Source organism: Zootoca vivipara, chromosome 8, assembly GCF_963506605.1.
Source record: "Zootoca vivipara chromosome 8, rZooViv1.1, whole genome shotgun sequence".
NCBI lineage: Eukaryota > Metazoa > Chordata > Lepidosauria > Squamata > Lacertidae > Zootoca > Zootoca vivipara.
In genome coordinates this window covers 86,977,298-87,121,476 of record NC_083283.1, presented here as the reverse complement: position 1 = coordinate 87,121,476, position 144,179 = coordinate 86,977,298, and the positions used below count along the sequence as shown (strand labels likewise).

The window sequence follows — 144,179 nt, the reverse complement described above, 5'->3', positions numbered from 1 at the left end:
TTTCAGATACTATCAGATATTGATGGCTGCATGTCAGCAGCTGTCAAAAGCTGACATTTGTTGCATGATGTCAGCTCTCAGATACTGTCATACTAAATGCTGCAATTCTGAAGCTGTCAAATACTGACTGCTGCTGCATGACAGTTGTGAGATAGTCAAATGAAATGAAATCTGCTACAAAAATGGCTGCAAAAATGCTGATGCTGTCCAGTCACAAATGTCTCTGGGGTTGTGGCGCTCATCTCACTTTACTGGCCAAGGGATCCGATGTTTGTCCGCAGACAGTTTTTCTGGGTCATAACTAAGCCACTTCTGGCGAAACCAGAGCAGTGCATGGAAATGCTGTTTACCTATTTATCGACTTGCACTTTGACGTGCTTTCAAACTGCTAGGTTGGCAGGAGCTGGGACCGAACAACAGGGATTCGAACTGCCGCCGAGCCAACCCAAGGCTCAGTGGTTTACACCACAGCACCACCCACGTCTGTTGGAGAATATAGGACATCAAAACTGACAAGGGAGAATTTTGAGAATTTGGGGGCACAATTATTTCTGTGCTAGAATGAACCATGACCATGTATTAGGTGCAATTTTCTTGATAAGCCCCTAGGTGGAGATATTGAACCAAGTCCACATTCCAAAAGCATAGACTTTGACTGTCAGATTTATTGATAACTGCAGCAGGGCCCTTTCTGCTGGGATCAGAGTGAGGCCAGGATCTCTTCCACTTAGATAATTAGCACCATGGAGTCACAAGGTGTCAAGTGGCCCAAAATTCATTACAACCAGTGCACCTGAAGAACCGCACTTCCCCTGGGCAGACCCCCTGGGCAGCTGGGCTGCTAAGGATGGCAGCAAAAACGAGCCTTAGAGTCAACTATTTACCCCTGGAAGAGTTCAGATACCTTTTCAGGAGCATTGGTGAAACAGAGTCTTGCAAGTTCGTGAGAGAGGAAATTATTGCTTTAAAGGTTGTGGGTACAGCTTCTCGTGAATGTGTGAACCTGGCAAGAATCTTCCTGAACATTATAAAAGGGAAGAAGCTTTTAATTGATTATAATTTCCAGTGCTGCACTTTTCTGGCCTGCTTTGCTCTAGGTATCTTGTGAAGGTTTACAGACAATGTATGCAATAAAACAAATATCCTGAATTACCTTGATGGTTATTTGAGAGCCTTACTTGGCTAGAGTTGAAGAAGGACCTGCATGGGCAGTGGACTGGAGACAGGCCTTTGTTCTTTGGAGATCTTCCCAAGGATCATGTTTTTTGGGTTTAATATCCATTAGCTAGGCTTGTCCTTAAGTAGTGTCTGGAATGAAGTACTGAAGACACCTGCTCTGCGCTTCTAAATTAAAATGGCTACTTGGGCTTGCACCATTAAAAAGAGAGAGGTGGGACTTTGCCCCCAAGAAGGCTCTTCAGTACCAGCGGAGCTCCCACTGAGCCTTCCTTGAAGACCTGCTCACTGCCTTGCTGGCCTTTTCCCACCTAGCCTGGGAGGTTGGGGCCTGGACTGACTCCAGCTGCAAAAGCTGAGGCTGATGAACAGACTTGTGGGCTGGGGTGCTGTTTTGGGGAGGTTTTTTTTGCTGGGGGGTGTTGTTGCTGTTGTTTTTTTGTATCTTTATTTTAGATATTGTTATTTATGTGGAAATTGTTCACTTTGGTTGTGTATTTTTGATGTTTTATTTATAGTTTATGAACTACTTTCATTATGTTGCAGTTATATATTTTTCATATTGTAAGCTGCCTTGAGCATAGTTTGAACTGTGGCAAGGTGGCATACAAAAAAAATTATGTATGTATGTACAGTATCTATGTATGTATGTATTTGATGTAATTCAGGTTTGCCTGGAGCAGCCATAAATTCAACTTCCTTCTCAAGAAAGAGCAAGTTGGTCAAAATCCATAAAGCCTGTAGGTTTGTTTGGCAGGGAGGTGGCAGGGTGGGTATCAACCAACTGGCCACAGATCTGAAATAATAACAATAACAATAACAAAAACCCTCCCTATACTCTGTTGTTATAAACACCAGTAATTAGCTTAGCCAACTAAGAGAGAACATCTCTGAATTAAAGCCCTGAATTGTAAGAGTAGCCATTGTCATATCTCAGCAGCCCCTTCACTTTGGTAAGCAAGTAAAGGTTGAAAGTGAACATTTAAAACTAGTGAATACTTTATTATCAGAATTCTGCCTTTTTAAGGTTACTATTGTTGTGTCTATGAATCTATAACCCTATAGATCTGCTTTGATCCTATAAGTCAGAGGCATATGGCTCTATACATGGGGTACTGTATCTCTAAATTGCTGTCATATTACCCTGTTTCTCATATTTTAAGACATACCCATAAAATAAGCCATAGCAGGATTTTTAAGCATTCAAGGAATATAAGCCATACCCCGAAAATAAGACATAGTGATAGGCGCAGCAGCAATGCTGGCCGCGGCAAGAGGAGGAGGACAAAAATAAGACATCCCTTGAAAATAAGCCATAGTGTGTGTTTTTTGAGGAAAAAATAAATATAAGACGTGTCTTATAATATGAGAAACACGGTAACTACAAAAAAGTAGCATCTGGTTTGAATGGCTGAAGTTTTTCACCCTATTGCATCTTCCCAAAGTGACAGAAAATCTCACACCCACCTGATCTTTGGGGTAATTTGGCTGGGTAATTGTATACTTTCCCGTTAAATGTGTTGATTCTAAAATGTTAATCAGACAATTTGGAGGTTTCCTATATCTGGAAATGCAATATTCCATTAAAGTGATTAAATTAAAACAGAATCAACCTGAAATAACTGCATGCAACTTAAAACTGTTGAAATAGACTATCGTAGTCAAATAGAATTATTTCATTCAAACAAGGCTGGCGGTGGCACTCGGGAGGAAAGGCGCTGTTTCCTTGTCCAAAGGTGCTTGTTCAGAGAGTTAAAAGCACAAAACCATCAGTTATGGAGATCCTAGCTGAGCACTCAGCATCCCAATGCTGGAGGGAGCCTGGAGCTGTGATTTTCCAGTGCAGAAAGAATGAAGACAGGGGGGCATGAAGGAAAGGAATTCCAAGATGCCTGGTCAATGCTTTTAAATATAATTTTAAAATGTGCCTAGTTGATGTAGGAATAAAAGAATACGTACACCTTTGGACTCTCCTTCCTTGGAGGTTTTTAAGCAGAGGTTGGATGGCCATCTGTCATGGATGCTTTAGTTGAGTTTCCTGAATTGCAGGGGGTTGGACTGGATGTCCCTCAGGGTCCCTTCCAACTCTACAATTCTATGACTCTACATAAAGTGGTCAAAGCATTTTATATACATTGCAACAGCCCTGTGAAATGGAGAATGTTCTCCTCCTGTGGCAGATGGAAGCTAAGGCAGACTGAATAGTGGCTTGTCAAGGTCTGACAGTGAACTTACAGCTGGGGTGGGATGTGCAGCAGCCAAATCCCATCAGTGTTTACTCAGAAGTAGGTACTACTCTGTTCAACTCACAATTAAATGTGCGCAGGAGAGCCACCTTGCATGAAGAACATCCTGGCTCATCCACCTAGCTACTGTCTTATCTTATGTCAGCTTTCACCTATTTCCATGGGTTCCCTAGCAATTTCCCATCTAGGGACTGACCAAGCTAAACCCTGTTAATCTGCAACAATGTAGCAGCACTAAGTGCCCTCACACCATTCTTTGCTTGTGGACCTTTGCCCTTTGGGTGCATCCAGACAAACAGGAGCCCAGTGCAATTGCTTTCTGCTATTGGGTGAGCAATCGGTCCACCCCCTCCTGACATATCTTCAATCACTCCTCAAACAAGGCATGTGCTTAGTGCCTCCAAATCCAACTTATTTCCCTCTTATGTTTGACCCTCCCCCCTATGCTTCAAGCAGCCCTCCTCAGACAAGCTCCTTGCAAATTAGGACAATTAAGTCCATCATCTTTAAAAAAGAAATCTCAACCCATTTTGCTAAACTTTCACATCTGCTCGAGGAGTAAGAGAGGTGGCTTTGCGATATCAGGAGAGCCAGCCAATCAACGTTGTGCTCAGTTAGTTTCTGTTGGAGCTAAGAGAAAGAGTTTCTTCTAAGGGCCCTTGCAGAGCAACTTGACTACCTTGCTGCAGTTAAAGCTCAAGTTGCATGCGGTTACAGTTTCCTGCAGTATTTGCAACAGAAGAGCATAAGGTTTAATGAGGCTGTTTGTAATGCAAACTTCAAACCAAAGATGGATGGAATGGTCATTTGTGTTGTATTACCCCAGATCTCTTTTCCCTGCAAAGTGTAGCTCCTAGGAGTTGAGTTGGCATCTTGGGAGATAATGGAGGAGGATAGTACATTCTCAATCATAGTGAAACCGAGCAGGTTCCACTTGGGCCCCATGCAAGTCAAGTGTGCATCCTGACCTGGAGCATTTCCCAGAATCCTTTGCAACACACACACACACACACACACACACACACACACACACACACACACACAAGGATTCCCAGGTAGACAGCTCAATGTGGAAAAAGTTGTTCCCTCAAAGAAAATTGCTGCTGCAAACTACAGAAGGTTTCAAATGCTTTTCTAGAGAGACAGAACATACATCATTGCCATGTGTAATTTTCACCTCCCCTATACTGTTTGCTCACCTGAATCACACTCTGTCTCCATCACTCCTAAACCTCTAGAGGGGAAGCGCCCTTCCTCCTCGCTGCAGGATCACATCTGCATCACAAGGGAAACCTTGTTTCCTCAGCAAGGAAGGCTCTTGGCCCAGCAGGAAGCTGATGAGTTGCTAATGTGTGGAAACAAAATAAAAAAAAATCCTTCCAGCAGTGCCTTAGAGACCAACTAAGTTTGTCATTGGTATGAGCTTTCATGTGCATGCACACTTCTTCAGATAATATGTGGGGACTGTTGGGTGTCTTTTCTGCATTTGCTATAAAATTAGACGTGAGAAGAGCAGCCCTTGGAGTGAACCTAAGGGAGGGCCTGGCTGGGTAAATACGTGTTGGGTAACATTGCAGTGTCAAGAGTGGTGGTCTATCACTCTAATAATTAGATCTTCCCTTATTTGGAGCAAAGTGGAGCTTACAATCTAAATGTAGACTGTGTGAGAGACAGCAGAGGCACAGATGCTCAGATCCAGCCAAAGAGATCTGCATATGTAAGCAAGCTTTATGCCATGCATGTAACACTCCTGCATCAGGAAGCGCATGTGTAAATTGGATGGGCACCTCTGAAATCTCACCACTCCATTTCCAATGCAAAGTGAGGGTGATAGGGAAGAGGGGGCAGAAGGGGAATTCGCTCGATACTTTTTTTGGCCTGTTGCAATGAGAGGCTCAAAAAATATGGCATGTATATAGAAAATAATACTCAGAATGGAACAGGCCCATATTTATTTTAGATATCCCAAAGCAGTTCAGAAACATTATTTCCCTTCTCCACTGGAAAAAAAAACCAGAGCCTGTGCCTTTGATACAATATGTCTCAAAAACCTTCACCATTTGATCAAGCTGCTGTTAAAAACATAGTAGCAAGCTTGCCTTGTTTTTCTAGTTAATTGGCAATCACTAAACCCAGTGTGGGACGCGGGTGGCACTGTGGGTTAAACCACAGAGCCTAGGGCTTGCTGATCAGAAGGTCGGTGGTTTGAATCCCTGCGACGGGGTGAGCTCCCATTGCTCGGTCCCAGCTCCTGCCAACCTATTAAAATAGATAGATAAATAGGTACCGCTACAGCAGGAAAGTAAACGGCATTTCCGTGTTCTGCTCTGGTTTGCCAGAAGCGGCTTTGTCATGCTGGCCACATGACCTGGAAGCTGTACACCGGCTCCCTTGGCCATTAAAGCAAGATTAGTGCTGCAACTCCAGAGTCTGTCACGACTGGACCTAATGGTCAGGGGTCCCTTTACCTTTACTTTAAACCCAATATAGATCAAATTATTGATCATCTGCAAGCTCACTGGGTGACTCTCTCTCTTACCTGCCTGACAGGGTTGTTGTGAGGATAAAATGGTGAGTGTGGAGAGGTACATGCGTGTTGCCATGAACTTCTTGGAGGAAGGCAGGATAGAAATGTTGTTTATTGTTGGATTTGAAACCCAAACACACATGCAAAAATGTCCACGGGTTATTTTGAAAAAAGGGAAATAATAATTTTTAACAACAACAATGACTATTCAGTAGTTGATTGAGGGTAAAGATGTTACATTTTCTACCTGAAATTGCTACTTTGATTCTTATGTAGTTACTATCTCATAGCAAGTTTTCCCCAGCAGGAGATCTGGCCCTTCCTGACCTTTTTGGCATGTGATTCACTTACATCTCTCTGCCTGGGAAGGCAAAAGAAGAATGTAAATGCACTTGCCTCCTTTTGAATGTTTGCTTTGTTTAATTGTACACACATCCCATCCAAGAAGCTTTCTTGCTCCAAGAAAGAATCTCTTTAAATGCAAAGAATTTTTATTTGGGGGAAACCCCTTACTGCTGAGATAGGAGCTGTTTGCTCATGTGAATGGGAAGTCAATGGTCAAGATGTGTCATCCTTTTGCTTTAAAATAGCGGCTTGCTTTCCCCCCTCTTTTTTTTGGATCTTCTTGGATACGGCTCCATCTCTGTGGCCTTTGAGATTCATTTGCAGGTAAACACATGTGACAGGCTCCAAACCAAGAACCAACCAAGGCTGTCACAGCTGTGCCCCATAATGGTGAATCCAAGTGCCTATTCTGTTGAGGAATGTTTGCCATCACAAACATATTTTTGCACATACTGGTTACATAGCAGAGGCTTGTAGCTTTTTGTGCTAATGCTTTCTGGCCTATTCATTTCAGAGAGTGGGGGGGGGGAGAGAGAGACTGATTTTCAGCCAAAATTGGCTCCTGAACAGCTCACAACAATTAAAATCCATTACAAAACCTACAAAGATATTTACTTAGGGCTGTGATCCTAACCCCAGGTATCTGGGAGTAAGCTTCACTGAATTAAATAAGACTTACTAATGAATAGACATGGCTAGGATAGAACAGGAAGAGCAGTAACAATGAATTGAATTAAAAGAATAACCAATATATAAACAACACTAGGTTGGAAAGGAGTAAGTGAGCGGTAAATAATAAAATAGGTCTCATGTCTTGTGTTTAAAGTCTTTCCAATGGGGTGGAGAATAAAGGGGACTAGTTGTTTCAAAAACTGTAATTTGGCATCTCTCAGCTGGATTCAATTCACATCCAGCTGTCACCTGGACATCAAACTCCCAATTCACTGTAGTCACCAGATGGCTACCAACAAAATAGGCTTCTCTCACCCTGCACACACCATTAAAAGCACGAAGCCATGCTTACTCTCACTTGCTCTTGTTCTACCTCTGTAGTGAGATTCCCAATGGTCACCCTTTGGTGGTGACCAGCAGAGGAAACCACCGTCTTTGGCAGACATAGCTGCCAAGTTTTCCCTTTTCTCGCGAGGAAGCCCATTCAGCATAAGGGAAAATCCCTTTAAAAAAGGGATAACTTGGCAGCTATGTTGGCAGACATGGGGGAAAGTCCCAAGAATGCTGAATGTTGTATGGGGCAGACCTTCCCTAGGCCAAGACAGAACCAACTCCTGGCTCTGTTATTCTCAACAGCAGCAACAATGGAGGCACTGGAGTAGCTATGTTTTGATTTATCAATTACCAATGAAGTAATGAGGGTGTCCAAGGAGCTCTTCCCAGGTAGAGGCAGATGGGTGCTCATTGTCAGAGGTTCTTGCGGCTGCTCTTGAGTAATGATGCTCCACACCTGCTTGTCTTTAAGGTGTTTTTATTGTGCATCCTATTTACAGTGCAAAGAGTCTGGAAAACATGTCTGCTTAGTCCGAGTCAGAACCTCGCAATGGCTTCTTTCTGTTTCACGCCCAACATAACAGCTTGGGAACCCCAAAGCGCCTCCCTCTCGCCCCACGGAGTGCCGTGCGCCTCAATTCAGGCGTCGGGGGGAAGGGCCGTCCTTCTGACTGCTCTCCCATCATTTCCTCCTGTCATGCTGTCAGAGCCTCTCCCCTCCCTCTCTACTTCCTGATTCCTGTAATCTGATCCGCTACTGGACTTGCTGCACTGAGAGGAACTCAACCTGATGAGGGGGGGCTGTTCCCTATAAGCCCTCCCCCTTACATCCACCCCCCAGGCCCCCTCCCTCCTCTCCTGAGGTGGGTGGTAGCTGAGGAGATGATTGGAAACCTAAAAACTCCGTGGCCTCTGAGCTAGTAGGGGTGAAAACTTGCTCCCAGTCTGAACCCTGGGATTGCACTTGGGGCGACCACTGAAAGCCTAGGAAATCTGTCTCGCCTGATCCTGTGGGAGTGAACACCTGTTCCCAGTCCGTGATCGGGGTCTCCTCGCTGGAACAGGCGGCAAACGTGTCCTCCTCTCCCTCTTCTTGGAACACTGCCTCCCACTCCCACAAAGATCCCTGTCTTTCCCCTGGTTCTTCTTCTTCCCATGAGGTGTATCTCCTCCCCCACCCCCGATGCTGGTGCCGATGTCTCTTCCCCCGTGAAGCGCCTTGGTTTGGGTCTGTGCGGGAACAGTGCATGGAATTCCTCTACTAGATATTCCTCCTGCACCACGTGAGCTGGCAGCCAGGCATTGTTGGTGGCTGGAGTGTCCTCCCATGCCATGAGGTACTCCAAACCTTCCTCCCCCCATCGTGAGTCTAGGATTTCAGTGGCCACATTCAGCTCCTGTGCCTCCCTGTCCCTCAGGATGTCTGGTGGGGGTGCTGGACTGTCTCTGAACCTGGCGCTCTCCCTGTATGGTGAAAGCAACAACCTGTGAAATACAGGGTGGATTCTCATCGATTCTGGAAGCTCCAACCTAAACGCCACTGGATTGATCTGCTGCGAGACTGTGAAGGGTCCCAATCGTCTGGGTGCCAACTTCTTGCACCTCCCCACTGATGACAGCCAGGCTTTGTCCCCCACCCTGATGACCTCTCCTGGTCTCCTATGGTAGTCCGCCCCCTTCTTGTAAACTTCCTTTGCCCTCTCCAAGTGCTCAATGATCTGCTCTAGAATCTTTCCTGGTATTGATGTCAGGCTGACTGGGCGGTAATTGTTTGGGTCCTCTCTTTCCCCCTTTTTGAAAATAGGGACAACATTTGCCCTCCTCCAGTCTGCTGGAACTCTGCCTGTTCTCCAGGAATTTTCAAAGGTTATTGCCAGTGGTTCTGAAATCACATCTGCCAGTTCTTTTAATACTCTGGGATGTAGTTCATCTGGCCCTGGAGACTTGAATACATCTAAACTAGCCAAATCAGCCCTGAGTGCTCACTGGAAGGGCAGATAGTGAAGCTGAGGCTCCAATACTTTGGCCACCTCATGAGAAGAGAAGACTCCCTGGAAAAGACCCTGATGTTGGGAAAGATTGAGGGCACAAGGAGAAGGGGACAACAGTGGACAAGATGGTTGGACAGTGTTCTTGAAGCTGCAAACATGAGTCTGACCAAACTGTGGGAGGCAGTGGAAGACAGGAGTGCCTGGCGTACTATGGTCCATGGGGTCACAAAGAGTCGGACACAACTAAATGACTAAACAGCAACAACTATGTTCCCTCTAGTGTTAGACTGTACTCTTAGGGATGCTGACCCTACTTACCTGCTTCTTCATCCTTACCTTGGGAGAGGAAATATATTTGTGTTTGTGTCTCCAACAGAAATGAAAGAGCAATCATGGCTCTTTTCATCTCCACTTTAGGTTGACACAACTAGGACTAGGATCTTTCCTATCTAGCATATATTTCCTTTAATAAACATAGCTTTGTTATTTTCCAAACTCAGATTCTTCCTGAGATTACACTCAGGATAATGAATGATTTGGTCTTCACTTAGGCTTTCAAGTTGCATGTTAACTCCAGACACCGATCAAGTAGTTTGGCAGAAGCAAGAAGGTGGAGATGAGAAGAAACAAGAGAAAGGAGCCATTGATGGGCAATTTCTTCCCTGCAACACACACACACACACACACACACACACACACACACACACACACACGATGGTGGGGATGACAGTGTTTAGGGTGGAGGAGAACTTCAACCTGTGGATCCTGTTGTATTTCCCAGTATTTCCCAGCCCTTTCTTCATTTAAGTTAATGGAGAAATATTTGCAAGAGGATACAGTCAGGAAAAGGGGGACACTCCTGCAGCCACTATGAATGTTATATGACTACATTTGTGACCATAACTAATGACAGTCTGAGTGCTGCTGGCTTTAACTGTGAAAGGGCAGATGGTCTCCCGTTTATCTTGGCTGCTTTTTACAAACTGTTAGCAGAACATGTGGCAGAGCCAGGGACTGCCCTGGCATAGCAGCAAATGACCCTGTCTTCTCTTCCATTGCTGGTCGTTAATCCTGGATACAGTTTGTGTGTAAAAATTCAAGAAAGGCTTAAAGGGGAAAACTACTTTAGAAAGCCACCTGGATATAAGAATGCCCATCTTTAATTAGCACATCCAGTCTTGGTCAGTGTTCTGCCTCCAACAATGGTCAGCTGGATATCCCTGGGAAGCTTCATAAATGGGACCTGAAGAAGATGGCCACAGCTCCTCCCCTCCTCCCTTCTGCCACTCAGTTATGAACATGGAGGCTCCAATAAAAAAATTCCTTCAGTAGCACCTTAAAGACCAACTAAGTTTATATTTTGGTATGAGCTTTCGTGTGCATGCACACTTCTTCAGATACACTAGAAAGGTATATCCAGTTAGCTACTTTTTGGCTAGTGGCCATTGACAGACCATGAAGTTGTGCAACCCTCTTTTTCTTTGAAGGCATCTGAGCTGATGACCATCACCACATCATGGGGTAGCATGTTCCATACAGTTCATTTTATGAAGAACTAAGAGCAGAGCCATACTCAGTTTTAGATATTAAGTCACTCCTCTGCCCTTGAAGGGCTTAAGAAATTTCAATGTTAGATGTTGTTGGACTCAGCTCCCATCTGGCCATTGGCTGTGCTGTGCTGGATGAGAGTCAGAGAACCACAACTTCTGGAGAGCACCAGGTTGGAGAAAGTTGGCATATGCTAATTAATAGGCAAGTCATGTGGAGCTGCAGGGAGAGTTAATTGTAATTACAGCTGGAAAAGTCCTATGTATACCTGGGAGTAATCCCCATTGAAATCTGCAGGACTTGTTTATGAATAAACATGTGCAGAGGATCATCAGACTGCACTTTCTGGTGGACTAAGAGGTGGACAAAAGTGCAAAATGAAATGCATGTTCCACCGATTTCAGTGGGCCTTAGGAATAAGTTATATAGTTAGGAGAAAGTTGTAAAGCAATTCCTGAACTGCACCACTTAACCTGACATGCTGTTATTCTATGTTCATAAAGCTGAATGTAACATGTAACTTAGACAACAATAAGTGTGAAGAGGGGAAACCTTTCTGTCAGGGATCACATTCCCTTGGGGATAATCTTTTGGGGGCTCTGTACAAGTTGCAGGTGATGTTGAAACCAGTTGGTGGTGGAGCCAGAGCCAAATGTGGGTGAGGCTACACTTCTTTCTTTCTGAAATGCTCCCTCTTTCTCAGGGCCGGCTCGTCGTAGACCCCCAGTGGCGCAGGGCACTATGGCGCCGGCCCACCAGGAGGGTGCCGCGAGCTGCGCCCGCCTGCTGGCCGGCCAGTCCGCCAGTCCGCTGCGCAGCTGTGCGCAGCTGTGCGCGGCACCCACCTGCCCACCGCGCTGGGAAACGGGACGGGAGGGCGCCGGAGAGATCGCGCTGTGCCTGCCCGCCCGCCCACCGCGCTGGGAAACGGGGCGAAAGGGCGCCGGAGAGATCCGGCGCACCATGGCGACAGGGGCGCTTAAGACGGCGCTGCTCTTTCTCTTTTCCCACATGCTAGAGGTCAGAACTGATCACTTGCAGAGCAGCTCCTCCCACACTTTACATTGCTCCCCCTGTTCCAGTTTTCCCTCCATTCTGCCCTCCTCTCCCTGTGGACTTACATGAAATTAGGCTAAGGATGTACAGTCATACCTCGGGTTGTGTCCGCTGCGGGTTATGTACTTTCAGGATACGAATGCGGCGGACCCAGAAGTGCTTACTTCTGGGTTCTGCTGTGCGCGCATGCACAAAAACATTCTGTGTGCTTCTCGCATGCACAGAAGCACTCTATCGGCCCTTTGTGTGCGCGCGGAAGCACCGCTCTGGATACATACTTTTCGGGGTGAGAACAGCACCCCGGAACGGATCAAGTACGTATCCAGAGGTACCACAGCCACAGTCTTTGAGATGCCAGGAGATACATTGCTGATTTTCATCCAAAATGGCTATATTTCTGGAATTTTTCAACTGTTTGTCTTCAAGTTATTTCTAATATGAATAAGCCAAAGCTGTTATTACTCTATCAGGTTTACAAGATCATTGTTGAAAATGAAAGTAAGATGATGAAAGGTTTCTATACTTGAAAAGTAGCTATAAATGAGAGACGAAGGAAGGAGAACGAAATGAGATGTTGTTGTGATTAGCTCTTAGCATGGATTAGAAGGACAAAACATCTCTCATGCCACACAAGGATGTGGCACTTTAACATTCAAAATGCTCAGTAAGATAACACAGTCCCGAGATGAGTGTGTTAACTTTACATTTTTAATACCAAATCTTTTGTTCCGGACCTTGCACCAGCCTTCTGCGTTTCTTGTTTACCTAACTAAATGTGTGAGATGAGAGCATCAGACATGTGGAAGTCATGTGGGATACAGTAAACAGCCAACAGATGGATGCTATTTATTTTGTTTTGGAGGCTTTTCATAATTTTTCATAAGTTCCAATGGTTGTTTTGCTTACGGGCTAACTCAGAGACAATTTACACGCACACACCCTCTGTGCTTGTTTCCGAAATTCTAGTATGTGTCAGGCATCTGCTATTGGAAGCAAACTGAACGCATTGTACTGGCACAGAGGTTTCCAAACAGTGTATGAAACACCCTTGGGTGCCTTATAAGCTCAGGCCAGGCACCTGAGAAAATTGGTAATGGGGAATTAGTTCCCTTGAAAGACCGATTGCTCACCACAGCTAATCTTCTCCTGCACTGCACACATAAAGGGCAGTGTTGGGTGTGTTCTAGCGTAAGGTTACCAGATTTTTTTCAATGAATCCAGGGACACTTTTCTTCAATGGGTTTTGTATGGGGACTGAGTTGTAAATCTGGGGACTGTCCCCAGGAAACGGGGATGTCTGGTAACCTTACTCTAGGGCACAATCTCAGTTTGTGAATAGTGAGGATGAGGACCAAAGTAAATGTGATGTGGAAGATCTGTGCAAAGGCACTTTGGGAAAGGATGTAATGCTTGGGAAGAGATTTATTTAACCCTCCCCCACGTTACTTTTCAGATTTAAACTCCCCTCCAAAGTTGCTATCAGCTGCTCTTCCATGATGGGTACAGCTTCAGATTGTGTACTGTATGTGGTTTCAAATGAAGGCACAATGTGAGGGAAAGAGTCAAAACTCCTCCCCCCCCCCACTGCTACAGCTCTGATCCCACAGGTGCTTTTGTGGACAGGGAGATGGGGATTTCCTATGTCCTGCCAAACTTGGCCATTAGGCCAAACAGTGCTGGCTTGGGAACTATAGATTCCTCTTCAGTGTTTGTGTGTGTGTGTGTGTGTGTGTGTTACACATAAGATAAGCTGATGTGGAATATTCATGAAGGTAGAAAGACTAATAATAATAATAATAATAATAATAATAATAATAATAATATATTATTTATACCCCACCCATCTGACTGGGTTTCCCCAGCTGCTCTGGGCAGCTTCCAACAGAATATTAAAATACAATAATCTATTAAACATTAAAAGCTTCCCTAATTGCCGCAATGGTCTACTAATATTGAAAGCTACCATTCTATGGGTTTCTGCAGATGTAACTTGAAAAGATGATTCAGCACAATTTATTCTTCTTCCTAGTGAGCCCACCTTCCCCTGCTTTACCTGTATTTAACTAAATTGAATTAAATCACAACATTTATAATCTAAAGGTAAAGGTAAAGGGACCCCTGACCATTAGGTCCAGTCATGACGGACTCTGGGGTTGTGGCGCTCATCTCACATTATTGGCCGAGGGAGCTGACGTGCAGCTTCCAGGTCATGTGGCCAGCATGACAAAGCCGCTTCTGGCAAACCAGAGCAGCACACGGAAACACTGTCAGGGCTGTCTCAAGCACGTCGGGCACCCTGGCGCCGTGGTGCAGAGATCGCTCCAGTGCCCCATTAAGCCTGTAAAATAGTAGTAAAACAATTAAAGCAACATTCTGCAGGAGGAGGTGGTTGTCTTCAAAATATATACCCAGACTGCTTCACGCATCCCCAAAGGCCTGGGCAAAGAGATACATCTTTCCCTACCATTGAAAAGTATATAATGTTGGTGCTCCTTGTATAATGCACCTTAGAGGGAAAGGCATTTCACAATCAGGAGGGGGGGCACCACCATCAAGGCCAGGCACGCCCAAACTTCGGCCCTCCGGGTGTTTTGGACTACAATTCCCATCATCCCTGACCACTGGTCCTGTTAGCTAGGGATCATGGGAGTTGTAGGCTTAAACATCTGGAGGGCCACAGTTTGGGGACCCCTGATCAAGGCCTTCTCAAACACCATCACCAGGGACGGCTCTAGGTAGACCCCCGGTGGCGCGGGGCATCAGGGCGCGGAAACCATGCTGCACCCTGCGAGGGCGGGGGCGCTGGAGTGATCTCCGCCCCTCAGTGCCAGGGCGGCTGACCTGCTCGAGACTGCCCTGACCATCACCCCGCCCCATGCTTAACTTGGGGGTGGGATCACAAGGGATTCCCCTGTCAATCATAAAACCTGGTTGATATGGTAGGAGGCACTCTTTTAGGTATTTGGAAACAAGACATTCAAAGCTCTTTGTGTCAACCCTAAGCAAATTAAATTGTGCTTGAAAGCAAATTGGCAAACTCATGCAGATCTTTTAGAACCAGCGCTGTCTGGTCAACAGTGCACACCAGTGCACAACAGGTGCAACATCTGGATTGTCTCAAAGGGTGGCTCTCTAAAAAGCACATTACAATATTCCAATATGACCAGAGCATGAGTAACTGCGGCCAGAATTTATTTATGCAGGTGAACCAGCTGTTGCTGCATATAGGCATGCCTCACAACTGGAGTTACCGTACCTGGATTTGAAGCAACAAAGATAGGTCCCGAAGCATGGGCGTACCCAGGATCAAAACTAGGGGGGGCACACCAGCCACGCCCCCCACTGCCAGTCACGCCCCCCCAGCCCCAGCCACCCGATTGGCTGGCTGGCGATGATGTGGCTGGGATCCCCCAGGAGGCGTGGTCAACATCCATGCCCCCCACGCCCCATAGAATGGAGTTTGGTAGCCACTTCAACACCAGAGCCTCACATATTCCGGCACTCCCTTCCTGAAGCAATGTTCATAATCATTTATGGATTGCTCCTGTTTTGGAATATTTGTCCCCCTATAAGTAGAACATGTATTAATCAATAATTGATGAATATGAATAAAGCTTGCCAATATTTTCTCATGAGAAATGAAATATTTAGAAATGAAATCCCAGTGCTAACATTTTGCAGGAGGGATGAGTGACAGCACTACCAGCTCACCACAAAACAGAGCCTGAGGTCTTAGTGAGAAGAGCGAGGCAGGTCTGGCAGATCTTAGGGTGGTAGCCTCACAACAGGGTTATAATTTCCTTTTCTGTGACAACAGGAGCTTCCGGTCCGTCGCGCTGGCAAGAAGGCGCAGAGACCTCGAGCTCCGAGGGCTCTGGCATCGCGGGGGGGGGGAAATCCGCGGGGGCACGCGGATCCCCGAAAAACCCCGGGTAGAGCGTCCCGGGAGCATAGTTAGCCCGGCAGAGCTCTGAACGCGACTCCTCTGCTGCCCGGGAAGCTCAGTAGAGCCCCTGAGAGCCAGCGGAGTGGCAGTCGCGGGAGCCATTTTGGGCACCATCGTCACCTCCAAGAGCGAAGCCCCGAGCCTGCAGCCTGCAAGCGGCAGATTCTTTTTGTTAAAGTAAAGTAAAGATTCGGACTAAGTAAGTAAAAATTTATTGATTGGACCTATTGGAATTACAATTCGGAAATGGGAGAGAGATAGAAAATATGGAAGCCGTCTCCTCCCATCGGTCGAGTGGGGAAACAGTTATACAAAGAACCCAATACCGTGAGAAGACGTAAATTTGCTTAAAGACAATTCCAAAGACCGGGGAAAAAGATTCTCCCCTCAAAGCAGGGTAAAAGGGGAGCGGAACAGTCGTGATTAAAATTCCCTGCAAAATAAAGAGAGACTTAAATCTGGGAAAGGTCTGCTCCTTCCTGGGCACCTTCAGCCCTGACAGACCAGCGAGCCTATAACATCATTAAAAAGAAGAGAAGGAAAAGAGTGCATAGACTTGAAAGTACTATACTTTAAACATTTATATAAAATTCAAAGCAATAGAACTGTGGTAAATATGACAGCCAGTTTTGCAAAAAATGGTGGGTGATACTATGGAACTATTGCCTGACTCCCAAGACAAGTGACCTTGAAAGAGTCTGAGAATGACAACAAAAATTTATGCATCTGGGTTCCAGCAAAATGTTTTGAGAAAGCTGTGGGAACTGAGAATCGGACTATACTATGAGGGATTACAGTTGCAAGAATTGAGACAAACTTCACAGTCGGAAGGCAGCAACAGTGCAACAGCAGAGGAGGACAAAATAAACAATGTATCAAGCGATAGAGACATTGTAAAGCAAGATGAAATTAAACAGGAAAAGAAAGAGGAAGAAACTGAAGAACCTGCGCAGCAAGAAGATTTGGAATTTACTCCCCTTATGTTAGGGGAAGGACAAGGAGCTTTCGGACTGGTCGAAAGGATGGAATTTTTTGAAATCCAGAATACCCACAAGGAAATGGAACTACAAAGAAGTGGGAAATCCCAGGGGGGGCTACAAGGAAGTTTGGAGGGTAAAATATTGGAAAAAGGGGGTGGGATGAAGGAGGAATTGATAACTCGTTATTAGGATTGACTAAAAGGTTTGGAAACTGGACTGTTGACTATGGAACTTGCTGGACTGAAGGGGATTGATGGGTCCCAAGGGAGGAGTAGGTATAATATTAATTAGACATATAGTTAATTAAAATTAGGATTGATTAAATGGTTCAAGAGGGATGGAGGTCTTTGGGGGTAAAAATTAGGTAAGGGAAATTAAAAGAAGGTTGATTAGTTGAAATTATGTTAAGATTTGAAAATGAGAATAGTAAATAAGGTTAAAAAATAAGGTTAATAGAATGGGAATAATGATAAGAAATCTGTTAAATGAGAATTGGAAATGAAGACCAGGGTAGGGGGGAGGTTGGGGAAGCCCCTTAAATGTGACTATAATGAATGATGATGAGGATTTTTTTTCTTTTCCCCCTCTTTTTTCTTTTTCTTTCTTTTTCTTTTTTCCTCTTGTCTTCTTCTTCTTCTTCTTCTTCTTCTTCTTCTTCTTCTTCTTCTTCTTCTTCTTCTTCTTCTTCTTCTTCTTTTTATTTTTTTATTTTTGGGGGTGGGATTTTTGAGGGGGTGGGGTTTTTTAAATGTATATTTGGATAAATAGTTGGGTGGATACCCTCCTTCCTTCTTCCCTGTTATTCTGGGGCTCTCTAGTGGCCGGGGGGGCTCTGGGGCGGGGGGAGGGGGAGGGGGGAGGGGATAAATTCAACTATGAAATGGACCACCTTTGACTGTCTACCTTAACCGGACTTTCTCGTGGCAGGAGGGGGCCTGTGGATGGCGGATGGGAAAAAGGCGGATATTATGTATGTTTTTTTTTATGTTCTTGTTTCTAATGTTTTGTTTCTAATGTGTAAAATCAATAAAAATCATTTAAAAAAAATAATAATTTCATTTTCTGTGGGGCCTCAAATAAAATATATTACACTTGTCTTCTTCTTCTTCTTCTTCTTCTTCTTCTTCTTCTTCTTCTTCTTCTTCTTCTTCTTCTTCGATCCCTTGTAGCTGAGTAAGATTGTCTTCCATAAACACGATTTTAACAATGGGTCCGTAATGTGGGATGGAACACTGGGGCAGACAAGTCACAACAGTTCCTAGAGTTTCCACTAACAGGAACTCACCTGGAGGGACACCTGACTACAGGTCAGTTCCTGTTCCCTCCTGATATGCAGATGAGATTAGCTGGGATTTAAGCCCCTAGCCTGCAATCACTCGCTCTCTTAGCTACTTCCTCCTTCGATGGGAACACATCTTCAGAGAATCTCTAGTTAGGATGGTTCTCACTCTAGGCCTGCAGCCAAGAGTGAGACCAAATGGAGTCTTACTTTACTAAGTAGTCTCTAGATGTATATATATACTTGTAACTTTTCTAAGTAAGCCTGCCTTTCTGAGATTATGCTGTAACTCAGGATGAAACTGTAAGTAAACTCTATCTTATTTTATAAACACTGTGTTGTGTATTTCTTTTAAGAGGGACAAAGGGGACCTTTGCCAGGAAGTGTGATATTGAAGTATAAAGTGTAATATTGTTATAGAGGTTCTAGCGAACCTAACGCACATGTTTTGCTGCGCACAAAAGGGGAATGTCACTCTGCTGATATTGGAAGCTTGCTAACACAAGCTTGGATAGGATCTATCTAATAATATATCCTAATCCACATCCCTAACATTCCCACAAAGGGTTATTACGGCCCAGAACTGCGTATTTTTGTGTATTTTTGAAGGATTGCTTTGGATTGTGATTTTGAACTGTGTAAGATTTTTCAGTTAGAACTTCCTGGTAAGCACATGGTCTATTGTTCTCCAGTGTGCCTAGGGGATTAGCTACCCCTCCCCTCCCTCAGAGTTTACAGCACTAAGAACTCAGAGGCAGTGAAGATTATTTTGCATTTTGAGATATTTTTAGAGATTTTGATTTTGGATTTTTTGGCGAATTTTTGAATTTTGAGAAATTTTTAGAATTTTGAGATTCCAAGATGGCTTTTGCAGATTTTGATTGTGGAGTTAAGCCAGGATTCATGGCTCTAGATGATGACAATTACGTATTTTGGAAACAACGCCTGATAGCATTTTTAGATGCAAGGAATGTTTTGGATGCCATTGAAAATCCTATGCCTACTGGCGAAACAGAAGAGGATTTAGCAAAGATAGCAACTTGGAAACGCATGAACAGCGAGGCCAGACACATAATTTTGAGTGGACTTCGCAATAAGCATCTAACGTCAATTAATAGCAGAGATGATGCAGCGCAAATCTTAAAGGATATTGAGCACAAGTATGGAGCATCTACAAAGAATGAATCCCGCCCCTTTCCACCAAAAGGCGAAAAGAAGGGGGGTCGTGGGCCTGCAATGATATTGCAAGAAAGAAATGTAGCTTTCCAGAGCTGTGAAGGAAAGCGCAATAAGTGGCTTCTGGACAGTGCAGCAAGCAGCCATTTCTGTTATAAAAGGGAATATTTCAATGAAATAGACAATAATAAACAGTCTGAGATTGAAATTGCTGATGGAAATGTTATAAAGTCAATAGGTGCAGGATCTTTGAACTTGAATTTCAAAGTGAACAATGAGTCTTTTGATACTACAGTGAGTAATGTTAAGTATGCACCAAAGCTGAACTGTAACCTAATAAGTGTGTCTAGCTTGAACAAGAAAGATTGTGAAATTATATTTAAAAATGGACAATGCAATGTGATAAAAGATGGTGAAGTGTTTATTCAAGCCAAACTAATCAATGATGTGTATGAGATTGATATTTCAGAGAATGAGTCTGCAAGGGTTGCACAACCCAGGGAAAAGGATCAACCAGATCTGGAACTCTGGCACAAAAGGCTTGGACACAGGGATACCAACGTTATCCTGAAAATGCAGAAGGAAAATCTGGTAAAAGGTCTACAGGTAAAGAATTGCAGTACACCAATGCCAAACTGTACAACTTGCATAACTGAAAAGGCAGTCAAGCCTTCCTTCCCACGTTGTACAGAGAAGAGAAGCACAAAAGTCATGGACACTGTTCATACTGACCTATGTGGTCCGCTGAATGTACCTTCCCTAGGAAACAATAAGTACATTCTGATATTTATAGATGACTTCTCAAGATATTGTGTTGGATATTTTCTAGAGGAAAAGAGTCAGACACCGGAATTGTTCAAACTGTACTTAAACATGGTGAAGAACAAATTCCAGAGAGCTCCTTCCACCTTAATTTCGGATAATGGTGGGGAATTCTGCTCACGTGAGATGAAGGCCATCATGGCACAAGAAGGCATAGCACATGTTGCTTACACGCCTCAACAGAATTCTATTGCTGAAAGAAAGTTTAGATCCATTATGGAGATGACAAGGTGCATGTTAAAAGAGGCCAACTTGTGGTGCATGTTAAAAGAGGCCAACTTGTCACAGAAGCTATGGGCTGAAGCGGCGAATACAGCGATTTATCTGCAGAACAGATTGCCTACAAAGGGTGCAGAACGCACACCATTTGAACTTTGGCACGGGAGAGTCCCAAGTCTGCAGCACATACGTGTGTTTGGAAGTGTCTGTTATTACCACGTGCCCAAAGAACGCAGACACAAGCTTGACTCCAGAGCAAAAGCAGGTATCCTGGTTGGCTATGCTCCTGGAGGTAAGGGATATAGAGTTTTAGATCCCAAGAGTGGCAGAGCAGACCCATACCATGTGGTTCATTTTGATGAACAGGGCAAGTTTGACACAAAGAACACTGTTATTGACTGTTCTAAAGAATCACCAGATGAAGAGTTTATGAGTTTTCCTTTAGCACAAGGAACTAATGTACCTTCTAGTGTCACAACACCCCCTACAGGCGACATCCCAGAAGACGCAGAGGTCCAGACCCCTGGCGGCACCAGAGATGAAGAGGAGGAGCTGTACGTGGACATGCCAGCGTTGGAGGAGGATGAGGATGCTGATGCGGTTGCACAACTAGAGGTCAGATGTTCATCCAGAACCAACAAGGGCGTTCCACCACTACGACTGTCCTACTTTGCAGGGTCGGCGTCTCCACCAGAACCTTCCACTTGGGAAGAGGTAGAGCAGATGCCAGCCACCGAAGCCAGTCTCTGGAGGAAAGCCGCGCAGGAGGAGATTGACGCACTGCACAAGAACAAGACCTGGACACTCACAGAATTACCTGCTGGTAAGAAAGCAATTGGGAGCAAATGGGTGTTCAAGGTTAAAAGGGGTTCAGAAGGGGAGGTGCAACGTTACAAAGCAAGACTAGTGGCACAAGGTTTTTCACAGCGATATGGCCACGACTATGACGAAGTCTTTGCACCGACAGTGAGATACAGTAGCGTAAGATTACTTTTAAGCATCGCAGCATCTAAAGGGATGGAGGTGAAACACATCGATATAGCTACTGCGTTTTTGCATGGGGAAATTTCTGAGGAAATTTACATGAAGCAGCCTAAAGGTTTTATAAAGCCAAATGAGGCACATTTAGTTTGCAAGCTTCAAAAGGGACTGTATGGTTTAAAACAAGCAGCCAGAGCCTGGAACTTGAAATTGCATGGAATGCTGGTGAAACTTGGGTACAAGCAAGGTGAAGCTGACAAGTGTTTGTACACTAAGCAGAGTAATGGACAATTTTCTTATATTCTTGCCTTCGTTGACGACCTTTTAATCGCAACGTCAAGTGACAGGGATTATAAAATTGTAGTCCAGCACCTCAACAAGGAAGTGCAAGTGAAGGAATTAGGACCAGTTCAGTATTACCTCGGGATTCAAGTGGAAAGAGAACAGGACGGTTCATTTCTACTCAATCAGAAGCAAAAGATAATTGAACTGTTGGAGAGTATGCAATTGCAGGATGCAAAACCAGTCGACACCCCGATGGCTACAGACTTATTAAAGAACCAAGAGGATTCGAAGCTGCTGCCAGACAACACAGAGTATCGTTCAGCGATTGGTAAACTTTTGTATTTAGTTACCACGTGCAGACCTGATTTAGCCAATGCAGTAGGGATTCTCAGCAGGAAAGTGAGTAGTCCCACTGAGCATGATTGGGTTGGTGTGAAGAGGGTGGTTCGATATCTTAAGGGTACAATGGATTGTAAATTAAAGTTACCAGCTGTCAGTGACCCTAAGCTCATTGGGTACACTGATGCTGACTGGGCGGGTGATAATTCTGATTATAAATCCACAAGCGGGCATGTCTTTATGTATGGGGGCGGAGCTATCACATGGGGCAGTTATAAACAGAAATGTATAGCTTTATCGTCTACAGAGTCGGAATATGTTGCGGCTACAGAAGCGTGCAGAGAGATTTCCTGGCTGGACCAACTCCTAACAGACTTTGGCGTGGAGAGAAAGGAACCTATAAGCCTGCTGGAGGACAACCAAAGCTGTCTAAAGCTGGCGCAGAATGAGAAGTTCCTAGCACGCTCAAAACACATTGGGGTCAGGTACCACTACGTTCGCCAGATGATACAAGATGGACTTGTCGAACTGTCATACTGCTGCACTTCAGAGATGACAGCAGACATCCTAACAAAACCCCTGCCAAGACAGAGTTTCCAGAACCTGCGTGTCAAGCTGGGACTCTTGGGTGGTTGAATAAAGTTGTTTATGTTTTGTTTTATATGTAATGAATGTTGTGAATTGCCTGAGAAGGGGTTTGTGGGATGGAACACTGGGGCAGACAAGTCACAACAGTTCCTAGAGTGTCCACTAACAGGAACTCACCTGGAGGGACACCTGACTACAGGTCAGTTCCTGTTCCCTCCTGATATGCAGATGAGATTAGCTGGGATTTAAGCCCCTAGCCTGCAATCACTCGCTCTCTTAGCTACTTCCTCCTTCGATGGGAACACATCTTCAGAGAATCTCTAGTTAGGATGGTTCTCACTCTAGGCCTGCAGCCAAGAGTGAGACCAAATGGAGTCTTACTTTACTAAGTTGTCTCTAGATGTATATATATACTTGTAACTTTTCTAAGTAAGCCTGCCTTTCTGAGATTATGCTGTAACTCAGGATGAAACTAAGTAAACTCTATCTTATTTTATAAACACTGTGTTGTGTATTTCTTTTAAGAGGGACAAAGGGGACCTTTGCCAGGAAGTGTGATATTGAAGTATAAAGTGTAATATTGTTATAGAGGTTCTAGCGAACCTAACGCACATGTTTTGCTGCGCACAAAAGGGGAATGTCACTCTGCTGATATTGGAAGCTTGCTAACACAAGCTTGGATAGGATCTATCTAATAATATATCCTAATCCACATCCCTAACATTCCCACACGTAAGTGACTGTGGAGGCCAATTCTGGATCCACAAGTCCTTCCACAGTGGGGACATTGGTTTCCAGGTGGGAGTTGATCACGGTGTGGATTTGCCAAGCGTGCCTTCCTCTTAGCACGTCTCTCCCTTGCATCCTGAGATCGAGTTTCTTCAAAGCCCATGACACCTTTGGTAAAGGCTGTTCTCCAACTGGAGCGCTCTCAGGCCAGTGTTTCCCAGTTGTCAGTGTTTATACTACATTTTTAAAGATTTGCCTTGAGACAGTCTTTAAACCTCTTTTGTTGACCACCAGCATTACGCTTTCCATTTTTAAGTTCGGAATAGAGTAGTTGCTTTGGAAGACGATCATCAGGCATCCGCACAACATGACCAGTCCAACGAAGTTGATGTTGAGGGATCATTGTTTCAACGCTTCCCAAGTGATGTGTAAAACTTTTCGGAGACACTGTTGATAGAATCTTTCTAGGAGTTGGAGATGGTGTTTATAAGTGGTCCATGTTTCACAAGCATATAGTAAGGTTGGTAGTACAATAGCTTTGTATATCTCTGTATGGTGCCCAGATAATTTTTTTATCTTCTATTCTCTACTTAGTCTCAGATCAACCCCCTAGGAAGTGATAACTGAACTCTTAGCTGATAAATACCTGTGAATTCCACATCTGGTGGCCAAATTTGCTCTGGCAGCTAAGAAGCTTTGCACCAGCTATGTTAATGAATTGTAATTTCAAAATGTTATGCTGTGTAATTTTAAAGTTAAGTTGTGTGATTTAGATGAATGTCTTAATTTTTGCCCTCTGTTGTTCACAGTCTTTGTCTATATACAATAAATTGAATTGATTATGATAGTGTTCCCCTCTCAGGCAATCTTTCCTGTAGAAAGGAAAAAGGAGGGGAAAAATCAGAGACTGGAAGAATGCATTGTAGAAAGCAGGTGTGTAAATTTAAGGAATAAAGGTGAAGGCTGGTAATGGGCCTTGTTTGTGTAAAATAACTCACCCCTTTAAGTTTTGCTGATCTTCCCTTGGAAATCCTGAGAAGGACATTACACACTTGAAACCATGAATCCACCCCCTAGAAATGGTCAGTCTACCCCTTTTGGATCACTCAAGGGTACTGTATCAGAGTAGCTCAGTAAGAAACCATGGAGATGTAGCACTCATAAGGCTCTCAAAACTATGAAATTAAAACTTGACCTAAGCCCCATTAAAATCAATGGTCTTGACTAATCACAATTAAGTCCAATTCCGTTGCTTTCAGTGGTACTTAGCCAAGGCTAAATATTGTTCCGTTGTGTCCAGTCTGTGCAAATTGCAAAAATGATGGTTTGATCATAATGGTTGCAACTTCCAAAAATATGTTCATGAAATAAGATGGCCCATTAAATGTGAAATCTACTTTTTTTAAAGAAAAAAGACTGAGCTGTAGAGTTCTTCAAATAATTAAGAAATAATTATTGTATTATTGTGACAATTACCATATGATTTCCATTATCAGAAATCTTCCTTGTTGGTGCAGCAGTTCCAGGCTGACCACAAATTATTATTATTATTATTATTATTATTATTATTATTATTATTATTATTATTTATACCCTGCCTATTTGGTGGGTTTCCCCAGACACTCTGGGCGGCTTCCAACAGAAAAATAAAATACAATAATCTATTAAACATTAAAAGCCTCCCCATCTGCTTTCAGATGTCTTCTAAAAATCTGGTAGTTGTTTTTCTGTTTGACATCTGATGGGAGGGCGTTCCACAGGGCGGGCGCCACTACCAATAAGGCCCTCTGCCTGGTTCCCTGTAACTTGGCTTCACGTAACGAGGGAACCACCAGAAGGCCCTCAGCGCTGGACCTCAGTGTCCGGGCAGAACGATGGGGGTGGAGACGCTCCTTCAAGTATACTGGACCAAGACCATTTAGGGCTTTAAAGGTCAGCACCAAGACTTTGAATTGTGCTCAGAAACGTACTGGGAGCCAATGTAGGTCTTTCATGACCAGTGTTATGTGGTCTCAGAGGCCACTCCCAGTCACCGGCCTTGCTGCTGCATTCTAGATTAGTTGTAGTTTCCGGGTCAACCTCAAAGGTAGCCCCACGTAGAGCGCATTGCAGTAGTCCAAGCGAGAGATAACTAGATGAACACCCAGCCCAAACCCCCTGATGATCTCTCCCAGTGGCTGCATGTAGATGTAGATTTGGCCCCACCTATATTCTGTCTCTTAATTAGATGGTCACCAAATTTCTTTCTCTCAGTGTAGAAATGGGTATTTTCTAATAGTCTTCTTCTTAACTGGGTATGTGCCTTAGAAAACAAAAAATTACACTCCATGAAAAATTGGCCTCCTAAGCAGGATGCAAACACTCCCTTCCCATAAAATACAAATCTTGCATTCAGATTTTAGTTATTGTCCCATAGGTAGGATGAGGAGCAAGAGGCTGTTTTACATTAATGACAGATATTTGTTTACAATTATTTCCATGGAACTGCTGCTGTTGCCCCAGCTGCTGCTCCTGCAACCAGCGCCATCAGTGGCTTCCCAATGCTATTCGCCACTCTGGACCCTTGGCATCTAAACCCACCATTCAGGGCAGAACCCTGAGGAGCTGGGTTAACTACAATGTGGGTGAAGATAGAGGGAACATCCTGAATGCAATGGAAATGGTCTGAATGCAGATTCAGGACAGAACAGAACATCTCAACATGCAGTGAAGGTGTTGGCCAATGTAACAGTGTAAGTTGTTTGACCATGCATTTACTACATTATGACATTCTTTTCAGGGAAGGTATGTGGAAGGGGAAGGGCCAGAGCTCAGTGGAAGAGCATCTGCCTTGTGTGCAGAAGGTCCCGTGTTCAACCCCTGAAACCCTAGAGGGTTGCTGCCAGTCAGGGTAGACAATACTGAGATAGATGGAACACTGTGTCTGATTCTGTATGAAGCAATTTCCTGTGTTCCTCTGTACTGAACATCCAGGCAAAAAAACTATGGTAGCAGCTGCCCATTCATGCATAAGTACATAGGATCAGGCTAGTGCCCATCTAGTCCAGCATCCTGTTATCACAATGGCCAATCAGATGCCTGTGGGATGCCCAGCCCAGGAGCAGGACCTGAGCACAAGAACACTCTTCCCACCTGTGGTTTCTAGCAGCTGGTATTCAGAAGCACAATGCAGAGGAAGAGCATAGCCATCTTGTCTAGTATCTGAAGCACAATGCAGAGGAAGAGCATAGCCATCTTGTCTAGTATGTGTATCTGAAGAAGTGTGCATGCACACGAAAGCTCATACCAAAATATAAACTTAGTTGGTCTTTAAGGTGCTACTGAAGGAATTTTTTTTATTTATCTTGTCTAGTAGTCATTGATAGCCTCCACCTCCATGAATTTGTTGAATCCCATTTTAAAACCAGCACTGCTTCCCTTGGAAACAAATTCCATTGTCTAACAATGTGTTGTGTGTACTTCCTTTTATATGTCCTAAATCAGGCATCCCCAAACTTCGGCCCTCCAGATGTTTTGGACTACAATTCCCATCTTCCCCGACCACTGGTCCTGTTAGCTAGAGATCATGGGAGTTGTAGGCCAAAACATCTGGAGGGCCGCAGTTTGGGGGTGCCTGTCCTAAATCCTCCAACATTCAGCTTCATTGGATGCAGTGGCAGACCTTGGGGGGGGGTCTCAAATTTCAGTGGCAACCTGTGCAATGCCAAAATTGGGCGTGTGCACCCCCTGCCTCTCACCTTGCATTCTACATCATAGTTGCAGCTCCCCCTGCGACACCCCTGAGGTTCCTGCCCAGTGCAACCCAACCAGTCACACTCCCCTTTGGTTCCACCCGTCATAAAATGAGAAATGTTTCCAAGTTACAAGAAACAAAGAGGGAGTTATAAAGGTGAACTCTATCCTGAGTGGGCCAACACTGATATGTGTGAGCTGCTCACTTTGATCAGGCAAATGTCTGGGGAGCCGAGGAGTCCGTGATGACAATGGAAGCGCAGCCCTATAGGGATTTCAAAACACCCCACACGTCCCTGTATTTTGAAGGGGTCATGTCAGCTCAGGAATGACCCCTTAAATTCTCAGATATAAATTACTGGAACAGGAACGGCTCAACAGCAATGTCTTTGGAGCAAACCTTTGGAGGTATCAGAGGCAATTCTTTTGAGGTTACATTTCTCCTTTTATCATGCTAGAATTTTATCTGCCTTTTCTCTTTAAATAAAGAATATTAAAATTAAAAGTACCATTTTAAAAAGAAACTTTTTAAAAACCTTTTAACAATCTGTTTATTGAGCTTGATGTTAAAGCAGCTGAGGCTCTGTTGTGGTCAGGCATTTGTAAAGATATTCATGGGCTCCACTAGCCTTTGGTAGCCTTTCTTTAGGGGAAAAGAAAGCTTCCTTGCAAGACATTAGGAGATGAATGCTAATAGATCCAAGCTACTCCACAATCCAGTGTAATCAGTGGTTTCTGTATATTAATCCCCATAGTTTCCTTTTCCTTTCTTCTTCCAAAGTTCAGGACAAGCTCACGGTTTGCCTATCAGCATGTAATTTCCACCCACTCTGTGATGTTCCAGCTTTTTGAAAGAGAGCTAAACCTCCCCCCACAAGTGTTTATTGGGAGCTAACAGCAATGTAAAGCTGTAACAGGATTAATCAGTCCCTAGGTACCATTTACAGGAAAGTCATTATGGATTCTTACACTTTGCAAAAGAGACTCCCTGGAACAGTCACACTACACTGTAGATGTGGATCTCAGATTCACTATATGGAGCTGCTGGAAAGAAAACAGAGATTAACACCTCTGAGGATCCCTGGGGACTCTGAAAGATTGCACTTCCTCAACCCAAAAAGGGGGCTTGGCTTGAAATTTCCTGCTGCAATTGCTTTGTTTCTCACACCTGCCAGAGATCCATTTTCTTGATTGAGAAAATTCAGGGTGTTTTCTTTTCTTCTTAAACTTTCACATGCATTTAAAGAAAAGGATATGAGTGGTGTCATGAATACAAATGGATCCAACCTTCACTGGATCTACAAAAGGAATTGGATTCCCAGACCAGCCTCAGCTACAAATGTTCCAAATTTTCATTGAAGCTGATACAGGTTTATTTGTTTGAAAACACTTGTACCCTGCTGTAAATAGCACTTTCAGAAAATCAATGTCATAAAAGCACACATTGCATAACTGCATCCACACTAGAGTACAGAAGAAACTATAAAAGCAACAGGTCACAAAGTGGCAAAATGCAACCATCTGGTGCGGTAAAATCCAGCAACCAAATAGGTCACCCAAAGAAACAAGAGAGCCTTTACTTGGCACCTAAAAGATAACAATAAAGTTCTCAAGTGGGTCGCTGTGAGCCACTGGACTTTCACAACCAGAATAGGCCATGTCCCTGGTGGCCAGGCAGATGGTGACATCTGGAGAAGACAGTCATTGAAGAATTTAGCTCCTGGGCTGGTTCATAAGAGAGTAAGGATCCCCCAGGTACGCTCATGGTTCTGGACCAGGGTTGGGCAGAATGTTGACCTGGGTCTGCTGGTAGATCTCTGAGTGATTGGCACTAGATCTGCAATAGTTTCTTGCTATTAATTTTTTGAATAACTTTCCCCATCTAAATTAGGCTGCTGAAATGAGGAAAGCTAACCAGGAGTTGATTTCTGTTGGGAAAGACAAATCAGGTTCAGAATGGGTCCAGAGGGACGTGCTCTTTTACACTTGGCTCTGGTTGGTAGATCCTATAAAAAAGGAGTTCCAACAAACTTGAAATCTGCCCACATTTATAAATTTTATGGCTTTCTAAATAAAAACCAGCTCCTGAATGGTGCTTTAAAACCAGCTGAAAGACACATGGGTAGTATGGACATGAAGGCAACAGTGACTGTTTGGGAGAGGAGAGCTCTGGGTCACCAGAGAAGCTAACTGGGATTCAGTTTAGGCCAGACAAAAGGAAGCACTTCTTTGTCTAAAAACAAAACGGGTTTATGGGATTGGAACCTACCCAGCTGCTTAGAAAACTGAGGCAATTTTTTTGAAGAGTTTTTTTTTTTTAAGAAATCAAGGGGTGTATAAATTTTATGAAATAAAGAAATAAAGGTGGAGATGACCCCTGAGTTTCAGAGCCTTGCTTTCTCGGGGCCATGCTACAGGCTATAGGTTCCCTCAGGTGCTCACTGATATGCAAGGGAGTGATGAGGTGGAGGGGCCCCTTTCAGAAAAACCAGAGGGGGACTCTGTTCGTTTGCTAGCTGGCACTGACGTGGCTTTTCAGGTAAGGAAAAAAGGCAGGGCTCCCTTCTTTTCAGTGGAATGGCACCTGGCGAATTGTAATGAGCGCTGCTTGCCTGCCTGCCTGCCTGCCTGCCCGTCTTTTCCCCTGCCGTGTCTGAACAATGGAAGGAGACAAATGGGATTCCTCTCTGAAGAATCACCCTTTTCCTTGCAGCTCCAGGTGCAGAAGCAGCACCTGCCCATTGATGCATTCGCTGAATTGCCCCGCCAACAAGCCTGCCAATCCAGTGGCTCTGCTTCGAGCGCGTTGGGGGAAGAGATCCGCTCTTCAGAGTGTTTCAGACAATTTATAATTATTCCACTTCAGGAGGATCAAAATCTCGGAGCTGGTCACATGTCCTACACATATTGATCGGAGGCAGTGCAAGTCAGGAGTGCCTGGCGTGCCATGGTCCATGGGGTCACGAAGAGTCGGACACGACTAAACGACTAAACAATAACAACAATTAAAGGAAAGGAAAGATCCCCAATACATGGTTGATAACGTCGGCGCACGTGAAGTTGTTCTTTTCAAACCACATTTAAAGGGTTCGCGCAAGAGAACTGCACAGTGGAGTCTATACGTAGGAGCCAATTATTCCTAGGGGCCGAGGTCCCTTCAGCCCCCCCTTAAATATTTGAGGTGTCGCCCCCCCCCCGTTGATGGGCATTGCCATTCAAATGGTGTACGTGCGCCGCGTCTTGTGATCTATTAGGCAGGGTGGGACTTACCTGCCGTCCCGTCCCCCCAATGTTTTAGTCAAGTTGGCATCCCTTAGTCTATTCTTTGCTGTGATATATATATTTTAAAAATAACAGAAAGGCAACAAATACTTATTGTTGCTTTGTTTCTGAACAAAAGCTCGTTCACTTTGATGAAGGCTTGGCGAGTTTCTGAATCCTCCCCCCCCCCCTCGTTCTTTGCCCACGAACCCAAATACTGTAGGCTGATTTTGGAAGTGAAGTCCAACTGAATGCATGGAAGGATCAAGCAGCGAGCCAGGAAGTTCTCGATTGGTGGCGCTCGGCCTGGAAAGGTCCGCGCCAAGACCCAGCCTCTGTCCTGCCTACGAAAACCGCCAAGAAAGCGCTCATAGAGTGACTTCTGACTGAGATCGCGCACCTGCCAAGCGCTTTGAAGGGAAGAAAGAAAGCGCTAATGCCATTTCCGAGGAGAGTTCACTTTCCAGTGCGCATCCTTGCTGACGTGAATGTCATCTTTTAACAAGAGAGCAAACATTTCCCCATTAAAGCAAACCCTGAATCGCTTGCTCCTTTCAGCGGAGAAAGCTCCAGCATCTTTTCCATGCGAGCCTTGATTCTGGTAGCACTTCCCTAGGAATAAGGGAAAAAACGCCTTTGAGCAATACATTTCCTGCTCGGCGACAGCAGCTCTTGATCACAATTCTGGAATAGACTACCAGACCTGCTTGAACAGCAGGCATTCATCTTAGACCAAAGGAGGGGGCCTTGTGGCACTGCAGGTGACATTGAACTCCATCTCCCATCAGCACGTGTCAGCCCGGCAAAATGGTCAGGGATGGTGGGAACTGGAGTCCAGCGACACCTGGAGGGCATCCATTTCCCCAACTCTCCTTGAGAGCTTGCATGCTTTAGTGCGGGATCCAGCCAGAACGAAGCACTTTGAAGGCCTCGGATTTCAAAGGGATCGAACGTTTATCTCCTGCTGAAACAAACTGCTTCTGGCAGAAGAGAGGGCACTGCCTGCCGGCCCACCACGCATAGCTGCCAAGTTTTCCCTTTTCTCGCGAGGAAGCCTATTCAGCATAAGGGAAAATCCCTTTAAAAAAGGGATAACTTGGCAGCTATGCCACCACGGGGTGCAGCTCCACGCTAAGCACTTTCAAGTCCTACGGAGCCTTTGGACGCAGAGAGATGCCCAAGTCTCCCGCTGAAACGTGCGGGACTATGGCGCAGCTCCGAAGCGCATTCCAGTCCCGACAATTTCAACAGATCTGGCCAGTGGAGTCACGTTCCTGGAAGCCAGCAGAGTTGACTGTGGCGATCCTGGAGGCTCGGGCCCCTTGAACGTCGCCGGGCTAAGGTCTGCGTGAGGCCGACCTGCCGGCTCAAAACTGCTTCCCTCAATCCGGGGCTGAAGCCCTTTGCCCTGGGTCGCCTGCCAGATGGGCGGGGTATAAATTATTATTATTATTATTATTATTCGTCCGTGCCGGCTCCTGCGCTTGCGCTCGCTGCCAAGGCGCCCTCGGCGCTAAGTGTGGTTGGCCGGCCGAGTCCCTGCCAGCCTTTCTTCAGCGGTTCGCCTGGAACATTTCGCACTAGCCCAGCTGGGTGACTTCGAGGCGGTTTGTTTTAGTTACGAAATGTTGTCGATTGGGGGGGGGGATCCACCCTTAGGGTGCCGGGTACACCTGGCGAGCTCCTGCTGGCCGCCTACTCTGGCAGGCTCAGGGCAGGTCGGGGGCGGCAGTGGATGCCCAGGGCGCGAGGCCCTTCCGGATCGCCAGGAGCGCAAGGGCAACAAGGGGCCGCGAGAGACTGCTTTGCTGCATGGCACCAAAGGGCCGCGTTCTGTTTCTGACGCCATTTCCTGTTGGTTGTCCAGAGCAAAGATATACTGCTCCTGAGCGCAGAGGTTCTATTTTAGTTGTCACCGAATCAATCAATCTTCTATTGAAATCTTTAGCAGAGTTAGAACTGGGAAAATGAAATGCCTCCCTTACGACCCCCCATCCCGCCATTTAAGCCAAGCGAATAGTTTGGGAAGTGGAAGGGAATTATTATGGCTAGGCCAATGTGATTACTATCAGCCTAGTTCCTGTAGAATTTTTGAAGTCCAAGCATTTCAACCGAAGTCGAAAGTATGGACTGTGGCTGCCGGAGTTTTCCTTAGTTATCTTCTGAAGAAACAGACCAAGGTTAAAGTATCAACTTTCTTTCTTTTCTCTACCTATGGTGCGATCCAGTCTAAGGCATGCACTTTTCAGTCCTATTTATTTCAATGGGATAGTTGTTTAGCGCAATCCTATAGATCCAAATAGGACCACCTACTAAGTGTGCATAGGACTGCGCAACCTTAAGCACGCCTCTAAATCCCCATAGTAATCAACGAACTATGCCTGGTTTGACTATACAGTATTGTATGCATACATACATTTAAAGCATTTCTATTCAACCTCGCAAGTTGCTTGGAGGAAGAAGTTTGTTGTGGTTGTAGATGACAATCGTAACCTAAAATCCCTAGATATATAGGGTCAGCCCCCTCAGAACAATCCACCGCAAAACATAAAAGCAACCGTAGAAATAAATGTTAAAACCCCAAAGGTCATTCCTCAGCAGCGCGGCCTGGAGGCGTGCGAATGGGTGAACTAGAGCATTGAAACTATCCAAGTCAGTAGGAAACCGGGAGGTAGTCCTTCCAGATTCATGACCAGGGTACAGCATAAGAAGGTGATTTTAGCCCCAGAACAGGGGGGCAAAAAGCCTCCCCCCAGGTTGCGCCCACGGGTGCTCAAGGGCAGCAGCCGGCGTCTTGGCGAGGAGAGCCCTAGGTGGGAGCTGATTATTCAAATCGCCTGCCTAGGACCTGGGGATTGGAGGCTAGCCTGGCCTCTGGCTGCAATATCACTCCGGCACCCACGTCACTGCACCACTTCGTTTCCTCCTCCTCCTTCCACCCTCCTCCTCCTCCTCCTTGTCTTCGCCTCCGGGCAACTCTTCTCGGCGAAACCCACCCAAGCAGTAGTAGGAGCAGCGGCAACCGCAGCAGCAATAGCGGGCAGGGACAAACCCCACGCAAAGCGAGCCCACCCTCCCCCTCCCCCACCACACACATAGAGGGAGGGGGAAGAAGGAGGGAGGGAGGGAAGGAAGGAAAGAGGGAGGGAGAAGGGAGGGAGGGGGAGAGAGGGAACGAGGCAAGGAGAAGGAGGGAGGGTTACCGAGGAGGGTGTTTTCCTTTTCTCCCCCCCCCCTTTTTGGATTGCTCTCTCTCCCTCTGTCGTCGCTTGTTGTGGCTGTTAAATTTTAAACTGCCATGCACTCTGCTTCCAGTATGCTAGGAGTCGTGAAAATGGAAGGACACGAGCACACAGAGTGGAGCAACTACTACGGCGAGCCGGAGGTAAATGGCAACTTCTGTCTGTTTGCGTGGGTGGGTGTCTCTCTCTCTCTCTCTCTCTCTGTTTGTGTGTGGGTCCCCCACCCAATCCCCAAGCCTCCTCCTCCCGCTAAAAAACAGGACTCTCTCTCTCTCTCCCTCTCGCCCTCTTTTTATACAACACTGTGTTAGCCTTGAGATAATATTAACTTTGTGATCAAATATTGACTTGCGAAGCCTCCAAATCCTTTGCCATGCCTAGCCGCGCTATCCTAACAAAGTTGTGTTTGGCAGAGAGAGGTTGGGGGGGGGAAGAGGAAGGGCGTTTGAGGTGGGATCTATAAGGAACCAGGGGAAGAGGGGGCGCATTTATTGTTCGGAGTCTGGGGGCAAATGAAACCCAAAGCCGGACAAAAATTCTTTCTTGAAGGAGAGGAGCAAAGCTTTACGCACAAGCCCCTGTCGCTCTTCAAGTTGCGCGCCTCCTTCCTTTGCCCCAGAAAACAGCCGGGTCTTGACAACGGAGATCTTTTCCCTCCTTGAGTCAAATCACATTTCAGGTTCCGTCCTGGAGCCGTCAGATGTCAGCCCCATTTTTTTGGATTTTGAACAGAGCCCCCCCCCCCCGATTTCCATGGCGTTTAATTCTGCCTAGGGTTGAGGTCTTGACCTCCGAGTGATTTCGATGCAATCCCCCCCCCCCGCAGTAGAGAAATAAAGTTGTCGGGAGATCACGACGGATACTCCCTAGTCAGTGTATAAGAAATTCGGGTTGAAATCGAATCCTACCGAAACAAAACACAAATTCTATCGAGTCGTTTTGATGGATCCGGCTTCTGTTGGGTTAAGCAACTATAACGCAAGTGACTTGGGAAGTAAATTGCATTGAAACCCAAGAGAATCGCTTCGGATTGGAAACCTAAAGGCATCGAGGGAGTCAGATTTGGGGGTCTGAGGCGCTAATCCTCTGCGCGTTTAGCTGGGAGTGAGTCCCGCGAAACACAGTAGGGTTTACTTCTGAGTAAGCATGCATAGGATTGCACGGTTAGACACGGAAAGTGTGTGCGGTAGAGAGCCGGCTTGCTTTCTGGTAGATTTGCATTAGCATTTGGGTTTTAACAGGAACAATTCCCCAACCAACGAATAAGGAAATATTTTAAACACCCACCCGGGTCCTCCTTTTCTTCCATCGCAATAAGAAGCACGTTACTTGGGCAAAGGCTCATTAAAGCCAACAGGAATTTTTAAAATGAGGATGCAGGAATACTGTTATGACCAGACTGGTCGACTTTCTCCTGTGGGATTAAGGTCCAGATCCTAACAGGTGCTGGTGTTGTTGTTGTTTTGTATGTCATCGATATCACTGGGACCTGTATCAGCTTAGCGCATTTGGGATCCAAGTTTGCAATGCTTGGACCCCTATACTAACCACAGACACGATCGAGTCAAAGTTAGGCGCTCCCCCTGCCCCTTTTTAAATTGTGTTTGGCGAGATTTACAAGCCGATCCCCTCTCGTGTTTACTCGGATGTAAATCTGACCGATTTTAATTTAACTGCCCCCAGATTTAAGCACTTGCTCTAGCCTTCCATATAAATTCAAGGGGCCCAAGAGTGCCTGGACCGTGCCCCATGTTCACTGGGGCGCTGGGTACTTTCACCTTCCAGCTTTGTATCACATAGACTCCGAAGGAGACCGTTCCACCGAAGAAAGCTCCCTTGAAATACGTGGTGGTTGGGGCTGAGGGCTAGGTTGCCCACGATCCCGTGGCCAGGGAGTTGGGGGTCTCGGGTGGGCCGACCCGTGTGGGCCACCTCTACTAACCGCTGGGCTCCCCGCTCTTGTCGCCTTTGCAGGGTTACTCCACCATGAACGCGGGGCTGGGCATGAACAGCTACATGAGCATGCCAGCCATGGGCACGGCGGGCAACATGACGACGGTGGCGTCCGGCGGCTCCATGGGCATGTCTTACGCGGCCGGCCCGGCGGGCATGAACCTCTCTCCGGGCGCGGGGGCCATGGCCAGCATGGCGGCGCACCTGAGCCCCAGCCTGAGCCCGCTGGGCGCGCAGGCCGGCTCGATGGGGGGCGCGCTGGGCGCTTACTCGGCGCTGAGTCCCGTCGGGGCTGGCGGCAGCGGCGCGTACGGGCAAGCGGCGGGCCTGGGCCGATCCCGCGACGCCAAGAGCTATCGCCGGAGCTACACGCACGCCAAGCCGCCTTACTCGTACATCTCCCTCATCACCATGGCCATCCAGCAGTCGCCCAACAAGATGCTGACGCTGAGCGAGATTTACCAGTGGATCATGGACCTGTTCCCTTTCTACCGGCAGAACCAGCAGCGCTGGCAGAACTCCATACGGCACTCGCTCTCCTTCAACGACTGCTTCCTCAAGGTGCCGCGCTCGCCGGACAAGCCGGGCAAAGGCTCCTTCTGGACTCTGCACCCGGACTCGGGCAACATGTTCGAGAACGGCTGCTACCTGCGGCGCCAGAAGCGCTTCAAGTGTGACAAGCCGCCGGGCTCCAAACAGCAACAGCAGCAGAATCAGGGCGCCTCGCCTGCCTCGTCGGGGGCAGCCCCGTCGCAAAGCAAGAAGGCGGCCTCGCAGGCGCCGCAGGAACGCGACCTGCCCAACGGGGCTCCGGAATCGCCGCACTCCAGCGCCTCTCCTTGCCATGAGCACAAGCGCGCCCTGGCCGACCTGAAGGGCCACCCGGAGCCCGCCCCGTCGCCGGCGCAGCAGCAGCAGCACCTGCTGGCGCAGCATCACGCCCACGCGGGGCTCTCCCACGAAGCGCACCTCAAGGCGGAGCACCATTACGCCTTCAACCACCCCTTCTCCATCACCAACCTGATGTCCTCCACAGAGCAGCAGCAGCAGCAGCAACAGCACTCCCACCACCCGCACCACCAGCACCACCCACACCCGCACCACCCACACCACCCGCACCACAAAATGGACCTCAAAGCCTACGAGCAGGTGATGCACTACAGCAGCTACGGCTCGCCGGTGCCCGGCAGCCTGGCCATGAGCTCCGTCACGAACAAAAGCGCCCTGGAGGCCTCGCCCTTGGCCGGAGACGCCTCCTATTACCAAGGGGTCTACTCCAGGCCCATCATGAACTCTTCCTAAAGGGCACCCCACCCTTCCGCTCTGCCCACCCCCTAAGGGCCAATGCCCTCTTTCTCTCCCCAGGACAAACCCGAGACTTCTCTGGACAGGAGGAGATTTGAGATACATGTAGACTTTGGAAAGAATCCAAACGGTGCCCAAAGCCAGGTCCGTTTATCCCACGGCGTTGCCTCCCGATCCCAATCCATATCCAAAGGACTAAAACAATCCGGCGGCCTCCACCCACTGCCTGGGAGCTCCGGCGCCTTTCTACCAACTAAAGATTCTCTAGCCCTATTTTTTAAAAGAAAAAGACAACTTTCTATGAGGAGCGCAAGGACCCCACTTCTCCCGCGCACCACTTTTGGCAAAGAATCCTGGACTTCGCGCCCTGCTCCTAGTTTAGAAAAGGCTCCCGTTATATTTAATCGACGTTTGCTGTTGTGTAATTTAAAGCTCCTTTTTCTTCTACTCTTTTCTCGCCGGCGTCGGGAAAACAGGATTGATCTCCAACAACCGTGGGCCGTGGAAAACATCCATTTCCGCGGGCTTCGGCTCTTCACCACCGTCACCTTTCTTCAGACACCGATTTAAATTTTATTTGAGTTGGAGGTTTCCTTTTAGGAGCCTCCTTGTCTGTTTCTTTATTTTGTTTGTTGCGGGGAGTTATAAATATATCTATTTTTGGGTGTGAAAGTGACACAGAAATAAGTGTGTGTGTGAACCGGTGTTAGATTTCAAAACTGAGGATCAAAAAGACTGTAGCGTTGTGAACTCGGGGGAGGGGGGTACCCAAAAATGGACTTTAGATTGTAACTTGACACAGGAAGTTTTGATGTTACCGGGAGAGTAAACGACTCCGATCGAATTAATTTATCGTTTTTGTACGCTTTATTTATGGTTTATAGATGTGTATTCTGGTACAGACCGACCAAATTCTCACAAACCATATATTAAATTGCTGTTGGAGATTCCCACCCCCTTTCTTAATTTAAACAATAATACCTGTCTGTTATTTTCTAGCATAATGCAAAGAGATGCGGGAAAGATAATGAACTAATTTTAGCTCTTGATATTGCTTGCCAATGAGCTTACTGGGCTTAAAGTAGGGTGCCCCCCCCCAAGATGGCCTGTATGAATAACATGCATATTTAAAATGCACATATGAACCTGGAGTATCATGTTTCATACATCATCACATCTTGTTGGCAAGATTCCACGTTCGAATCTAAACTGTGAATAAGACTGCAACTTTACTCCCAAATATACACTTTATTCTCAAGTAAATACAGAGCTGAATCTATGGTAAATCTTTGCCTGATATTCACTAGATTCCCAAGCAATTTGGTTTCAGACTCCCAACTGTTTAGCAAAATTACTTCCCCCTCTCGACCAAAGTAAACTGCTGAAATGAAGGGGGTTGGGGGGTTGTTTTGGGGTTTGTGAAAGGGCTGTGAGCTCAACTCAGTTCTGATACTGCAGACGAACTCCTAGGCTCAGAATGGGCTCAGAGGCACCTTGGCCTTTCATTCTCACGGTATGCCTTTAGGAACTAGAATCTGGTTGGTAGATCTTGGGATTCTAGTAAAAAGCAAAATAGATCAGTAAAGCCTAAAGTCTGCCAACTCCCTGAGCTGCAGCCCATGGAAGTCCTAGGACAAGTCGGACTGAACTCAATAGGGACTTCCTTGTCCGCAGAGGTTGGGCAAAAAAAAATACTCCACCATTGTAATGGGTTGGACTAGATGACCCACGTGGTCCCTTCCAACTCTACAATGCTATGATTCTGTGATTGGGTTGTTAGGCTCTCAGTCGAGGCCTATATATAGATGCTGCCTATTCTATATATGTACATTATTGCTTTGCCTACTTGACTTTAAATATTGCTTTGTTTATTTGATCCTGTGAACATTACTTGATAGGAAAGCCCATGGGCTCGCACCAGTTATACCGTACTTGCCTAGACATCCCCGCTGACTCCAGTCCATGACTAGGATTGCAACCTCTGTTAAAAGGGGTACAGTATTCTCAACATCTGGGCACCATGCTAATAGTGGAGTCATTTAAATAATAGCACAGTATTCAGCCAAAGTATTTTTATGACTCATTGATTTCACTTATAATGTTAACCGCACATCTCTCTCATTCAATCTCTGGCCTTAAAAGTGCTTCATCTTTGACTGTACCTAACATTCAGCCTTGCCTTCCACACAATCACAGCCAATATAGCAACCCTGTAGTACAACTACTATTAACTCCACATTATCATACTCCACGCGGGAAGAGCAGAAACCATTGATTTCAATGGGTCTACTCTGAGTATGATGAACGTTGACTACGATATCACCCACTGAGACTACTCTTGCCTTTCTTAATGAACTGAGTGTGGCTTGGGAGAACCTTTCTCTGCATCAGAGAACGCGCGTGAAGCCTCAAGTGCCTGGTGGAAACCAAAACGGACGCGCGGTTGGGTTAAGAGTTTCGGGACTTTTAAAACAAATTGGTTAGATAGATTCGAATTTTAGCTTCTTTTTATTTTCTTTAAAGATTTGGGTTCTAGCTTGCTTGAAACGCAGTTCGCAAGAAGGAAGGCTTTAACCTAATGCTGGGCAATTCGGAAGTTGTTTGAAAGCTCGATGCTCCTATATTCCTCCTCTTCTGTCAGCCCTCCAGAGCCGTATTCACTGAGAAGGCCTGCCTTTCTCTGCCTGCCTGTCTTCTTCCTCTGAGTTGTCTTTGGATAAACTTCGGGGCTCCTCTTTGGAGACTCTTAGCAACGGGAAAACAGGGATGAGTAGATGGGATTCCAATCAATCCCCATCTCGCTCATGTAGAAATCTGCGCACAACACACACGCAACAGTGACAACATACACACACACGAGAGGCCTTGCCTATGGCAGGAGCTGGCAGAAGGGGAAGCGGAGTTACCGGTACGAGCTTCCTTTCGCTTGCCAAGTCCAAATGAAACTCCGTCGGCATAGTGGATTTTCTCGACTGACTACAAGCACTCTCGCCTACTCCTGTGGTGGACGGTGGTGGATCTCCAACTAGTTCTTCAAAAGCAGCCAGCTATATGCTTCCCTTTCACACCGTTCCTGAAAACAGTTGAAAACGGTAAGTTTAACTTCAGAGTATTGTAAGAATTTCATTGATTTTCAGTGAAACTGATGTGCATCACCTTATGCATATTTTACTCAGGAGTAAGGTCTTCAATGGCTTTTGAATATCTTATGATACTTACTTGGAAGTAAGACCTATTGAATTGCGGAGGACTTACTTCTGAGTACGTGCGCTACGTGTTACGCCGCACCTCTAGCCGCGCTGCAGCGCCATTGCTCAGCATGAAGACATTTGATGCTAGCTAGTTACCCCCTAGGAAGGGTATTTTTGTGTTGGCCTTTCGAGAGCATAGTTTAGCAGGATCTCAAAGACGCAGCACTGAGCCTGGTTAGGAGGAGGAAGGCTTCCAGCGAAGGCTCGCTGGATGGGGAATCGATCCAATTGGAATAAGCGGGGCATCCTTCCCAAGAAGCAGGTGTAGTTCCATGGGAACTAACCTCGGTTGAATCCCGAGGTTTCCAACTAGACTCAGATAGAGAAGATTGCCTGGCCACCGGAAGTCAAAGAGAACTTCGTTTCTTATTTATTATTATTTACTACATTCATATGCCACCTTCTCCTCCAAGGAGCTCAAGGTGGTGACCATGGCTCCCCCCCCCCTTTATCCATGCAACAACCCTGTGAGGCAGGTTAGGCTGAGTGGGAGTTGAGTAAGGTTGAGTAAGGATTCTGGCCGTGCTCTCCCAACCCACTCGCACTCCAGACCCCAAACGGAAGAAACCGCCGGTGACGCCTCACTCAATAGTTTAACCCCCGCCCTCTAGCAGCACTTTAGAGTTTCTAAAGCATTTCACACAATACTCTGTCTTGTAATCCTCACACCAGTCTGGCAAGGTAGGTCAGTCTTATCCTAACATCACAAGTTGCCACTTAAGGAATTCAAGGAATTCAGAGCAGAAATGAGAGGGGAGGTCCTCATCCCTACCTCAGGGTGCTAGGATAAGAGCACTTACCTGGGAGTAAGGTCCACTGAACGTCAGGCAATTGAATTCGCTACCGAATCAACACGTATTGGCTGAGGGTGTTTTTTTTGGTCTTCCCCCCTTTTTGCTAGCCACTGTGCTCTGCCTCTGCCACATCTGTAGGGCGCGAGACTGATGTTCTGAGACATTTCACTTGGAGTGCGAACAAAAGGAGGAAACTGCAAAATCGGGCAGCCTAATGATGGATGCACGGAGGGTACGGAAACCTTTACGTCTACTTAGAAGTGAAGGGTTGGCTTTGATTCCGTTCATCATGTGACGACTTGCATGTGCGGACTGTGCCCTCCACTCGGACCACAACAACTCTTTCTTACCACCTCAAAGATGCCATTACATGCATTCAGGCAAGCGCTTGCGTGAACCGAGTTGAGAACTTCTTCCAGTGCTCCCTGACTGGAGTTCAGATGAACAAAGGTTCTAAGCACAGTTACTCAAAGACAGCGCCACTGAATGTCATCGTCTACAAATAAGTGTCCTTTAAATAAGTGGGACTTGCTCCCAGATCAGTAGGTGAGGTTTTTGAAGCCTTAGTCCCTGCAGTCTTTAGAGTTGCAACCTTATTTTAAGAGAGAGAGAAAGAACAACCCCGCTCCTGAATTTGGTGAAACGTTCTTCACCTGAATAAACACGATTTAGGACACGGTGCTATTTTAATACGCAATTGGCAACGTTGATCCCCTTCCCACACAACAGCCCAACCCCATTCGTGGAGTTCATTGGGACTTACCAGAAAGCCTTGCTAGGATTGTAGCCCATCAAGCCCTCTGCATGTTTGTTCAGAAGTTAGTCTGAACGCCATCAGAAGAAACATGCATAGAATTTCAGTTTTTAACAGAAATGAGTCGTCCTCCGAGTAATTAGGCTTAGGGTGCCGCGTAAATTCATTAAATAGAGAGCTTCACACAATCCAGTTCTGCTGAAGGTTTGCATTCCAATCCTATATCTATCAAATCCCATTGAGTTCAATGGGTCTTCCAGGTAGGTAATTATCGGACTGGGAGTCTAAAGGTGATTGGTTAAAGTGGGATGTATAAACAGAACATGTGGCTTTTAAGTTGGATATGTTTAGGATCTGGAAACTCATTTCGCAGGGGGTCAGTTGCTACACGAATAAATTGATGGGAAGCAAATGAGAGCTCTATAGCATCTTTCAAACTTCCTCCGGAGTGCATTCTGAAAGATCAACATCCGATTGCGTTCTCGCTAAAGGTTGCATATACAACACTCACTTGCGGGTGAAATCCTTCCCTGGCAAATGTGTGGGCATCAGATTTCCCCATGCCAATCATAGCTCGACTTTGGGATGAGACAGTGATGTGTGGCGCCCACGAGAGAATGAACAGTTAGTAGCCTTGGTGCATAGAACTATTTCAGTAAAAAGCATCTCCTTCCCAGGACTTGGATGCTACCTTTCAGGGTATGGCTTATATTCCTTGAATGCTTAAAAATCCTGCTATGGCTTATTTTATGGCTACGTCTTATTTTCGGAGAAACAGGGCACATCTCTACTTGGAAGTAATTCTCACGGAATTTCATGAGATCAACGTTTGGAAATAATCGACTTGACTTCTTCTTCAGAAAGTGGGGAGGACAGCTTCATATTTGCGAACCTCTGCAAACCAAACACCACAAATTTAACTTTCCTAACCCCCGGAAATGTACCTCTATGGTGCCAGTCGACACACGGCAGGGGCTGGTGTTCCAGCATGTAGTCTTCAAGTCAGCTATGTATAAAGTCTGCTCTTAGCCTGTGGAGGATTATGACCCTCTTCTAGAAAATGCAATTGGGAGTAAGTCCCACTGGTTTTACTCCAATCTGAAGTCTGCTTACACTTTTGCAGTACTGTGCCACCAAATGTGGCAGCACCACATGGATTGAGTGTACATCTCCAACATTCAGAATCAAGTAATTTACAGATTTCCACCCTCATCACTTTTTAACTTGTGTGGAGTCAAATTTTCATTTGCCCTTGTGGGAATGTCTCGCTAAATTATTAGGAGCCACCCTGGCATAAATAGATCAATAATAACATGTAATAGTTGTTTCCTTTCACCTTGCAATGCAGCCAGAACAATATACATATATCTGCCAGTAAACTTTCTGGGGAGTATGCCCCTACTTGTTTTAATTGACATAATCATCATTATTTATCCTCCTCTGCTTCCAAAGATCACAGGGCAGTTCACAACATGAAAATACAAAATACGCAATAAATTAAAAAAATGCCCCCTCCCACAAACACATTTTAAAAAACCATAGAGTGTTAATCACCCCAAGCCCTGGTTGAACAGATTATTTCCAGTGAGGTGATGACCAACTTCAGGTAACTCTGCTGGAAATCTGACTGTTAAGGAGAATTTGGCAGACCTTCAGTGGCTTAACTCAGTTGGTGCACAGGTTCCCTGTTTTTGGGAAGATTTGACATTTGAGTACAGTACTTTGGTTTTACTGCTGGAAGTTTTGACTAAATGCAAAGGAGACGTAAATGACTTGACACCATGGACCCAAACTTGAGAAATACTGTAACACAGTTGCATTTAAACAAAACAAAAACCAGCCCATAAATCCACACACGGCCCTCATAAATGTAGCCTTCCCAGGTGCTCCAGGCCTAACTGGATGGCTGCAGCAAGCCATACCTTGTCAGGAAAGTGACACTCTTCCCTGGATGATTGTTTGTGAAGTTTTGCCTTGCTCAGATTTATAGATATTGATCTATAGATGTGGGTGCATTTAAGGTAACTGTTAGAAACATGGTGAATCTTGATGTTTACCAGAACGTCTTAGGACTGTAGAAGACCTAGCCTGAAATATGAGAAATGAACGTGTGTGTGTGGGGGGGGGGTGTTTTACATTTACTACAACCTGGTTAATGCCCTTTTACTATGAAAGGAATGAGGGAAACATTCAGACTGAAGACTACTAGTAAATTTCTCTTCTCTCCTAATATTTGCCTGTCTATCCGTCATATCATATCAAAACTTTGGTCATCTGCGCGTTAGTGATTGCAGTACTCTCGATTCTTTCCTCTACAGCCTCAGATTCAATCTGCAGGAGGGGAGGCGATTGCTTTTTGAAATCCAAAAGAAATAAAAATGTGATCGCCAGTACTTTTCTCTAGGGCACAGAAAGCTGACCGGTTGGCCAACCTTATTCCCACGTTCTAATTTTATTAATTCAGGTTGCATCGTCGAAGCAGCTTTATTTGGGGAAATGTATGTATGTATTTAAATAAAATATCAATTGCTTTTCCTCCGGACAACAGTCTGTCCGCTCCTCGCCCACCCCCACCCCCCGCACAACGTTTATAGATTTAAGAAGTGACCTAAACTTGCGAATCCTTCTCAAATCCCCCCTCATTGTTTTTTCGGGAAGACTGGGCCCCCCCAAAAAGGCACCTTTTAAAAAACAGGCCTATGGGTGGAGAGGACCCCATTCGGCCGCGCTTCCCCGCCGTCCGCCTGTGTCCCGCGAGGACACACACGTTGTGAAGCAAAGCGGAAAATGTGTGTTCATTACCACATAAAAGGCTCCCGTCGCGCAGAAGAATGGAGGCCTGGAATGGCAGCGATTGAGCGGACAATGGGGAGCGAATGTGATGCTCTAACCTGGCCGGTCCCATCGCGCCTGCGGTCGTTTTAAACTAAGTTAGCTGTCTCCCACTCCGTTGATCCCCAGCGATAAGATATATATACCTCTGCCAAAAGACCTTTTTAATAAGGAAAAAAGAGAGGGAGGAATGTGTGTGCGTGTGTAGATGTCGTTTAGAGTCGAGGTCTCTTTTTTCCTCTTCTGCCTCCTTTCACATCCTCTTCACACGCTAGATCGGGGTCGCTTTGCAAAGGACCACACGGTCTGCCTTCCACATTCAACCCTCCCCACCACCACCGCTATTTTTTTTTAAAAAAAAACCGCTGGTGATTTAAGTCCCCGCAATCTGGGAATAAGCAAAAACAGTTAAATAAATAAATAAATAATAAATATTTAACGCCGAATTCCAGGAGGGCAAACTTCACGCAGCCCGTCATTCTTCAGCAAATTTACACAGATATTTGGACTGCTGTTCCCTGCTTCTGCCTGTGTGTACGTGTGCGTGCATGCGTGTGCGTGTGTTTTCTCTGCTCCTTTCGAGCCATTGTGCTTAACTGAATTTTATAACGCTGATCGATATCTTGGTAAAATATTCATTTTTAAACTAGCGGGCAGTGAAATCTTTGCTTTGTGCTAAAGTCAACAGTCGCTCCAATAAATGCCGCGATGCCTTGCCGCCGAGTTGCTGTTGGCGGGGCGCCTGGGCTCGTCACCGTCGCCTCTGCGATCGGCAGATCCAGGGCATCAGGTAGGGACTTTTAAGTTTGGAGGGGCTGCTGCGCGTTGTTGTTGCTGCTGTTCTGCGCTGCTGGAAGCGGGCGGGAGAGGTAGCTTGCCTGATTCCTACCTGCTGCTGATCCCCGGTCAGAATCGGGCCTAGAGGAGGGGGGGGCAGCGGTCATCTCCCCCGACCCCAGAACCCCAGGTTTAAAATGTGCGTTAGGTTCCCCGTGGCTACGAGAATCCTCCCTCCTCAGCGAAGGAATGCGAGCTGGGGGCTGTCCCATAGTTATCAGGAAGCCGGAATCGTCCCCTAAAGGTCATGGCGACCTGATTTTCAAGTGGCCTCCTGGGCTGTTTAAGTTTTACTGGTTGGAGTTGTGGGAAAGAGTGGGTGCGGAACAGAAAAGGTGTGTGTGAGAGAGAGAGAGAGAGAGAGAGAGAGAGAGAGAGAGAGAGAGAGAGAGATGCTAGTTTAACATGCAGCATGAGCATATGCAGGCTTACTCGGAAGCAAGTGCCACTGAGCTCAGTGGGCTTTCTGGCGTGCCGTTGGGCCTGATCCAGCAGGTTTTTCTTTTGCTTGGGAGAGGCGAGCTTTTTTACTCCGATCGCCTTTCCCCTTTTCGGAACCGACCTCGTTGACGATCGGAGCAGCTGGCGGGTCTTAACAGCTGTCCTCTTCTTGGCTTCTGCGCCAGCCACCCGCCTTCGGCCGACCCCTTCCTTCCTTCCTTCCTTGACGCTTCAGAAGCAGCAGGACGCCACGCTGTGCAGGCTTACCTGGGAGTGAGCCCAGATGAGGACATTTGGACTTTCTTCCAAGTAAGCCGGCATAGGATCACACTGCAGGGAAATGGCTTGAACCTCTGAAAAGAGTTATAACACTTCTTAAAAATTGGTTTTTTTAACCGAAACTCCCAAGACTGCAAAGGACTTGAACGGGATGGAGGCGGCTTCATGGGACAGTTGTGTGGCCGCGGAAGCCTGAGGTCGCAACCCCTGGACACGTGGGCCTTTGGGGCAATGCGTAGTTTGCAATGCACTGTGAATATCAACTGCGCACCTGTCTGCGCTACCTTTGCCTATTTCTCATTCATTCCGATTCGGTTTGCTCAGAACTTCCCTCTGGATCGTGCTCTTTCTTATACAGCGAAGTGAACCTTTGCTACGAAGCCGCAATAATCCCGGGACAGGGCGGTTTCATTTCCAAATTTTCTATACCGCTTTGCGAAGTAGCTCTGGTTAAAAGGGAGTTAAATGTGTATTTTTCAATTTGTGTGCGTGTGTGAAAAGTACTTTGGAATTATTTCTGCCCCACAATACCACTCGAAGGTCGCACGTTGTGTAGTAACCGAGAAATGAGTGGTAAAGAGCTTTGAGCGCGGAGGGAAAGCTTAGACAACAAGAGCGAGATTCAGTCAAACCAGCCAAGCATATTAAGCAACGTGGACTTAAAGATTAACTTTGGCTTTTGCTCCCTTTGCCCATTTATCATATATCTTTATTAAAGACCCATCCCCCATTTTACAGATAGAAAACTAAAGTGAAGTCGTAATCTCCCCAAAAAGCCTCAGCTAGGATTCAGTCTTTCCGTAGCTTTTAAATTAGTCGACCAATATCTGCCCCTCAGATGTAGAGGGGATAACCTCTTTTCCGTATCGTAATCTCTATTTGGGGGGCATTTTAGGAAAAAGACACACCATATATCCTCGGTGGATTTGGCTCTCCTTGCCTCGGTGACCTTGACTTGCAAGGCCTTTCCCCCTCCCCTCCCCTCTTTAACACCATCCAAGGCCACGACAACTGTTGGGGAGCAGTGTCGGGGAAAGGCGAACAGATCCAGAGGAGTTACTTGGGGAAAGAAAGCGAGAGGTCTTCTCGGTAGGAAGCCTGTGTGCCAGCCAGGTCTGCCTTGCTGGCGGTATAGTCTCCGATTCCCTCAGCGGAGAGAGGGAGGGGGGAGGAGTTCCTCATCTGATTTCCCCTCCATCTAAACTGACGTGACAGCTTATATTTCCCGAACAAGATGGGATCTCTGCAGGACACACACAGAGGCTAATGGTTTTTCAATAATTAATACTCCCCTAGACCACTCGTAATGCGGCCTCTCGGATTTGTCAATTACTTGTCATTAAATGAGTGTCTATCCACGTCCTTCCCTTCGGGTCTTTTGATAGAGGGCTGAGGGAAGAAAATCACCTCCAGCCTTGTCTCCAAGAAGCTCAGGCAGCCTGATCTCAGCTGGGAAAGGCGCTCAGTGTTTGTGATAGGCGGCAGGCAGGGTGCAGCTTCAGAGTCGGGCGAGAGTCTTGCAGAAAGCGCCAGGAAGCCGACGCTTGGAAATAGATTAAATCTGCCAAAGGGCAATTTTGTGTTTCCTATTCTTATCCTTCTTTTGGCAAGGTTTTTTTTAAAGGAAAATGAGTGCATAAATAGTAAACATACTTCGTCTAGGCAGAAACCAATCTCCTCTTCGAAGCAAGATTGCCAACATTTTCTTTTTACTGCTCCTGTGCAGCCAGACCAAGAAACTTCTCTAAATTTCACCGCGTCAGGCTACAGTTTAAAAGCACAGCAGCAGGGCTGGCACCCCCCCCCGCCCTTTTAATGATGGAATCCGGACAATTCAGCGAATTATTGAATTTGTGCCTAGTCTCACGGCTCCGCTCTGGAACATGCTTTTCTGAGTATATTCAGAGTGCTGTTTTTTCTAGGAACTGAATAATCACAACCAGCATCTAGCATACCTAGGATTTGGGGGGTGAGGTGGAGTAGGCAGAGCTGTCAAGGCAGAAGACACCACAGAGCTGTTCATTTTAGAAATCCCCTCTAGTTCTGGAGGGAACTAGAGCAAGCTGTGGTTCGACCCTTCTACGCCCCTTTAACCTTTACGTCATAAGGTGATGGCGACCAAGAGTCACATAGCCGAGAGTCACATAAGTAAAGAGGATTAGGTTCCCGCCCCAAGGAGTTTACCATCTAAATTCCACCCCCCCAATTTTACTGCCAAGCCAAAGTTAAGCACTTGTAAGCCCAGAGGCTTCCAAGAGGCCAGTTTGGAGCATTTTGGGTGGGGGCGGCGGAGGCGGAGATAGTCAGGGGGCATACAAGTACTGGATGCTGCGCCTCTGCCCCATTCAAGCCAAAGAGAATCAGATCTCCCAAATATCTGAAGAAGTGTGCATGCACATGAAAGCTCATACCAAAATAAAAACTTAGTTGGTCTTTAAGGTGCTGCTGGAAGGATTTTTTAAAATTTTGTTTCAACTACGTCAGACCAACACGGCTACCTACCTGTAACTATCTCCTACCGTGGTAGAAGATGGATCCAGGCGCCTATCTTTAGTTGAACCCTGTCCTAAATCTAGAGGCAAGAGGTGTGAGCATAGCTGCCAAGTTTTCGCTTTTCTCGCGAGGAAGCCTATTCAGCATAAGGGAAAATCCCTGTAAAAAAGGGATAACTTGGCAGCTATGGGTGTGAGGCGTGCCTAGGAGGAGCAAGGCAGGCACAGGAAGACATACAATGAGGGTTAAGAGCTCGCAAGGCAGCATTTTGCAAGGGGGGTAGAACGAGGAAGGGGGTGGGAACGTCTAGGCTGATTGTAAAGAGACATTTCCATCCACCAAAGGAACAATCCGGCGCTGCATTCCAGAGGCGGAGGGCGCTTAGTTGCAAAGGCGACGTGGATCAACTGAGACCCAGAAAGCGCGCTGCGCATTTTTTCGTCTAGCTAACCGTAGATCGGATAGGAGGACGAGGCCCCCCGACTCCCCTCTGCGTCCCCGGCCCCGCTCCTCCTCGGTGCCTCCCTGCGCCCTCGTTGCTGCGTTAAGAAGCATACATAAGCTGAGGCGTCCTCGCCGCTATGGCAACCGTGTCTAGCATTGTCTATAAAGCGGAAAGCCACCGCCTCCCTCCTTAGGGCAGTTTAGTCCGTTCCGTCCTTGTCCATCTCCCGGCAGGCTACCCCTCCGCCCCTTGCTCTTCTCTGTTTAGGGAACGGTGGCACAAGTGTAAGCAGCGTTTGACCCTCTTTAACCGCCTGGACACTTTCCTCGATGAACAGTTCAGGGTAACCCCAACTCCTCACAACACACACACACACACCTAGGAATCTCCTTTTGGGGACCCGGCGCGGCACCGTAAGGTGGCGGAAGACTTTGGCAAAGAAGGAGTTCTCCCAATCACAAAAGACGCCGCACCCCCAGATGGGAAACGCAGTTTTTTCGAGGCAAGTTAGATGGATTTCAATGGGATGCACTTCCCTAGTGATAAGAATGTTCATGTGAACCAAGAAGGCAGCGCTGCACGGGAGAGGACATTTCAGCTGCTATCATGCAACCTATAGTTAGTAAATTTCCCTTTTCTGTGGAACAACGGAAGGTGCAGGAGTCCCGTTCTCTTTATTATCCAGCGATTCAAACTTTCATATAGGTTTATGAGTCTTATTTCCTCTTCAACACATCTCACCCTAAGTCTAAGTGTCCAGAACACCTATTAATCCTGAAGGAGAAAAGAGCGTTGCGGCTGCGCTGAGTCAATGTGTTTTAATGCCATGTACTGTATACAGAAAGCTCGGCTGCCGGGGATTAGCCAGGCAGCTTTGCAGTCTTGAAAATTTTAAACCTTTTCTGGAAAGAGAAGTCGAGTTGACACGCAGCCTCAACTGATGCGTGTTTACTCAGGAGGAAACCCCGTAGAACTGGGCTCAGCCTCAGGTAAGCATATGGACTCAGAAATGCAATGCCTCTTGAGTTCAATGGGAATAGTCGCAGGTTAGTGGGCGGAGAAGGACTGCACTTTGCAGCCCCAAACTATGCATGCTTACAGAGCCGTAGGCTCCACTATGCTCAACCGAGTTTACTCCCAAGCAAGTGTCCTAACTGAGGAGTCAGCTCCACTGATCTAAACTGAAATTTATCACGGTTTTGATCGGGTAAACTTGCACGGAACTGGAGGGGATTTAGTTCTTCGGAAATCCGCGAGACTAGCAATATTTTGGGATTTGGGGGTGGCTGAGTTGGACCCACAGAAACAACGTGGCTCCCTGGACCAGACCCAGACAGAGGGAGGGCATATGGGCCACTTGGCCCGGGCCTCCAATTCCAAAAGGGGGGGTCGGTCAGCCCATTCACAATCAGTAAAATCCCCAGGGTAAAAAAAGGGCCACATTATCTACCTGGCCCGGGCCTCTGCCCTGGACTAATCCTGACTTTGTTTCATGCAACATTGATTCAATATTGATCTAACACACTATTTCCCCTTTCCTTTCCTTTTTTTAACGGATGAAATTGCTGCAGAAGTTGACTTTCTCTAAAGGAAAAAGACCTGAGGGGGGAAATAACCAGAAACCTCACCCGCCCGCCCCTGGCGCTTTAAACCCGTATATGTTAACTCAACCAGTTAAGAATAGACCCGCCGGTTCGCTACTCTGTCAAGAATTCTGCCATTCACCGCTGTAATAGAAGGGCAGAAATCATCTAATTGTGCATCCCTATTTTATCCTCGTCTTCTCCTCCCCCCACCAACTCTTTTCTTTACTTCCCATCAAAACCAAACCAAAAAAAGCCCCACACCTCTTTCTCTGTTGGGAGTCTGGTAATGACATGCAAGGATGGGCTGAAAGACAACCAGACATCAAAGCACAAAGAAAATGACATTTTCCGCACTTTGATAAGAAAGTCACACTCCTCACTTTCGCCCCCTCCCTTCTCTCCTTTCTTAAAGGCAGACCCCCCAGCCCCCAAGGGCGGCTGCAAGCTCTGAGTTGGGCACCCAAAACCTCCTTTTTGCATTTTGCATCTTGCGCGGCCACCCCTTCGTAAACAAAGCAAGTCCCTTGGATGCTCCAGAGGTTTGTTGGACTTGGGGGCCGGGCAAAACAGCAACAACATTTATTGGGGATAAGGAAACACTGGTGTGGGGGTGGGGAAGACACACGCTTGGGACCGAGATGGAGCTAATTATTGCGAGGAGTAAGAAGGAGCTGGAACACCCAAGTCGAACTGAGCCCGTCTCCCGGGAGACTGATGGAGACCTATTTTACAAGCTGTAATTCCGCTTTAGACGATTGCAGGCTAAAGTCAATTCACACCCTCTTCTTTCTTCTAGAAATATTCCTAATCCTGCCGTTCAAGCGGGGAATTCTCTCGCCTTTCGCTCCACCGATATTAATCTAGAAACTTCATAGAAGGAAATCGGATAATTGTGGGTTGGGTGGGCGGAAAGAAAAGGGGTTCACCCCACCAGTTTAACTACCTCGGCAACGTCTAACCTTCGAAAGAGTAAAAATTAAACGGGAAGATATGTCGTTCGGTGATTTATGGTCCCTTGCTCTGTTATTTGGCTGAAGGATGCGCCGCCAATTAATTGAAAAGCAACAACCATCCACCCTTTTATTTTATTATATGAGCGAAGCAAGAATTTTCCTTTTGATAGCCTTTTTCTTGTCCTGTCAACTTGAGAAGCGCCTGAGCGGTTTGCTACGAATGTGTGTGTGTAGCGAAAATTTTATAATTCATTTGGATGTATCTAATTAGTAAAATAAATGTATACCCGCTCTTGAACAAAGTGAGTGTATATGGCATTGGTGTAAGCACACTTATTTGGCAGACTAAATAGGCCTTTCTTTAGAACAGATAAATAGAACTGTGTTTTAAAGCTGGTTTTATACCCATATACCTGAGTTAGTCTAATTGAACTTAATGCTCCTTTACTTCTGAGTAGATATGCATACGAGTGTATTGCAATAGTGCGATCCTTGCAAGTAAGCCACATTGAGTTACTGTTTGGAAAGTGTATATAGGTTCTCACCCTGCTATCCTGTCCAGGTTTAGGACTCCTTCATATCCCACTGAAGCAAGTGGTCAGCTAGCCTTACTCGGAAGTAAGGCCAACTGGTTTCAGCAGTTATACTTTACATGTCTACATGATACTGAACTTGCTACGAGGATTTTTTTAAAAGGATTTTTTTTACTATTTTTTAAAAGCAAAATTGGCAATAAAAACATAAAAATTCATATATTTTAGAAAGTAAACAATGAAAATGCCTATTCGCTCCCTCCAATCGTTTAACCCTTATCAATACCAAAAAAGCAATTTCATTTCACTGATACTTCTAGCCAGTTCGCTTTGTCAGTTTGGTATGATAGAAGACAAAAAGAAAAGAAAAGAAAAAGTTTGCATTCCAGCATAAAGTCCTCTAGACCCCCAAACAAACAGGTGCAAAATTAAAACATAGTAAGCTAAGCATTAAGAAACCTTCAGCTAGAGATAATAAATCAAGGGCTATGTACAATTTGATACCATTTTTAAAGGTGGAGGCGCTGGGATAATTTGCACTCAAAGTCCTGACTTTTTCATTTTAACTGCTTTCCCCAAATCTTTGAAAAGTTAAAATTCAGAAGGGAAGCATTTCTCCTACCAGCAGGAAAGAGGCCTTTTCAAACAAGCACCCAAAGAACAGGAGTTATTTAGAGCAAAATTAATCTCATATATAAATGGCAGCCAACTTTGCAATCAGTTCTGGTTGCTGTGCCTCTAGCAGTGCCTTGATCTGCAACCCTCTTTCGTGGAGGTGAGAGGAATTCATCTCAATTTGCTGCAGACGGAACCGCTGTTAAAAGTGCAGGTACAGAGGCCCGCTGAAGAGTTGGCATCCTCACACACGATTACGATGAAATATTATGTAGTCTGTGGCCGCAACATCAGTCCAGATTTGTGGACTGAGTCACATGCAGGAGCCCTTCAATGGGACTTAATTTCTGGTAAAGTATGTTTAAGTTGGAAGCCTTAATTAACAATGCCGTATAGAATGAATAATCCACTCATTCATTTGCGTTCTAGATCTAGCTTCGGCTCTGCTGTCCCTCATTTTCTCTTCCACCTGCGCGGGGCCTTCCCCTTTCTGGGAGACTTTAAGCAAGTTAATAGGGAAGAATGTTCCGTGGAAATCAATGGATCACTTCGAAGTCATGCTTTAGCTCCTCGGTGTGTGAAACCCATTCCATCTTTCTGTAGGTTTCATACCATATTTGGTATATGCAAACAATACCGGCAGCAATCCTATAGACCTGTAGGTGAATTTTATGGATCTCAGCGGGATTTGTTTCCGAAAAAAACATCACTAGAATTTGAAATTCGGGTGGTGGGTCTGACACAAATTTAGAATCCTGAAGCCAAGTGAGTTTTGCCTCGCAGGACAAACCAGATTATGACCAACAGTCTACTCGGAAGTAAGCTTCACAAAGTCCCATGGCCCTCAGGTTTGTGTGCACAGGATTGCATCTTAGATGCTGAAGGCCACATCCCACCCCAAAGCAAGCATTTTAAGTCTACTTGATACAATTATATAAGAGTTGAACACAACACGGTTATAATAAACTGGACACGCATGGTTAGGAGAAGGTAAACTCCAGTGAGATCAATTGGGATTTACTCTCAAGTAAGCGTGCATAGTATTACAGCCGTAACAATTCTTATATTTGGTGGGCTATTATAACTACTACCGTTATTGTAGTTCAGATATTTATTGAGGAAATAAATGTTTTGATTGAATCCTTTAAAGTAATGTAAGTCTGCGTAAGTTTAATAGAAGGCCTGCTAAGCGCCGATGCGCAAAGCTATTCATTTCAAAGTGACGTCTGATCCAAAGTCAATTCGTCTGCTTCGGAGTAAATGGCAGGCACTAGCCAGTTCAGAAGCCAGCTATCTGCAACCCTGAGCAGAAGGCAAAAACCCCCACAACGTTTTGGGGTAAGGGTTTCTAATCCAACCTTTACCCAATCAAAGCCAATGAGATTAATCACTGAGTAAACATGCATAGGATTGCACGCAGGCACCATTTACTGAACGCTGAAGCAGGTCGTTGCTAGACCTAAAAGTGTGACACCCTTAGGCTACTTGGAGCAGGTCTAAACACTTCAATGGAGGGAAATTCAAGAGATTCACCCCCTTCCTTCCAAGCGCTCCATAGCGTGGTTTTCGGAAAGATCATGAACGTATGAACCTGTCTTATACCATTGGTTGATCGAGTTCACTTACTCACACCACCATCAGGCGCTTTCCAGGGTCTTCCCATGGGACTGTCGCCTATTGAGGGAGCAAGGGACCTCGTCCCTCCCAACTCTACAAGTCTATGATTCTATGAAAAGATGTGAAAAGAAATGGATAGGCTTCTGCTATAATATGTCCTTCCCTGTTTTAAAATAGATTATCCTCATTTCACAGCTGCACTGATTTATACTGGCGCGTGGAGAGCGCGGGTAAGGAGAGAGAGCCTTACCGGCTAGCTGTGACGTACATAGCTGCCAAGTTTTCCCTTTTCTCGCGAGGAAGCCTATTCAGCATAATGGAATTTCCCTTAAAAAAGGGGAGAACTTGGCAGCTATGGTGACGTATGGTGGTGTTAGATAGCAATAAGCAGTTTTAGAACCCGAAGTTCTTGAAATTTGCTTGTCAGGAAGCTGTGCTACCATTCCGTTGAGAATTCTCCCCCAAAATGTGTGTGGGAATGAGATTGTAGTGATCTCGAGGAGACTGGAAAAGTTTGGAGGGAGGAAGCTAATGGATACAGCACAATGTACCCGAGCGAGCCACTTTCTGATCCGGAGTAGGTAGGGAGTGGGGGGGGGGGCTGTAGTTCAGGAGGACAGCCCCACTCTTTCCAGGACCTCACTTCCATGGAGCCCCAAGAAGGGAGAATTGCGATGCTATCCTTCCTTGGCCCCCGTCCTTTGCAAGCTTACAAAAGACTCTCATCCTTCTCTAATCGCGACTCGGTGAATGAAACCTGCTCTGGTTCCAGCAGAAAAAAGCAACCCCCCCCCGCCCCTGCTTATCTTCTCTGACATCAAGCCACTGGAAGCCGTTTATCTCAGGTGCCTTTAACCTGCGGTTATCAGCCTGCTGGACTCATTTAGGGGAGCTCAGCTCGGTAACCTGAGACAAGGCTCCATTGATTGTCGAGAGCGTCCTTTAGATTCCACCTCCTCTGGGTAAACATCGCCAAGGAGCTGCCCTCGTCCCTCTCCCCCAACCGAACCACTTGCAGCAAGCGACACCTCCCCTCATCCGAGAGGTCGCTGCCTCTTAAAACGTCTCGCGACGAATTCCTAAAGACAAAGAGGGGTGCATGGATGTGCGCGTGTGTGTGAGAGATCCAGCAGGTGGGCATTTAGAGCCGCTGCGGGTGCTCTGACACCTGACGGGCGGGAGGTGTTAGGTTCATGGGGTCTCCAGCTTACTTCCAAAGGCTTGGGGAGGGCGCAGGTTTGCAAAAGGTTTGCAGTCAGAAAAGAAAAGAAAAGCAAAAATGAGGGGTCGGCCGCGTGTTTTACGCGCGCGTACTGATGCCAAAGAAGCGGACAATTCTGCAGCCCTGTAACGTATACTGAATCCCAACCGGTCTTGTTAACCCAGGAGAGAGCTGTAATAGTCATGATGAACCAAACCCACTGCAGCAGGGTGATGATGATGATAACAAATAGTTCAAGCATTTTGGGTACTCACTTATGTGGAATTTTTTGGGCGGGGAGGTTATCTGGGTTGTGAAGGCTTCCAAGTGTCCAGGGCTCTTAACAACTAAATACTTCACGGTTTATTAAAGCAATATAATAATTGCTTGTTTTTCTTTCTTATTTATATCAGCATACTGCCCAAATTGCATTAATCAATGCCGCTTTAAAAGGTTTAAATAGAAAAGGTATGCAAACGTTTTAAATAAAATATAGGTGCCTTAGGGATATTAAGCCACGTGTGGGTGTGGGTGAGCTTGCTGTTTAAAAATCATTTTAGTGTCTTCTTTTCCACTCCATTTCACAAGTAACACAACAGCATCTAGAGATCATCAGAGGTATGCGCTTCATTCCGAGAGTCATGGATTAAAACTCGTCCTGGCCGGTTGGCTTCCTCCGATTAATCAGGGCATTTAGCTGATTAATCGACCCATTAAAGTGCCCTAACTCTCCAACAGTTTGACTTCACCCCGGAAGGCGTACTTTTCTTCCATTGTCTCCTGAAACAGACCTATGACAACTAACCAAAGCATTGGGGGGGGTGATGGTTTTGTTTTTATTATGTATTTTGTATTTTTATATTGTACTTTTGTGCTGCGAATCGCCCTAAGATCTCCAGATGAAGAGCGGTATACAAATTTAATAAATAAATGAACAAAGTGGTTTAGTGGTCTTGACGGTGGGCGTTATAGGAGATGAAGATCCTGCATGGAAAGACTTAACCCCTGCGTTCTCATGCACCGGGGCGAGCTGCTTGTTAGCTCTAGGGGGCTCATTTCGTTCTCCGCCAGTCTTCAACAGACTGAAAACGGAGTTGCTCGGTTCTATTGAAGCAAGTCCCACAGAAGGCGGTGCTGGCGGGGGCTAACACAAGGGGTGGAGAACCAAGCTGGTGGTTTCTGTTATTTGGGAAGAATCACCATTTTGCTGGAGAAAAGCAGGAGGAAATGTATATTTAAAGTAAACATAATAAGAGGGACATCTAACTATGTGGATGTGCCCTGTCTGCTGCCCACTGAAAAAGGAAGCGTTTTTAAAAAGGAAGAAGAAAAGATGCTGCAGGAATCATGTCAGCCCCGGCATGGCCAGCTCCAGTGCTGCCCCCGAGCATCTCTGGAAGGTCATTTGACGGAAGGCGGCCTGGAATTGCCCAGCATAGCTCTAGCTCCATCACTGGTACCCGCCAGCTCTCCAACCCCTTCAGACTGAACCTGCTGCGGGGTCCTTTCTGAAGGGCGGGGTACTCCGTGGTCTCGCTGGTGGGTGGAAAGGGGCAGCTCGTGAAACCCTTTCCATTCGCTCAGGCTTCGAAATGCACTTTGTTGCCAGCAGGAAAAGGTTCGTCTGGACTTGAGGGCAAGGCTCTTTTCGCTTTGAACATTCACATTTCCAATCCACACTGTTTCATCTATTCGATCTGTGTGGTTTATCGACTTCTGGAGCCCCTCCCAGAGGACTCTGAGGATCGACGGACGGGCATAAATAACACCAACCACAACCGCAACTTGCTGAAGAGCAGATAGGTCGTCCCTGCCCAAACGCCGCCTTCTCCAAAACTACTAATGAAATGCACAGAAGTTGCCATCATATCCACTTCCTATTACTCTTCTCCAAAGGCGGGTCCCTCCCCCCCTAAAGCGCAGGAACAGTCTCGTCAGTTTGGACACTTGCCCACTGCAGGTCCTCTCATTCCTTTCCAGAATGTTCCTCTCCGCATCGTTTGCCGCGGGGATCCTGCCATCGCGCGTTGCTAGCTGGCTCGTTCAGTTAGAGCTGACGGAAGTGCCCCCGGGCAAACGTTGGCGCTGACCGTGGCGATGCCTCGCCTGTGCCAGGTGGAAAGGTTCGACGAGCGGGTAGTGCTGTTTACTGCGCAGAATAGGAACCAATTCCTGTGAGGACCCAGCCCCCCAATAAAATATTTGAGGGGTCCGCCCCCGCGCCCCCCAGTTGATGGTGTGCGTGTGCATAATTATGTGCATAAATATGCGGGATGGAGCTGACCTGCCCCCGCTAATTTATTCAAGTTGGCACCCCTGCTAAGAATGAAGTCTCACCAGCTTCAAGTGGGAGCTCCTAAGCTTTCTTGGAGGTAAGGTCCTCATGGTCTCCCCAGGCCTTCCTTCCAAGCAAACTCAACCTTAAGATCTCAGTTTTCTGTAGACAAGAGCTGGCAAGAGGGAGAGACCAAGGTTTATTTGCAGCCACTGGTTGGACCGGTCCGGACTCTATCCCAGCCGTAGACTACCGAAGGGTTAAAAAGAGCGATCCCGACCCCCCCCCAGTGCTTTGCGCAGAAGTGCCGCGCGCAGCTACGCTCGAGAGGAGGACTATGTCTTTGGGGATGTGCTCCGTCTTGCAAAACTATTTTTCAGGTGGAGTCTGCTGATAGCAGCGTTTGCAGACTCCGAAACCTGATTTTCCGAAAAGCATTTTTCGGCTTGTTCAGGCCCAGTGAGCACGGAGGGGGAGCGAAGATGGGGCTCAGTATTTACAGTAGAAATCAAGCATGAAATTGAATGTTAACCATTTCTTTTAACAAATGCAAATCCAATTGAAGCCGCAGAGGGAGGACCCAGTTAGAGGTGTAGCAACCTAACGGAGCTCTCGCGAGAAAGGAAACATAACGTTGACATTTTGCTCAAGAGGTTGGAGAAGCGCCGTCCCCAAGAGTAAGTTAAATGTTAAATGGTAGAAAACTAAGCATGGGACGATCCAGGCCAAACGAAGCTAATTTAACTCCTCCTGGGTAGACTTTTAACCTCTTGCTCATTGTGACCATAAGCCAGATTCTGGAAGTCTATCAAGGAGCAGGCTGCTGAGATCAGCAGTCATAAGGAAGTTACTTGCAAATAACCAGTTAACTTCCATGGTTTGCAAAAGAAACACACACACACCTCATAAGTGTGCACAGGATCTCAATTTCTTAAAAAGCAGAACTGCCTCCTTTATAGACTCGCTTGAGAGAGCGACCAGCAAGGGTTGGGTTGGGGGCTTCAGTGATGTTTCTAAAATGTTAGCTCACTTACAGGCTGACAATATCTCCAGGGCCTTTGCTCCAGGAAGCCTCCAGGCCAATCCCTTAGGCAGGGCCTACCCAAGACATTTTGGCAGCTGTGGTGAACCACCAAATGGTACCTCCCCTCTAGAGAAGAAAAGTGGAACGAAGGTCACATCAGGAACAGAGGGAGAATAAAGATAGCTCAGTTGGTTAGAGCATGGTGACAATAATGCCAAGGTTGCAGGTTCAATCCCCTTATGGGACAACTGCTTTGCAGGGTGTTAGACTAGAAGATCGTTAGACAGAAGATCCTCAGAGTCCTTTCTGACTTTACAATTCTACTATTGTCCCTGTGGATCCTGCTGCCTGAGGTGGTTGCCTCACCTTATCTCATGGGTGGGCAGGCCCTGCCCTTAGTGAAGAATAGCTAACATGGTCCTTCAGAGATTGTCAGACTCCAGCATCCCTTAGCCCCAGCGGCCATGGTTAGGGATCTTGGGAGCTGCAGTCCAAGCACCTCTGATGGACCACAGAGACAGCTCCTCCACCTTAGGGTGAATTAACACCTGACATGCCCTCCAACATTATTTCTGCACCTGTGAGTTGAAGTTTCTCATGAGAGTACACCGTCCATTAAGCACGTGGGAGAAAAGAGAGCAACTAACAATGGAATCCTAAGTCTGCTTCGACTTCATTCCTGATTGGACTTGCTGTGTATAATATTACAGCCTGAGCAAAGAGTTGGATGGTGGCCCAAATGTTCCATGCTGGAAACAAACATGTATTCTCACACAAAGCTTAATACCAACACATTTTGTGGTCCCATGGGCCGGATGCAGCCCAATTGCCTTCTCAATCCAGCCCACGGACAGTCCGGGAATCAGTGTGTTCTTACATGAGTAGAATGTTTCCTTTTATTTAAAATGCATCCCTGGGTTATTTGTGGGGCATAGGAATTCATTCATCCCACCCACCCCCCAAAAAATATAGCCCGGCCCACCACATGGTCTGAAGGACGGTGGACTGGCCCATGGCTGAAAAAGATTGCTGACCCCTGGGTTAGAATGTTGGAGACCTGTGAGACCAGGGTTCAAATCCTCACTCGACTATGAAGCTCACGGGGTGACCTTGGGCCAGTCACTGTCTCTCAACCTAATCTACCTCTCATGGTAGATTGTTGTGGGTGTTCAAAGAGGAGGGGGAGAATCTTGAGTTCCTTAGAGAAAAGGATGGGATACAAATGTCATGATTAACAAAACAAATGGTTCCACTTTCTGTTCGAATAGAGGATCAACCACAATTCAAATCTCATCGTTGAAAACGATGTTCAAACAGGAGAAGATAACAGGCCATTTCCAATGTTTTTTCACTCCAATCTGTAATATAAGGGTGACTGGCTGGGAAATAGCTAGAAGATGTTCTGAAATCATTTTCTGTAATCAGTAACGGGGTGTGAGGAGCCTTACACAGAATTGTAGAGTTGAAAAGGACCGTGAATGCAATCTTAGAATCATAGAATCATAGAGTTGGAAGAGACCACAAGGGCCATCCAGTCCAACCCCCTGCCAAGCAGGAAACACCATCAAAGCATTCCTGACATGTGGCTGTCAAGCCTCCGCTTAAAGACCTCCAAAGAAGGAGACTCCACCACACTCCTTGGCAGCAAATTCCACTGTCGAACAGCTCTTACTGTCAGGAATTTCTTCCTTATGTTTAGGTGGAATCTTCTTTCTTGTAGTTTGAATCCATTGCTCTGTGTCCACTTCTCTGGAGCAGCAGAAAACAACCTTTCTCCCCCCTCTATATGACATCCTTTTATATATTTAAACATGGCTATCATTTCACCCCTTAACCTTCTCTTCTCCAGACTAAACATACCCAGCTCCCTAAGCCGTTCCTCATAAGGCATCGTTTCCAGGCCTTTGACCATTTTGGTTGCCCTCTTCTGGACACATTCCAGCTTGTCAGTATCCTTCTTGAACTGTGGTGCCCAGAACTGGACACAGTACTCCAGGTGAGGTCTGACCAGAGCAGAATACAGTGGTACTATTACTTCCCTTGATCTAGATGCTATACTCCTATTGATGCAGCTCAGAATTGCATTGGCTTTTTTAGCTGCTGCATCACACTGCTGACTCATGTCAAGTTTGTGGTCTACCAAGACTCCTAGATCCTTTTCACATGTACTGCTCTCAAGCCAGGTGTCACCCATCCTGTATTTGTGCCTTTCATTTATTTATTTTTGGCCCAAGTGTAGTACTTTACATTTCTCCTTGTTAATATTCATCTTGTTTGCTTTGGCCCAGTTGTCTAATCTGTTAAGGTCATTTTGCAGTGTGATCCTGCATGGGCGTAGGCAGGGGGGGCAGGAGGGGGCAATTGCCCCCCCTAGAAGCAGGGCCACTGGCCAGCCTGCCCCACTGCCCGCCCGGTGCCGTCTCCCTTCTCCCTGGCTGGCTGTGGGGCGGGCGGCGGGAAAGCACCAGAGCCGCGCAAAGCGTTTGGCTGGCTTTCCCTCCCTCCGCCCCACAGCCAGCAAGGGAGAAGGGAGAAGTCCCTTCTAGCCGGCTGGCTGTGGGGCGGGCGGAGGGAAAGCCAGGCAACCGCTTTGCGCGGCTCTGGGGCTTTCCCTCCACCTGCCCCAGCGATTGCAGAGGGGGAGGAGGGGATCGGAGCAGCCCGATTTCGGGCTGATCCTGGCTCCCCCTCGTCCCTTCCGATCGTGGAGGGGGAGGAGGGAGTCGGAGCAGCCCGATTTCGGGCTGATCCTGGCTCCCCCTCGTCCCTTCCTATCGCGGAGGGGGAGGAAGGAGTCGGAGCAGCCCGATTTCGGGCTGATCCTGGCTCCCCCTCGCCCCTTCCGATCGTGGAGGGGGAGGAGGGAGTCGGAGCAGCCCGATTTCGGGCTGATCCTGGCTCCCCCTCGTCCCTTCCAATCGCGGAGGGGGAGGAGGGAGTCGGAGCAGCCCGATTTCGGGCTGATCCTGGCTCCCCCTCGTCCCTTCCGATCGTGGAGGGGGAGGAGGGAGTCGGAGCAGCCCGATTTCGGGCTGATCCTGGCTCCCCCTCGTCTCTTCCTATCGCGGAGGGGGAGGAGGGAGTCGGAGCAGCCCGATTTCGGGCTGCTCCGATGTGGCCCCGCCCCCGCCCCTTGGCCCCGCCCCTTGCTCCCCGCCCCTTGCCCCCCCTGATTTTCATCCTGGCTACGCCCCTGTGATCCTGTCATCTGGGGTATTAGCCACCCCTCCCAATTTGGTGTCACCTGCAAACTTGCTCAGGATGCCCTCAAGCCTGTCATCCAAGTCATTGATAAAGATGTTGAATAAGACCAGGCCCAAGACAGAATCCTGTGGCACCCCACTAGTCCCTTCTCTCCAGGATGAGAAGGAGCCATTGATGAGCACCCTTTGGCTTCGGTCAGCCAGCCAGTTACAAATCCACTGAATGGTAGCATTGTCTAGCCCGCATTTTACCAGCTTCTTTACAAGAATATCATGGGGTACCAATCTAGTCCAGCTCCCTGTAATGCAGGGCTGTTTTGTCCAACATGGGGCTTGAAACCAGACCCTGAGATTAAGAGTCTCCTGCTGTCTCCAAGGTAGCCCAATGTGCAATGAGTACCATTGATGGAAAGGAGTAATCAAACAGCTCCTTTTTCTACAGCTGCAATCCTACCCACAACTCTGAAATTGGCTGCATTGAACAAAAAGGGCCTTGTATAGGTTGGAGCTGCATGTTTCTTCTGACTTGTCTGCCACTCTTTTGAGATCTTCTGCTGCTGCTTTGCTTTGGGTACCTCCTTTATTGGAAAGGGAACAGTGCTCCACAACAAAAGAGGGCACTTTCTCAGGCATAGCACCCCAGTTTAGGACCACCCCTTCAAGAGCTGCCTTGTAACAGCGAGATGGGGTCCAAGTCTTCACCCAGCCCTAAAAAAGTCTAGTGGGTTACATAGACCAGTCACTGACTCTTAGCTTCACCTACTTCACAGGGTTGTTGTGAGGATAAATTGGTGAAAAGATAACCATGTATGCCACCTTAAGCTCCATAGAAGAAAGTGGGGGTGTTAGTGTAATAATGGCCGCTTAATCCCTCCAGGACCAGTTTTCCTTGATGCAGCCTTCTTCATTTGTTCTAGGTTGGTTTTGATTGGCTGTGGTTATTGTTTTATTGTTGATTTACAGCTATCAGAGAGGCTGTAGTTAATTGTTTTCTTATTGATTTTTATTATGATTATTGATTGTATACCTATACCACCTTGATACCCCCCAAACGATGAAGGATAGTATACAACTGTTTTAGGATCTCCTGATGAAATTACAACATGTGGGAGATATTCTGGCATCTGGAATAAGAAGATTCCTTTCGTGTTTAAATGAATAAGGAATCTTAAGTATCTTGTAGGGTATGAATATTCTGGAAATAGTAATACTACTATTTCATTACAGTATATGGGGCACAGGGAAAAGGGGGTGGGAAATCTTCTAGATGAAGAAGTTCTTCTATTGTGTCTTTCTCCCCATTAGGTTTTTCCTGATTTTTCTTCACTGCCCTTGGGAGAGCAACAATTCACTTGCCATCCCAAGCCTGTTAACTGGCGACAGTGAATCACAGTCCACTTTAATTCAATTTGCTTGTCAAATTAGATTGAGCGACAGTGTTAATCTTTTAGATTTACTTCTACACGTTGGATTTTATCTCCCTGTTCTCACAACTAGGAGATTGGGGGTGGGAAGGTGTTGGCAACCTCTGCCAGGGCTATACCACTTCAGACTGCAGGTGAGGGCACTTGTGGTGGAAAGCAACTCCCTGTAGGTAGAAAATAAGCATGTCAGGGAGACTTCTGACCAGATATACTAGTTATGCATCTGCCAGGAAAGAAGACATTCCATCATGTAAGGCCCCACCTAGGTTTGAAGTAGAGGTTGACTGCCTCATCTGTAGTTGCTTTGCAGGATGAGGCTTTTCCTAATCCTGTGGACCTTAAGCTCTGTGTTGGCAGTGGGGGCCACAGGGCTGAAGGATATCAGTTGACTGTCAGTGGATCTCTGGCAGTTTACAGATGAACGGAAGCACTTGAGTCAGAGACAAGGGCCACCCAAGCAGCGATTCTGTTTTCGAAGGGGGACAGATGTCTCTAGGAAGCCTGCAAGGGTTGCATGGGTCCCCAGGGTCCCCTGCTCAGGGGTACAGGGAGGTTCTATCAGGACTGGCAAACTGTTATAGACCTGCCCTTTATTACACACACACGTCTCCAGCTGCTAAGCCTTGGAGAGCCCTGTCAAAGAGGTGACCTATTATAGCTGACATAGCCTTTAAGGTATTGCCTTAATATGGTTTTAAATACAGTACAGGAAGACTTCTCTATCCACACATCCAAACGCATAATGTCACCCCAGAAAGAGGCATTTAGGAGGCGATTTCTCTCTTTCTATAATGTAATTAATCCGGTTTTATCCCCACCCCGAGTTGTGTGAGTCTTCCACGCTGATTAGCATGCACTCAAACGAAGGTGTTGGAAGGCCAGGGGAAGGAAGGCCGTCTTTTATTCCTCCTTTAACCCTGGGAGCAGAAAGGGGGTGGCTTTGCTGGCTCTTCCAACGGGGGCTCATCAGATGCCCCCCCAAGAGCGCGCAAGCTGGCCATTTGCCTCTGCGGGGGTCCCTTTACTCACCACTGTGAACTGAACCTGACCATAAACCAATCCTCCATTTCCCCCCGTTTTTGAAAACCAGCCCCGCAACTCAATGGCGAGCCAAGGCAGCGCGGGTGAAGGCCGAGGTGTGCAGAGGTCAATGAATCCGCATTATTCAGCGCTGGCGCTCGCGCAACCGAGTAAGCACGCTTTGGCTCCAAAGGGCGAGAATGTGCCAAAGCCCTCCTCCCGGCCTGCTGTTTCCCGATCCATGCATCTCTTATGGAAGCTTGTGCTCTCCTTTGATACGGGCCTGGGAGCGATGCAGACAGATCCTCCACAGCGCTCAAAGTTCACAACGAAACCTAACATCTCGGCTGAATTGAAAACGGTTTAATGACGTCTTGGTTTCCGCACCATTCTGTTATCAGAGTTCTATGGTGTTTTATTCACAGTGCCTTTTGGGGCGCAAGCCAACACTTTCCACGTCCTGTCACCCTAACTTGGGAGCAACCTGCGTGGAATCCGGTGAGATTTGCTTGAAGAGACACGCATAGGATCGGGCTGCGCGTCTCAGCGGATTTCGGTGGGAGGCACGGAGATGCTTGTTTCTCTCTTAGACTGAAAGCCTCGGCAATTGAAAATGCTCAGCCATGGCTGGATCGTACCCTTCATTTCTCAGCCAGGAGAGTCGTTTGCTTTAAATGATTGCTTCCATCCTAGCGGAGATCGTTGGAGATACTGGGCAAGAAGTCCATCGGAAAGAAGCTCTGTCTCCCCGGAGAAGCAGCCGCGATTAATTCTCCTTTCCTTATCGCTCTTCCTCCTACGGCGGAACCGTTTTCTTTCTCACAATCCCAACCTCCTCGTTTTCCGTTTGAATCAACTTTCGCGAGTTTCTCGGGAAGTTCTGTGTTGACATTTCTTGCCCCCCTCCCCCTGCAGCCTCCCTCGCGGTCTCCGCCGTGAAATTAGTGGAAACTAGAAGTTTTTATCAGCCAGGAAAAGTAATAAGTAGCCTGCAAAACAGAGATCGCCCGGTTTATTGCCCCCCATCGCCTCTGGTATCTGGTCGCAGGAGAAGGAAGCGAAAGCGGCGCTTGGCCTCGCTGGAAAGGGCGCAGCATTTAAAGGAGAGGCGTCTCGGGAAATTGACATTCTTGTCCGCATCCTTTGTCTGATTTCAAAGCAAACAAGAGGCGATTCGGATCCAGCCGAGGCTTCGGGACGCACGCATTTCCCTATCATGTCTCGGCTTTGTTTCGAACCGCGGGGCGTTAATCCCATAAACGCGATTTAATTACCGGGAGGCTAATTGCTAGGCGCAATTGTTTAGCTCATTAGTAACTGACTTGACATCCGCGAACGTGCTCCACCAAGGATGACACGAGCGAAAACTTAAGAACGGGCTTAAATAGTTTTCACGCAGACACTTCGACCCCTGGTTTTTAAGAAAAAGGAAAGAAAGACAATACAGTATCTGTTTAAGGCTGCAATCCTATGCAGACTTCTTTGGGGTGGGGGGGAGCCCCACTGAATCCAAGGGGATGTGCCTCCTAGTAAATATGCCTAGGGGTGTTCCTTCAGTGTAGGGCAGGTTTATGGTCTACTCTAGGGGTGGTGTGATTTCAGTCTTGCTAGGTGCACTTTATTTTATTTTAAACTGGAAACCTTCTTGTCTACCCAGGTGCTTAAATTTTACAAAGCAAAAGCAATTAAGGCCTCACTGATCTGTGCCCTTTTTAAGTGTTCCTTAGTGCTTTCTTGCTTAAGGACGCAGGAAGACCTGAGAGGACAGGATAGTGCTCTTGGCAAGAAATCTTTCCTGGTTGTAGTTGGTCTGCTGGAGATGGTTCCTTACCCTTCTGTGCCTTTTGTCCATATCTAAAGTTTCTGTTATGGTAAAATACAGTCTATGATTTCCCCTTAAGACACACCAGGCTAGCAAGAAACTGCTTAAGTCCATTTTTTAAAAAATAAGCTACACCTAGGATAGCTGCTTCAGGAGTTTCACTATGGCAAACCATCAGAGTTTAAAAAATAAAAAATGGAATATAAAAGTGCTTTCCATTATCAAGTGAGCTTCAGCACTCCATTCCTTTTCAAAATAGACTACCAAGATCAGCACTGCCTTCATGCCCCCTCCATTTCTATGCAGCCCCTTTGCATCTCTTTTTAGTGTGAGACTTTATTTGCCCAGAGACCAGGGGACAGTGGGGCTACACATGGTCAATAGAATCAAGCTGCATGATTGGATTCAAGCAGCAAAATCCCCTTTCAGGCTGCATCACATGGTTATAGTGCTTCTCCAGAGAGCTTTTGTGGAATGCAGGCTAGGGAGAAAGGTTCAACTTAGGCCTAGTTCTTACTGTGGTTTCGTTGGGTCATCAGTTCATACTACAGGTAGAAGGGGATGTAGGTGGCACTGTGGTCTAAACCACAGAGCCTCTTGGGCTTGCCAATCAGAAGGTCAGCAGTTCAAATCTGCTCCCGGCTTCTGCCAACCTAGCAGTTCAAAAGCACGCCAGTGCAAATAGATAAATAGGTACCACTGTGGCAGGAAGGTAAAAGGCGTTTCCGTGCGCTCTGGCTTCTGTCACGGTGTCCCGTTGCACCAGAAGCGGTTTAGTCCTGCTGGCCACATGATCCGAAAAGCTGTCTGTGGACAAACGCTGCCTCTCTTGGCCTGAAAGCGAGATGAGCGCCACATCTCCATAGTCACCTTTGACTGGACTTAACCACCCAAGGGTCCTTTACCTTTACTTTTAAAATTTATTATAGATAGGTCTCACACAAATAAATGCTCCTCCATAAAAAAACCCAAACAGCTCTGTTTAGAGAACTAGCAAGTAAGCCAAAGCTCATTCCATGGAGTGCTAATTTTTATGTGCAGGGACATATATATATATATATATGTCTCCAAGGGTGGGGGACCAGGTATGGAAATACAGGGAGGAGGGAACAACAATCCACGGGGACAACAGAGGGCTTAGACAAAAGTGCATGCTGGGAAACTGAACCCAGAAGCTGACAGTTCCTTCTCCAAGGGTGGGGGCCAAGGTATGGAAAAACAGGGGGGAGGGGCCAACACTCCCCAGAGACAACAGAGGGCTCAGACAGGGTAGGTGGGGGGAAGAGGGGGCTCGATAGCTCATGAGTCAGGACAGGGTGGGGCCAGTCACAGGGATGTGCCGGAGGGGTGGGGGGGAAGGGGGCTCGATAGATCATGGGTTGGGACAGGGTTGGGACAGGAGGGGGCAGGATAAGTCATGTGTCTGGACAGAGTGGGGGGGAATCACAGGAAAGAACCATAGCAACGCGTGGCCAAGCCAGCTAATATTACACACACACACACACACACACACACACACACACACACACACTGTTTCCCCTATTTTAAGACATAGTCATAAAATAAGCCATAGCAGGATTTCTAAGCATTCAAGGAATATAAGCCATACTCTGAAAATAAGACGTAGTGATAAGTGCATTTATTTTGGTGGGTAAAAATAAAAAACAATAAGTTGCACTTTTCGATGATATTCTAATTTTCCAAGTTTCACCTGTATTTTATGTTTTTATCTTGCACTTTTATGCTGTGAACTGCCCTGAGATCTATGGATGAAGGGCTGTATACAAATTACATATGTAATTAGCTGAAAGCTGCATAATGAAGGTGACAGGCAACATAGGCGTACGATGCAGGCGGGGCAGCGCACCGCACTGGGTACCATTTGGGGAAAGGGTGCCACCATGACCGCCCCCACGGGTGATGCGCCACATCCCTGGGATGCGCGCCAGCCACGCCCATGCCTGTTCTCTGCTCCGGGGGCTGCAGCATGTTGCTCCAAGACTGCCAGGCAAGCCTCCCTGGGGAGAGCATTCCACAAACAGGGAGCCACTGCAGAAAAGGCTCCGTTCTCATGTTGCCAGCCTCTATCTTTGAGGCTATCTTTGAGGTATTGTCGTCCTAAGCCATTTAAACTCGACCTCCCCTCTCTGTGGTATTGTTTTTGTTTGTTACTATGGTATGTATTTTGTGTTTTTATATTGTTAAATAAATAAATTGCCTTCAGTCATGTCAGAGAGCGGCTGTTCCTGAGGTGAGTTGCCTGGGGTCCATGCCTTCCCTGGCAAGTCTTGGGGTATGGAGCCCCACCAGGATGATTTTTAGCAGTGCTATGAGAGCAGCAGCCAAAGTTGTAATATCTGGGCAGTGTTTGCAGAAGGCTACCAAGTGGAGTTTTCCATTTTAAAGAAGAGAGATGTTACAGGACCTCTTGGGAGCCTTGCTGCCTCCAAAGGAAGCTTTGCTCCTCTGTTACGAGTGTGTAAGGATAGGCACCCTGTACTTGCTCCAAGGTACTACTCTGTATTATATAATATTATGATGACAGGTTTCCTCAAGACGCATGGCCAGAGAGGGGGAAAGAGTGGTGTTCAATGCTTGTGGTTAAAGAAGAAGGAAGGGAACTTCAAGTCTGTAGTCCTGGCAAGTTATCATTAATTAATTCCGTGCCTTCCACCTTCCCCGCTCTCGTGCCCTTATTAGGGCTCTTCGGGGGGGGGGGAAGGAGGTCTAAAAAGGACAGAAGGACAGCTGCCAGGTCGCCAAGGCTTCAGGTCGCTCTACCTGAAGTTTTGGGGGGCTGCGCGCTCTGCAGACCCCCCAGGACCCTTCAAGGATCGGGAGAAAGTCTCTCCCGCTGCCGCTGGCGCTCGCGTTCAACCCGGAAGTCCTAATTAATTACATTTATATACTGCCCTTTGCCTGAAGATCACAGGGCAGTTCACCACATATTTCCCACCCTGTTACACTATTGAGGTGATGCCACAGTGCACAGCCCTACATTTGTATCGGCACATTCCTCCCCCATTTTAAAATAAGGTGTTGACTGGGGTATCTTTTTGATTTGAATTATATGCCCAGCAAGGTGGTGTTATTCCATCTCTTTGAGAAGGGGTATCAGCCATTGGACTTTGGAACCTGCTGCTTAATCAAAAGTGTCCCACCTGTGCCTGACCTTCTTGTCAGCAAGTGCCCTTGCAGGCTTGGGCTGTGCTTGTGGAGGCATAAATCCTGCTCGATGGCTCAGTTCATCTCTGTGCTGTGTGCTTATGATGCATCATAATCAGCCATGGCGTTTATTTACTTCTAGGCTTGTTTGTTTTAAAGGTGGGATGCAAATACTGAAAAACCAACAAGCAGGGTTAGCATTTGTTATAGCTTCACTAACAAATTGTCCTGTTCTCATTTAAGAGTAAGACCTTACATTTTAAAACTCATTTGAAACCAGTGTAACTGTCACAGACACCTTTTCAAGAATAGTGAAAATTGCGATTTTTCTGAAGGTGCTGAAAATTCTTGGTAGAAATTCAAGCTCTTATGACACAGATTTTGGTCTGAGACCAGCTGGCTCCCACCTAATCCCTAGGAACTGCAACTTTGTGAAAAATATTTTATTTTAATTTAGCTAAGGCATTTATAGACCACTTAATCATTAGCATTTCTAAGTGGAGTACATAAAAATAAACCATACAGAGAATAAAACAATGATTTTTTTTCATAAAACTAAAGAGAAACCCAAATACTGTCTGAAAATGCCTGCTGAAATATTTGCCATCTGCCTGAAGTTCACCAAAGAGGGTGCCTTTCTAATCTCAGACCCACACGGCATGCCTCTGACGCATGGCAGACCACCAACAGAGATTCCCCTAAAAATCTTAGAGATCGGGCAGGGATCTAAGGGATCAGGCAGTCCAAGATTTTGATTGTTACAGATCCCCCCCCCATTACTGAATCACAAGAGCTCCAGGCTGGGATCACAATACAATTAAATAAACTGGGAAAGTGTTTAAAAATGTACACTGAGGCCTCACCCACACGTCTGTTTATTTCATGATTCCCAGGCACAGGTCGTTCTTTTGTTGTTCTTTTGTCCTGCCGCTTTCCCTAGGAAAAGCCTGCTGTTTATTGCTGAATCAGAACAAATGGCAATCAGGTTTTTGAGGATTGATGTATGTTCTGTTTCAGCAGTAAGGAGAGGGTTTTCCTGGGGAAAGTGGTGGGACTCTTGAACCTGTGCCTAGAAATTATGGAATAAACCGAAGAAATCACAGGACAAAGGGAAGTGTGGATGAGCCCTGCATGAAGAAGGCATTATAGGCTGCAGTCACGCAACTGTACAACCAGAGCTTCCCCACTGTTGGCTATAGAACAACTTGCACCTCCTGCAACTTACAGTTTATAGCTGAGGGTAGGATTTAGCTGTATTCACAGTTCTGGGCTGCAATCCCACCTGCTGTATCTTGATTCTCCTCCCATGTCTTGGACGTGTGGCTCCAGATATTGCAAGCACAGCCTGAGTTAACAGCAGATAAGATGCATTTGATTCTGCTTTGGTAGCTGGGTTGACAGAGGAAGAGGATCGCATCCATGCAGCTGAATTGGGCAAACAAGCAAAACCATGGGAGTGTAATCTTCTCTGTTGCAAGTAAATGGTAAAAGAAACGGCAACTCTTTGATTGACATTCTGCAGAGTCAGGCCCTTAAACCACCATGACCCTAGAGATGGTGCAGTTAAAAAAATATCCAGCCTCGTCATTAACTACCTATTTAGCACTAACCCGTATTTGATAGCTGACATGCAATAGCACCAAGCATCTAACTACAATCCATACCTGATATGATATGTAGTATTTTAACCAGATCTGATAGTTAATATACACTAGTTTTATGTAACTGGCATCATTTGAAATCTGACATGCAAGCATTTGGGGTTTGTCAGGACTTAACTGGGAGCAGCCAAAATCAAACAAACAAAGGGATGCAATCAAGTCCAAAGGATTCCAATTTGATTTAAAAAACATAAAATTTCACATTGAAAGCTTCTCAGCTTTGAATTACTGCCAAAAAAGAACCTAAACAAAAGAACCCAAACCCTTGTTATAACACTTTGGACAAGCGATAATGCCACATTTCCAAAAGTTAAATTGCGGTGCTGAACTGGGCTTTTTATTTTTAGGGTGTCAACTCTGAAATCACAAAACTGAAGGCTTGATCTTAATAGGATCATAATTGCACAGTAATACACATGATCATGTGGAGAAATAACCACAAAAGAGGATGTAGAATGGAAGGAGAATATTGTGTTTATTGCCTTTGAGGCCTTGGATTGGAATGGGAATATTTCTCAAGTGGTACAAACCTGTCAGTCTGATTTGTGAAGCTGCAAAACTCCTTCCATTCCAGAACTAATTATCTCTCCCTCCCTTGCCCCAATTTATGTAACCTTTCAATACAACAATTTAAAGACATGTTTGAACCCTTAAATGAATTTTATAAATAGTTCAAATAAATAAAGGAATGAATTTAATCAGGTCTGCACTACAATAAAGGCACGGTGGTTTTCAGTCACTGTCATTTATGCAGGGTGCATTGTAAGATTTTAAGAAACATCTAAAGTGGGCCAGCTCTTGAAAACGGGTTTAAAAATTTCATCTGATCCATAATGTGGCAGGTGGCTGCTTGGGTGGGAGGTCTTGACGGAGAGTCTCTAGGTCACCGTTATTTTATGTAGAGAATCCAAAAGTGCAGGGTTTGACCTTTGAAGCTGCAATTCTATGCCCATTTACTCGTAGATCCACATCCACTGTTTATACAGAATAAGGTAGTTGAATTCTGGATTATTCCACTTCAGACCACAGATACAGAACTGAACTTTTAAAAAAGAAACCTCACTGCATGTGGAAATTTAGGAGGCGGGGTTTAGTCTAGGTGTCTAATGCAAGAGGCATCTTACATAGGGAAGCATTCAGAAATGTGACCTTCCCTTGCAGACTGAGATGGCGTGGTTCAAAATTCTCCACCCTCAGCTTCTCATCATTAAATTTCTAAACAGGCCTGCCTTCTAGATAGACATGAATAGGACAATGAGCAAAGTTTGACCCTTTTAAATGCACCTGATATCAGTGGCAGAGCTGAGAAGCACATCCCCCATGTAAGTCTCTCAGTAAAAAAAACAATAGGAAGTAAAAGTGGGTTGACTTCGTTTCAGATCATGTGAGGCAGGCTTTTGACATGCTTATCCCTTGTTGGAAAATGAACTTTATATGCAAACTGGTTTTGCCTGCGTAGTTCACCCCGAATCCCCATCCAGATGCTCCTGCACTCATCTATCCCTAAGCAGAAAACCAGCAGTCATTTGCCTAGCTGTGGATTTTGCCCCCCTTGCCCCCCTTCTCCACCAACCAGCTGATCAGCACAATTGCCAATTGTCTGACAAGGCTCCATGCTGCCCTGGGCTCCTTTGGGAGGAAGGGTGGGAGGTGAATTTAATGAATGGATGCATGCATGCATTAAATACATGCGTGCATCCCATGGAGGGCACACACAATTGGGCCAGCACAACTTCATAGATTCATCTGGATTTATTTTGGCATAAGCTTTTGTAGACTAGAGCCCACCTCACCAGATGCTGAGCTGTAGCCCACGAAAGCTTTTTCCTTAATACACCCGAGACTCCTTGTGTATGTTGCTTCGCAAGATAACCAGATTATTCTGTTGGGGTTGTGCCCACTGAATCAGGGCAGTAAGTCTTCCAGCAGAAACATCATGGCTTGAAATCCCTTCTATTACTGGTAGCTGCACCCAGCACACCAGCTGCAATTATACCTGGGTGGAGATATGCTGTGGCAATCTCTCGCTGAGACTATTGCAATGTGTTGTATGTTGAAAACCACAGTTGGTTCAAAACGGAGCCACACGTCTGCAGACTGAGACTGAGTATTATAATACGCCTCTGACTATCAGCTGTGCTGGCTCCCAATCTGTTTTCAGGTTCAATTTAAAGTGCTGCTGTTTCAATCTTGAAACCCCTTTCCATTTTAGGATTAGGTTACTTGAAAGGGTGCCTTCTCCCCCATATGCTTTCCCATACTTTCTCTTCAGAAGCCCTGACCTGTCTGTCCCTACAGTGTCAGAAAGACACTAGGGAGAAGGCCCCCTCCATGATGCCATCCTGGCCATTGTATAGCCCCCTCCCCCATGAGGCTCTCCTCCATGGACTTTTCAGCAAAGACCTTCTCATTCACCCAGGACTTTTAAACAACTTCTTTCTCAGAGTTTCTATTTGGTTCACTGTGCCATGTCCTGCCAATGGAAGCCCTGCCCAAGGACTTCTGTTAGTGCAATGGAGCTCTCCCCTCTCATAGAATCATAGAGTTGGAAGAGACCACAAGGGCCATCCAGTCCAACCCCCTGCCAAGCAGGAAACACCATCAAAGCATTCCTGACATGTGGCTGTCAAGCCTCCGCTTAAAGACCTCCAAAGAAGGAGACTCCACCACACTCCTTGGCAGCAAATTCCACTGTCGAACAGCTCTTACTGTCAGGAAGTTCTTCCTAATGTTTAGGTGGAATCTTCTTTCTTGTAGTTTGAATCCATTGCTCCGTGTCTGCTTCTCTGGAGCAGCAGAAAACAACCTTTCACCCTCCTCTATATGACATCTTTTTATATATTTGAACATGACCTCTTCTCCAGAACCTTCTCTTCTCCAGGCTAAACATACCCAGCTCCCTAAGCCATTCCTCATAAGGCATTGTTTCCAGGCCTTTGACCATTTTGGTTGCCCTCTTCTGGACACGTTCCAGCTTGTCAGTATCCTTCTTGAACTGTGGTGCCCAGAACTGGACACAGTACTCCAGGTGAGGTCTGACCAGAGCGGAATACAGTGGTACTATTACTTCCCTTGATCTAGATGCTATACTCCTATTGATGTAGCCCAGAATTGCATTGGCTTTTTAAGCTGCTGCATCACACTGCTGACTCATGTCAAGTTTGTGGTGTACCAAGACTCCTAGATCCTTTTCACATGTACTGCTCTCAAGCCAGGTGTCTCCCATCCTGTATTTGTGCCTTTCATTTTTTTTGCCCAAGTGTAGTACTTTACATTTCTCCCTGTTTAAATTCATCTTGTTTGCTTTGGCCCAGTTGTCTAATCTGTTAAGGTCATTTTGCAGTGTGATCCTGTCCTCTGGGGTATTAGCCACCCCTCCCAATTTGGTGTCGCCTGCAAACTTGCTCAGGATGCCCTCAAGCTCATCATCCAAGTCTCCTTCTCCATGTCCCACCAAAATTGGCTCATGGGGTCAGGAGAAACCCCCCAAAAGTGCACAGGGGAGGAGAGAGGAAATCTTTACACTTGGCAAACTGACATGCTTGTGCAGACCAAACATTCCACCCATTGTGTTTTATTCTATAATCCAAGCTGCTAGCTTATTTTATTTCCCCCTTTACTAGAAAGGGAAGTTTTTATGCTGCATTTTATTGTCTTTGTATTTTTAACTGTTGTATTTTTGTACTTGAGTGTCACCTCTCATTCCAGTCCAGAGAGCATATGTTGATGGACAAATTAAGGGTGATCTTTTATTAACCTGCTCTCTCAGAGCAAAGATTTCTAGTTGTGCAAAGGGACCTTCCCTCGTCTCTTCCCCCTACGTGCACCCCAAACCACCAGTGAGTGATGGAGCTACACAGCAGGAGAAGAGGGGAGGAACATTCAGCTGTGCAAGCAGAAATCCTTGAGCTGATAGAATGATTGCCTTAGCACTAGGTTAGATTCCACCCTCAGCAGGAAACAGGACAATTCAAGCCCTGGCCTTGCAGTGGTAGGGGCATGGCGGACTGCTGGAGAAATTACTATGCCTTCAGCCCCATCACTCATGTCAGCCAGGGCAGAAGGTTAAGTAGGCAGGCAAATAGCTGGCCCATTCTGGAGCTGGTGCAGCAGCAGGGCCCAAATGAAGACTGATGTTGCCAAGTGGACAGTGAGGCTGGCTTAGGGTCCAGGGGATCCTGGGCTGGCTCAGTCATTCCCCACCATGTCCCACTTCAGAGCTTTTTGTAGTTGCACCCACACATTCAGCAGGTGGAATGAGAAACTCCAAGCCCAAGAAGTGATGATGCATCAGCTGATGGAAGTTTGCAGGGTGCCAATCCACACACCCCAGCCTGGCACAAAGGAGGTTTGCAGACTAAAGAAGCAAATAAGAAAGATGGAAGGAATTTCACGAATGCTCAAATACTGGGTGATGCATGTAGTGTCCTAGTTTTAAAGCCCAGTGTAGGAAGAATCTGAAACCACTGAAAATAAAGATCTCAGGCCCATTAGAATTACTGTAAATGGAAAGATTTGCAGGCTTCAAACTATGTGGGGGCAGCTTCTGGCTCATGGAGCTTAATTAATGGCACAACTCTATTTTATATTATTTATTTTATTGAAATATTTATAATCTCCTATGTGAGTTTGTGTCCCCTAATATTTTTAGGTGCACAAGCGTGGAGCTTTGGCTACATGCATAAGGTCTCACCTTTGCATCTTAGCACAAATGTAACAATTCCTACCTCTTAATTGAAAGGTCTCTCTCTCTCTCTCTCTCTCTTTTTAACATGCTTTAACCACTCTGATTGTACTACACCTGATTCATACATCCCAGCAGTGATGTAGTATTGTGATATAGTATTGCCAGTCTACATTGCAATACTGGAGCTACCAGCCGCACGTCTTTCTGAAATGCTGTCCTGCTGAGAGGGAAGATGGTGTTTGAATGGGAAGGACCAAGATGACTGAATTCACTTTAAGGCTTCATATCTAGATGCAGACCTCAGTGCTGTGGAATTGTGCATGAGGGGAACCAGCTTCTTCTCATTGGTGAGATGCAAGAATGGGGGTGTTAAAAACACACTCTAGAGTGTAATTAACTCATGTTCAATTATTTTCATACACACTCTAAGGGGCAAATAATGATATAGTTCACAAATGCTTATACACCTCTTGATGTATCTTTTAACCATTGCATGTTTGCTGCTTTGCAGCTTAGCTCACCCCTTTCTGGTGTTTGATCTGTGAATGCTATTTTACACAACTACCACCAAATATGAACATACACGTGAGAACTGATTATAAGTGTTTCCTGTTCCCAATACCCAATGGACCTTCAAAAGTGCCCAATAAATTTAGGAGCCTGAACACAATGGACCTATGGTGTTTCCCCATCCTCTGAGAACACAGCATTGTTGTGAGTGTGTAGGTAACAGAGGACAGAATCTAGCCAATAGAATCACAGAATTGTAGAGCAGGAAGGTACCCCGGAGGGTCATCTAGTCCAACCCCCTGCAATGCAGGCACCTCAACTAAAGTATCCATGACAGATGGCCATCCGATCTCTGTTTAAAAGTCATTCCACTGTCGAACAGCTCTTACTGTCATAACATTCCTGATGTTTAGTTGGAACATACCCAACTTGCTCAACCGTTCCTCATAAGGCTTGGTTTCCAGACCCTTGATCGTCTTAGTTGTCCTCCTCTGCACATGTTCCAGCTTGTTAATGTCCTTCTTAAATTGTGCACCCAGAATTGAACACAGTATTCCAGGTGTGGTCTGACTAAGGCAGAATAGAGTGGTACTATTACTTCCATTGATCAAGACACTAGACTTCTGTTGATGCAGCCTAGAATAGTATTAGCTTTTTTGCTGCTGTATCACACATGTTAAGCTTGTGGTCCACCAAGACCCCTAGAACCTTTTCACATGTACTATGGGCAAGCCAGGTTTTCTCAGTCTTATATTTGTGCAGATTTATGTCAAATCTATTTCAGGCGTAGTGACTTAAGCATGTGCTGAACTTCTCTTGTTGCAGTAGATAGGGCTCTTTTAATAGTGATTTATTCCCTTACTTTGTGTTTTATAGAAATTTCTTTTAAAACACATGCAGCATACCCTGTAAAATTAAAATAAGAGATACCTTTCACTCTCCTGAAGTACGATAAATTATGTGCAAAATTAACCTGGTATTTCCTTGGTTACTTATTAACCATAGTTCATTTAACAGAATCAATATTTCTGGGGAAGAAGTAAACACTTACCACACTGGCCCCTCTTTTTCCTTTACCTTTACAACCTGAATTTTTTTATAAAAAGGGTGGGGGGGGGGAAGCATCTGCCTGGAAACCAAAGGAGAACGAGGGACCGTGCCTGTTATCTTGGGGATATGCAAAGCACATTTTATTTCGCCTTTTATCTCTCCAATTGTATGTTGATCCCATACATATAGATTGATTTTGCACAGGTAGATAATGAAAAGTCAAGGGGGAAAATTTACACAACGGCACTCAGCATCTCAGCTCTCTATTGGTATATAAATTGGTTTATTATTTCATTCTCTTAAAGAGAGCACTTTAAAATATAGCATGTTTAAACATAAATCGATTTACCATTCATACGCCTTTTCCCCTTTGTAATTTCCACAGCATTTTGGGAAGTTAATTTCAAAGATATTTACATGTAAACATGATCTTGTTTATTCCTACCTCTCTCATCCATCACCTTCTTCCTATAGTCAAGGCTCTCATGTGAAATATCTGATAGGATGACAACGGCAGCTGGAAGCCCAGAACACGTAAGTGTTTCTCTCTCCATTTGATGATACCTTGCGAGCCATTCACCGTAATTCACCGTAAGTGCTTTGCTTTTAGCCAGTGTAACCTATATTCAGGGTGGCAATTCCAGTGGAGAGGGAGGGCCTGTAGGCTTGGAGCAAAAACAACAACAGAAACCCCAAACAGAAATGAAAGGAAACATGATTAAAAAACATTTTCTGGACATTTGGTGGCACACATTTTGGCTGCTGCAGCTTAAAGCAATTAATTCAGGATACTGACATTAACTCTCTAGCTCATTGACAGCTTGGAGCTGGGACTAAAAATGCTAGTTCTCCAGGGAAAAGAGGCGGCTAGCTGGTTCTTTTTCTGGACTGTTTGCTTATAGGCCCAGAGAGCAATCTTCCTTGCAGAATGAAATGCAAGGACACAAACAATGTCCCAGGGAGAGAATGGGAGATGGGAATGAACAGTTTGAACTATTTGCTCAGCAGAAGGGCAGCCACAATTGCCGGCCAATGGCTTTCCCATGCATCAGCCAGGGCTTCTTAGCCTCTTTTGTTGTTCTTCTACTTCCTTTAGCCAGATAAGAACACAGCTGCAGAGATTCCAGCTAACTTTGGGCCTGGATTTATTCACATAAGTCTCCATTCATCTTTACTGTATTTATTTGTTGCATAAGTTTCTGTCCTATTTCTTTGAAATGTGGGTTTCATTTTCCCACTCCGAAATGAGAACTATATTCTGTAAAAGAAAAGAAAAAAGAATTTGCAACTTCTTGTCATATTTGTGCTACTTCCCATTTCCTTTGCTTTCTCAAAGAGATGGAAGGAGTCACAGAGAGGTTTTAACCAGATCCCCCACTAAAATTGCTTAGTTAGTGTTCCAGCCAAAGTTAAGCAATATCAATTTTGTCAATTTTGAGTGAGTAGTACACAGTCTCCGCCATTTACAGGGTTTACCTGGGGATGGATCAGGCCCATTCTGCATGTTTACGCAGATCATTTCATGAAATGTGCATTAGAGTGCAGGTTTAGGTCCTCAAGATTCCGGTTAATTGTTCTTTGTTTAGTTCTAAAAAAAATGTCTGTAGGATGGAAAACACTTTCAATGCCACGCTACCATACTGCGTAGGAATGCAATGGGATTTCAGCAGTGCACTATTTTGTGCTTCATTGAAAAAGCAAAGAGATTGCAGAGGTGGTTACACGGCAATCAGATAAAATTATCCTGAAGAATAATAATCATATGTGGTGTGAAACATGCAGTGTAAGGTCTCAAATGGTCCTCCCTCCTGCTCAATAATTGTCAGCACATAAAAAACACCCACATGATAGCTTATATATACACACAGACATTTATAGAACTGTCACATATAATGCTTCCACATATGCAACATAACTTATCACAGATACATATACACAGGGTTATATAAAAAACACAGGGTTCACATATAGAAAACTGAATTAATTTTGGGGTATTAAAAATGTAAATGTCCCAAGTACCCATGCAGTGCCACCTGTTTGTGAATGAATGGTATATGTGCATTTACATCTTTTAAAAGATTTATATGCAGTTTTTCATGAAAAATGCCACTGCAGTGTGATATGGGCACATTCTTCCACAATAATGCAGGACCAACAGCAATGAAAGTATCTGCACATCACCCACAACTGGGGAAACCCAACCATTTACATCTATGTAAATGGTTACGTGTGAGTATTATGAGAGTTGTTACCATATTTTGCTATTTTAATTCTGGTCTTTTCTCAACCACAATTTAAAATGTAACATGCGAACTTTTTGCATGAGTGGACTTGTGCAAGTGGTCTGACTTCTGTGTTAGCTTTTTATATTTGGTCCTGAGTATCTGATCTCTGGTCAGATCTGCATGGAGTGCTTAAATACTAAAGTTATGTGGAATGAAAACCAGGGAAATTGCCTTTCATGTAAACCAACATGAGAAGCATTTGTGCTGATTTCTGTATAGGTTTCCATGTCATTGCCCTTAAAGCTGTACTTCTATAGTATCACCAATGTACAGTGCTTTACAGCATAACATCAGTGAAAGCGATAGGGCTCTCCTTCCTCCAAATTTAAATCCCAGATATCCTGTTAGAAGATTAATTAAACTTGAATGAGTGTAGAATGAGGTAGAAAGTCATTTTTTAAAAGCAACAAGAGAGTGATTTAATGTGAACAAATTGAACATTCTCAGTCAATGTGCAACCTCACAGGAAACACAATGTTTGCACATCACTTTTTCCAGTGCAAAACCTCTGAAACTGCAGGGATTTTTCCTCTACTGGGTGGTCAGGAGGCAAGGCTGAAAGGCAAAAGGACTCCTATTGTCCTCTGCTGTGTCTTAACAGCTGGCCTCACGTGCCTCTAAAAAGAAGAAAGCACCTGTTTATCTCGTTATCCCCTGCTTCTATGAGCACCAAGCTACCCCCACAGAGATAGGGTCCTTGGCTGGTGGGGGGAGGGGTATCTCTAAAAGTGCTTTGAAAGCCCCCACATCAGCCTTGATCCAGATACAGTCATACACTGATCAAGACATTGTTTCAGGATGCTCACTTCCAATATGGCTGGAAATCTTTGCCCACTCTATCTATGTCACTACATCCTGAGTAGTCTTGAAGACATATCCAGTCTGAGCAGGGGATTCCCATTCAGAAACACAGAGGCAAAGGTGTTCATGATTGTCACGTTACACAAACTGGACGAAGAGAGTCAAGCCTAGAATGGCAGTTGGCAGTTACACTTTGGCAGTTGGGATTTGACAGTTACAGCCTGCCTTGTCACATGACACTCCCCCAAAGACCTTGAGAGCAGTAATATAAACATATTTATAAATATAACTTATTTATATACTTTTATCTACAAGATTCAGCTTTGCAATCAATTCACTATGTTGTACCCCAGGGAACGCTTTTGTAAATAAATCAGACAAATTATCATGTGATTGACAATACACTAACGTAATCACATTATGTTTTATATAATCTTTAACACTGAAAAACTTAATGTTTCGCACGTGTTGAAGTGTTCCCTGAATTAGCGATTGCGATACAAGCTTGATTATCCTCATAGATTTTCACAGGCTGTTGTACTTTATATTCCAAATCATGTAATACATGTATGTACCATGTGACTTCGCTACACGCTTCTGATAATGCAGAAAATTCTGCCTCACAAGTTGATGTGGCAACAAAACCTTGCTTTTTCGATTTTCAACCAATTAGTGAATTTCTAAACATAACCACTAATACGCTGGTTGACTTTCTTGTGGATGGACAATTTGCGAAATCACTGTCCACAAACACCTGTAAATCATTTGAATTAGATGCAAATTTTTTTACACTTATTCTGTGTACCCTTCAAGTATCTCAGAATTCTCTTAACAGCAGCCCAATCATTTAAACTAGGCTTACTCACGTTTCTGCTTAGAATACCTACACTAAAAGAAATATCAGGCCTTGAACAGTGGCTCAGGTACAAAAGAGAGCCTATTACTTTCAGTCTTTTGAAAATCTATAGTCATAGGAGTTTGTACAGCATTACAATTCTGCATTTCTAGCTTTTCGAGCAGATCTTTAATCTTTCGCTCTTAGCATATTAAGAAACTTTCATCTGCTTCTCTGCATATTTGAACCCCTAAATAATGACTTATTGGTCCTAGATCTTTCACTTCACTTCATTATTTTCCCAACTGTTTTGCTATCTTTTGAATTTTGCCTGTGGAACTACCTGCTAGCATCAAATCATCTACAAAAATCAAAACCAATATATAATCATTGCCTGATCCTTTTGTATACAAACAAGAATCAGCAATACTTCTTTTAAATCCAAGATTTAAGAGTTGTGTGTTTATACAATCGTTCCAACATTTAGCAGTTTGCTTAAGACCATAGACAGCCTTGTCTAATTTCCACACTAAATCATTCCCTTCCTCAAAACCTGGTGGTTGTCGCATGTATATCACCTGGTCCAGAGGAGCATTTAGATATGCAGAAGTAATATCATAATGACTCACTTCCAGTTTCTTGTCAGCTGCAACAGACAAAACAAGCCTCACTGATTCTGCCTTTGCAGAGGGCGCAAAAAGCTCATCATAGTGAATTCCTGGCTTTTGTGCAAAACCTTTTGCTACCAGTCTAGCTTTAAACCGTGTATCACCAGATACCCGAGTCTTTCTTTTAAAGACACATCTGCTAGAAATTAAATTTTTTAAAGGCAACTTAATGGGCGTATGAGATAGGGTCGATAAGACCTCACTTAACATCGCAGGCTGCTTGAGGAGAGGCTCCCTTCTGATCCTGCTGGGAGCCTCTCCTCACCCCTCGAAAGGGCCACTTAACCCCACAGGATGTGGCAGGGTGACTCCTGAAACACTCATCACAAACATGGGAATACCTACATCCCTGATGCTGGCAGGACCCCTTATTGTATTCCCAACAAATAAGGTGCCTCCCTGCTTTCTTAATAGCTTGCTTGGATTTTGGCTGCTCAATGGACTTACTCTCGAAATTTGGAGAGACATAAGTAGTCCACACATCAAGATCTTTACGATCCCATGGAGCATAAGGGATCCTGGCGGCCCGACGACGAAAACTCTCGCCGTAGCTTATAGCTGCCGCCTCACTGGCCAATGCAAAGGCTTTACGCACCAAAGATTGAAAAATCCACAGGTGCAAACTTCTCTAGGGGTAAGCTGCAGAAATAACCCCATAGAAACCAAATGTAACAGAAACAAATACAGTGGTACCTCTACTTACGAATAACTCTACTTACGAATGTTTCTACTTACGAATGGAGCTCCGTCTGCCATCTTGGATGCGGTTTAGATAGGATTTTTTCTACTTATGAATTTTTAGATGGGGTTGCTTTGACTTACATTTTTTTTCTCCCAATGCATTCCTATGGGATTCAACTTACATTTTTTTTGACTTATGAATGTGCCTTCGGAATGCATTAAATTCGTAAGTAGAGGTATCACTGTATACTGTGAAATTCCCTGAAATGAGAGGTAATCAGATAAAATAAAAATATTTAAGGAGCTAAGGATATCAGAAAACTAATAGTAACGACTGATATAGAAATAATTAACGAAAATAATCAAAGCCTTAACGGAATGCCGGCTACAACCTCGTTTCACTGCGATTAACAGTTTCCTCAGAAGGAAATTGAAAGAACTGTATTTTCAATAAACATCATTCAAAAATAAAGAGTAAGGAAACACTAATTTTGCATATTAAAGACCTAATATGCAGGCAAAAAAGGGGATTCAAATTAAGCTATATAGCTTTCTAAAAAAGTCAAAGCCTGGGCTATGCCAACACCATTCAAAGATAAAGGGCAATAAAATTTAGATTTTGCATTCTCAAGGCCTGAAACGTAGGCAAACAAGGGGTTCTAATTAAGCTATATAGCTTTCTGAAAAACTCAAAGTCTGGGCTGCAAGAGCTCCATGATCTAATGTTTCGCAAAGATCATGGAGTTCTCGCAGCCCAGACTTTGAAACATATCCTGACACGGGAGAAGTATTAATATCCTGCTAATCCAAGAGGATTCCTGCAGCAAGGGAGATACGCCGCCTCTTTAACAATCTTCTTCAGATTACCAGGTGCTGTTAATGACAAAAACCATACTCAGGCTGTATCAACTGCAATGTTCCTAGCTCCCTTCCCTTAATTGTTAAGGGGTATTAGAAGCTCAGAGAAGCAAATGTCCTTCTGTCTCCTTTCCTCACTCCATAAGATGTTCCTGCCGCAGCTCATGATACTGTTGTCCAGGGCTGGCTGAAGACGTTTTGGCACCTAGGGCAAACCACAAATCTGGCCAGGAAAGGAGGGGTGAGTGAAGAGTTACATCTGAAATAAGGTACTCACTTCTTCTACCCCTTCATAGGTGCCAACTTCCTGAGGCCCTGCTGTGTGCCTGAGCACCCATAAAATTCCCCATGAAGGGGCTGGGCACCCACGGCCCCAGGCACCCACAGTTGTGTAGCCAAGTTGTCACTCCTGTACCTCTTTTTCCTTAGAGCTTTCTGTCTACTCTGCCCATCTCAAGGATTGGAGAAGTTCAGCCAATCAGTTACTGCCAGAGGCTTCATTACCATTGCCACGTCTCCATCAGCTAGCAGATTAAACTCCTGATTGGTGGAGGGGGGGGTCTCTTTGCTTTTTTAATGGGGCATTTATACTTTCAATTTCTTCAAATGTGCTGCCAAAAAAGGGTTCCCCTGTACGTTCTTATGATATAATGTGCCTTTTCTGTTTTAGGAATTAAGCTGAAGTGGCATTGCTGGCTCCACAGTCAAGGACTGTGCAGCAAGAGGCCAAGTCTTGAGTACCATTCTGAGCACACCTGACTTTTGAACTAAGCAAAGGTATGCAACGTCAATGTGATTTCTGAGAGAGAATGTTTGCAGCACACTGCAATTAAATACGGCTTAGTTGATGCATTGCTGAATGATATATGAGTAAAAACAATAGTCCTGAAGCAAGGCTTTGGTTTTAGATGATGCACCCATGTGTCATAGCAGGCTTTACCTGTCAGACAAGTGGGGTGCATGTGGGATGCATTCCTTACACATGAGAAATGTCACAGTGGCTATGAGAAAGTGTGTATCTAACTCGAAGATGGAACCCACATTGCTCTAGAAAGCACAATTCTGAACTATAGCTAGAAAAAAGTCATGTTTCTTTGAGACTGTACATACTGAATGGAGACTCTACATTACCCAGAGCATGTACAAAATTCAGTCAAGCTTTGCACATTCCACAACACTTTATGTATATTGACCAGGAAATGTGCACAATTCCCTCTTCATGGGCAGACTAAGGGCACATTCCCCTTGAGGCCTGGTGAATTCATACAATGACTCATTGCTATGACTATTAGCTGTTCACTTTACACACACCCCTCTAACATATACATAGACACATCACATTCTCTCTCATGCATACACATATTTGACTTTAATGCTACATGATTATAAAGGCACCCCTTTCTCAGCGCATAGCACAGAAGCACAGCAAATTTCCCATGGAAGAAAAGAGTGATCATCCTCCATGGTTGGCTCCCTTGTTTTCCATGTTGCAAACTGAAAAGCGGCTCCCTTTGTCTAGTCTCTCAAATTCACAAACACCAACTTGAGAAAAAGATGGGGGGCGTTCACGCGATGACACACACACGGTGCAGGGACATAGAGGTGATGGAGGAGCCAGGGGGCAGTATGGCTTCAATGGTTGGCGGCTTGTCTTCTCTGGTGCTCAGTTTCCTCCTCCTCCTCCTGCCACCACCACCACCAGCTGCTTCTCCCCTCCTTTCCTTCCATGGCAGGAGGAGGAAGAGGAGGGGCCACCAGGCTCTCCCTGTTGTACTTGGCTCTGCAATAGGCCTCCTCTGCAACTGATTCTTCTCAACATTGAGGGCCTCTTAGAGTTGGTACCTATGCTCAGGCTGGAGGGGCAATCTGGTTTGGAAGCTGTTTTTTATAGTTGGGAAGTATCTCCTGACCAGCTGAGGCCTGTTTATGCAAGGGATTTTCCTTGGCTGATAAGCCTAGTCTTCTTGCAGCTAATTCATTCCTTTAGTCAGAGTTTGGGGGTAACACCTAAGTTGAATTCTCACCTGACATTTCTCAGGTCACCATTCTAGAAAAGGAGAGATCACATGGTGAAGAGGATGATGAAGCAAAGCAACATAACCAATCATATTTTGCTCCATGCTGATATCATTGGAATAAGTGAATACTTATCTGCCCTTTCACAGTAAACATCATGAAATCACTGAAAGGAGAGGTGCCTTTCAACCTTGATGGAATATAGAAATTGTCCCCTCTGCGTCAGCCCTTGTAGATACTTATGTAAAAAGTTATGAGAAGTCTGGGTGCCTTCTAATCCTGTCATGACAAGATCATGCTTATTTATAAGCCCTGAATATAAGGAAGGATACCTGTATCAGCACATTTATATTTTTGATAGAGGGTTAGGTAGAAAATAAAGCCATAAATCATGTGACCAGTGTGTCAGTCATATCATTCTAAAGAGCTAGTTGATGACAAGGCAAAACCTGCTTATTTACTGAGGCATGAGGAGAGTAAGCTTCTTATTTATTAAAAAAAATCCCTTCCAGTTAGCACCTTAGAGACCAACTAAGTTTGTCATTAGTATGAGCTATCGTGTGCATGCACACTTCTTCAAATACCTTCTTCAGATGCACACGAAAGCTCATACCAATGACAAACTTAGTTGGTCTTTAAGGTGCTACTGGAACGATTTTTTATATTTTGTTTCAACTATGGCAGACCAACACAGCTATCTACTTGTAACTTTCCATCAAATTCATGCTCAAAATGTCTAGTGGTGTAATTCCTTCTTAAAATCTCCTGTGACACTGAACAGCACAATTCTCATATGTATGTTTTAGAAGGGTTTGAATCCCTGTGATGGGGTGAGCCCCCATTGTTCTGTCCCAGTTCCTGCCAATGTAGCAGTTCAAAAGCACACCAGTGTGAGTAGATAAATAGGTACCACTGCAATGGGAAGGTAAACTGCGTTTCCGTGCATTCTGGCTTCCATCACAGTGTTCCGTTGCACCAGAAGCAGTTTAGTCCTGCTGGCCACATGATCCGAAAAGTTGTCTGTGGACAAACGCCAGCTTCCTTGGCCTGAAGCAAGATGAGTGCTGCAACCCCATAGTCAAGTTTGATGGACTTAACTATCCAGGAGTCCTTTACCTTTACCTTTTACCTAGTCAATGCATAGATTTATGTGCAGCCTGGGAAGAGGAACCACCAGAAAGACCTGCCATCTTCCTGTTCTTTTCCACTGCACCAAATACCACTTCCATGTTACAGCCCTTCCCCTTCTTCAGGAAGGAAAGATCTTTGGTTCCTCTAGGATGGTGCAACATTGAACAAGTTTGTGCAGCTCCTAGAAAGACAAGCTGGATGTTCTTGTTTTTGGGCCAGTCTAAAAGAGTTTTCCACACAGACTGCAAAACAAGGAGAAGGTTGGAATGGGGATCCAAACGAGGCAAATGAGAGAGAATGGTTGAAAGAAAAGAGGGCCGGATCAAGAGCGAGGGCAGAGAGTGAGAGGGAAAAGATCAACTGGATCCAGCAGGTGGAAATGACACTTTCCTCAAAACATATCTTATGCCGCTCTCTTTTTTAAAAATGTGAACTTAGCTAATTGAGAGTGAAGCAACCCTTACTGACACAACTCTCTTGTCCCATTAGAATCCTTTAGTCTGTGGATATGAAATATGATTAAAATTTTTCTTGCTCCATTTTAACTGATTTCTATCAACCTGGGGGGCAAACAAACAGTCACAATTGTGGTTTTGGTAGTTGGCTTGTTGACATGCTTTGTAATGAGAATGCAAAGAAAAGAATTAACAGCACCCCCACCGCTGAAGCCTCAGGAACAAATAAGTGCTGTGGACTTTATTGCCCTCTTACACTGGGTGGCAATGATACGGAAGAAAATGAATAAAGTAATTGACTCTCTCCAGAAAATGTTGGTGCTTTCATGAAAACAAATCTGTGCTGTTTCTTGCCAGCTCTGCCTGTAGGTGCTCATTCACAAACACAATTGATGGAATAAATGCATTCAGATCTCTTAAAAGACACGTGACTTCCAGACGAAGCACCTGGGACTTCAGAGAAAATAAAAGGTTCAAAGCTTGTCTGTGATCACAGGCTTTTGGGTTTGATCCAGCACAATGGAGTCAACCGCAACGGCCCCATTGTCTTTGAGGATGCAAGTGCAATACCAGCGCACAAGCCTTTACATGACCCTTAGGCAAGTTATTTATAGTCTCCATTGCAACTCTATTCTACCTCTGACAGGCAGAAGGCTGCCCTGCCTTAACGGTTGGGCAAAGTGGCCCTTTCTGGGTCAGGAACTCAGCTCTTTGAGGGTCTCCAACTGTGAGCCTTGAAGAGATGGTAGAGAGCCAGCTGGATGAGGCTGTGCATTTTATAGAGCCATGAAAGGTTTCCTTAACAGAGGCTGACATTCTGTATTATACTGTAAGCAAAATGACATACCTTCATGTATCCTTCTGCCTCTTTGGGGTATAGAGCCTTGTGAATAAAGCAGTGGTTTCCAAACTATGTTTTTGGAGGGCATTGGAGCCAACTCCTTGGGGCCAAGTCCCTTAGCCCCCCTTAAAATATTTGAGTGGGCCACGACCTCCCAAGTTGATGGGCATTGCCATTCAAATGGTGTGTGCGCACTGTGTCTTGTGATCAAGTGTGTAAGCTTTTAGAGGTCTGTTAATGAAAAGATCTGTAACGACCATCTTCCCTTAATAACTGCTTGCCCACCCCTACCAATCTGCCCTCACAAACTGCAGCTTTGGAGGAGATTGGGGTGTGTTCTAGGTTGAGTCATCATGGATAACAGGCCCGGCCAATATCTCACAAGAATCGTGCTTAAGAACACTAGCCCAAATCCTGGGCAGCACAGGACAATGTGTTGGGGGTTCCTCAGTAGGCAAGTCAATATGGAAAGGGTACTATGAAGAGGGGACGTTTGAAAATACTTTCTCTACAGAGAAGATTGGGGGCACTTTAAAAAGCACTGGCATTTGCTGCAGAACTTTGACTCTACTTTCCCCTCCTCCAAAACAGGGGTAGGTGGCCACTGCAAGTGCTGCTGGCCTTAAATGATTTTCTGGTTCAGGTAGAGCAAGGGAGATGCATGATCTTAGCAGCAGACAGCATCTTCTGGGAGAGCGGAAATAATGGGGAGTGGAGAAACATGGCCACTGTTTCATTTCAAAGGGTTGGAGTGGAGATAGGAGCAGCCTACCACCACACATTAAAATGTTAAATAAACAGAAAAGCAGATGTTTCTGCAGCTCACTGCTAAGGAAATCACATCTGCATCACATGAACTGGTTTGGGGTTCCTAATACCCCAGGACAAGGCAACAAGCTGGCTGCTCCCTGCATTTGCCATCTTCACGTGGCTGTGAAGTGTTTGCTGTAGTCCTAAATTACACTCGCACTGTTCAGCCCAGATTAGCTCCCAAAGCACCACACTGCAATTATAATTCAACACAAAGGGATAATATATTAGGAGTCTCTTTTGGCTCCTCCAGTTGACCATATAATGCAGGATCAGGGCTGTTCCACTGCGAGCTAGACTGCAAGGCTCATTAGCAGTAAAGGTCCTTGTGATCCACAAGGATTTCATCATCAGATTATTGCTTCCTGCTCTCCTCCTTGGGAGGAATAATCAGGGCCGGCCCTACGTGCAGGCTGGGTGGCGCCGGGCACCACGGCACCGGCCCACCAGGAGGGCGCCGCGAGCTGCGCCCACCCGCTGGCCTGCCGGCCTGCCGTGCAGCTGCGCCCACGGCAACCGCGCTGCGCCTCCCTGCCCGCCCGCCCGCCGCGCAGGGAAATGGGGTGGGAGGGCGCCGGAAGGATCCGGCGCACCACGGCGCCAGGGGCGCTTAAGATGGCCCTGGGAATAATAGTTGAGCATATTGTGCAGCCATAAAAATGGCTTATTGCATTTGCAGTAGCACCCAACTCAGATCACCCCAAGAGGCACATCCGTACTTTAGCTAACTTGAGAGGGCTGCTTCCTCACAGTTAATGGTTGGATCATTGGACCTTACTGTATATGCTTGCTTTTTATTCGTACACTGCTTGAAGCAACCCCTTTGCGGAGAAAGAAAGCAGGGTATACATTTGTGAATGAAACAAATATTTTAAGTGCTGGAAAGCCTTTTTTAAAAAAGCAGTGTTTCCTCTGTGTTTTCTTTTAAACCATTCTGTTACCCCTCTTTATCTTTCTGCACCCTAAAGCATGCACTTGATTCTTTCTCTACACTACTTCACAAAATGTTTGTCTGCATCCCTTTTCTGCTTAGTCATCCCTCCTTCTCTTCCCATCCCATAATGCCTGGTCTCTTCTCTGCGCCATAGCTGCCAAGTCTCCCGTTTTTCACGGGAAACCTCCATATTTAAACCCGTTTCCCACTGTTATCTCAAATAGAGAAAAATCCCGTAAATCTCCCGGATTTCCTACCTGCCAGGGAGGCTCCTTCTGCGCATGTCTGGACATGCATAGAAGCGACTTCCGGTGCCGCTCTGCCCATGTCTGGGCACTGGAAATCGGGCAGCGCCAGCACCGGAAGTTGCTTCTACGCATGCCCAGACATGCGTAGAAGCGACTTCCGGTGCCGCGCCGCTGCTGATCCCGAATTTTTCTTACCGGGAGTTGGAGGGTGTGCTCTGTGCTTCATAGCCTTCTTCGCCCTCTTTTCTTTGTGTCTCTCTGGACCACCACCAAGTCTCTACCCCACTAGTTCTCCACAGGTCTGTCTGTGTCATCGTTTCTCAACTACCCCACTTATTTTTTCTGCATCCCAGAGGTTATTCTGCTCCAGCATATGTCTCCTGATCTCTGCTCCCCTCCCCCTCTTCCATTTCCCCACCCCACCAAACTTTAAGCTATCTTCTTCTTGTGCTTCCCACTATGCAGTTCCTTTCCTTTCTGCACCTTCATGAAAAATGCAGTGGGGAAAAGAACAACTGCACCACGCTAATACGCAGCCAAGAATAAGTCTGACTTAATTCCTAGTCTAAAAATGGCAATAGGTATCTTCCAAAATGTCTGATAATCTGGCTATTCTGATTAGTGTGCTTGTTGAAGCATCTGTCCCACGTGACCTCCTTTCAAGTAGCTCAAAGTCATTGTTTTAATAATAATAATAATAATAATAATAATAATTTATTATTTATACCTCGCCCATCTGGCTGGGTTTCCCCAGCCACTCTGGGCGGCTTCCAACAGAAGAATAAAATAATCGATTAAAGATTAAAAGCCTCCTTAAACAGCGCTGCCTTCAGATGTCTTCTAAAAGTCTGAATATCTAAAACTAGCTGGCCCGGCCATGCGTTGCTGTGGCTCAGTCTGTTAAATGGACCCTCAGAGTCCCCCTTCAGTCTCCCCTCACCTTCAGAGTCCCCCTTCATTTTCTTGAAATGTTTTACGTATGTTCTGTTTACACAGGCTCATCCCTGTGACTCCTCCCACCCTCTTCAGACCCATGAGCTATCCCACCCCCTCTTCCCCCCACCCAGGCGAGCCCCCACCTCCACTCGGCCCAGTCTGGAAAGCCGAGCCGAGATGCTGTGGAGAGGGAAGCTTTCCTAGGTGCAGTACCAGTGTACCGCTGTTTTGCAACCTCTTCTGTGCTCCCAGCATGCACTTTTGCCTGATTTGTGAGTTCTGGGGTTTTTACCTGGCTCAGGTGCGACATCTGTCTACGCAAATTCGCTTGGGATATTGTGTCAAAATTTGAATGCTATTGGTCAAGCGGTTTTGTTGAGCATCGGAAATGAACCAACATACCCGGTTTACATTTATATATACAGTATATAGATCAATAACCAGCCCTCCCTCATTTTTCAAGGAAATTATGCTGGCAGTATTTTTTCTCCTGTAGGTTACCTTCTATAATTGAACTGCTAGGGATGTCTGTCTTATAAAGAGAAAGCTTAGTTTATCCCAGCCTTTGATGAGTTTGAGAGAATGTCTGATCAATTAACATTTTGGGATTAAAGTGGACTAAAAGACCCAGGGCAGTCTCGAGCAGGTTGCGCCCCCTGGAGCTGAGGGGCGGAGATTGCTCTGGCGCCTCTGCCCTCGCAGGGTGCAGCATGGCTTCCGCGCGGCTATGCCGCGCAACGCCCTGACACCCCGCGCCACCAGGACTCTACCTAGATCCAGCCCTGAAAAGACCTGTCAACCTAGCAGTTCGAAAGCACGTCAAAGTGCAAGTCAAAGTGCAAGTAAATAAATAGGAAGCGCTCTGGTGGGAAGGTAAACAGCGTTTCCATGCACTGCTCTGGTTTGCCAGAAATGGCTTAGTCATGCTGGCCACATGACCCGGAAGCTGTACGCCGGCTCCCTCAGCCAGTAAAGTGAGATGAGCACTGCCACCCCAGAGTCGGTCACGACTGGACCTAATGGTCAGGGGTCCCTTTACCTTTAAAAGATCTAGAGGCACATCACATCCATAACAAAATGCTGTGGGATGCAAAGTCCAAACTGGCTTCACTGTTTGTTGAGCTATAAATGATGCCTATTTCTCTGGAGGTACTCTTTCCCATGATTAAATTCATATTTCCTTTTTATTGCCCCGCCCGGCCCGTATGTCAATTCAACTTTCCAGGGCATAAAGAGTTACGTACATCACTGTGCAACCCTAGTCATGTCTACTCAGAAGTAAGTTGTGCTATGTTCATTGGGAGTTTCTTCCTGGAACATGTGTCCTGGATTGCAGCTGCCAATTTATGGGATTGCAAATACCTCTGCATATTGAGGTGTGTAGAAAACGTACGCTACAGAAACTTCATTTACAGAATAACAAAATGGTACACATGTGGAAGAGCAGGGGAAAGCCACTGCTCTGGGTGTGCGTATATTGGATAAGCCAGTCATCTCTGATTCATTGGTTGAGGAGAACGACCTGCTGCCCAGTTTGCAGCACATAGGGAAGCCAAATGGAAATGGGCTCATTTGAGCTCATACTTTTAAATGCTCTAAAGGGGTACAACTAAAACATGCCTCCAACTTTAACTCAGAAAAAAGTGTGCCCCACTTAGCAGGATGTTTGGGAAACACTGTACCTTATGTTGAACAGCCCACATTGATATCAAAGGCAGCAACCATTTTGCTCTAATTGTTTCTTCAATTCAAATACGTTAATAAAAGACAACTGAAAATGTCAATTGTAAAACAATTTGCAATAAATTCTGCAATTTAATTTCCCTTCCCACCTGCCAAACCCTTCCTATTGCTTTTGAACAATTTGTTCCATGCCTAAATCATGACCTTCAGGCTTTGTAGAAAGTAGGCAAGGCGTCTGCCCGAAGGACTTCAAAGCAGAATCAAGGTGCCTCCAAAGCAACAATAGGCATGAACCATGACTTGCAAGGCGGCTCCTTCACCTTCCATTTCCCAGTGTGGTTTTTTTTTGTTGTTGTTAGTGCTACTTGAACCACAGACCTGGCAATTGAATGATGTTTCAGAAACTAAATGGGAATGCCCATGAAAGGTGACCTGCTTTGTGCTCATGACCAGAACAAGCAGAGCCCCAAAGTGCAAAACTTCACGCCCCAAGGTTGTTTCAGCAGTTTAATAACAACGTCTTCCTTGGGGTGGGGTATTTGCTTGTGTCCAAGTTTGATTTGAGCCCAGGCTGCAGGGTTGGGAGTTCCTGGTGAAAATCTTTAACTTACACATTGGGTTTGAGCAATGTTTTGATCACTCTTCAAATAGTCCACAATGACTTTGTATGCTGGTGGAAGCATTTGTGATGGATATACATATGCTAGATATGAATAGCTATGGCCTCAATGCAATCACCCTCTTTAGGTGACATGGCTTCTTTGCTTAAAAAAAAAGGAAAAACATTTGCTAATATTATAATTTGATTTCTATTCATTTTATTGTTGATCATGGAAAGACAAATATGCTTTTGTTAGAACTGCAAAACAATACAGCATTGTTTGTAGGGCTGGCACCTGAGGCAAACTACACAATAGCACGCACACACACACCCCCCAGGAACAAGTGGGGAGGAGATATTGAATAGGAGCCTGTTCTTTTAAGAAATGGTGAGAACACCGGAGAAAGCCAAAACAGAAGGTGCCTCAAAGAATCATAGACCAAATCAAAGGATCAAACCCCAATCTATTACGCATGTTTATGCATGTTTAGTCTGAAGTAAGTTTCATTGGGTTCAACGGTGCTTTCATTTAAAGACAGGAACCTGCTGTAACCCTGCTCAAAGGATGGGAGTCATTCTTGGGTGCCCTCCGGGCAGATAATTTGTAATAGCAGCTCACAAATTGTCAGCAGAAATGGTAAGTATCTTTTCAATGCCCACAAGTGGTATTTTGGATCATCTCACTTCTCATGTGCTCAGAGCTTTGGGAAACACAGAGCTCTATTGGTACAGAAAAGTACAAGCAGAGAACAAGCTTGACGAGGCTTCGAGGGAGCTCTGCTGTGACTTGGGGGTAAATTGCATTTTGCACTTTGACACAGGAGGGGATAGACACCTGAATCACCATGATTCACCTCATTATTTGCCCCCCCCCATCAATGCACAACCTATTATATATTCATTTTTCAGACTAATTATTGTTCAGAGTTAGTTCTTTATTTGGAGTATGATCTGTGTTGGCTTATTCACACATGCAGCTCACCTCATGGATGTTTTAGTCTTCTAGTTTTGGATTGGTTGTCACAAAACTTGCAAGGAGTCACTCTATTGCTCCATTGTTGAAAAAACAACAAGAGAGTCTTCTTTAAGAACCACAGATTAACTGTGATAGATAGAATAAGTCTTTACACTACCATAATTTAAAAATGAAAGAAGGACTCCTTAACCCCAGGGGTTTGCTCGAGTGCTTATTTGCTGACTCTCCCTTGAAAGTGTGATCTGACTCCATAGAAAAGCTGGGTGTGATGTGAGATGATGTTTGCTCTGTGGTGCCTCATTCACCTGTGCAAGTTGCCACCTGATGCTGCAGTCATTGATTGATGAGCACTGAATCATGAAGTTGGAGCCAGGCAATAAGAGCAATCTTGACTGCAGAGAGCCAGTGTAACTTACCCCAGGTCATATTCAGCAAAGTTTTACTTAGGGTAGACCCGGTGCTCGCATAAGGGCCTTAGACGATCTTTGAGTTTCTGCCCCATTCTTCTCTTATGAATAGTTCTTCTGTTTATTCCAGAGCAATTTGTCCACTACTCTTAAAACATGGGAATAGCATGAACTTGGGAATGGAGGAGAGACCATTGCTTTTTTGGGGGGGGGGGGGAATGCAAGTCCCCACCCTGAGCTGCCATGCCAGACTCCACCTCATCTCCCCTTCCCCATGGATTTGAGGTGGAGTCCAAGGTGCCAGTACTGTATTGGGTACTGAGTCTATAATGGGCACTGAGAAAGGGGTATTGGGCTTCACTTCCCCCAAATCTGTTTTGAGTCAGCCTTGTGGCAGCTCCTCATTTCAGTTAATGGAAAAGACTGGGACTGGCAGTGGCCCTCCCTCCCTCCCATCACTTGCCACATTTTGAATTTTGCTGGCCCTTTTTGGCACCCTTGAAAATTTGCCACTATAGGCAGTTGCCTAGTTTGCCTAGTGATTAAGCCAGCTCTGAACAGACCCATTGAAATTACTGAAACTTAGTCATGTTCATTAATTTAAATGTGTCTTATGCCCACCCCCATGATTTTTTTTAGGAGGCCAGGCCCTCTCAATGTTCAGAGGGTGTTCAGATCCCCCCCGTCTCCTCGTGACCTTGTGTGATGGTGCACGTGTGACGTCAGGATGCCGTGTTGGGCCCCTTCAGTCATCTTGAGAAGTTGGCGCCTCTGAGTCAGAGTAAAACTTAGTTGAATGCCACCATCCTATTCCAAACTCTGTTCCAAAGGAGGTAGACTTACATCACTGAAAAAAGTTAGTCATAACTTAACTCCCAGTAATTTCATGATGATCTAAAGTTAAGCTAAATTAGTCTGGATCCAACCTTTAAAGTTTTAGAGTTGGGAGGGATCCTTCATTTTTTTAATCCAGCCCCTTGCTCAGTGCAAGAATTTACAGCACCCATAGCATCCAAATATAAGCCAGCCTCTTGCAACATACCTAGGACAGAGGACCCCTGACTTAGGACTACTATGGGCATTACTTTCCCCCATTTGTGTCTTGTCTTGTCTTGACTGGGGACAAAGTGGCTGGGCAGATGCATGTCCAAACAGTGGGAACCCTGTAAGATCCCTGTGCCTGAATAATGTCTAATCATTCAGGCATGAATGAGATGACTTTCTGGCCATTTTCCTGCTTGGAAGGGTATATACATCCTAACTATTAATTATTTCCTAAATATTGCTAATCTGACTGGCGGTTTCCATCCTGTGCCCAATAACAGCTTGTAAGTGTTGTTGCTGGCATCCATTTATCTTGAGAGACAATGGAGTGTGACTCTGGGGTAGAAGCCAAACCTCTGTGTTAGCAGCACCAAAGTGACCTCCCTGGGGCACAAGCCTGGGCAGGGTGCAGGTACACCCAGGGCTCTGCAGATGACCAGCCTCGCTGGTGTGGTCCAAAGGATGTGTGGACGTGTGAGAGAGATTTTCATTGCGATCATGGACTGTAAAGAAAGCCACCATTAAAAAAAAAGATTCACAGTTTTTATTTTTAATTGATAATTTAATGCCACATGAAGTTAGGCCTTCAGTGGAGAGGCAGTTGAGAGACTTGGAGAAAATCTGTCCTTATGTCCTATAAATAAATACCAGTGCAATAAAGAAGAGCAACCAGCTTTGGATTCAAGCTTTTCTGAAATGCTGTTTCAGATTTTCAAGCTCTTCTTCCTTCATCTCTCCTGAAAGAGAGGAATAGTGGGTGGCAGTCACTGCCACACTGAATGCTAGAAATAATGCATCTTCTGGCCATCTCCTCCATTACTGAGTGACAGTTCTCATCCCAGACCTAATAGCACATGTCCACCACTCCCCTTATCATTAAATGGCAGCTGTCACAAGGGCTCGTCCAACAGGTCATGACTTTTCATTTTGTATTAATTAATCTGAAACAACTACCTCCCCCCTTTTGCATTTATTTTGCATTAAAAGTGGATATAGCACTGTGGCTAAGAGACTAAACTTTGGGCTAGGAGTTTACATCTTAGCCTCAAAACTACACATTGCACAAATTTCTGGGACTCTTCCTCTCTGCCTCCCTGTGTGTGGCTGCATGTGTGGAGGTGTGCATATACGTACATATGTGTTTAACTCAAAGCACTTTGAGCCATTAAAGACCCATTTAACCCTTTCATCTCCAGTTCCTTTTCAGCTCAAAATTATCCTCTGCACCCTAAGGGAGGCTGTGTGTGTTGCAGTGTCCTGGTATTTCCTCCACCGCCTTTCCACCATATGTAAAAGCAAAAAACAAAGAATAGCTGAGACAAGGTGATTTTGAGCTGCAAAATGATCAGAGGAGAAAGCAGCTTCTCCCTGACTGCCATTTTCCAGCTCTGCTACCATTTACCCAGATTGTTTTGGGTTTAAAGAGGGGAGGAAACACCAGAACTCCATATAACATCTACTTTGAGCCCAGACCTTCTGTCTTCTGTATGGGAAGAATAATCCCAACCTATTTTACAAGGTTGCTATAAGGATTATTTAATTCATATTTCCATACTGAGATATGAACACTTCGAAGAGAGAGAGAGAGAGAGAGAGAGAGAGAGAGAGAGAGAGAGAGAGAGAGAGAGAGAATATTCTATTTCATGTATGTACTAGAGGGGTTCCCCCCGCCAGCCTCTGTATATATGGAAATTCACAGCAAAATCCTCCATGTATACCCAAAAGTGAGTCCCATTGTTATCACTGTAGTTTACACTTGAATAAGTGGATACAGGATTGCACTCTTATACTTTGTGCACACAATACCTTTAAAGCACATTCTGGACACTGTAGTTTACCCATCACAAAGGTACAATTCTAATCAAACTTAGCAAACTATAATGGCCAGAATTCATGGGTGGGGGGATATGCTTCGAATGTGCTTCAGATTTACAGCATGTATGCAGAGCCTTAATCTCTGAATGATGGTGCAGTGAATGTTTTATGATTATAGTGCAGATGGATACACACATCCAAACACAGAATACCATAGAATCTCCTTCTATAATTGTGTGTCCAGCAGCTACCGTAGTAAATGTTGCCCAATGTATCTGAGTTGCAGCTTTCTGTCAAAACTACAAGCAATAAAGACAGTTTTAATTGTGAGGATCAGTTTACAAACACAGCTTGCTTCAAAAGCCGCAGCAGGACAGCTATTGCAGAGTAAATGAACAGCAGGTGGTAAACAGCCTTAGAGTTGTACAAGAATGGGAGCATTGAGGCTCAGGCCATGATCCTTGGTGTGAGAACAGTTAAGAGGCACACAGAAGGGTTAAGAAGCACAGAGGGCTCCTGTTTCATCTGTGCAAAACTGGAAGGCATTTGCTTATTTAGGGGCTGGATCACATGGGGATGTGGCATGCATTTTAAACCTTTATTTCTTACCTTCCCATTAAAAAAATGCCCAGTGAGGCTAACAAGAATAAATTCCACAATTAAAAATAGCCAATATACATTTCAGAAAGAGCAGCAACACAATAAGACTATCAAAACTTGATATGAGCAGATAAAAAGCCCCCCAAATTGCTGCCAGTTAAAATCCTAATTAAATTAAAAATACAAAATAAAACAAAAAAGCAGCAGAAAATAATGAAACAGCTGGGTAGGCAAAGTATCTGTTTTCAATAAAAGTGATTTTGTCTATGAATAGCAGGCCATCAATGCAGGGACTAGACCATCATCCCTTTTTAGGGAATTCTAAAGTCTGGGTGCACAAAACACATGCCAGATGTTGGTGGAGACAGAGAAGTGCCTCTTTGGAAGATCTCAACACCCAACCAGGGGCCATTTTTAAAATTTAAAATGGTCTTCCTGCAGACAGTGATGGATTTGGATTTGATATCCCGCTTTATCACTACCCAAAGGAGTCTCAAAGCGGCTAACATTCTCCTTTCCCTTCCTCCCCCACAACAAACACTCTGTGAGGTGAGTGGGGCTGAGAGACTTCAGAGAAGTGTGACTAGCCCAAGGTCACCCAGCAGCTGCAGGTGGAGGAGCGGAGACACGAACCTGGTTCCCCAGATTACGAGTCTATTGCTTTTTACCACTACACCACACTGACTCTCTTTGATATTGTCATGCAGCCATTCAGATTTGGCTACCTCAAGTAGGTGAAATAAAGTTCATTCAGAGTGAGGCCACTGCTGTCCGTGACACATCTGTGTATGTAGCCAAATGTGACTGGCTATGGTCAGGGCCGTCTCAAGCATGTCGGGTGCCCTGGCACCGTGGTGCGGAGATCGCTGTGCAGCACCCCCTGCAGGCCCAGCGCCCTGGCACCTTGCGCCACCCAGCCTACCCCTAGAGCCGGCCCTGGCTATGGTTTCCCCCCTTGGCCCTGTGATGGCACTACTGTTCCTAAGAAGAAAACAGAGTTGAACAAAGAAATAGTGTCAAAGTGGCAGTAGATCAGAGCTGAGAAAAGGCTCACTTTGGAGTCTTCCTGTCACCTCAGAGAAAGTGCAGAGGAGTACCGCAGTGGTGTTGCAATGAGAATATTTATCTGCTTTCTCTCCCTTCTCAAATGCCTTAAATGAGCACTTTTCATGGGGGAGAAACATGCTTCCTCCTGTTTTGGCTCAGTCCTAGAAATTAGCAAATGGAGTCAGTGTACAATGCCCCTTGTTAACATTAGCAATGACCGCTGAATGGCACCAGTAAAGTATGCTGGCAATGTTTAACAACCCATCTGTCTTTCACCTTTTCCTGCTCAACAGAAACCTTTGTTTAAACCATGTCCTCCTTCAGCGAGTCTCTATCTACTTATCTGAAATATTAATCTGAGATGAGGCACTGTATCTTTGCTAAAAGAAGACTTATTACTTTGAATGTCCTCTTCTGTAATGGTTTAATGCTGGGAAAACTTTTTTAATAGGGGATGTGAATTCTGTGTTTATCTGTATGGCTGCAATGGGACTCATTCATACTATGAAATTAAAACTGGAGGGAAAGCAAATAAGCACAAAATACGGATTGAATTTGAATATTCATGTTAACAATAAGTTATTGAAATGCCAGAGTCAAATGATTCATTTTTTTCAATCTAGATCATTATTGTTAATAAAGTTATGGCAGTCTCCCTGGATGCAATGGCTAAATCTGTGCCTTTGCATGCTACCGTAGGTGCTGCACAAACACTGCAAAGAGGCATTTTATATAGCTGAGATAGCCGGGCAGCTCTGGGGCAAGCAAAGAAAGAACCAAGAACAGCAGAAAGCTATGCTCTCTGGGCTGTTTTCCCTAAAGAGTGGAGTAAAAGGTTGGCAACAGTCAGAAAAGCATAGCCCAAGCAAATTACACTTTTTGCACATTATTATTATCAACAGACATATATATATATCATATTTCCTCAACAGAGTTCTAGGCAACCAACAATATCTTTTTCTGAAAAAAATTCTAATATAACAGTAAAACACTAAGAAACAGCAAAAGGAAAAGATATAAGAACAAAAGTCACTTTTCAATGGCAACAATGCTCTATTTTGTTTATTATTCTTTAAAATTACTTCTATGCAGCTGTTCATCAGATATATCACAGCAGTTTACAGATTTTAAAAACAAAAACGAGGGCAGTAAAACCAGACCATGTCTCCAAAACACATAGAAAGAAAGAAAAATGCCCTCACTCCCATAGAGAGAAAGTATATAAAACAAGTTGGAAGCTATGAGGAACTTGTGGGGCAGAGAGAGGAGGAAGAAGTTCACCCCCCCACCTCCTGGCCCTCAGGAATTCCACACCTGGGGGGGGGGGTGAGGATGTAGCACAAGGTTTCCTTGGAATTCCCTCACCTGACCCCTACGTCGTCGCACTGTGGGTGAATTTGTTTTCTCTTCCCTTTTGTACAAGACCATCATTGTTTTTGGCTCAGTGGTTAACCCAGAATGCCACGTTCGTTCTCATACTCAGAGTAGACCACAACTGTGCTAGGCCCATTAATTCCAATGGGTTTGAGATGCACTGAGTCTCTGAGTCCAAAGTGTTTCAGCCCCTGCCATGAGTCTGAGACTGGAGTGCAAGTGGGGAAATCTCACTCGTCCCCACCACTGAACTCATCAAGGATGCTTAATTTCCTTCAGTGACTGAAACTGCATTCAATTATACTCACAGAATGGAAGCTTCATTAACTATATAGTCCTAAATGGCCAGGCACCCTGAGCAATTCTGTTGCAATGTCATTCTCCCATTGGAACCTCATAGAACTTTGGCGTCTACAAGCTCAAGGTTCTGGTCTTTTGGGGAATTGGAGCTTGTGGGGATCAGAATAATGCTGCTTTGGTGTTAGTTTCAGAACACCATCCCCCAAAGTACCTACACTGCCCAATTTTAGGCAGCTGTTTCATAAAAACAATTCTCTTCTCCCAGCATTTTAAGATAATGTTGGGCATGAGGCTTAACTCTGCTCTGGCTGATTTGACTGTGGCTGATTTGAGATTTGGGGCAGACAAAATTGTGGAAACTATCGAGGCATCTCTCTATTAGCTGCGGCCGGCAAAATCCTTGCAAGGATCTTAGCAAACAGTCTGGTAACAATATCCAAGGTGACCCTTCCTGAATCCCAAAATGGTTTTCGGCCTTCTAGGGGGACAGTGGACATGATTTTCACTGCTCAACAGCTTCAAGAAAAATGCAGAGAGCAAAACCAACCCCTGTATATGGCGTTTATTGACCTGACTAAGGCTTTCGACACTGTAAATCGTAATGCCCTGTGGACTGTCCTGAAAATTGGCTGCCCAGATAAATTGTAAACATCATTTGGCTCCTCCATGATAATATGACAGAAACAATCACAGATAACAATGGCTCTCAAAGTGAACCATTCACAGTGGGATCAGGTGTTAAACAGGGTTGTGTTATTGCCCCAACTCTATTCATTATTTTCATTGCCATGATCCTACACTTTGTCGACGGGAAACTCCCCATCAGAGTAGAAACTATATATCGAACAGATGGAAAGCTCTTCAATCTGAGCAGGCTGAAAGCAAAAAAGTAAGGTTACCGTCATAGAGCTTCAGTATGCTGATGACAACATAGTGTGCGCACGCTCGGAGGATGACCTCCAAACCATCCTAAATATCTTTGCAGACGCTTACGAAAAGCTTGGCCTATCACTCAACATCCAAAAAACCAAAGTGCTGCACCAACAAGTACAAAATAACCTCATAAACCAAAGTCAGTGGTGTAATGTTGGAAAATGTTGATCACTTCTCCTACCTAGGCAGTTATCTTTCCACAAGGGCCAACATTGATGCCGAAATCCAGCATTGCCTGAGCTCTGTGAGTGCAGCTTTCTCCCGATTGAAGTGCAGAGTGTTTGAGGGCCGGGACATTCACAGAGAAACCAAAATGCTTGTTTACAAAACTATTGTACTACCAACCTTATTATATGCTTGTGAAACATGGACCACCTATAAACGCCATCTCCAACTCCTCAAAAGATTCCATCAGCGGTGTCTCCAAAAAATTTTTACACATCACTTGGGAAGACAGGCGAACTAATATCAGTGTACTGGAGGAAGCAAAGATCACCAGTGTTGAAGCAATGATTCTTCAACATCAACTTCATTGGACTGGTCATGTTGTGTGGATACCTGATGATCGTCTTCCAAAGCAACTACTCTATTCCGAACTTAAAAATGGGAAGTGTAATGCTGGTGGTCAACAAAAGAGGTTTAAAGACTGTCTCAAGGCAAATCTTTAAAAACGTAGCATAAACACTGACAACTGGGAAACACTGGCCTGCGAGTGCTCCAGTTGGAGAACAGCCTTTACCAAAGGTGTCATGGGCTTTGAAGAAACTTGATCTCAGGACGCAAGGGAGAAACGTGCTAAGAGGAAGGCACGCTTGGCAAATCCACACCGTGATCAACTCCCACCTGGAAACCAATGTCCCCACTGTGGAAGGACGTGTGGATCCAGAATTGGCCTCCACAGACCCATTGTTAAAACCGTGTTTATGGAAGACAATCTTACTCAGCTACAAGGGATCATCAAAGAAGAAGAATGGCAAGTCTCATTGATTTGAATGGGAAGTTGAAGCATGTGCTCCACTATCATGAAGTGAAGTAAATGGGACTGAAAAGTGCTTGACTTTGGCTGAATTGTGCCCTTGTATATGGTCTTTTAATATGGTTATATGCCCTTTTATATGGTCTTTTAATATGGTTATATGGTTAATAAACATATTTTAGGATAGATTATTAAATCTAAAGAGTAATATGATATAGAGACAAGGATCAAATTCTATCTTTTCAAACAAGACTTCCTTACACATTGATGATTCAGCTGAGCATCTCAATAATAGGAAATATATATATGATGATGATATATAAAGTAATTATCATAAAAGGGATAATAAACAATTACTTAAAAATTAATCTTGTACACCACTCTGAGAATTTTATTAAAATAGAAAGCAGGCTAACACATCTTCCAAAACAAATAAGTATCATTTTTTAAAAATCCTGTTGATATACAGTCACTTTGGATCTGAGTGTAGGGTTCATAAACGTAAATGTAGGCTAAAAAGCCCCACAAAGCCCCACCCTACAATAAAGCTGTTGAATCCAGATGGATAGAAATCCTCCAGGTTGAGGTAGAACTGGGCTGTGAGTCAGTGTGTTCAATTAGTACCTGGTTATGACTGAAATTGACCTGATGGCAAATATGAAATATCAAAGCGCTTGTCAGCACTCCTGAATGGGACAAAGAAAAGGCGCATTAATGATTAACTCTGCTAAAAGCTCCGGCTTTTGTATTCCCATGGTGCTTGGCCTATCTGGCAGCCATGTGACATGCTCAGGCCATTTTCTAGCAGATTGGGGAAAGCTAGAGAGCAAACACAGGTGCTTTGAGTCAGCCCTGCTGTCAGGGACAACCACAAACAGCAGCAGCTATGCTCGGCTAAATTAACCCCTCTGTTTGCCTCTATCTTTGCTTCCTGGAGTTCTCACTGTCTCAAGGCAAGCGGGTTTTGCTCCTGCTTTAAGCTATTCACATATCCCCACCCCACTCCCCAAAAGAAAAGAAACCCACAGACAACTTTCTGCTTTTAAAAACCAGCAACAATCTGATGGGGGGGGAGGGTTAGCCATTGCAAGAAAGCTAGTAAACTAATTTAAAGTGTTTTCCGTTAAACTCAAACTGAATTGAGTGCTGTTCCCCCCCTCCTTCTACTTCTCAAGAGAAATTATTTCAGTGATTCGAAGTTCATATGGTAACTTCTCAACAAACATGAAAAGGGAGTCTTTTCTCCCAACTTGATTCCTTTAGTCAGAGAGAGAGAGAGAGGGTAACATGCAAGAAAAACTATGTGAGAATGAAAGACACAAGGAATCTACCCTGTGTAAATCTCACTGGGATTTGCACAGAAGAACTTCCAGGTGGATTGTGACCTATTTTCACATTATTATTACAAATAAGCGCCGGAGGTGTTTCAATAGAAGTTTAAAATTCTTTATGTTACTATCACTGATAGTAAAGTTCAAAAATTATTCTGACTTCCTAGCACTGTAATTAAATAGGATCGTGCATATATTTATATAGCTGTATGATTCAGATGCGCTCATATTCGTTGCAATCACTTTGGAACATTAAAGAGCAGTCAGAAGCCCACATCACACACTACAGGGCACACATGGCATCTATTCAAATGTCCACACCTAAAAGGGCCAGCCCTAGACATTTTGCTGCCCGAAGGGACAAGCAAGCCACCTGAAGCCACCTGGACTGGCAGCTGAATTTTACTTCAACACTGGTGATGGGGCCGTGTTCTTCAGTGCATTTGAGGCAGGAGGATAGTTTAGACGGTCCAAGGTAGGCACTGTGAAATACACAGCTCTGTCATCCAACAGAGGGAAATGACCAGGTGGTTCAGGAGGGTCAACTTCTGCTGGAGGCAGCACTTGTCTAAGAGTCACATGGACCTCAGGAGTGTGGCCAGCTGCATGGCTTCATTTCTCCTAAGAATAATAGAATTGGAGGGTTGGACCTTAAATGTCATCTAGTCCAACCCCTTGCAGTTCACGAGTCACAGCTAAATAATCCCTTGACAAGTGACCATCCAACCTCTCCTTAGGAACCTCCAATGATGGACAGTCCACCACCTTCTGAAGGAGTTCATTCCACTGTCAAATAGCTCTTACAAGCAGAGTATTTTTCCTAAGGTTTAGTTGGAATCTCCTTTATTGTAATTTGAATCCATTGATGTGGGTCCTCCCCTTTGGAGCAGGAGAAAATAAGCTTCCGCCATCTTCCATGTGACAGCCCTTCAGATATTTGAAGACAGCTATCATATCACCTTGAACACATTGAGACCCTCTTCATATAACACGTGGACTTATTAATAGGGAGCAATAAGACATGCCCCACAGGCAGCCTGTTGCTAAATGGCTTTATACCATTTAAACTGCCATGTATTGCCTCAAAGAATCCTGGGAATTATAGTACCACGAGGGTGCTAAAAAGATCCATTTTAAAATCCTTAGCAGGCCCCCTTTGGAGAATTGCAGGTTCCAGGGTTTCCTAGGGAAAGGGAAGGTCCATTTAAGTAGTTTTGGGCTGTAATCCTAAACACTGTTACTGATGAAAAAGCACCACTGAACTGAGAATGACCAACTTCTGAAGGAACATTACATAGGACCACACTGTAAATCTCTGGTGCAGCCTATAATAACAGGAAGGTGAAACGATATGTTGGTGACTGGTGTTAAGTTTGGCATTCTTTCCCGACCTCAGAATGTGGAAATAAAGAAAAAAAAAGGAAAGCAATAATAAAAAGTGTATACAGAATGTTACCATACTCACAGTGCTTCACATACATTATCTCAGTAATGAACTATCATACTCCTGCTCTCCCTAAAGCCACTCAGCTTCATAGCAGCTCCAGCATTTTCAGGGCTTTGTGACCGACCCGAGAAATTCAGGCCGAGGCCATTCATCTAGGCTCTTTGTGTCTTCAGACACAGCACAGACATGGGGCAGCTGCCTGTGGCATTGAACAGCTCTGCTGTGTGGCGCTCGCCTTTTGGTGGGGCTGGCTGGCACTCAGCCTAAGCAACTTAGAAAGTCTTGGGGAGGAACACTCACTGTCTGGCCTGGGAGGCCCCAACAGAACGGATCTGCAGCTGTTGCTTTAGCCTGAAACCTGGAGTGAGTGTCTCCTACTTATTAGCTGAAAGGATGGAGTGCTGTATAACAAGGATGACCTCTAACAGAGCATCACTCGTCAGAGACTCAGTCTCGCTCACTTCCCAATAGGCATTACAGCCCCTTCTACAATCTAAGCCTCTCATTAGACCTCTACAGAATATCATTTAGGAGTAAGGTGACCATATATGAAGGAGGCAGGGTTCCTGAACTTTTAATGGTTTCATAGAAGAGGACTTTTTCCTCAGCCCAGCATGTGTGGCATAATGGTTAGTGTGTTGGACTATGACCTGGGAGACCAGGGTTTGAATCTCCACTCAGCCACGAAGCTCCCTGGGGGGACCTCAGGCCAGTCACCATCTCTTAGCCTAACCTACCTCACAGGGGGGTTGTGAGGATAAAATGTGGAGGAGGAGAACCATGCAGACCACCTTGAGTTCCTTGGAAGAAAAAAGTGGTATAGAAATGTGATAAATAATAATAAATAAACTACTTCTGCCAAAATGTTGTCTACCTTATAACTACTGCAATACCTCGAGTGTCAGGGCCGGAGTCAGACACAGGTCAGCGCGAAATACACAGGATTCCATAGCCAGGGAAGTTAACTCTTTATTCAAGGAGATGGCATACAACTCGGCAACCCTTCCCAGTAGGTCTTGTCTCTATGGAACAGTTGCCAGGACTGACCGGGCCCCGCCTCCCACCATTTCAAAGGCTGCTTCTCTCCCAGGTGTTTTCCAAGCAGTCTCAAGCTGTGTCTGCACACCTCTAGCCTCTGTTCTGCTCTCCTCATTATCCTATGTGTGTTATTGGAGGGGGGGGGAGCCTGTCTCAGCAGGAGAGGGGAGGGTCCCTGGATTCTTCAGCAGCCCCTCATTGTGCCTCATTCCTCAGGTGAAAAGAGGGACATTTCTCACTCCCCCCCCACTGATCCTCCTCAGTCCCCATTGTTTGTTCCCCACCGCAGAGCATTTCCAATCAGAAGAAGGGGAAGTGCCATCAGACACCAGTACACCAACGGGACCAGCACACACACCCTCCACCACCATGAGAAAACCCCTTAATCCTGATTTTATTCTTTGGTAGATTAGACATGGATACACAAAGCATTTATATATATATAAAAATCAAGATTTGTTGCTCTCTGCTCCACTTCCCTCTCTCCCCAAGGCGGCCTTGCCCTCTGCCTTCAGAGCCGCTGCTTCCCACCTGGCTGCGCAATGGCGGCTGCAGCTCCTCCTCCTCCTCCTTGCCTGCTGTCCAGCAGCTGCCATGAGCTGCCCAAGGGAGGGAGCTGGTAGCAGCTGTACTGGCGGGGAAAACAGGAACATTCCAGGATCAAATCAGAAGCTGGGATGGCTTTCATAATTCCAGGACTGTCCCTGGAAAATCAGGACAGTTGGAGGGTATGGGAATGGTGAAAACCAAAGACCAAAGCATGGTTTCTTTGTTGTATATCTCCCCACAGTTTCTATCAAAATATGCAGCACAACGTTGGAGGAATTTAAGGAAACAGAAGGGATCTGGTGATCGACTTTTGGAGGCTTTGAGCTTTTCTTTGTGCTTTTTCAAAGAAGCCATTTTCACAGAAGCCATTTAAGCTGTTTACCTGGTTTAACTTGTATCTGAAACACGGTGGTAAAAATGTGAGTGGTATTTCCATCTTAAAAAATAAACATAATAGTGGCACTATCCCTGTACTCCAACAGCCTCTCTCTTTCCCTAATAAATCCCTATCCCTATTTTTTTATAGTGTGCACAGATAAGCCAGTCTAGTGTGCTTCACTTCCATCTATTCTCTATAACCACAGCTCAGTCCTTTGTATACAGAAGGTGCCAGGATCAATCCCTAGCATGTTCAGCTAAAGTTCAGGTGGCAGGTGATGTGAAGGTGCTCTGCCTGAGACCGTGGAGAGATGCTGCCTTTCAGAATTGACAGTAGTGAGCTGGATGGACAAATGGTCTGATCTGCTATAAGGCAGCTTCCTATGTTGTAGCTAAGAGACTGAGCAATAAGATTTTGGCATTTTTTTTCAGGAGTGTGGTGAAGTCTCATATGGGGCTAGATTAAACACTGTTTTCATGTATGATGCTACTGGTAAAAAATTAGTATTGCCTTATGCCAGTGAAAAATGGGAAAGGTGTTTACTGTAATGGAAGAGGACATTGTGCGATTTATTTGTCTATGTGTTTCATTTATAGTGGGGGTGGGGAACCTTTTTTCAGACTGAGGGCCACATTCCCAAACCTTCCAGGAGCCAAATGGCAGTGATGGGTGTGGCCAGAGGCAAAAATGGCCAAAACAACCAATGGAAATCTTATACAGTGGGCTAGTTTCTCCTCTCTCTCCCCCCCTTTCTCCCCCCCTCCATCCATGGAATCAAGAGCTATTATCAGAGTTCAAGGATGCACTACTGCCAGACAAAAACATGTAAGGAGGGCTGGTGATGTGTGTGTTCTGGGAAGAGTCCCGAGGGCCAGATGACAAGGCTTGGATGATACATTTGGCCCCTGGACCTGAGGTTTCACATCCCTGTTTTACAGACACAAAATATATCACCAGGGGCTTAAAAGCCTTCAGTCCTCCTAATAGTCAATCAGTCACGTGGTTTTTCTGCCCAGAGACACATGGAAGAGACCTCTTTGCCTTTCCTATACTATTGGATTAGGACTGGCTGAGTGGTAGACAGTGGATTGACCAGGGAACAGGAGATTAACAGAAATGTGTCTACGAGCCTCCGCAAATTCATGGAAGTATAAAATGTGTGTGGGACAGAAAAGAGTTTGTGGTCACTAGCCTTGATGGCTAACTTCTGCTTCCAGTATCAGAGTCAGGATGACTTTCAAATATCTGTTGCTAGGAATCAGAAATATGCAGACCCTCCAAGTGTGTCTATTTTCCAGGAACAGTCCTGGATTTACAGAAGTCATATTGGTTTCTGATTTGATCCTGGAATGTCTCGCTTTTCCTTAGAACTTCCCTATTTTCATCAGATAAATGTTGGAGGGTGTGGAGTTATGCGACCCCCGAACCAAGGAGATAAGTAACTATATAACCTTTAGAAGACATCTGAAGAAGACATCTTTAGAAGACATCTGTACAGGGGAATTTTTTAATGTTTGATGTTTAATTATGTTTATGATATAAAGAGGTATTATCTATGGTCCCATAATCTCTTTCCAGTAATCTCTAGCCAATGCCAGTTCAGATACCACCCACTTTTACAGTGGTACCGTGGATGTCAAACTTAATCTGTTTGGGAGTCCGTTCAACTCCCAGAACAGTTCGAAAACCAAGGAGCGGCTTCCAATTGGCTGCAGGAGCTTCCTGCACTCAATCAGAAGTCACATCGGACGTTCAGCTTCCAAAAAACATTCATAAACCAGAATACTCACTTCTGGGTTTGCGGCACTTGGGAGCCAAAACGTCTGAGTACCAAGGCGTTCGACAACCAAGGCACGACTGTATGTGGCTAGCATCCTTGTTCCAACATGCATAAACCCACAACTACATTTTGTTGCCTATTCATCTGATCTGGAGAGAGGTTTTTGGAGCTCCCTACAGTCTGCTTGATATTTCACTGTTCGGGATCATTTGGTATCTCCACATAGTTTGTTCCCTCACTGTTTACCCCTGATTCCAGACAATTAACAAATTAATCCAATGCAAATCTTTGAGAGACCCCAGGGAATTATTCCCTTCACTGTGAGTTTGTAATGAAATAGTTGGCAACAAAAACAGTATTTTATTTTGTTATATGCGTTCATGTTACAAGAGGCCTATGTATTATGCATTTGTGTCATTTATAATTGTCATAACATTTATAGCTTTCATCCCATACATTGTGAGCCTTGTCTGAAATCAACTTTGTGTTTTAATGTGACCTTGGATCTTTATTGTCTCTCCAAATGGATGCTTCCAGATGGAATGTGTAACATTAATAACCCTGGTAGGCAAATGCCCATATGGTTTTGCTAACTGCCGTTTGCTTACGGGGACATTTGTTTAATGCAAATTAACCTATAAATGAAGATAGATTGGAGTTCTTAGAGATTTGCTGGGAAGTGTTTTTGTCAAGCAAAGGATCGGAGGACTTCATTTCTTCACCAGGTTCCCCCTCCCCTGAAAGGTCATCCTAAACAGAATACAGAAGATCGTTATCAGCCATTTATTCAATGTAGATTTCAATAAGGCTCAAGGCATTAGTCACAGAAACAGTTCCAGTGTCAGCCCTCCAGTAGACAAGGTGGAAATGATTAATTGTCATTTGCCATTTTCCAATGGAAACTTGCTTTCCCTCCTTCAAAGAGAAAGGGTAATAGCTTGCCAGTGGCATGGAGACCCAGACTATGAGATTAAAAAGCAAACTGGAACTCTATGCCAAGACAACCTGAATTCTGTGTAGACATTATGCAGATTAAGCCAATTAGCATGATTCTTTCTTAGGCCTAATTAATTCTGCAATGTTTTACTGTCTTGCATAATTTACTCTGTGTTTGCTAGTCATTGGGGAGAAGAGAGGGGTAGCAAAATGCATTTAAGGCCCTCCCCTGCCTGACCCATGGAGAAGAGCTGAGATTTGCAGGAAGCAAAGTTCCAAAACCCTGATATTTCTAATCAATATTCTCAAGAAAGCATGTCATCTACAAAGTCCTAAAGCATCAGTCCATCTGACTGTGGCATGGAAGTCTTGATCATTTTGTTATACACATCCACTGTGCGCTTCTGCTTTTTACATTCCTGTCCATTTTCTCCTTAATGTATGAAGATGGTGCCCACTGAGACTGGCAGAGCAGAAAGCAGGGAGCCCAAACAGTACACAGATGCCAATGCCAATAGTAGGCAGAGACAACTAATTCCCCTCTCTGCTTAGTCACATTTATTATTATTATTATTATTATTATTATTATTATTATTATATTTGTTAGCTACGTTATCTTGCCCAAGGCAACCCAAAGTAACTTACAACAAGGGGAACACAGAGACTACAGGAGAGGAAGCTGACAGACAGTACCATCCCCTGGACTAGATGTAAGGAAGAGGTCAGACGGGGGGGGGGCTGCCTTAGTGTTCCATTTGCCCTGCTGGACAGTGGATGTACGTATATGGTTTGCACTTGTGCTTCTATTGAGCCTTCTTCCCAAAACTCTTTAAATGAACTTTGGTTATGAACTTCAAGTTTGCTGAAACCAATGTTTTTGTCATCAAAAATTCACATTTGTCTGGTGAATTTTGCCTGACTGTCACCAGCCAGTGCTGGTTCAAGAATCTAAAAAAGGTCAATGCAGATCACTAGGAAATCACTCACATATCCTTTCTCGTCCTATAATTCTAAAAGTGTCATCCTCAAGTCCTCTTTACCAATTTCTCTTTACTGTACTTTATCCTGTGAGGATCACAAGGGATTAGATACTTTTGATTTAATTAAATGTATCTAAAAAGAGCTTATGAAATATAACCTTCAGCATCTGTGATCCTCCTAGGCACAACCACACTACCAAGTTTTGTCTGTGGCAATTAGCAATTATGGGTTCACTGAGGAGTAAAAAGCTTCATTATGTAAAATAAAATGTGAAACTGGGCAATAATGCAGGAAATTAATAATGCCCAGAAGATGTTAAAGGTAAATATAATTGTAATGCAAACATATTGCCTTTAAATATTGGCTTTTACATGACAGCTGCTCTCTGAGCTCATGCTTTCCTCTTATTAACAACAGTAATTTACAACCGGCAGGTTTTGTTTAAGCACACAATGGAAATTGCTGCCATATCCCTATTGTCTCAGTTTCAACTCTATGTTTTCACCTCGTGTGTGGAAAGGACTGTTGACCACCAAGTTGCTTTAACCTATGAGACATATTAACACAACTATGACCCCAATATTGTATCTTTTTTAGACAAGGCACCAGGCAAGAGAAATATATCACCGTAATTACAGCCTTCCCTGCATCAGGAACAGCTGTTATTTACTTTCTTGATATCCACATTTCCTTATTCAAACAAGCAAACTTTACAGTACACTGACTCTGGCTGCTTCAAATCAGCTGCCTTGAGCTGATCCCCATAGATTGCAACTGCTGTTATCAGGACTAGCGCAACACCACAGGCTACCCAAGTTAGCAGCAACATACATTTAGGGGTGTCAAAGAAAGAACATGGAGCTAGAGAAGTGTGCCCCAGGATCTCCTGCACTCTTATAGGCCTGTGTCCATTCAGTGGTGTATGATTTCTGAATTTTGGCCCAGCAATAAAGAATTCTGGGAGAGTATATTTTGGGTTGCACAGTGCAGACATGAGACAGTAATGTGCCTTGGACAAGTCCTGCTGGTTCAGGAACTTCTTGAGAGCTCCTTTGCATCGGGCTCTATAGGTTAGTGACCCCCATGTTTTAGATGGTCAATCATTAGCTCAGAAATTTTGATAGGATAGCCCCCTATACTGGAATATTAACTTTGAACTTGTGCCAATTATGCAAAGACCTATGACAACTTTGACACTGGGTACCCCTTCTATACCTATTCTGCTTTTTGATTCCCCCATCACAGGTAAGAATGAACAGACTTGTGCACCTAAGTGCTCTGAGATTGTGTGCTAGGAAAATAGTTCATCCATTCAGGGCTTTGGGTATTGGATAGAGTCAAAAACATATCCAAGGTGATGGTTTGCAATAGGAAATCAGCTGTTGGGGAAGGTGGGATTTTCCCTTTCCCTCCCTGAAACATATCACCTTTCACACATCATTCCATGTTGCATTGTGGATTCTATAAATCCTATCCCCACCCCATTTATTTATTTAAATTTTTTCTTGATTTACAAAGATATATGCAATGTCTCTCGTAACATTTTTACAAATCAGTTTCATTTGTTGGGATATTGGGAAGAAAGGGGAAAAGAGGTAGATGGGGGAGAGATGAGTGGGGTTGGGGTTGGGTGACAATGTTTCTATTTTACTTACTATACGTGGGGTTTTTTTGTCAGCGTCGCTTGTGCCGGTTCTCTGCTGTTCGCTTGTGTTCCTTTGGTGGTGAGAGATGTTGGGGTTGGCCTAGGGTATGGTTGTTCATTTGTTGTTGGCTGTGGTGGTCTTTGTTTTGTGGGTGAGTGGGGTGGGTGGGTGTTTTGGATCAGGTTAGCCATATTGATTTGTATGCTGTTGGTGGGTTTTTGTCATTGTCTTGTTGGGCTGTGTATGTGATAAAGGGGAGCCATACTGGGGTGAAGTCGTCTTCTTCCATTTGTCCCCGTGTCAGTTTCAGCTTATTGGTTAGTTTTTCTAGTAAGGCTGTTTCCCATACTATTTGGTACCATTGGTCCATGCTTCCTCCTGACAGGTCTTTCCAGTATCTGGTTATGGTGTTTCTGGTTGCTGAGAGTAAGTGGGTTATGAGTTCTTTGTGGTGTAATTGGACATTATTGTCTTGGAAGATGTTTAGTAAGGCCAATTCTGGGGTCATTTCTAATGTTGGCTGGTGTTGTACTTCTTGCAAGGATTGGTTGATTTGAAATGATTCACTGATTGGACCTTGTATTTAACCTTGTAAGTAACTGTTGCATTTCATCAATCTTTGAGAATTGTGAGCTTCGGTAGTCTTGTTAAGCTGTTACACATGAACCTTAGGTGAGTAATTTTAAACATTTCTGTACAATGTTTTAAAGAAATGTATAAGTATTCATGGTGCATCATATAAATTTATACAAATTTATTACCTAAGAAAGAGTCCGCCCCCTGAGGAAACCATTCCTGTGAAACGGGGAAGAAGTTAGCCGCCCGTCGGAAGAGATAAGAACGCATGATACATCGTAGCACTTTATTATCGGACTTGATTATCAGACTTGATTATTGCACTTTATACTGGACCTTTAAGACTTTGAGCATGAGATTTTGTACACATTTTTGAATCTCTTTGTATATGTGAAGGTTGTTGGTGCTTATACATTTAAATATTTGCACTTCACGGTTGTTTACCTATTCATTGTTTTGCTAACATTACCGTGTTGTCCGTTTGTTGCTGCTATTCTGGATTGTTAAAGAGGGCATGTAATTTGGTGTTGTGCTAACCAGGGTATTTGGATGTCTTCTAGTTTATCTTGTATTTCTTGTGTTGACAAAGGTTTGTTATTTTTTATAAAAGTCTATTAGGCGATATAAGCCTTTGGTTTGCCAGGTTTGTCTGGAGGTTTTGTGCTGCATGGTGGAATAATGGGTGGTAAGTTAATGGGGATGGGGTTGGGGATAGTTTGCCTGTTTCTGCTTTCCATGCTGTGAACATGGTTTGTGTGTACCTATTATGTGTTGTGGGAATTTTCCTTAGTTTGTTCGGGAGGAGTGGGTATGCTGTGGTACAGATACTTTTGATTGAGTCCCTTTCTAGGTGTATCCATTGTTTTGTCTCATCTTCTAGTATATATGGGATTATATGTCGTATTTGGTTGACTCTGTAATATGTTTCTATGTTGGGGATCCCACATCCTCCTGCTAAGGTGGGGAGGTGCAGGTATTTGGTGCTTATTCTTGGTTTTTTATGTGAGAAGATAAAAGAATGTAGTTTTCTCTGCCATCTGCGAAGTTGGGTTGGGGGAATCCAGACTGGGAGGGTTTGGAATAGGTAGGTTAGTTTTGGGAGGGTGATCATTTTGATCATGGCCATTTTGTCTGAGAGAGTGAAGTTCATGTTGTTCCATCTCTTTAGGTCTTTGTTTATTTTTCACCACAAGGGTTTGTAGTTGTGGAGGTATAATTTGTTGAAGTTTTTGGTTATTTGTACCCCTAGGTATCTGAACTTGGTGTGACAGAGTTTTATCTTGGTGATATTAGTGAGTTTCTTTTGGGTGTGAGGAGGGGTGTTGAAGCACATGTTGAAGCACATGGCTTCTGATTTTGCAAAGTTTTCTTGTAGGCCTGACACCGTTGCAAATGTGTTGAGTTCTCTGGTTAGGGAGATCACTGTGTTTAATGGGTCTGATGTTGTGACCATTAGGTCATCTGCAAAGATCCCTAATTTATATGTTCTGCCTTTTATTTCCACTCCCTTGATGTCTGTGGCTGCTCAGATTTGGATTGCTAGGGGCTCTAGAGCCAGGATAAATAGGAAGGGAGACAGTGGGCATCCTTGTTTTGTGCCTCTTTGGATTGCTATGGTGTGGCAATGGTTAGATCCCAAACAAGACATAAGACGAGGCTGAGTTTCCAAAAGAACAACCCCGGGCGGAGCTCGGAGGTTCGCTTTTATTTGCAGCAACTTTGACAGGTAAACATTAACCAGCTATGTAACTTTCAACCAATCCCAGAACAGGCTTCATGCATAAACATGTACAGGTAGATGTCACTTCCTGCCAACACCCTAACTTTTCCGCCATAGAGGAAGTGGCCAGTGGCACATCTCTCACATCCCATACCTGTCACATGTCTTGCTCATCAAACATCCCCCTCCCGTCGATCTCATGATCTCCAGTAACTTTCCAAACTCCCCATAAGGATTCATTGTGCTCTTCTCACCTCAGCATGACCCATTCCGGTCTTCCCCTGTCAGGCTAGATCAAGCCAGTTTGAACCGAACCTCTCCAGGTCCATCCAGCTTCTCCCAACACAACTGACCCATACCTCACCTTCCTATTCCTAACACTGTACTGGTTTGCCAGTATTACTCTAGCTAAACCTAAGAGATTAGCGGGTTTGCCACGCTACTATCATGAATCAACCCCACATGTCCCCTTTCTTTCATTTAAAAAACGAACCTAGGCTGACAGGGAAAGAAACGATGTAAGGGTACAGAATGCTTGTGCGAAAACTATGTTGCTGCTTTTACGAGCACTTGCTGTCAAAGTCATGGTGGCACTTGCAACCTTGTAACATGCAAACATTTGGCATCAGATATAAATAACAATGTATCAAAAATAGAAATAAAACATCTTTCAACATACTGTAACGGTTTTCTCATGTAAACTTTGTATCAGTGCAATAAGATTACTGAGTCTCTCAGAAACTGAGGGTCCAATAGCTTCAACGTGTGTTTCAAACCTAAAACGATATAATTCACTTCCTCAACGGAGGAGAAATCTTCCTGTAAACAACAAGGCAATATCCATCAGTCCTTCTTCACTGTGGCCGATGATAGTCATGATCCCGCGGTTCCACAGAATTGGATGCCAAACAGGAAAAGGCAGCAAGGAGATGATTCTCAGGTGTCATCGGAACCCCATGCACTCTCAGCAAATCAGCAGCCTGCATGGACAAGGCTTTCACTTGGCCCCAAGTGATCCGGCGACGCTGCAATGGAACACGATCCCGGCCCCTCTGCAGATCCCTCTGCTGTTGATCCCTCTGCTGGCACTCCCTCTGCGGTGGCGGATCCTGTATCTGCAGATTCTGCATCTCCATCTCCAGTGGCAGTTTCGGCTCCTGCTGCAGCCCTAGACGCCACGCCATCGATCCACGGCTTCACACACCTCGCTGGCAGCCAAATCGGGTCACCTGTTAGAGAAGGGGAGATAGCAGCATACCCCCTGCCCCAGGTTATAAGCCTAGCCGGTCCCTGCCACTGAGGATTGGGCAATAGTCGATAGCTGACTAGTGGCTGAGGAAGGCTTTCCCTGTGACCAAAATGGTTTTCAGCTGGAGTGGACAAATTTGTAATATTTAAATGATTTAAAGTGAAGAGAACTTTGCTAAGCCATTCCTGCCTAGAAGGAAGGCTAGGGGTAGTATATTCCCCTTTTTTTCTATGTTTTTCAAGAGAGTCCTTCAACGTCTTATTCATCCTTTCCACAATTGCTTGTCCAGTTGAATTGTAAGGAATGCCAGTTCTGTGCTCAACTTCCCAAGCTTGACAAAAGTCTGCAAAAGCTTTACTCACATAGGAAGGAGCATTGTCAGTCTTAATAAGTTTAGGTTTTCCCATGATCGCAAAGGTGCGCACACAATGATTAATAACATGCTTAGCCGCTTCACCCTTTTGAGGGGAAGCCCACACATAATGAGAAAACGTGTCCACAGAAACATGTAAAAATTTCCAGGGAGCAAAAGGAGGATAATGAGTAACATCCATTTGCCACACCTGATTAGCCTGCAAACCCCTTGGATTTACTCCAATGGAGGGGGTTGCAACAATTCTGGAACACTCAGGACATTGTTGAATAATAGCACGAGCATGGTCCAATGGAATTTTAAATTGTCATGCCAATGCCTTCGCATTTTGGTGGTAAAAAGAATGACTTTCAAAAGGTGTCACTGCACAAATTTGCTCCCTTGTAGCTTGGTCTGCAACTGCATTGCCTTCTGATATAAAACCAGGAAATGACTGGTGGGAACGAATATGAGCAATATACAACTGACATCTCCGAGCTTGTAAAAGATTCTGCAAAGCCAAAAATAAACCTAAAAGGTTCTCATCCAGGTTAGGTGTTACATAAGAACCTGGCAATGCTAAAACAACTTGGCATACATACTGACTATCTGAAATCAAATTAACATCCCGTCCAGAGAATTCTTGTAGCGCCAGAATGACAGCCGCCAATTCTGAGCGCTGGGCAGATTTCTGAGGAGGAGTGATTTTCACCTTCCAGGAGCTTTGATGATACCAGGCAACAGAGCCCCACTTAGCACCTCCGTCAGTGAACACCGTCACCGCCCCTTTTAAGGGTTGGTGAGAGATTATACTGTAAACTGACACGGGGACCTGATTCAGCGCCAGCAAGCGTGGATCTGAAGGAACGTGATACGTCACCGTTCCAACATAGTCAGCCAGAGAAGCTTGCAGAGGCATAGAAAAACAAATCATTTTATCCCATTCCTTTAAAGGTAGAGGGATAACTATATTCACTAAATCCAATCCAATTAAAGTCTGACTTCGCTCCCTTCCTTTGAAAATTAAATCTCCCAGCATCTGAGCCATTGGATAAATTGTAGCATTCGGTGTATGGGGTAAATATAACCATTCCAAGATGAGCAAAGACGCTTTCCTTTTACCCTGTGCCTGCTTCTCTTGGACAAGAGCTGCAGTAGGCAACTTAATAGTTGGAATTATAACTAAAGATAAGGGAATATTGTCTTCACACCTATCTACCCACACCAATTTTAACGCCTCATTAACTTGCTTTAACACTGCCTCCTGATCTTGTGTAAGAGAGATTATTTCTGCTGGATCCTGCCGGAACCTCAACGCTTCAAATAGCGGAGTTAAGGCACTGGTGGGTAAGCCTACATAAGGACGTATCCAATTTATAGAACCAAGAACCTGCTGCAATTGCACATAAGTCATAGTTTTTTCAATCTTTATCTGGGGAATTACTGGATGAGAGTAAGTTTGTAACAATTTGTGTCCCAAATATAAGAAGGGCTCCTTGAGCTGGACCTTCTCTGGGGCAATTTTTAGACCAAATTTAGCCAGATCATCAGTTAATTCTTGTAACCAGTCACTCCCAATTACTGGACTGGCCACAAGCACGTCATCCATATAGTGAGAAACCCTCGCCTCAGGGTGGCGCTGTCTGAAGGGTTTTAATGCCTGTGCAACATAATATTGGCATAAATTAGGACTGCACCGCATTCCCTGCGGAAGAACCTTCCATTCAAATCTCTCTGTTGGCTCTAGGAAATTTAATACAGGGACTGTGAATGCAAAGAACTTTTGATCTTTTTTGCACAAAGGAATGGTGAAAAAACAATCTTTTAAATCAATGATCATCACCTGAAAATCTCTAGGAAATAAATTAGGGTTAGGAGTCCCACTCTGAATCGATCCCATTGGTTCCAATAGTAAATTTATCCTCCTAAGGTCATGAAGAAGCCTCCACTTGCCAGTGGCTTTTTTTTTATAATAAAAACTGGGGTATTAAAGGGGCTTTGGGAACTCTGTATATGCCCCGCGTCCAGTTGCTCTTTAACTAATTTCTTCAATATAATAATTTTTTCCCGTGTAAGTGGCCACTGCTCAACCCAAACAGGGGTAGTGGAACGCCACTTCAATGGTAAGGCAGTAGGCTTTGAACAAGCCATGTCAAATTTTAATCATCTATTACTAATTTAGATTGAAATTGAATAATCAGATCTCTCCCCCATAGATTGACATGAATGGGAAGAATTACAGGCTTAAGCAAAGCTGCGCGATTCCCAGCAGGGGCTGTTACCGTAAGCCACTTGGAACTGTGACGCGCTGACTGAGAGCCTCCGACACCCCACACAGAAGGAGATTGCTCTGTGGGCCAATCTGAAGGCCAATGAGTGGCAGCCACAACGGAAACGTCAGCTCCAGAGTCTAACACCCCCTCAAAGGACCTGTTGTTCAACAAATACACACGGGTGGGCTTAGACTCCTTTATTATCTCAGTCACTGCTAGAATGCTAGGATGCAGGGAGCGGGGAGGATCAGTAGATCCAAAACCGCCTGTTCCTCGCACAACAGACTGCCCTCCAGCCGGTAGGACATATGGAATTATAACTAGCTGTGCAAAGGATTCACCCTGCTTTAAAGTCATAGGCATGTTAGTTTCGAATTGAATCTGAATGACACCTTCATAATCTGAATCTACCACTCCTGGAATAACAAAAATACATTTTTCCCCCGCTGATGATTGGGGAAGAACTAAGCCCACAGTTCCCTCTGGGAGAGGTCCCTTTAATTGTGACTGCATAAGAATTACAACACCAGGGATTGGAATATATCAATCTTCTTGATTAATCAGATCAATCCCTGCGCTACCTTTTGTAGCCGCTTTAGCGTTGGAGACATCGGTAGCGGAAATGGCAGTATTTGTGCCGGGGCGTACTGCCCGCCCGGTTTCTAGTTTCCCTGAGGGGGAACTTGAGCATTTTGCTGGGGTTTTGCACTGCGACAGTGTTTAGCCCAATGATATCCCTTGTTGCAAATGGGGCAAACCTTCTTGGGTCTTACTGTTTGTCCCATTTCGTTGTTTCCAAAAGCCCCCCCTCCAGGCAGCGTACACTGAGCGCGATAGTGGCCAGCGCGATTGCAATTAAAGCAAGTTCCTCTGCCCCCCTGCCTGTATCCCTCCTGTCTGTTGCCTTTACGCAAAGCAGCTGCTAATGCGTCCATTTGGAATACATTAGTTCCAATGTCGGAGCACGCCTTTAACATATCAGCAATCTGGTAATTCCCGCGTGCAACCACAGACTGCAGTACCCTACGACAATCCGCGTTAGCTTGCTCAAAAGACAGTCTCCTTAAAAGCTCTCCACAGGCTTCGGGATTATCTACTTGCCTTTGAATTGCCTCCTGCAACCTATCTACAAAGTCAGAGAAAGACTCTGAAGCTCCTTGCTTAATGTTTGAAAAGGACCTTAAAGGTTTCCCAGAGTCAGGAACCTTACGCAGCGCTTTAAGTACGCACATGGAAATAATGGGATAGACAGCATGGGGAACTCCCACAGCTTGCTGTTCTAGTGTGGCAAAATCCCCCACACCATACAACTGGTCAGCAATGTAATGCCCATGTCCATTATTTCCAGCTGCTATTGCCTCTTTTTGATATTCCGAGTCCCATACCATATACTGAGCTGGAGTCAACAACATACGGAAAAGATCCTTCCAATCCTGTGGCACCATATTATAAGAAGTGCTAACACTCTCAAGCAATCCCCTTGTGAAAGTAGAACGCAATCCCGTCTCTGCCTTACTCTTCCTAAGCTCTCTCAAAATCTGAAAAGGCAGTGCAGACCAATGGTACTGCACTGCTCCTTGGGCATCTAAGTCCTGTGTGACCGGGAAGGCAGAAAGCCCTTCCTCTAGTTCTTCTCTGGTCAACGTTCCTTTTGCCTGCTCTGCTTGAAACCCAAGCCGAACAGCACCCCTCATCGTCCTTTCCTGGGACGACGGAGAAGTGGCCAATGAAACAGAGGATTCCGAAGGCAATGGCAAAGCCAGAGCCTCCGGAACTGAATTTGGGGGATCTGTGACAGCAGCCCCCTCTGAGCAATGAGATTCAGGGAGGGGGGTTGCCTTTCCATCTATAGATACCCCTCCCAACTCAATTGCATTCCTGCATTTCCGCCAAAGCCTTAACGCTTCGACGGGAGCCCGGGGGGGGGAAAGTAACTGCTTCCCTACCCGATCCCAGGTCTTTAAATCTGGGGATCCCTCTGGAGAGTACCACGGGCACTTAAACGATATTTCCTCAACCAACTCCTCTAGTTCTGCCAAACTAACGCCTGTCTGACCGAAACTCCGCAGAATTTCTCTCAGCTCCTGCGGGTGCGCGCTCCCGTCCTCCTGAGCTGAAATAAGAGAACCCATACTCACGAAAGGGGGCCGTGGCCAGTGGTATACCTAGACTGCTTCCAGTCTGCTTATAAGTAGGATTGAATCACGTCGGGGAATTCACCATATGTGGCAATGGTTAGATCCCAAACAAGACATAAGACGAGGCTGAGTTTCCAAAAGAACAACCCCGGGCGGAGCTCGGAGGTTCGCTTTTATTTGCAGCAACTTTGACAGGTAAACATTAACCAGCTATGTAACTTTCAACCAATCCCAGAACAGGCTTCATGCATAAACATGTACAGGTAGATGTCACTTCCTGCCAACACCCTAACTTTTCCGCCATAGAGGAAGTGGCCAGTGGCACATCTCTCACATCCCATACCTGTCACATGTCTTGCTCATCAAACATCCCCCTCCCGTCGATCTCATGATCTCCAGTAACTTTCCAAACTCCCCATAAGGATTCAGTGTGCTCTTCTCACCTCAGCATGACCCATTCCGGTCTTCCCCTGTCAGGCTAGATCAAGCCAGTTTGAACCGAACCTCTCCAGGTCCATCCAGCTTCTCCCAACACAACTGACCCATACCTCACCTTCCTATTCCTAACACTGTACTGGTTTGCCAGTATTACTCTAGCTAAACCTAAGAGATTAGCGGGTTTGCCACGCTACTATCATGAATCAACCCCACACTATGGTATTTGAATCCATATTGTTAATTCTGCATTTTGTTGAGGCTTGGGAGTATATTTGTTTCAGGATGTGTGGGAAGTTGGGGCCAAATTTCATGTATGTTAGTACTGCTAATAGGTATTTCCTCTTAGAATTTTGAAGTGTCAGGCATAGCTCTAGTGGCTTTAGCCCAAACGTAGCAGAGCTTTCCTGCATAGCGCAGAAGCTAGTTGAGGTGGAAATGACTAGTCGGCTAGACGCAGAATAACTATTTACAGGATTTATTAAAAGAAAATAAAAGCAGCAGAGTTTCTGCATACAAAGCAAAGCAAAATAAATCCTTACTCTCTCTCTCTCCAACCATATACACAGCACTTCTACTCCTAACACCTAACAAAAACCAACTGTGCTAGCATTCCTTGATAACAGAGTTCAGTGCTGGTCGTTAACCAATCAGAAGAGAGTAGTTTCTAGGTCAGGCAGACCTTGGCTTTCTGCTAAGAGTAAATTGACACTGCCTTGAGTTAATTGTGTGAAGCCAGAATCTGTAAGTTTCCCATGAGAACCAATTAACAGAAACTGAACACCCCCTCACAGATTCTGCTGGACAATTAACATCTATTAACACCTGTGTAGGAACTTTTACTGTTCACTCATTTTTCCAGCAAACCTAAACCCTTGCACATTTGCTTGTTCTTTATCTTTGCCAATGGTTTAGTTAATACATCTGCCACATTTTCTTCACTTGATACATAAGTACATGTGATTACATTGTCTTGTACACTGCAACGTACATTTTGGTATTTTACAGCGATATGTTTGGAACGTGACTTGAAACCCTCTGTTTTACTTAAGGTTATACAAGCTTGATTATCAATGTAAACTTGTACTGGTTCTCCACAATTTACATTTAAATCTGCTAACAAACGCTTGAAATAAACCACCTCGTTGCACAGTTCACTCAATGCGGCGTACTCCGATTCCGTTGACGACACACTTACGACGTTTTGCTTGCGCGATCGCCAGCTGATTAAAGCTCCACCGAACATTATGACTAATCCTGTGACAGATTTTCTATCTGGCAAATTTCCCCAGTCACTATCACAGTAGCAACTCAACATTTCATCCTCTGAAGAATTTAGTTGTAACATATAGCCAATTGTCTGTTTGAGGTATCTCAGAACTTGCTTTACCCCTTTCCAGGCATTTAGTGTGGGTTTTGAGACCAATCTACTTAGTATGCCTACTGCATAGCTAATATCAGGTCTGGACCATTGTGCTAGATACAATAGACTTCCAATTACAGAATGATATACCTCTGGATGTTCAAATACAGGACTCTCATCTGTATGAAGTGTTTTTATGAAACCTGGATCCATAGGTACTGCTGCCCCTTTGCAATCCTGCATCCTGTACGTAGTCAGTAGCTGTTTAATTTTGTTCTGCTGACTAATTAGGCAGCTGCCATCTTGGGCCCAGCACACTTCCAACCCTAGATATGCCCGAACAGGGCCTAAGTCCTTCACTTTGAACTTACTTGACAATTGCTTGGCAAACCTTTTAGTTTGTTTGTCTGTCTTGCAAGCATACAATACGTCATCTACATAGAGCAGACAAAACTCTTGATTACTGCCTGTACCACGTACATAAACACAATTGTCAGCTGTACTCTGCTTGAAGCCAAATGACACTAAGGCCTCATGAAAACATTTGTTCCAAGATCTTGCAGCCTGTTTGAGCCCATATAGAGCTTTGTTTAATTTCAGCACTCTATTGGAACCTGTCTCATAACCAGGCGGTTCAGCTAGATACAGGTCTTCTGATAATGATGCATGTAAATATGCAGCCTGTATGTCAAAATGATTTAACTGGAGTTTTCTCTTTGCTCCAAGCATTAGAATCAGCCTTACACTGTCCCCCTTAGCGGTAGGGGAAAAAGTCTCGTCATAATCTTTTCCAGGCCTCTGAGAATATCCCTGGGCCACTAAACGAGCTTTGTATTTGTACCCTCCTATCACCAGTGGTTTAAGTTTGTACACCCACCTGCAGCCTACAACTTTAGCCCCCTCAGGTGCTGCTACTGGTGTAAAAACCTTGTGCTCATTCAGAGAGGACATCTCTTCCTCCATTGCCTGTTTCCAAAGCTCTGCCTCCTCTTTTGGTAACTTTAACACCTCCTGAAAACTCTTGGGCTCTGCAATTACACTAAACACATTTGCAGTATCTGGAGAAAACCGCTCTGGAGGCACTCCTTTGTTTTGTCTTTTAGATCTTCTGGGAGAAAATTTTTCTTCTGACCCACTTTCCTCCCCAGAACTATGACCTCTCTTCTGTTGCTTAGCAACTGGTCTCTGGCTAATTGCACTTTCTTGAGAGCTCTTATCTGAACTTTCCTCCCCCTCAGACTCTGATTCTCTATGTTTACCTTCAGAGTCACGAAGCCCCTGGGAAGGTTCAAACCAAACCTCAGTATTGGCATGTAGTCTCTCCCAGCCACTATGTTCACAAAAACTGGCATTCCTGGAGATCACAATGCCATTTGTCCCTTCAGCAAAGCGGAAACCTTTTCCTAGCTCCTGGTAGCCCACAAACACTAACTGTTTGGTCTTAGGATCTCCCTTCTTTCTCATTTGTTTTGGAATTAATACCCAGGCTTTTGACCCAAACACATGCAAGTGGTCAATTTTGGGTTTTTTGCCAAACAATTTAAAGTACGGAGTTGTCCCTATTGTTTGATGAAAGAGTCTGTTTTGGAGATAACACGCAGTGAGCATGCTCTCCCCCCAATAAGACATGGGCAAATCAGCATCATCAAGCATGGCAAACATCATCTCTTGAAGAGATCTGTGTTTTCGCTCCGCAATGCCGTTCTCTTCCGGGGAAAAAACGTTCGTTTTTCTATGCCCAATGCCACGCTTCTGTAACCAATCTCTAAAAGCATTTGACATAAATTCCCCACCTCTGTCCGTCTGAATCCTTCTGAGTTTAAGGGACAGAAACCTTTCCACAGATGCCACCCAGCCTTTAAATTTAGTGAACACGTCACCCTTATGCTTCATTGGATAACACCAAGTGTAACGTGTCGCGTCATCAACAATTGTTAACGAAAAACGCGATCCACCCCTGCTTACAGCAAATGGACCAACCACGTCCATGTGGACTAGCTGTAGCGGTGACTCACTAACTCTATCACTCATGGGGTAAGAGACTCTGTGGGTTTTAACCTTTTTACAAATATTTCAGTCAAGGTACTGGTTACAACTCTTTAAATTGCACCCATCAGCCAATTCAGACATTTTCAGTACACTTTTCCAACCAGCATGCCCCATTTTCCTGTGCAATAAGTGCACACAGTTGTCATGTATAGCTTTGTTGCTCACTGCAGGCTGAGATTTACTGACTACTGCTGCAACTTGAGATCCTGCTTTAAGCCAAAACAAGCCTCCCTCTGACTTAGCAGTGCCTAAAATCTCACCAGCCTTCTTAATCATACAACTGTCTCCTTCAAAATGCACTTTAAACCCAGCTTTTAGCAAACAATCTACAGACATCAAATTGCTCCTTAATGAAGGCACACACAGTACATTTTGCAGGCATTCACGCAGACAAGGAACAAAAACTGCACCCCCCGAAATCACTTCAGAAGTACTTCCGTCTGCTAGAGCCACCTGGCTGCGCTGTGCCGAGTTCTTGGAAACAAACAATTCATCTGAATTTACAATGTGCCGAGACGCTCCCGAATCGACCACCCAGACAGCTTGTTTCTCCTCAGCAATCTTGACCTCGGGGGTCACCAGCTGAGCAGACTGTTTTCGTTTGAAGAATTTCTTTTTATGCTGCTGCTGCTGCTGCTGATCTCGTCTCTGCTCCTGCACCGGCCGCTGAGACTTGACCATCTCCGGACATTGTCGTTTTAGATGCGCTGAAGACCCACATCGGAAACAACGCCTAACAGCAAACGCTGACTCCTCACTGGCACGCTGCTGCTGCTTCACCTCTGGTATGGCATGAGAACTCCTTCCAAACCGCCCGCTTGTAGAAGCCTCTGCAGCCAACGACCTTTCTTGCTTCTTCTGCCATTCTTCAATCAAACGCCCAGTAACATAACTGACTGTTAAATCACCCTCTTTCATTGCTTCTAGAGACATAACAAGATTATCCCAGCTTTCCGGGAGAGAGCTCAGAATGATAGCCACCTTCTCCTGCTGGTCTAACACACAGTCTCTTTCCTGAAGCGCAACAAACTTTAACTGCAGACTGTGTAGGTGTTCCTGCATTGTAACCCCAGGCTGTAACATTGCCTTGTACAATGCCTTGCGAATGAACAGCTTGGAAACCGCTGTCTCACGCACATGGAGTTCTTTAAGTGCTTGCCACACACCTCTAGCTGTCTTGATTCCCCTCACATACGGCAACTGGGAATCTTCCAGCCCCAAGACAATTGTGGCCCTTGCTCTTTGGTCTTTATCAAGGTCTTCATCATCAGGCTTCACAGGAAACTTACTCACCACTCACCAGAGATGATCCCTCTGCAGCACTGCCTGCATGCGTTCCGACCACAGCAAGTAATTGGAGTCATTCAGACGCTCAAAAGCCATCTGAACTGGTTGTGAGGCCATATTGAGAGCGATGTCCCTGGAACCCGGAACCAGCTACTCACGGCCACCGAGAGAGAACAGGAACCACAGCACCCAGTACTCACACGCTGCAGCTGCGTCCACTGCGTCACCAGCTCACGACAGTCAGGAACCAGCCAGTGTCCTTCCGCTGCACCAACGCCACAGGAACAGCGACTTCTGGAACTACTGGAACCTCTCCGCTTACGCTGACACCACCACAACTCAGGCTGGCAGCATGATACCCATAACCTCTTAGAATTTTGAAGTGTCAGGCATAGCTCTAGTGGCTTTAGCCCAAACGTAGCAGAGTTTTCCTGCACAGCGCAGAAGCTAGTTGAGGTGGAAATGACTAGTCGGCTAGACGCAGAATAACTATTTACAGGATTTATTAAAAGAAAATAAAAGCAGCAGAGTTTCTGCATACAAAGCAAAGCAAAATAAATCCTTTCTCTCTCTCTCTCCAACCATATACACAGCACTTCTACTCCTAACACCTAACAAAAACCAACTGTGCTAGCATTCCTTGATAACAGAGTTCAGTGCTGGTCGTTAACCAATCAGAAGAGAGTAGTTTCTAGGTCAGGCAGACCTTGGCTTTCTGCCAAGAGTAAATTGACACTGCCTTGAGTTAATTGTGTGAAGCCAGAATCTGTAAGTTTCCCATGAGAACCAATTAACCAATTAACAGAAACTGAACATTTCCATTCTAAGCAATCAAAAGCTTTGAGGATGTCTAGGGACATAAGTGTCAGTGGGAGTTTAGTTGCCCCCACCCCCTTTCTGACTGTAATTTCACATCAGTGAAATTCACCGAGTTCAATTTCGGATGTCATTCTGTAGCAAGCATATGGCGAGTCAGGTATTTATGCCCCATCAATTCCCGAGTTTGCCTCCAGATCTGAACTGACCTTGCTCTTCCCAGCCTATATTGGAAGCTTTATGAGCACATGAATTCTGGAGATGGATTGAAAAAACACAGAGAATCCGGCTTTTACACAGAAAGGACAAAGAAAGATAAAGAGAATAGTGTCTGATGAATGAATGAGTAGCAAGCATGGAAATAGGAATGGTTAACTGAGAGCCGCACTACCATGTGGTCAGTCATGGCCCATTCAATTTCAAAACCTATCAAAGTAATAGTGAGAATGTACTTTTTGCAACGGGATCCAACTATTGTCAGTTAAGTTATACCTGTTTTACTTGATCTTTGCAATCAGTTCCATGAATAAAGAACACCTGCTGTGGGTAGATAGCCATCATACATGTGTGTGAATGTACACAGGGGAGTTATCCCTTCCTTAGCCAGAGACAGATGAAAGTCTACTAAACCCTTGCTGTCCTTTCCATAACCTTCCATTATCTCATCTGCAATAAACTTGCTACTTTCTCCCTCAGCTTCCTGTTTTCTGTATGCTTGCATTCTCTAATGACATTGTCACATTGGGTTCAGAAATCGGGTTCTCTATTGATTGAGAGCACGTGTTGCAGTAGGGTTAACAGGACATCCCCTGGGGTTGCTGGGCAGGTTAGTAAAATGGTCACAGGGTGATTGGACAGTTTGTTGCTGGGGGGGGGGAAGTCATGTTGCAAGTTAATGATCGATAGCGATAGTAGGTATAAATTCTTTGTGGGCAAGTTTTGGTTTCACTTTTGCCAGTGCAACGGATCTCCTGCCCGCCCGCCCACCCTCTTTAAGGGCTTTTTGCTTTGACATTGCTATGCCTGTCATGGGGTCACCTGCTTTGGGGCAGGGGCCTGGTAGGAATTTTGTCCATTTGGCTGATTGGCTGTTGGCCTTTGGTTTTTGCCTACTGCGTAGCAAATCGTCACAACTTGTAAGGTTGGCGGTTAGGCATTGGTTAAAAATTGGTTGGTGGACGGGTATGGTAAGGCTGGACCTTCCCCTCAAAATTGCTGCTGCTTATAAGGGTATTCCGTTAAAGGAATCCTGGGGCTCGACGGGCTCTCATCTGTACCCCTGCAAGGGGCTAGGGCCATGCAAGAGCAAGAGCCTCGGGGAACATTTGGGGAGAGGTGAAGGGCCTGACACACGGCTCCATCCTCTCTCAGGGGGTGTTTACCTACTGACTTCCCTAGATGGCTAGGGATGTCAGATCAGTCCCAGGGCGGGGGACAGATGGATGAACCAATGCCTAAGCAACCACTCACATTTGGTTGTATTTTAAATAAAGTTGTGGCCAAAATAATGCCAAAAACCTTAAACTTAAATTGCTGTGTGAATTATTGGGGGGGGGGTGTCCTGTGACCTCGACACGCAAAAGAGAATCCTTGTAAGATGATCTAAAGTAAGCTTTAAAAGCATTTGCTTTTGAATCCACTACCTTTTCTATCTATAAATGAGATCCAAAGCATGTGCGCCACCTTGCCCCGTGTGATGTCGGCATGCCATGTGCACATGCTGTGAGGGACGCTGACGTCTTGTGCGGACACCCCACAGCTTGCATGCCGGACACAAGGACGCTCTGCAGCTTGCATGCATGGCCGCTATAGCACTTTTAAGGGCCCCAACCCCTTCACTGAAAAATTTTGAGAGGCCAAAGCCCCCCAGGCCCTCCTACTTGGCACCCCTGCTGCAAAACAAGGGTTGTAGTTTTAAAACAATTTAGAATTTCAAGGCATTTTGCCAAAATTCAAAATATCATAAAAATTATGCACATTCAATTATGATTGGGAAGACTGTCAACTTATTTTATGACTGGTCTATCTTATCTCAAAGATTACCTCAGAATTTATTTTATTTGCCAATATTTATATATTGCTTAATAGACAAAAACTTGTAAGCAGTTATTAAGTATTTCTGGCTGAATGTAATGTCTCAAATGGAAGAGGGATATTCTGAAGGGAAGCTTTTTAAGGTCTAATGATTTACTATGTTTTTATAGATGCTTCAGAGTGGCTGGGGCAACCCAGTCAGATGGGAGGGGTACAGATTAATAATAACAGCAACTCTTCTTCTTCTTCTTCTTCTTCTTCTTCTTCTTCTTCTTCTTCTTCTTCTTCTTCTTCTTCTTCTTCTTCTTCTTCTTCTTCTTCTTCTGACTGTGGGGGCTAATTCTGGATCCACACGTCCTTCCACAGTGGGGATGTAGGTTTCTGGGTGGGAGTTGATCACGATGAGGGTTTGTCAAACGTGGCTTCCTCTTTGCACATTTCTCCCTTTCATCCTGAGTTTGAGCGTATTCAAAGCCCATGACACTTTTGGTTAAATTGTTGTTGTTGTTGGAATCCCAGCTTCACATAAAAGTTCCCCACAGTGAATAAAAGGATCAGAGGGGGAGGGACCTTAATATCTGATTATTGACGTTTTTATCCATTTACTAAAGCTTCTCCCTACCCCCAGCGTAATTTGCAGGATTAAAGGCATTTGGAATATCACTGCAGAAAAGGTTGAAACCACTGAGATTAATAGGTTGTCTTCAATCCATGCCAAATTCCCAATTTACATTACAGTGACAATTCCTCTTGAGAGGTTGATGAAACTGAACCTATGCTGGGCCGTTATGGTCATGAGATAGTATTACAATAAATGTATATGAGATATTTGCATAGCTTCCTACTTTACCATGTAGATTTCCTCAAGGAATTCCATACAAGGTGCTGATACTTAGCTTTGAAGCCCTTGATGGTCTGGGATCAAGCTACCTTAGAGATGGTCTTTCCCTGACTGAGTCCCTGGGGGAGTTGAGAACTTCTAATCCAGGGGTCAGCAAACTTTTTCAGCAGACCTTGTGGGGGGCCGGACTATATTTTGAAAAAAATATATGAACAAATTCCTACACCCCACAAATAACCCAGAGATGCATTTTAAATAAAAGGACACATTCCACTCATGTAAAAACACCAGGCAGGCCCCACAAATAACCCAGAGATGCATTTAAAATCAAAGTACACATTCTACTCATGTAAAAACATGTTGATTCTCGAACCGTCCATGGGCCGGATTTAGAAGGCTATTGGGCCACATCTGGCCCCCGGGCCTTAGTTTGGGGACCCCTGTTCTAATCTGTTCTCATTTGCTGTCATTAGGTGCATACCCCTCAACTGTCCTGATTAAATCGGGACATCCAGTTTTGGGCGTGATCTCGCATGAAAGCACAGTGCCCAAGCACATGCGTTTTGGTGTGCCGTTCTCTCACGTGAGTCACATGACTTGCACAGGAGCACGGCCCCGGAAGATGTGTCCCCTGGTTTTCCACCAGGACATGTTGTGCCCCCTCACCCAGATTGTCCGGAGATTTGGGCTGTGTTGTCACCAATATGCTGACGACAGTCAGCTCTATCTGCTGATGGACAGCCACCCCAACTCGGCCCCAGACACACTTACTAGATGCTTGGAGGCTGTGGCTGGATGGCTCTGTGGGAGCTGACTGAAATCAAATCCTTAGAAGACAGAGGTCCTCTGGCTGGATGAGGATGGTATAGGGTTGGGGGACCAACTCCCTTCTCTTGCGGAGGCTCAATTAGTGCCAGTGCCTTCCGTTAAGAGTCTGGGTGTAATCCTTGATGCCTCCCTTTCTATGGAGGCGCAGGTTACAGCAACAGTCAAGGCGACATTTTTCCATCTTCGCCGTATCAAGCAGTTGGTCCCTTACCTTTCCTGCCCCGACCTGGCCACAGTGATCCATGCGACGATCACCTCCAGGCTTGACTATTGTAACTTGCTCTACACAGAGCTGCCCTTGAAACTGTCCCAGAAACTCCAGTGGGTGCAGAATGCTGCAGCGAGGCTCCTCACAGGGTCCTTGCCATGGGAGTATATTGTAGAATGTAAACCAGACCTGCACAACACTTGGAGCACTTTGAGAGAATAAAAATGGCCACTGGCACTGTAAAATAAGTTGCAGGAGTGCTGGAGAGAGTTGCTCCACAACCCCTAAAATCCTTCCCTTCTATTCTCCAAAGGCAAAAGAGGGAAGGTTATTTTAACATCATCCCCTCCCCCAATCTGGGCTGACCTTCCAGGGCTTCAAAGTTGTGACTCAGTGGCAGAGTATGCAGAAAGTCCAGGCTCAGTTCAAGGGATAGTGACGTAGATTTGGGAGAGACTTCTGATCTGAAACCCTGGAGAGACATTCAGTCAGAGTAGATGACACAGAGGTAGGTGGACCCATGGTCTGATCCTGCGTAAGGCAGTTTCCTACATTCCTTATAGTGCAATTATAATTGCAACATATACATTGGCCCAAATGCTTTATTTACAAAGTTTCTGAATGGGAGGAATGAGGTAGCAGCTTATAAAGTTTAAGAATAAATTACGAAGTTGGAAAAATAGGATCAAAATGCCCCATCTGTACCGGTAGTGATGACTTCCCAACCTTTGTATTTCTACAATCCTCCTATAGTCATATTATATAGTTAGGGTTAAATGCTGTTTGGAATGTGTGGTTTAAATGACCAACTTATTTATTACGAAGGTATCACAGATGGAATCTTTTCCCGCTGCCTGTAATCGTATTCTCTCTAACAATGGCATAGCTTGGAGAATTAACTGTTTACTACTTTGAGACATTCAAAAAGGTAATGAATGTACAAACACCGAAGGAAAGGAGCACTCTGGCGATGTGGCTCATGATAGAAAATTCAAACAATATTAGACTCTGAAAGTCAACATTAGACACACTTCTACTAAGGACCTACAAACAAACAGAGTTCCTCTGTACACACATTAACAAACAGAACTCAAACAATGATGGCGGCTTTCACCTTTCCAGTGCCTCCAGCTCTGGCTTCACTGCACTCAGGGCTCTGGCTTTCAGCGTTCATGACGCTGAGTGCAAAACATGAAGGCTTTGTAGCCAAGCCCCTTTACTTCCTCTTCAATATTAGTATGCCAAATTAATACCAGAGTCACAGATCCGAGATTAGCTAAATAATGAATTAGTAAACCACGGCCGAAGATTTAGCAGACTGAACACTAGATGTTTGCAATAGCCTATATAGTTGACTTGCAACTTACACATGCTTAACTTGCAGAAATTCAGCTTTATGTGTTTGGCTGAATTAAAAATAAAAGGGGGGGAGAGTTTCTGGGGGAAAAGGAACTATTGGCAATCCCACCCACCACTGCACTCATCTTGAGGTGCAGGGAGAGTGTGATTTGACTATTTCTTTGGTGTCTTCTCTTCCCCCCTCCCCTGGATCAGCCCCTCCCCCCCATGAGAGTCAGAGAGAAGGCAAACAGACACTCACTTCTGAGCCTTGAAAAGTACATAGAGGTAAAAGAGGAAATCTGGAAGAGCATCATTCTATCAACTTCACCTCTGTGTATTTTTCAAGGGATAAAAAGGTAGCCACCCTCACCACCTCATGACCAAGGGGACAGTGAGCCAGAAGCTTTGTGGGTGCCAGAGGAAGACCTCAATTGTGCCCACAAGCATCATACACCAGTGACCGTAGCATCATATCATCATATCGGTGACCATAGACATGGTGTTCCATGATCAGAACAAATGAGTAAAATGTTTTCCCCTAAACATACCGGTAGATCACCATCGTTCTCCTGATGATGGTTGAGAACTGGGAAATATCCTCACACCTACCAAATAGGAGCCTGAAATCTCTTTCAAATCAAAGAAATGGGGCAGTCTCCCAATAAAGGAGGTCCTAATTGTTAATTGGCACAGGGCCTCTTTGTGTGAGATTGTCAATAACACACAACACAGTCAAATCCAGGACTGATGCTGCTCTGCCGTCTCTGATAATGCAGCACTCTTCCCTGGGATCAAGGTATTAAGGTTTAGGTTATTTGTATTGATTTTATGTGCTGCCATGCTGTGTCACTCATGCTCATATTTGTGGTTCACAAATTCCTCCTTTAAATGTCACAGCCATTTCATCTCCTTTTGCCATCAATACTGCAAACGGCAGGGTCTGTTTATTAACCCCACCAGCGGCATTGTTGTCGACAGCTTCATACACATGTATTCACCAAGCAAACACTATGCTTATATTTTTAAATTGAGTATGTTTGTGTGTCTACATGTATAGCTAGCGCTCTCTCTCTTGCTCTCTCTCTCTCTATCCATAATGAAACATAGCAAAGGTATAATCCACCGAGAAATTCTCCCATGCTACAACCGTACTAGGCCCATTCATTTCAGTGGGGCTTGCTCAACAGAACATTCTGCTAATAGACTGAGCCCATAATGGTCAGTTTTCTTACTTTCTTTTACAGACCCATCTTACACTAGCAAAAATGAAACAAAATAAAAACTATGATGTGGGAAGGCCTGTTCTTAGAGCACCACATACACAAATAGGAAAGGTGAAAGAAAACACCCAGTTACAAGACAGATGCTTCTGGTAAGGTTTTTTTGGGGGAGAGGGGCTTTTCCATTTCAGCTCTCTGTGCAGTCCAGACAACTTCCAACTGTCACAGAGCGACCCTCGATGCAACATGAAGAAGTAATGGACCTGGGACAGACATGCAGTTTTGCTTTCATCTCCCACACCGGGTCATTTGGATTGTGGGCCATGACTGTATTTTCTCCTTAAATAGGTGCAGCCATTCTTCTTGGGGCTTCCTTTATGCCTAGAAGAACTCTAGGATGAGCCAGTGCTTCTTCAAAACCTTCCTTAAAATCCATCATTTCCATGCCTTTGTGCAACCTTACTGAAGCCTACTAACATATGATTATATTTATTCTCATTTACACTTTGCCTCTCCCTCCCTTCTGAAGTTTGTATTGTAAGCTCCTTGGGGCAGGGAGACTTTTGGGGTAAGTGCTTTTATTACTCTGTAACAGACCATGCACATTGATAGTGCTGTACAAACCAAAAATGGGCACAATCCAGTCAAAATTAAGCCAATTAGCTCCCTCACAGAAATCAACAGGACTAAAATGTGCTTACCTTTGCCTGATTTTGGCCAATTCTATACCCATTTTTTGTCTGGTTCTGAATTATTATGTATCAATGTTGCAAGTGTTTGGATGCTTTCGTTGCATGTTGTTAAATGTTTCAATCTATCTATCTATTCTGAACATGGTTTTTCTCTTCCTTGACAGGGTGCCCCTAAAACCTGGAGCCATTCATGGTATAACAGTGAACAGAAGGAGCTCTCCATTGAAAGTAAATACACTCCCCCCCTGTATGTTCAATGAATTGGGAAGTCACACACAACATCAACAAACTTATAAGGATAACTAGCTGGGCCGGGAACACGTTGCTGTGCCTGACTCAGGGTCCTTGTTTCCCAGGAAAGGGGGAGGATGTGTCCGTCCCCCATTGGACTATGTGTCCCATCCCCCTGGTTGTTGTGTCTCATTCCTGTGATTCCTCCCATCCTGTCGCGACCCATGAGGTATCCCGTCCCCCCACCCCTAGATCATCCCTGTGACTCTCCCCACCCTGGCTCAGCCCATGACCTATTCAGGCCCCTCATCCCCCCACCCACCACTCAGGGCTCTACTCGGCCTAGTATGTAAATGCGAGCCTCGGCCTCCGCCCTGTATCTCTATTCCTTGGCCCCCACCCTTGGAAAAGGAACTGTCTGCTTCTGGGTTCTATTTCCCAGCATGCACTTTGGGGTGAGTTGTGTGTTCTGAAACACGGGGTTTGGGGTTTTTTTACGTGGCCCAGGTGTGACATCTGTGTACGGAAGGTGTCTTAGGTTACTCTCGTATTCGCATGTGGCATTGTGTCCAAATTTCAACGCTATCGGTCAAGCAGTTTCGTTGAACATTAGAGAGGAATGGACATGCCCAGTTTACATTTATATATAGATATATATGACTGAATTTATTAGTCATTGCCCCATTTTATCTACCATGATCCTTTAACAAACAGCAGCTGAACTAAAAATAGAAATAGATGTTTCCCTTCCACAAGAGCTTACTTAACACTTGGCCATGGGACATTTGGTAAACTTACTGATGATATCAGAGAACGATTTTACAAACAGTCAAAGTTACACTACTGACACCTCCAAATTCGAGAGTATTTGTTCTGCGTTAGGCGCCGACTTGCTCAATGGGATTAACAAACATTACAAGAGAAAAAAGGCTATGGCCAAATCCACCCTGGTTGTTTATAAAACCTTTACAACTCATCAGCTTCCATGAACGTACTGGCACCATTCAATTACCATCCCTTTTAGAGAGCCTTAGCAAAACAACCAGTGCCCATGTAAATAGACAAATCTGAAAACTAGCGGGTCTTGTTGGCTTACATACTGTAGGTAATGTTTTCTTTTGCTCAAATTTGTTCTGGAAACTAATCACACTCTGATAAAGCCATCCGCAAATATGAGAAAGATTGACATCCACATGTCAAAGTTTACACAGCCTGACCAAGTGTACATATAGTCGAGATGATGTTAGGGCCCTGCCGTCCTGAGTTTCCACAAGGCCATGTTCAAATGGAACAGCAAAGAAGGTTTCTTTCCTGGAGCCAACGCAAACGGCCGCTTACATAGACATCAAATGTGGGGCGCAAAGCCAGGCCCACATAATGTCCAGGAGATGCATTGGGGTCCTCTGGGACTCTTGCACAGCTCATATTTATTTCAAGGGGGGTGAGCTGGGACTGATTTTCAACAAATTGTACGCTTTTTCCAGACTTACCATAAAGATTATCTGAAAAATGCAGTTTGCCAGGGACGTTAGATTCATGTGTTCTGGTCCCATATGGATTCATAGAATCATAGAGTTGGAAGAGACCACAAGGGCCATCCAGTCCAACCCCCTGCCAAGCAGGAAACACCATCAAAGCATTCCTGACAGATGGCTGTCAAGCCTCTGCTTAAAGACCTCCAAAGAAGGAGACTCCACCACACTCCTTGGCAGCAAATTCCACTGCCGAACAGCTCTTACTGTCAGGAAGTTCTTTCTAATGTTTAGGTGGAATTTTCTTTCTTGTAGTTTGAATCCATTGCTCCGTGTCCGCTTCTCTGGAGCAGCAGAAAACAACCTTTCTCCCTCCTCTATATGACATCCTTTTATATATTTGAACATGGTTATCATATCACCCCTTAACCTTCTCTTCTCCAGGCTAAACATACCCAGCTCCCTAAGCCGTTCCTCATAAGGCATCGTTTCCAGATTCATTTAAGGTCCAAACCCAACAAAAACAATAAACTGAGTTAGTGGCCAGTATTAAGTTCTACTCTTCACTGCTTGGAATGAATGGTATCAGGTTAGGGATTGTCTACAAATTGCAAAACCAACTACAAACCCAATGAAGAGGTGGATTGTTTGACAAGACTGAGATGTGAAGATGTGTTTTTAAAATGGTATTATTGCTGCTTTATATTGAGTCACACCACTAGTGCATCTAATCCACTATTGTCAATTCCAGCTTTTCCCAAGCTGGTGCCCTCCAGATGTTTTTGAAAGCTACAGCCAGCAGTCAGGGCAAGCAGTCAGGGGTGATGGAAGTTGCAGCCCAAAACATCTGGAGGCCCTAACCTCTTGTGGGTTTCCCATAGACATCCCATATTAAACATCTTTTGGGCCACTGAGAGAACTTGATGCTGGACTAGATTGGTCACTGGCCTGATCCAGCAGGCTCTTATATTATTAAGGAAGACACAAGGTTGAGCCAAACTGGGCTACTCCAATTGGTTTTCCAACAGCCCAGCCACCTGAGAAGAGGACGTTTGAACTGGATATGCCTTTAATTGAACCCAAACAACCTGAATGCTAGGTCTGTGCTGCCACTAAGATAGGGGTCCTCCTTCAAAAGCATGAACTTATGTTAGGTGTATCATGCATTTTATTTATTTCTAGACATTAACACATAGTATTGGAAATTTATGTGATACCAACAAATCTGGAGAAGCTATCTTAGATTTATACATGTTTGATGGCTAACAACTGTCAGCTATCAAATACTGTCAAATTTTGACAACTATCAAATATTGTCAATATTCTTTACAGGAGACAGGAGTGCCAGGCGTGCTCTGGTCCATGGGGTCATGAAGAGTCGGACACGACTAAACGACTAAACAACAACAACAAGTTCTTTACAGAGTCAACAGTTTTCTGTAAACCTCTTCAGAGGTCTTTTCTTGATTAAGTCACATGTAAATCTGGCTAAAATAATAATAATTAAACAGCATCTGAACTCAGTACTGTAGTATCATCTAGTGGTTTGATGACTGGATGTTGTTTCCCCTGTGATAAAAATCTCCTGAACAGGTTAACTTACATTGTCCATTGCAACCATGTGGGCAATGCTTGGCTTCTCGAACCTCGTGTCCCCTGCATCTTTGCTAACCATGATGCTCCCACATGTGTAGAATAGTTTCATGAGTTTTTATGACATGGGAGTAACCAAGGAGAGAGCAGCAGTCATTTCTGGTAAGCAAATGTGTATTTGCTTATTTAAAAATAATGCTTTTTAGGGCAATTACAGCACAAAACAGATCATAATCAATAAAATACCTCAAAGAAACATTCAGTGAAACATAGCAGTGAAACTATGAAATCTCACTGCAATCTGCCGACAGATCTTAGGGTAAAGACAGGCTGGCATGGATTCAGGCCAGCAGATCCAAAGATAAAGGGCATCAAAATCCTTTTGGTGGTGGCAGATCTGAATAATATAATGTCATAGAATCATGGAACTGTAGAGTTGGAAAGGATCCCGAGGGTCATCTAGCCCAACCCCCTGCAATGCAGGAATCTCAGTTAAAGCACCCATGACAGATGGCTAGCGAATCTCTGCTTAGAAACCTCCAATGAAGCAGAGTCCACAACCTCCCAAGAGAGTCCATTCCACTGTCAGCCCAACTCCCTCGACCGTTTCTCAGAAGGCTTGGTTTCCAGACCCTTGATCATCTTGGTTGCCGCCTTCTGCATGTGTTCCAGCTTGTCAATACCCCTCTTAAATTGAGGTGCCCAGAACTAGACACAGTATTCCAGGTGTGGTATGGCCAAGGCAGAATAGTGTGATATTATTACCTCCCGCGACGGGGTGAGCTCCCGTTGCTCGGTCCCTGCTCATGTCAACCTAGCAGTTCAAAAGCATGTCAAAGTGCAAGTAGATAAATAGGAAGCGCTCTGGCGAGAAGGTAAATGGCGTGTCCGTGCGCTGCTCTGGTTTGCCAGAAGCGGCTTAGTCATGCTGGCCACATGACTCGGAAGCTGTACACTGGCTCCCTCAGCCAATAATGCGAGATGAGCGCTGCAACCCCAGAGTCGGTCACGACTTCTTGATGCAGCCTAGAATACATTAGCTTTTTTGCTGCTGCATCACACTGTTGACTCATGCCAAGCTTGTGGTCTACTAAGACCCCTTAATCTTTTTCATATGTACTACTGGCAAGCCAGGTGTCCCCCACCTTATATTTGTGCGGCTCTTTCTTCCTGCATAACTTTACATTTGTCCTTTTGAAATTCGTTTTGTTAGTTTTGGCCCAGTCCTCTAATTTGTTAAGGTCATGTTGCATCCCAATTTTGACTTCTGTGGCATTAGCTACCTCTCCTAGTTTGGTGCCATCTGCCAATTTCATGAGCATTCCCTCAGTTCCTTCTTCCAAGTCATTTATCAAGATGTTGAACAATACTAGGCCCAGGGCAGAACCCTGTGACACCCCACTTGTCACTTTTTTCAAGTTTGATGGGGAACCATTAATGAGCACTTCCTCTCAGAAGGCTTAATGCAGTTCCATGGTGAATAACCACCCCCTTTTAAAAATCCAAGCTTTTTTCTTTCAGCTTATGATAGAACAAGTCTTGGGTTAGGAATCAACATGTGGATTGCTGTATGCAACAGATTTCTGACTGATCCAAATGCATGGATAAGAGTCGGGGAAAGCAATTTGACACAGTTGTGTAACATGGTGCCATCATGTTATTGGATGGGCCATCTACACCGTTTCTATCCTTGGGGCCTTAAGCCGCCTTCTGCTGTTCCAGGGAATCACTAAAGCCTCACTGTCAGCTGCCATATTTTGCCAACGGATGAAGAAAAGACTTTGACTAGGCAGTTTTCCTTTCTGAAGAATGACCAATTAGAGCTGGTCCACAGCATGAAGGATTTTCATTTGGCTTCCACTGTATAAACAAAGCTTCTGTTGACTTATACCCAGACCTCATGCTTGCTGTTTTGGACTAGATTCCAGCGTCTGGCACCTCTGCTCTGACAATCTGAGTGCACAAAGAGGATATAAATCACAACGTTTCCCTTAATAGTATTGAGAAAGAAAGGATTTACACAGAATTTAGTGAACTTCCTATCCTATTCTTAATCAAATAAAATATCACCCTCACAGAAGGCTGGTGCTGGATTGGTGCCTTCACACAAAGTGCCAGTTTCAAGAACTGCTAAGTGTCTCATGCTTTATAGCCTGGAACTCATTAGAATCGTTGAGCCAGCGCCTCCAGGGACAAGTTTTAATGCCTTATTCTGGCTCATGAAAGGGGTTCAGAATAGTTATAGTAGTAGTGGTAGTAGTAGTAGTACTACCGGTAATACTTAGGGAAAGGTCCTGCAGATTTTAAGTGCTTTCAAGCCCCATTGACTTCAGTATGTGCTTAAATATTTCCCATTTAAAATCAAGGGGATTTGAAAGTGCTTACCTTTAGCAAGATGATGTACTTGAAATTTAGGCGGTGCTCTTCATACTTTCTCAAAGCACTTCAGAGAGATGTTGATCTCAGCTGTCCTTACAGTAGCTTCGTATCTGTATTATTTTTTTAATGATCAGCCATGCCATTAGACAGGGTGATTGGGCGTGCCATGAATGTGCAACAAAATTATTCATTTAAAATATTGGTATCATTTATTATTATTGTATCTTTACTGCGATGGAGAGGCATTTGTGGGATTTTCTGCCCCAGGCAGCAAAATGTCTTGGACTGGCTCTGGGACGGCTGCTTTGATTTGATTTTTGGGTTAGAGACCTCTTGGTTCACAGCTCATACTTTTTACCACTATGCTGTATTAGTTCTCATCAGAGGCCTCCTTAAAATGACATTCAAGGTCAAATTGAGATGCCAACTTATGTATATCTTGGTTTCCTGGCAGAAGTGTCAAGGTAGACAAGGTTTATCAAAGGAAGACAGTTTCAAAGCTACTGCTTTAATTCGTGTATGTGATACAGATGGCAACACTGTATGATGAGCGCTGCACCCCATCGCCAAGTTTGACTGGACTTAACCGTCCAGGGGTCCTTTACCTTCACCTTTTACTATAAGTGATGGAGATACAGTAATGCTTCAACTGCTCTGGAAAACGAGCCCAGCTTTTTTGGGCTGCTAATACTAGATCTGAATTTTCTTAACAAAGGAGCACAGGTCAGTTTGTTTCTCTTCTTATTCTGACTTTAGTATCCACTTCTAGAATGCCAGCAAGGGGGATTAGGAATGTGTAAAAAGCTTAAATAAAATAAAAGACAGCGTGAGGTTCCAGCCAGAGTTGGTGCCAATCCAAACAACCTAAGACAACATGTTCAGTGTGAGTGAGAAAAGCACTTGCATAACTCAACTCTGTTCGTATTCTTTAATAGATGAGTTTAAATGGGTAGTTAAAATGCAAATTCATGGAATTTCACATGACCCAAGATATAAACAAACCAATTTTTCATGTTATGATTCATGAAAATTACCTTCCTTCCTTCCTTCTTCCTGCCTTTACCTGCCACTCTATATCTAGGTTTTCAAATATATATATGGAGTAAAACACTTCTTGCCATGATTGGGACCCATCTCCCTTCCACCTTCCCTTTCTATTCTCTGGGCTAGAAGGTTTGAAGGCATGGGTCTGTTCTTATAACTCATCTCAAACACACAACAGACGAATCAAAATTGGTACCATCTGAAACAAATGAGTAATTTCTGCAAAAGCTGCCACTTTGCTTCGTATCCCAATCTGAAGAAGTGTGCATGCACACGAAAGCTCATACCAATAACAAACTTTGTTGGTTTCTAATGTGCTACTGGACAATTTATTTTATATATATATATTTCTCCTGTGTCAGACCAACATGGCTACCTACCTGAACCATCCCAATCTGTGTTTGCAAGGACAGACCAAATTATTATGCTCCCATCTCATTTATCTCCACTATTTAAGGAGATCATTTATGCAAAGTCTTTCTTTAAACCAATTTCTGATCTACTAGGAATATTTTGGCTCTGGCTTCATCCAGCATGTAGCCCCTCTTCTCCTTATAGGAATCTGCCAGAGTTCCGCAGCATAACATATTGATTGATTGATTGATTGATTGACATTTATTACGGCCATTGGCCCATCACACAACAATTCCCATACCAACATATATGTACTTAAACCTCCAAATTTAAAACAGCCAAAAACTTACAAAAAACAAACAAACAAAAAACAAAAGACCAACAACATACAATAAATTTGCAGCATAAACATCGCCCTCTGCTCATAAATTAATAAAAGACATCAATGATGATATCAACTAATTACATCCTAAAACATAAATCATGGTTTAAAAGGGTTATCCGAGCCACACAGGAGTCCGTTTTTCTTCTTTAGGGATAGGACACTGATCGGGAATCTGGCAACCGTGAGTGATCTTTTTTTTTTTTTAATAATCTATTTTATTAATTTTCCAATTAAAACACGATTATATCACATTCATTATTTCGAATTATACAAATACATATCAATTAAACCGAATATTATGCCAAATCATATAATATTTTCTGGAGTTCCCATGCTTCAAAAATTTGGGGATTCCTCGCACCCGTCTACTGCCGTCTTTTTCTAAAGTCCAAATCTTCTCTCAAAATCCAAAATAAGCCCGATCATTCCCCACCAGTCACTAAAATATTTTCTTCATTCATCCGATTTTTCCACAGCTGCTGAAATAAGTATCAAACGAGAGTTCACATATATTCTTTCTCCTGTGTGAGTTTTAATCGTCCTGCCCCCCCCCCATATATCTTCTGTCTGGAATGTCCTCTTGCGCCAGCCTTTCAACACGGAGCAGCGCCATCTTAAAAAGCTTAGATCACTTTCGTTTTCTTAAGCTTTTTATTTTTTAAACCACCGATCTTTGTAAAATTTACAGCTTTTTCAGGCAAAGAAACAGCAGTCACTTTATGCATAGACTCTTGATAAGTTTGTAGCTCTCCTTGCCCTGTAGCTGAACTTAGCTTCAGATCGCTGTTCAAATTCAAAGTGCGTCACAACCATAAATCCACTGAGCGCATTCCAGGAACTCCGACCATCCAGTTAAAGGGGGGCTTCTCTCTTCAGTAGTTTTCCAACTTCAAAGGATATGCTCAATAAAATAGTTTATAAAGTTCGTTACTCACTCAGGTATTCTTTATCTCTCATTTGTTCCAAACAAACAAGGACGTCCCGTCCGGGAAGGTATGGAGTAACTCGTAGAGTATATGAAAAAAATAAAAAAGTTCGCTTCCCTTCTCGTTACGTCCCCATCAATCTTTCTTCCAGATAACATACAGCTTTGACTTCTCACCCTCAGCAGCACAAATTCCTTGGCAGTAAACAGAGCTTCTTCCCCTCCTTCCGAAGCATGTCCATGAATACGCCTAATTATCTTCTTTAATCATGGAGATCCCGCCATGCAGGTTAGCGTCCGGGAGTGCCGACATTTCATGAGTGCTCTCAGCCCAAGCCCCCCCCACTCCTTAATCGGAGTGGGTTTGGGGGCATCGCGGGCCCGCGGCCCCTCTCCGTAACCCCCGGAGAGGTAGGGGGGTTGCCTTTAACTCCCCTGGCAACCGCCGAATTCCTCATGAAGGTCGGAGAGATGGAACAAGGGTCAGCCATTCCTGCAGGCGGAAGCGGAACTCCGAGTGATCTTAAGGGGTCTTCATCATTTAGTAGATATCTCAGTTTGGCTTCATTCGAATCATCGGTGATTCCCTTTAGATATGGAGCAAGAAACTTGCTCCTGGCCGATGAGTGAAGAGCACAATCAAGGATTATGTGATGCCACGATTCCGGTGCCCCACAATTACAATCACATAAGAGCGATATCTGTCCATTGGAAAATCTATTTCTCAGCACGTTCGATGGGAAGGTGTTGAATCTTGCCTTTATAAAGGCATATCTATGAGCTGAAGAAGATAAGGAATTAAAATAATTTGGGAGCTTTAAAAGGGGTAATAAACCAAGGTTTGGAGGTGAGCAGGTACCATTGCCCAACACCATGTTCTGCTACGAGTCCATCTCCTCTAGTTTACAGGTTACTATTCTTTTAGCTGGAACTATGTCCTGCTCTAGTAATTTAGATGGGGAGATTCCCATCGCCGTAATTTTCAGTTGTAAAATTTTTACCCATGGGCTCTGGAAATCATCTCTCCACATACATTGTATCAAATACAGGTTTGGGAGATTGTGCCATAGTGATAACCAGTGACAAAGTATGTGCTTCCACAGGGCGTTTTCCATATATGTGATTCTTTGCTCGACATCCACTGTTTGCTTCCTTTTTGCTGTTCAGTTCAGGATTTCTTAACCCCCGCCCCCTCTTTTAACGACAGACTCATGCTGCAATATTTAAAATGGCTTGTTTGAAAATGCATATACATCCATCAGTCATTGCTGCTTCTTGAAAAACAACATTGATAGACTAGCAGCTCGCAAAGCCTTCTCATTGCCTCACCGGCATGCTGTGATTCAATTAGTCACGGTCAGAAGGTGCCATTATTATTCATACATTACTGATTGTTCCCTAAGTAAACAGGCCTGTGATGGGGTCTGTGATCCTCTGTGTGCGCTTAACTAGAACACAAAGGAAACTGCCAGGAAGACCCTGGGGTGGGACATTTTCTGATCTGATTTTCAAGCTTCCTTCATGGTTAGATCTTCCTGTTTCTTGTTGGCTTATTCATACATGGTCCTGAGAAGAACTGCCTCCAATCAATTCAGCATAGGCACTTTTTTCAGTGTGGATAATCTGACTCAAAGCCACAACATGCTGTTCTTTTCTGCCTGAGCTACCCAAATTCAAAGCACTAATCTGCAGCAGTGATCAATAATGACACCCGCTTGCAGGCCTCTTCGCCCTGTTAACTTGCATGCTGCAAAAAAACAGCAGCCCAGTGGCTTGAAATGTAAACCAGCAACCATTAAGAGTTTCCCTCTCTGATCCCTCAACACAGA

At 44.9% G+C, this 144,179-nt stretch overlaps 1 protein-coding gene and 1 long non-coding RNA gene across 8 annotated transcripts; both read left to right on the top strand.

Annotated features, from left to right (window-relative positions):
- The first annotated feature begins 33,163 nt into the window (after positions 1–33,163).
- Positions 33,164–40,469, top strand: FOXA2 (forkhead box A2). The gene is made up of 2 exons (XM_035101311.2): positions 33,164–33,616; positions 35,448–40,469. Exons 1-2 carry the CDS (start codon positions 33,530–33,532, stop codon positions 36,726–36,728), a joined length of 1,368 nt encoding a protein of 455 aa, XP_034957202.1. The 5' UTR covers positions 33,164–33,529; the 3' UTR covers positions 36,729–40,469.
- Positions 40,470–44,765: 4,296 nt separating this feature from the next.
- On the top strand, positions 44,766–137,193 carry LOC132592575 (uncharacterized). 7 transcript variants are annotated; one of them, XR_009558086.1, is made up of 6 exons: positions 44,766–45,152; positions 75,776–75,990; positions 77,678–84,108; positions 133,300–133,427; positions 134,132–134,195; positions 137,003–137,193. It is a non-coding gene; the product is annotated as an uncharacterized LOC132592575 (long non-coding RNA). The 7 variants fall into 7 exon arrangements; XR_009558085.1 differs by having other exon boundaries at positions 75,776–79,432; positions 83,478–84,108; XR_009558084.1 differs by having other exon boundaries at positions 75,776–83,572; positions 84,002–84,108.
- The last annotated feature ends 6,986 nt before the right edge of the window (positions 137,194–144,179 follow it).

What these genes read in the sequence shown, in the direction of transcription:
- FOXA2 (XM_035101311.2), top strand. Translation starts at nt 33,530, where the DNA reads ATGCACTCTGCTTCCAGTATGCTAGGAGTCGTGAAAATGGAAGGACAC. An exon ending in ACTACTACGGCGAGCCGGAG is followed by an intron (nt 33,617 to 35,447) that starts GTAAATGGCAAC and finishes TCGCCTTTGCAG; the next exon opens with GGTTACTCCACCATGAACGC.